Consider the following 144,179-nt stretch of genomic DNA (forward strand, 5'->3'; position numbering starts at 1 on the left):
GACGGGTAAAAAATCGCGACGACACCTAGTGGCCGGCGGGAGATTACAGCCTAAGATCCGACTGGTGTAAGTCACTTACACCAGTCGGATCCAAGGGAGATCTATGCGGAACTGATTCTTATGAATCAGTCGCATAGCTCCGACGGTGGGATCTCACAGATCCGACCGTCGGGTCTCACAGATACGACGGCGGATCAGGAGATCCGCCGTCGTATCTATTGATGAATCTGCCCCAGTGTTTTCTTTGATGGCCAAAAAGTTCAATTTTAGTCTCATCAGACCCCTTAGTTCTAGTGAAGGAACACCAAGACACTTTGGACAATTTTTTACTCACAGCTTTGTGGGAACAGTTTGGGGATGGTCCCTTAGTTCCAGTGAATAGAACTCTGAGGCCTCGTACACACGACTGAAAATGTCTGCTGAAACAGGTCCGCGGACCAGTTTCGGCGGACATGTCCGACCGTGTGCAGGGCCGACCGGACAGTTTTCCGGTCTGCGGACCGTTTTCATCGGATATGTCTGGTCGTGTGTACGAGGCCTTAAAGTGTCAGCATACCAAAACTTGTTGGACAGTTTCATGCTCCCAACTTTGTGGGAAAAGTTTGGGGACGGCCCCTTTCTGTTCCAACATGACTGCACACCAGTGCACAAAGCAAGGTCCATAAAGACATGGATGAGTGAGTTTGGGGTGGAGGAACTTGACTGGTCTGCACAGAGTCTTGACCTCAACCCGATAGAACATCTTTGGGATGAATTAGAGCGGAGACTGTGAGCCAGGCCTTCTCTTCCAATATCAGTGCCTGACCTCACAAATGCGCTTCTGGAAGAATGGTCAAACATTCCCATAGACACACTCCTAAACCTTGTGGACGGCCTTCCCAGAAGAGTTGAAGCTGTTATAGATGCAAAGGGGGGACCAACTCCATATTGAACCCTACAGACTAAGACTGGGATGCCATTAAAGATCGTGTGTGTGTAAAGGCAGGCGTCCCAATACTACTGATAATATAGTGCATATATGTATACTGTATTTATTATTATTATTATTATTATTATTATTATACAGGATTTACCGTATTTATTGCAGTATAGCGCGCTCCCGCGTATACCGCGCACCCCTAAAGTTGCCCCGAATCCTGTGGAAAAAAGTTTTTTTGTACTTACAGTTTTGGTGTCTTGCGCGGCGTCTATCGGTGGCCTCGTCGGGTCCGGCGTCCGTCTGCGGCTTCGGGTGTCCTCTTCGTCGGGTCCGGCGTCCTTCTGCGGCTTCGGGTGTCCTCTTCGTCGGGTTCGGCGTCCTTCTGCGGCGTCCTTGCGTCCTCCCCGCTCGTTTCCCGCGCCGAGTTTGAATACTGCGCACACTCGTGTATTGTCGGCATTGCTCGGCAACTCTCGCGCTGACGTCCTGTACGTCCAGGACGTGAGCGCGGAAGGAGCCGAGACTGCCCGACTATACCCGAGTGTACTGCGCTCGGTATATGTCGGCGCAGTATTCCAACTCGGCGCGGGAAAGCGGGTATCGGCGTATACCGCGCACCCACGATTTTGCCCTAATTTTCAGGGCAAAAAAGTGTGCGGTATACGCTGATAAATACGGTATATAGCGCCAACAGTTTGTGTGTGTATATATATATATATATATATAATGTAATGAGATAGATAGAATTTTCCATGTTATAGGAATGTTGTAGTTTTCGGGGGCGGTATCAAATCCTAAATTGCTCATTTGCATAACACCCCCTGACCCCTATGAGTCTAATAACACTGCTAGCACTAAGACCTGGCTCCCATCCTGCAGTAAACATAAATTAAAGCAGGCAGAGTCCCATATAAGGATATCAGGATATTTCCCTTAAAATGTCTTAGTTCCTGTTCAGTTTGCAAACTTTCCATTCACGGCTTCCCACTTCGGAACAGCAGCCACAGTGATGAGTGACTCCAAGAAACGTCAAAAATTATTCCATACCAAAGCAAGGGACCCGGCCAACTCCTACTTCAGATAAGGTAACAAGGCAAAGCTATTTCTTTCATGACATGCAGGGGGGGGGAAATATCTGAGCTTTAAATCTCATCGGGACTAAAACCTGCAGCTGGACTGTATGAAGTGATACATTGTCCAATCCTTGATCCTTCCCAGTAAGAATGTTGTGTTGGTTTGGATTGATCTGTCAGTGACATTGTTGCTGTTTTATGTGCAGTTGGTGCTGCTGTATATATTGTGGGGAAAGGCGTGTGGGAGAGTACATTACTACTGTAAATATTTGTGTTGTTCTGCTATGATCCGGGGAGATAATCCAAATTATTCTAGAATGCAAGAATTATCATATATATCATATAGAACTACAAATTCCAGCGTGTCTTCAAGTTCTTCCAAATGAAAGCCATGGATTTAGAGCTACTTAGCAATAATGGAATAAGACAGATAGATAGATAGATAGATAGATAGATAGATAGATAGATAGATAGATAGATAGATAGATAGATAGATAGATAGATAGATAGATAGATAGATAGATATGCTGTAGAACTATACATCACAGGAAGTCTTCCAATTCTTCCAAATGAAACCTATGGAACTGTTACTTAGTAATGATAGATAGAAAGATAGATAGATAGATAGATAGATAGATAGATAGATAGATAGATAGATAGATAGATAGATAATTGAGATAGAGAAGGAGAGGGATGGATAGGAAGATAGACCTATTTACTATTTAGATAAATTCTAGTATGTCTTCAAGATAGATAGATATGCTGTAGAACTATACATCACAGAAAGTCTTCCATGGAACTGTCACTTAGTAATGATAGATAGATAGATAGTTAGATAGATAGATAGATAGATAGATAGGTAGATAGATAGATAGATAGTGTACAGATGGACGGATGGTTGGAGAGAAGAGAAAGATGAGATAATTAAAGGAAAAAGGCAGACAGATCTACAGATATAGATAGGGAGGGAGAGAGATGAATGAATATATAGGTAGATATGTAGATAGATAGATAGATAGATAGATAGATAGATAGATAGATAGATAGATAGATAGATAGATAGATCGATAGATAGATAGATAGATAGACAGACATGCTGTAGAACTATACATCACAGGATGTCTTCCAAATAAACCTATGGAACTGTTACTTAGTAATGATAGATAGATAGATAGATAGATAGATAGATAGATAGATAGATAGATAGATAGATAGATAGATAGATAGATAGATAGATAGATAGATAGATAGATAGATAGATAGATAGATAGATAATTGAGATAGAGAAGGAGAGGGATGGATATGAAGTTATACCTATTTACTATTTAGATTCTAGTATGTCTTCAAGATAGATAGATAGATAGATATACATCACAGAAAGTCTTCCACGGAACTGTCACATAGTAATGATAGATAGATAGATAGATAGATAGATAGATAGATAGATAGATAGATAGATAGATAGATAGATAGATAGATAGATAGAGTACAGATGGATAGAGTACAGATGGATGGATGGTTGGAGAGTGGGAGAGAAGAGACAGATGAGATAATTAAAGAATAAAGGCAGACAGAGCTACAGATATAGATAAGGAGGGAGAGAGATGAATGAATATATAGATTAGATAGAAAGATAGATAGATAGATAGATAGATAGATAGATAGATAGATAGATAGATAGATAGATAGTGTACAGATGGATGGTTGGAGAGTGGGAGAGAAGAGAAAGATGAGATCATTAAAGGATAAAGGCAGACAGATCTACAGATATAGATAGATAGATAGATAGATAGATAGATAGACAGACAGACAGACAGACAGACAGACAGACAGATACTGTAGATATGAGGCAAAGCTTTAAATTCTAGTATGTTATCAAGTTCTTCCAAACAAAAGTCCAAACTAAAGTCATGGATGTATTCTCAGTCTTAATGGTGAAAGATAGATAGATAGATAGATAGATAGATAGATAGATAGATAGATAGGTAGATAGATAGATAGATAGATAGATAGATAGATAGATAGATAGATAGATAGATAGATAGATAGATAGATAGCATTTCTTGCCTATGAATAATATTGTGATCATTGCCAGAAAATAGAGAATTTTTAATTAAACTTAAAAAAAAATGTAATGTTATTTTTTTTCTAGCATTGGATAATTCATTGGCCATGTACAATACACATGTGGACATGCAAACCCCTTTGGATATCATCATCCATGGTCGTGTGCCTATTCTTCAAAAGTAGGAGAACTTGCCCACCAATTGGGAAAATACTGTCTCCTGTTTAACTTTTTTTGGACCCAAAATCTTCCCCACTATATCATGCTGGTGGTGGGTCCATCTTCCTTACTATATCATGCTGGTGGTGGGTCCATCTTCCCCACTATATCATGCTGGTGGTGGGTCCATCTTCCTTACTATATCATGCTGGTGGTGGGTCCATCTTCCCCACTATATCATGCTGGTGATGGGTCCATCTTCCTTACTATATCATGCTGGTGGTGGGTCCATCTTCCCCACTATATCATGCTGGTGATGGGTCCATCCTTCCCACTATGTAATGCTGGTAATGGATGCATCTCATCTTCCTCACTATATCATGCTGGTGGTGGGTCCATCTCAACCATTATATCATATTAATGATGGATCCATCTTCCCTCCCATATTACGTAGGTGATCGGTCCAGCTTGCTATAATATTATGCTGGCAATAAGTCCATCTTTCCACTATATCATGTTGGTGATGGTGATGGGTCCATCTTTCTACTATAACATGTCAGTGATGGGTCAATCCTCCTCACTATATCATTCTGGTGGTGGGTCCATCTTTCCCACTATATCATGCTGGAGATGGGTCCATCTTCCTTACTATATCATGCTGGTGGTGGGTCCATCTTCCCCACTATATCATGCTGGTGGTGGGTCCATCTTCCCCACTATATCATGCTGGAGATGGGTCCATCTTCCCCACTATATCATGTTGGTGGTGGGTCCATCTTCCCCACTATATCATGCTGGTGGTGGGTCCCCTTTGCAAAATGTACAAATGTAAAACGCTCCTTTCTACTGCCACGTGAGCTAAGCTGTTTTTTCAGCATGATACAGTGGAAAGGATTGACCTGTCACCAGTATATAATGGGAAAGATGGAACCACCACCAGCATGATATAGTAAGGAAGATGGACCCACCACCAGCATGATATAGTGAGGAGGATTGACCCATCACTGACATGTTATAGTAGAATGATGGACCCATCACAAACACCAATATGATATAGTAGGGAAGACGGATCAATCACCAGCTTGATATAGGAGGAGGATGGCCCCATCGCCAACATGATATTGTAGGGAAGATGAATCCATCAACAATATGATATAGTGAGGAAGATGGATCCATCACCAGCATGACATAGTGGGGAACAGTGGCGGCCGCTCCATTAGAGACGCTGCTCCCCTAATCCATGCACCCGACCCCTAATCTACATGCAGGGTGCCGGACGCATGGATTTCAATAGGTTTTTTATTTTAAAAGAAAATGATTAGAGCCTGAGGCTCTATTGTCTGCCTACTTCTTCTGCCGGCCATTCAGGAATCGGGTCTTAAGACCTGATTGGTCGCGAAGAGAAGCGACCATATTGGCAGGGAGCAATAGCAGGGGGGAAGGCGCCGAGGAGTAATTGCAGGGGGAAGCTGCTGAAGCTGCCCGCGACCTGGATGGGGTAAGTGCGGAGCTGGTGGGTGGACGGCCGAGCGCCATGGGGGTGGGGCCTGTTCACCGACCGACTGAACTGGGTAGGGGGGATGGTTGGTTTGTTTGCTGCCCCCCCGAAAAAAAAATGGAGCATCAGCCGCCACTGGTGGGGAAGATGAACCAATCACCAGCATGATATAGTAGGAAGATTGACTCATCGCTAGCATGATATAGTTAGAAAGATGGACCAATCACCAGCATGTTATAATTGGAAAGATGTATACATCACTAATCACTACCATGGCATAGTGTAGAAGATGGACCCATCAGGGGTTCTGGATGATGTTAGTTCTCTGCATTAACCTATTCACTCAAATGTGACACACACTTGGTACTCAGATTTAGAGACAGTCTCAACTTTTGACGCTATTTTGTGACCATTGTCATTTATACAGCGATCAGTGCTATAAAAATGCACTTATTACTGTGTAAATGACACTGGCGGGGAAGGGGTTAACCAGTAGGGGGCGGGGAAGGGGTTAAGTGTGTCCTAGGGAGTGATTCTAACTGTGTGGGGGCTGGGCTGGCTGTGACACAACACCGATCACTGCTCCAGATGAGAGGGAGCAGATGATCAGTGTCCTGTCACTAGGCAGAACAGAGAGAGGCCTTGTTTACACAGGCATCCCCTTGTTCTGCCGTTCCGTGACGCGTTCACGGGACACCGGCAGACTTCGACCGTGGCGGGCACGCGCGCGCCTTCTAGGCAGCAGATTCAAAGCAACGTACCTGTACATTGCTTTGCCTGCCCATGCCATTCTTCCGGCGTATATCTACGTTAGGCAGTTGGCAAGCGGTTTATTACTCCTTTTTGGTCTGTTAAATATACCATTGAAAGTGTTTTATTACAAATGTTTAATAAAGGGCAAGCATGATGTTCCTGATGTTTTTGGAAGCTTTTTGGTGCTCCACCAGCAATTAAGTTGACCGCATTTATCTCTGGGAATGGGTGGTTTGAAGGGCATGTAAACCCTAACAATGAACTTCTTTGATTTGCTCCCTTTTGATCTGTAAATATACCATTGAAAGCGTTTTGTTATTATTGTAGCGCTACCCCCGCAGCAACTGCTGTAGATGCACACAGGTCCTTGTAGTCAGTGCAGGACAGCCGTCATCCATTCATTGTGGCTCACTAAACAGACCATTGGTGTATTTTTTTTTGTGAATATATTGGCTGGTAAAACTTGGGAGATGCATCTGAGAGTGAAGCAGGTTACTCCGTCTATACTTATAGGCAGGTACAGTCTATTTTCTCCACTGCAGGTGGCGCTCCTCTGCAGGGGCAGTACAGGTCAAGAGGAACTTAGTTCCTCTATGATTTTCTCGGTCACAGAGAGGCAGCATCCCATTGGATGCTGGCACCCCAATGATCGTGTGTGGGCTTCAGAGCTTTTTTCACGATCTAAAAAATGGGCATTAAAAATTTCGAACATGCTCTATTTTTTCACTACGTTTTTAACGTTGTAGTTTTTAAGGTTGTAAAAAATGATTGTGTGTGGGCTTTAACGACGTGAAAAAAACGCGCATGCTCAGAAGCAAGTTATGAGACGGGAGCGCTCATTCTGGTAAAACTAGCGTTCGTAATGGAGTAAGCACATTCATCACGCTGTAACAGACAGAAAAGCGCAAATCGTCTTTTACTAACACGGAATCAGCTAAAGCAGCCCCAAGGGTGGCGCCATCCGAATGGAACTTCCCCTTTATAGTGCCGTCATACGTGTTGTACGTCACCGCGCTTTGCTAGAGCATTTTTTTTTTTCACGATCGTGTGTAGGCAAGGCCGTTTTAATGACCGGGTTGAAAAAAACTTAGGGCTAGATTCAGATAGCCCTGCGTAATGTTGTGCGGGTGTAACGTATCTCCGATACGTTACGCCACCGTAAATTAGGGCGCAAGTTCCGTATTCAGAAAGAACTTGCGCCCTAAGTTACGGCGGCGTAACGTATGTGCTCCGGCGTAAGCCCGCCTAATTCAAATTTGGATGATGTGGGCGTGTTTTATTCAAATTTAGTGTGACCCCCACATATTTGATGTTTTTTACGAACGGTGCATGCGCCGTTCGTAAAAGAATCCCAGTGCGCATGCTCGAAATTCCGCCGCAAATCGTCAATGCTTTAGACGTGAATGTAACTTACGTACAGCCCTATTCGCGAACGACTTACGACAACTACGTAAAAATTTCAAAATTCGGCGCGGGAGCGACGTCCATACTTAACATTGCGTACGCCTCATATAGCAGGAGCAACCTTACGCCGGAAAAAGCCTAACGTAAACGACGTAAAAAAATGCGCCGGGCGTACGTACGTTTGTGAATCGGCGTATCTACCTAATTAGCATATTCCTCGCGTAAATCGACGGAAGCGGCACCAATCGGCCAGCGTAAAATTGAAACTAAGATACGACGGCGTAAGAGACTTACGCCGGTCGGATCTTCGTCAAATCTATGCGTAACTGATTCTAAGAATCAGGCGCATAGATACGACGCCGCAACTCAAAGATACGACGGCGTATCTGGAGATACGCCGTCGTATCTCGTACCTGACTCTAGCCCTTAGTTTTTTTCTAGACCCTTAAAAACGTCATTTTTTTAGAACCTGAAAAACGGTTGTGTGTACGCGGCATTAGAAAGAGAACGTGTTTTCTTTTTTTCCGATGAAAAAAAATTCTATCGGAAATTCCTTTCGCCTGTATTGAACTCCGATGGAGAAAAAAACACACATGCTCAGAATCAAGTAGACGCATGCTCGGAAGCATTGAACTTTTTCTCGGCTCGTCGTAGTGTTGTACGTCACACCGCGTTTTGGACGGTCGGAATTCGGTGTGACCGTGTGTATGCAAGACAGCTTGAGTGGAATTCCGTCAGAAAAATCAGTCAGCGTTTATCCCAACGGAAATTCCGATCGTGTGTCCGGGGCATTAGAAGGGTTGTTGGAGATGCAGAGGAAATTCTGTTGGACATTGGCTCTTTCAGCTGAGATAACAATCACAGCAGACGGCTTCTGCAGGAAACGTTATCAGCCGTGTCGGTTGTAAAGTTTTCAGCAGATGACACAGATAGGGCACATTAGATAAGAGCGGCCTGGATATGAATGAGGCTCTGTGTCCTGCTAATCATGTCCTGTTATATTTCAGGCATGCTGCCTTCTGCACAATACAACGGATAATACGAAATCCGCATGGAAGCTTCCAACCAGCTCCTGACAGCCTGTGCTGGCCGTCATGTGAGAGGCGTCAGGATACGCTTCTTTAGAGAGAGCAGAATGGTCCTCATTCACAGAGGCAGCCAGCTTCCGATAAACAAAACGAGAAGCCGCTTTTCCTGGGTTCACAACTTTGCGCTGCAGGGACGCGCGATTTACCGCCACACACGTGGGTGTTGAACATTGTGGTGCTCTTCTTTCTTAATGGCACCCCATTACACCTTGCAAACATAAACACTATTAGCCAGATTCACAAAAGACTTACGACGGCGTATCAGTAGATACGCCGTCGTAAGTCCGAACCCGCGCCGTTGTATCTTTAAGTGTATGCTCAAACTGAGATACGCTTGTCTGTTGCTAAGATACGACCGGCGTAAGTCTCCTACGCCGTCGTATCTTAGCTGCATATTTACGCTGGCCGCTAGGGGCGCGTACGTCGATTTACGCTGAGAATATGTAAATGAGCAAGATACGCCTATTCACGAACGTACGTAGAAAGACGCTTTCCCCGACTTGTTCATTCCCCGATGTTTTCATTCCCTGACTTAGTTGGGGTAGGCGGTACACTTTGGTGGGGGTGGGTCAGCCACACCCTGTGACCCTTGACCTCTGGGAACCCGCCTTCTGACCTTTGACCTTTGGGGGAGGTCCCTGTTCCAATTCCTGAGTCCTAGCCATATTCTTCAATGGGAAACCCTAACTCTAACATCCCTAACCCCCTAACCCTAACCCCCTAACCCTAACTCCCTAACCCTAACTCCCTAACCCTAACCCCCTAAGGTACGTACGCCCGTCGCAGTAAGATACGCCGCAAGGCGTTTTTCAGGCGTAAAGATAAACCACCAAAAGATGGCGCAGCCAATGTTAAGTATGGACGTAGGGACAGCCGTCGAATTTCACGTCGTTTGCGTAAGCCGAATGGGGCTGGGCGTAGGTTACGTTCACGTCGAAAGCATTGACTATTTGCGACGTGATTTTGAGCATGCGCACTGGGATACGTCCACGGACGGCGCATGCGCTGTTCGTTAGGCGCGTCATTTACGTGGGGTCACGATTCATTACCATACAACTCGCCCACTACAGCCTACTTTGAATTACGCGCGCTTACGCCGGCCCATTTACACTACGCCGCCGTAACTTAGGACGCAAGTTCTTTGTGAATACTGTACTTGCCTCTCTAACTTACGGCGGCGTAGCGTATATGAGATACGTGACCTTCAGTCCGTTTTCATCAGTTTGGACTGATCATGTGTACAGGGCCTCACTCTCCGTGCCCTGGCTACTACTGGGTGGGGAGCGGAGGAAAATCACTCCGCCAGGGAAGGCAAGAAGAAAAGCAGGCAGGCGGCTGGCCGGGACTTGAGCCAAGGACATGCGAGTGGAGATAAATGGACATGCGCCCGAAACGTAAGACTTATTCCCTCCGCTCCAACCAGCACATGGTCATCAGAAAGGGGCACAGATAATGGAAAAAATAGCTAGTCGGAGCGGCGGAAAGGGGGTGTGTAATTCAGAATTTTTTTTTTTTAATTGTGCACCAACTGTCTAAAATTTCCCCAGCCCCTGTTCAATTCCAAACCGGGGACAAAACCGGGGACAGACTTGGTCCAGGAAAAAGTGTCCTTAATCCGGGGACTGTCCCCTGAAACCGGGAATGTCTGGTCACTCTACTCTAGCCGCCATTCTGCTATAGTGTGGTCGGCAAGTGGTTAAAGCCTAAAGCTGGCCGTACATTAGTAGATATTCAAACGAACATTCGTAGGAAAATTCTTCTCAGTAGATTTGATGACTTGACGAACGTTGTATTAAAGCGGGAGTTCACCCGAAAAACTATTTTTAACATTAGATTGATGCTCATTTTGTCAAGGGGAATCGGTTTTTAAATCGAAGCTTACCGGTTTAGAGAGCGATCTTCTCTGCCGCTTCCGGGTATGGTCTTCGGGACTGGGCGTTCCTATTTGATTGACAGTCTTCCGACAGGCTTCCGACGGTCGCACACATCGCGTCACGAGTAGCTGAAAGAAGCCGAACGTCGGTGCGGCTCTATACGGCGCCTGCGCACCGATGTTCGGCTACTTTCGGAAAATCGTGACACGATGTATGCGACCGTCGGAAGCCTGTCAATCAAATAGGAACGCCCAATCCCGCAGCCCATACCGTGAAGCGGCAGAGAAGATCGCTCTCTAAAACGGTAAGTACGGCTTCGATTTTAAAAAAACTACCCGATTCCCCTAGACAAAATGAGCATGAATCTAATGTTAAAAATTACAATTTTGGGTGAAACTCCACTTTAAAGTACTTTTTAAATTGAGTTGACTTTCCTGACCTAAAACCACATTCACTGCTAGAGGACTTTTCCATCCTCATTTTTCTTCAAAAAAAAATTGTCACTGCAGTCGAAAGTGAACATCAATTTGACTCCACTAACCATCGAAAAATGCAAGGAATGACTAGACAAGAATGTAGCTTTAGTGATCTGCCAGCCTCCATCTATACGGGCGGATCACCCCCAACAACATTTTTAATTTCCGTGTTAGTTGGATGCAGGAGAGTTAAAATACCCAACAATTTCCCTTAACCCATCGATGTAATCCCAGTGATGATGAAATGAAAATTCACTGCCTCTGTTGCAAACTTTAAAGATACATTTCTCCACAATGCCTATAGCTACAGAGGTCAGTGAGAGTTTGTTTTAATGTGCTTTTACTGAATGCTTTAACATGTTAACATCCGTAACCTGGTCACTGGTGCACTATAACCACAGCGGACATCCAAGACTTCCCTGTACCGTCTTTTAGGGGCGCTTAGATCACAAGACTGGCCAAACAGAATTAGCAATCTTTTAGTAAGTAGGACATTTTGCAGTTGCCTGGAGTTCAGATTTAAACATTGTGCATTTAATATCTGAGTCAGACAGTGTGATCCTTCTATGTGTGGCTGGCTTAGATAAAATACCGTGTCTGCAATGCCCACTGAAAGTATGATCAGCAGAGTGGTTGGGGAGTGTCCATGCCCCCCTCCCACACTATGAGATAATTATACATCTGTACATTTAATTCAAGGACAATAGCGGCATGATACCAGTGGCAGCTAGTGAAATGAAAGCAATTTTAGCGATACATGTCATGTGGAAATCACCAGAGTCATTAACGCTGATCATTGTCAGAATCGAAAGAACTACTGTGCATATTATACAAAGGAGATAAGGAAGAGGTGCTTAAAGGTGGGTGAGTGTGTACTTCTAGTAAGTAGTCTAAGCCATTATTGTAAAGTTTGCCAGATAATTATATATTGATAGGACTTTTTATTTAGTTTATGCACTGTGCCCTCTAGTGGCTATCTAAATTATAGACATTGCAATCAGCATCCTAATTACGTGACCGCGGTGAAAAAGGAATGTACTTTTGCGTGTATTATATATATATATATATATATATATATATATATATATATATATATATATATACACACAGTATATATATATATATATATATATATAAAATACATTTTAGGTACTCTTAAGTGCAGTCACTCAAAGCAACCAATGGGAATACACTTAGGTAGATTCAGAAAGAGTTAGGCCGGCTTATCAGTAGATAAGCCGACCTAACTCAGAATCTACGCCGACTTATGTTTAAGCGTATGCTCAAACAGAGATGCGCTTAAACATATCTAAGATACGACGGCTTGCGCCGTCCTATCTTAGGTTGCAATTTTGAGGCTGGCCGCTAGGTGGCGCTTCCATTGCGGTCGGCGTAGAATATGTAAATGAGTAGATACGCCGATTCACGAACGTACGCCCGGCCTATCTCTTACGTAAACGGCGTAAATGTACATTTACGCCGTTTACGTAAGAGATAGGCCACGTAAAGTTAGAGCTAGGCCCTAGTTGGCCTAGCCAATGTTAAGTATGGCCGCCGTTCCCACGTCGAAATTCGAAATTTTTACGTTGTTTGCGTAAGTCGTCCGTGAATAGGGATTTACGTCGTTTACATCCACGTCAAAATCAATAGGCCCGTGCGGCGTACTTAGCCGCAATGCACACTGGGAAATGTAGGCGCCCGGCGCATGCGCAGTTAGAAAAAAACGTCAAAAACGTAAGGTCAAGCCCTATTAACATAAAACACGCCCCCTTACACACATTTGAATTAGGCGCCCTTACGCCCGCCCACTTTAAGCTACGCCGCCGTAACTTAGCAGGCAAGTACTTTGAGAATCAAGTACTTGCCTAGCTACTTACGGCGGCGTAGCCTAAACACGCTAAGCTACGCCGCCGCAAGTTTAAACCAATCTATGTGAATCTACCTAATTGTGTACTGGTCCTACTTCAGCCAAGTGAATTGTGATTGAATGCTATGGGTTACTACAGAATTATTATGAGCACTTTACTGAATAAGACTGAAGTTTTCAAACTATTAACACAAAGGAAAATATGTTATATAGTTATATTGAAATCTTTGGACCGTCTTACTTTTTGCATATGGGACTTTATCATTTAAAGTGATATTATCATTATGCCTTCATTTTTAGGGCCTTTCAGCAGTTGATTTAAAGAGAATGGAAAACCAGTACTTCATATTCCTGATATGGTGCTTCCTTTGTGTAAAATGACTGGCGTTCCTGCCAGTCCCTCTGCTTTTCTAATTTAAAAAAAACTGACCACACTAAGCAGAAGAGCACACTGTGGTCAGTTCTCTAGCTGTGCTGGGAGCTCAGCCTGCTCTCCTCCAAACAAAAATCAGACTTGTACAGTCTTTCAGTGGAAAGATCAGTGTGCTGCCCCCCCCCTCCCCCTTTGTACACCAGGGACACAGTAATGCTGGAACAGAAAAGGACCTTCTGGTGGGAAAGAGATGATCTACATGATGGGGGCCCACTGACCACCATCTTGGCCTGTTCTTCATCTTCCCTCACCCACATCTTCGATTTCATCCAGTCAATCCTTAAACATCCTCTTATCTATATATATACGCAGCCACTGTGCCCATAATATGCTGCCATTGTGCAAAATGCTGCCAGGGTGCCCATTAAATGCTGCCAGGGTTCCCATTAAATGCTGCCAGTGTGCCCATCATATGCTGTAACTGTGCCAAATGCTGCCAGTGTGCCCATCATATGCTGCCACTGTGCCAAATGCTGCCAGTGTGCCCATCATATGCTGCCACTGCCAATGTGTCAAATGCTGCCAGTGTCCCCATCAAATGCTGCCAGTGTCCCCATCAGATGCTGCCGTCTGCCTGGCACTTGCCCTGTCTTGGTGGGGCAGCGGGTGATGGCGACGTGCAGGATCCTTCATGTCTCCTCATGTCCCATCAGGCTCCTTGTGTCCTGTTTAGGCGTCCAATAGCCGTGCCTGTTGTTTCAGCCAATCAGGTGACAAGGTAACCAAACCCGGTGCACCTGATTGGCCGAGAGGCGGGTAATCAGCGAACTCATAGCAGTGCGCCCGCTGTTTACCCTTTTGGAGGCCTATTAGAGCCCACAGGCTCTAATCAGGAAGCCTATTAGAGCCAATGGCTCGAATCAGGCGCTTCCAAAACACCCCCACCGTTGTAATTTATATACCCAGCGCCCGACAAGGGGCCATGCACATGAACAGGGGGCGGCAATGGCGACCATAGATAGATTGATGCAATGAATCTATCTATGTGAGAGAGAGAGTGACAGGAGTGGGGGGGCGGCGCTCCTGCGCCCTTTATGGGTGCATCGCCGCTGACTGACACTCTCCAAAATCTTTTGAAAAGCCTCCCTAGAAGAGTGAAGTCTGTTATAGCCACAAGGAAGGGCAACTCTATATTAATGCCATTGCCAATGGTTTTGGAAATGGGATGTTCAACAAGCTCATATAGGTGTGATGATCAGGTATCCACAAACCTTTAGCCATACAGTATATTCAGGTAAAATCATTTATCATATCCACTAATCCTGGGAAAAAATACAACTGCAATAAGATATTTTTTTGTTTTTTCTGCAGAGAACAGGCAGGGTTTATTACACTGAAATCTAAACGGCAGTAAAACTAGAGAAGGTGCTGATCTCAGCAATATGCAGGGATGAGGCACTGATAAACGCGATGGGTAAGGACAGGTACACACATACAGGTGTCCTCCTACTGAACCTGCAGAAACTTCCCCAGGGCATGCTAAACCATGAGAATAGAACACACAATAAGAAACGTTACCTTCCAAGACACTCATCTTATTGTTATCCTATTAATCATCATAAATCGTCCTCATTAAAACGAGCAAACAGACCCACGCAGCGATTTTTCACCTTCCCACTTCAGGAAAAACAAGTTTGACTAACAGTTGACACCTGTGTTATCAGCTGCTCATAAGCGGTATTGTACAGTATACTCTCTGTAATCATTATAATCCATCATGTCCAGTATCCGTATCAAGTCCAAGTCAGTCGAGTAACCTTTCATAACCTTTTTACCCTGAAGGAACCTTCAAAATAATGTTTAAGTCTTGGGGAACCCCTGTTAAAACCAATTCATCGGGGGTCAGTGGGAAAAATGCCCCTTACATTAGTGGGGAAAAATGCCACCCTTAGCCCAGGTTCACACTGGGTACGATTTGGTACGATTTGAGATGCGATTTCACATGTCAAATCGCATCTCAAATCGGCAGCATTTGCCGGCAATTGTCGGCAATGGCACTGTCCTAATCAGTGCAACGCCGCATCTGCGGCGCTGCACCGATTTCAAAAAGTAGTTCCTGTACTACTTTTTGCGATTTCGGGCTGCGATTTACATTGAACACTGCACAGATGTCTCTTAAATCGAGGTTGAAATCGCGGCAAAATCGCAGCCGCGAAATCGCGGTAAAATCTCGATTTTTACAGCGATTTTGAATTCGCAGAAGTGTGAGCCTAGCCTCACAGACATCCAAGATCGCTGGGTTCATACAGCTGGTGCTGTCAAGTGCCACTGACCCTGAAACTTTGGAGGCGCCATCCAATGAGAGGTCAATTAGCCATAGCTAAAGGAACCCCGAAAAACCTCTAGAGCAGGGGTGTCAAACTCAATTCCAGGGCCGGTTGTATCAATAAGATTAGATGTCCAGCGCATCCCCTCCCCTTTACATTAGATGTCAAGAGCCACCTCACCATCAGAAGTTGAGTCCCCCACTCTCCCTTACATCACAGTGCACCCCCTTTCCCTATGCTGCTGCTGGGAAGATGGATGCATTGCTTGAAAGCAGAAAGTACAGGGTCTGGAGGAAGACCAGAGGAGGGCTGGAGCTCTCCTACAGCTGCAGGAGAGGTGCGAGCAGGGCCGGATTCCAGACAAGGCCAACAAGGCCAGGCCTCGTGGCGGCAGTGGGTGCAGGGGCGGCACTGCGGCTGAGAGGAGAGGACACTTTCACTTTCATTTTCGTAGTTCCCCCCTGTCATGTCACGGATGGTTAGAGGAGAGAAAACAGAGGAAAGAGGAGGTGAGATGGCTCTCAATTTAATTTTTGACAGCAGCAACCCCCCCCCACCCCCGGTTCTCAATGTCATTTTGTCCGTTTTGGCGGTGGATAATGTCCCCCCTGTACTGCGCAGGTGTAGGCGGCATTGAAGGACCCGGCCTTGGGGTGGCAAAGGGAGTAAATCCGGGCCTGGGTGCGAGGGCCACATGAAATGGCCTGGAGGGCCAGATTCAGCCTGCTGGCCTTGTGTTTGACACCTGTGCTCTAGAGGAACTCTAGGGCTCCATGAAATCCTGGTCGAGAATGGCTGCATTAGAGAACAGAAATAGTCTGAAACTATCCAGTCCTTCCAATTTCTAAACTTTGTCAGAAAAATTACATCTGGAGCTTATAAGGATATCAGTTGTTTTTCTTTCTATCTATCTATCTATCTATCTATCTATCTATCTATCTATCTATCTATCTATCTAACTTTGCGTTTTTGGCTGCACACTTCTTGCGTCATGGTGGACATCTTCCCGCCCCTCCTTAAACCACCTATGCAATTCAAAATCACTTGATTTCACCATTGAATGTTCACCATAAGCCTGTTGTAACAAAGTTTCACTCGCACTTTTCACACAAAATTTAATGTTAATCCACTGCTTCAGATTCCTGTCACTGATTTTTCACCAACAGCGCAATGCTCGCACGTGTTATTTCTTCTACTACTCTGTAAAGCCTGAGTCAACTGGTCTGCGACCAATGGGAGTGCAAGTTAGAACATGTCAGAACACGCACGAGTGTGAATGGATGTGTTACTCACCACCATAGTGCTACACCGCGGACATTCCACAAATTAAATTGTCAAACCTTGTACATATAGCATAAGAAACAGAAGCAGCACTCCACATATACAAGTCCAGAATGGTGTTTTATTTAAAGAAGCTTCACTTCAATTTTTAATAATGTGTTCTAGTTCCCAGGGGACAGAGTACATGTAAGGCATTGTCTCATCTTCTTAGGTGTTATTTAAGGCTAGCTGTGAGGTAGGATAGGGCAACCCTCCTCCCACCATGGTCATCCAAGCTTTGGCTACTTGTTTTTGTTCTGGAATAGTTTTCTGATCGTGACAATGATGGACCATGTATGTTGGCATGAGTCTATCGGGGGCGCACGTGATAGGGTGACAACACAAGAATTGGACGATCACACGTTGTCTTCCCAAGATTGGAAGTCTCTGAATAAGGATCTTTATGGCACCATCACCAAGTAACAGCTTTTGAAATGCTATTCACATGTTAAGGCTTATATGAGATTTTAGTGATTAGGTTCGCATTTATGTTATCTTCTGTTGGTGAGCAGAAGCTCCCACATCATCATTCACTTTTAACAAGAACCCTCATATCTTCCCTTTAATGCGGAGCATGTTTCTGGGCTTGGAACCAAGCTGGAGAGATCAAATTGAGGCCGGTTGCCTCATGTGCAACTACTTGGCCATTTTTATTGCAACTTGCTATGATGAGCAGAGACCCTCCACTGGCCTACATCGGGGGGGTTCAGTGCTGGAGCTTCCTACTTTCCTGTTGAAAATGGAAAGCCTGTTTAGAGTAAACCCTTCCTTTTGAGAAATTTCATGACTGCTGAGAATCTTATGCCCTGTACACACAGTCGGGATTCCCGAAGGGTCAAGGTCCATCGGAAATCCAGACGGGAAAATCGAGAACCTGCTCTCCCGCACAAACAAGCAGGTTTTCTAACAGGAAAACACAGATGAGAGCTTTTGGCAGGGAATCCCGGCTGTGTGTATGCTCCATCTGAGTTTTTCCAACGGGAAAACTGCCAAAAACGGACGGTTTTCTCGTACACACGATCGGGTCTTCCGGGGGGAAAAAGACCTCCAGGAATCCCGGCGGGAAAAAAGAGAGCAGGTTCTCTTTTTTTTGTCCGGCGATTTTTGGGCAGTTTTCCCTTCGGAAAAACCGTGAGGAACATACACACGGCCGGGATTCCCGGCCAAAAGCTCTCCTCGCAGTTTTCCTGACGGGAAACCCGGTCTTGTATACGGGGCTTTAGGCTTGTCGTAACACCCACTTATTTAAACCACAACAAAACCTTGCCCCCAAGAAGACACATAGACCACTTTAAGTTGGAAGTAGGGCAAGGCCACAGCTTTTTTGAACATATTCGTATAATAACCTTCAAAATACCAATAACCATGCCGGTCACGGTTATAGATAGGCATTAAAATGACCCGTAATTAAACTTGAGGGCATAGCCCATAAAGTAATACCACTTGCTGGCAAGGTAAAACTGTAAGGAAGCTGTAACAAAAACACACAACGGGCAGGTGGGTGGTCAACTCGTGTGACGTCAAATTCTACTGAGAGTAGTGGGACATGCCTCTGCGTAGCCTTTTCTAGAGTTCCGGCTCCACCCAGTCACCTTGTGCCATTGTAGCCAATCCCAAATGAGCCACTCTGACTCAATGATTAGGTTGACGCCCCTCTTAGTTGCCAAGCATCCAGCTGTCAAGGCATCCCTTTCCTTAGAGCAGGGCGGGTCAAGGGGCCTTCATTCAGTGCTGATCTGCTTCTGAAAATGCTTATTGTCTGTTATGCCAACCTGCAACCCAAACCAACCAATCAGCATCCATATTCTACTATACCTTCTAGATTGTAAGCTTTAACGAGCAGGGCCCTCTGATCCCTCCTGTATTGATTTGTATTGTGACTGTACTCAGGGCCGTCTTAATGGCATCATGGGCCCCTGGGCAAAGTAATGCTCTGGGGCCCCTACAATGGAGACAGTGCAGGTAAACAGAAATCGAGTAGGTAGGGGGTAGGGGGTATCTAGGGTGTAGAGGGGTCAGAGTGCTGGGGAGATATCTGGGATGTAAAGGGGCAGCCCAGGCTCAAGGACCAGCTGCTTTGGGGAAAGGGCAGGGGCCCCCCATGCAGCTGAGGCACCTGGGCAGTCCCTGATGTAAAGCGCTGTTGGCGCTATATAAATCCTGTATAATAATAATAATAATAATAATACTATTCTACTCTACTATTCTTCTATTTTCGCTTTACTGACTGTATGAAGCTGAATGGTGATCGGATGCAGCACTTTGCACAACGCTTTGACCCCTTGCACTGCTTTACTGGATTAGTCTGAAAGTTTCCAGCATTTTCTCCTTATCAGTTTGTTGGAAAGAAGAGAGTCATTTGATACTTAAATGGCTTTTTTATCTCTCATAGTTATAAACTCCTGCTGGAAACCACCTGAAATGTTGGGGAAATTCACAATGAAACTGAATCCTGTGACACAGGTCTTTACCGCCACTGTGACAAAACCTTGAGAACAGGGACAGGGGACATTCCACAGAAGTAACGCAATATACTTATCATTTAATACTAGAAACTGGGAGCACTGCGGACGCTCGGGCAGGGCTCTCCTCCCGGGTTTTGGTTTTCTTCTTCTTTTGACTGGGATTTGTCGATTTCACCCCTTTATCATTTAACTTACAGCTCCGTAATGTGAGTGCTTTACATATAAAGGATAATAAAAAGGGGGAGGGCGGAAGGGGAAAGGGAGGGCGGGAGGCAGGAGGCCCACAACAACCACCCCTCAATGGAGCAGGCGCATCTCAATACAGTTCACATGGGATTAATCCAAGGGCCCCACACTCGCTCGTATTTCAACGGGCATCCCCTATTAATGTATGTCAGTTTGTATAAAGGTAAGGCAGCATTAATTAAGTCCATCCACGCTCCCACCGTGGGTGGCACCCTAGAATTCCATTTAAACAGAATCACCTTTTTAGCATAAAATAGCAACATTGATATCAGGGTCTTAGTATACCGAGGTCTTTGGTCATCATCCTGAATCCCCAATAGGCCCAGGGCAGGCGCAACCGGAACATCCAACTGCAGACGAACATTAATAAAGTCGAAGACGACGGACCAATAGTCTGAGAGCTTGGGGCAGGCCCAGAACATATGGACGTAGGTGGCTTCAGGAGAATGGCAAGGCGGGCAGTTAGGAGAACGTTGTGGATATATTCCATGCAGCTTCTGAGGCGTATAGTATACCCTATGGAGGAACTTTGCCTGTATTAATCTGTATCTGGACGATATCACTAATCTAAAGCTATCTTCAAAGCAATCTTCCCAGGATTCCCTATCCAGGGACAGGATATCCCCCTCCCACTTTCTCCATAACGACTCCATCTTCGGGGAATCCTTCAATCTTGTTTTAAATTTACCTAACCGATAGAAAAAAAAATGATCGTTTGTAGGCACGTCCATCGGTTAAAAATCCAGGCATGCTCAGAATCAAGTCGATGCATGCTTGGAAGCATTGAACTTCATTTTTTTCAGCACGTCGTTGTGTTTTACGTCACCCCGTTCTGACAGGATCGTTTTTTTAACCGATAGTGTGTAGGCACTACTGACCATCAGTCAGCTTCATCGGTTAACCGATGAAAACGGTCCATCAGACCGTTTTCGAACCAGCGACCCTTTTGCTGCTAGGTGAAAGTGCTATCCACCAAACCACTGTGCTGGTAGTTCCACCACTGGTGTCAGTAGTAATTTTTATTTTTTTTGGCTTTTTACCTTTTTTTTATTACAATAAAAAAAAAACTATTTAGGAGCCCCATTGGGGGGGCTTTGATGAAATATCAGGGGTGTAAACAGACCTCTGATGTCCCCGTTTGAGACAGAAAAAGGAGATTGAGCCCTCCAATATCCATCTCTGCAGCCTGAGCAGCACAGAATAAATGGGCAGGAATAGCTCTGTACAGAGCATCCCGTTCATTCACAAACTGAAGCATAGTATACACAGTTTACTTTGTTTTAGTTATGAACAGACAATACAGATCACCAACTCTCCATTCACAAGAGGAAGGGGCTGGGGGAACCTGGGGGGAGCAGGGGGTGGGGAAAAAAGCATAGGGGGGCTGGAGAGTACAATGGGGGGTGACAGAAAGAAGCTAAATAGGAGGAACGGCTGCATATAGAGGAACCGGTCTCTTCATTTTTCTCCTGCAACCGCTGAATGCACACTTCTCCTCCTCTCCCTCTTGCAGGCATTTAGCGGCTGCAGGAATAAAATGGAGAGATTGGTTCCACTATATTCCACTTCTCCTCCTATCCAGTCATACAGAGGGGGCCGCACAGGCCCCTGCATCATGGGGCTGGGTCGCAATTGCAACCCCTGCGACCCCTGTAGGTACGCCCTTGTTCACAGGCTCCCATATGCGTGTCACTACAGGGTGACCGTTCTTACCATCACCAGGCAGGCTGACCTTCCTCTACTGAGCCACCACCTATTTCCCCGACCAGAACTTGTCTAAAACAGTCTTTGCTCCCCAGGCATAGGCTTGCTCTCCCTTTCCATAAGAATAAGAAGAATCTCAGTCCAATTTCCAATTTCAACTTAAACTTTTTCTTTACCTAACAAAAAGGGCAGACACCATACCGTTTTAAAAATGAGCACTTCTTCCCCTTTTTACATCCACATTCACCCTACAACCAACAGGAAAGGCTACATTTGCCTACTAACAAGCTATACACATGGCTCACAGATGTGAATTAACTGCCCATCTATTTACTAATTTGGATTGACAGCTGGCTATTGTGTTTCTTAGCTTACCATAAGTTCAGTTTAGGAAAAAAAAGTTGGAAAACTACATGCCGTTCACCAAGCAGGCTCATCACATAGCCAGATAGGCAACAGCAATGGGCTAAAAGACATGTTCTGTTGGCAATTTTGGGCTAGATTCAGAGAGAATTTACGCCGGCGTATCTATTGATATGCCGCGTAAATTCAAATCTGCTCCGGCGTATCTTCTTTCTGTATTCAGAAAGCAAGATACGTCGAAATTTGCCTAAGATCCGACTGGCGTGAGTCTCTTACGCCGTCGTATCTTAGTTGCATATTTACGCTGGCCGCTTCCGTCGTTTTCAGCGTAGAATATGCAAATGTCCTAGATACGCCGATTCACAAACGTACATGCGCCTGGTGGAATTTTTTCGTCGTTTGCGTAAGGCTTTTTCCGGCGTAACGTTGCTCCTGCTTCTATGAGGCGTATGCAATGTTAAGTATGGACGTCGTTCCTCGGATTTTGAATGTTTTACGTCGTTTGCGTAAGTTGTTCGCGAATAGGGCTGGACGTAATTTACGTTCACGTCAAAAGCAATGACGATTTGCGGCGGAATTTCGAGCATGCGCACTGGGATTCTTTCACGAATGGCGCCCACATCATCCCCATTTTAATTAGGCGGGCTTACGCCGGCCCACATACGTTACGCCGCCGTAACTTAGGGCGCAAGTTCTTTATGAATACGGAACTTGCACCCTAATTTACAGCGGCGTAACGTATCGGAGATACGTTACGCCCGCACAAGATTACGCAGGGCTACCTGAATCTAGCCCTTTGTTCCTATCCATTTCACTGGGGCTGACAAACTAGGGGATCTGCACTATGGGATATGGCTTGTCCACACTAATTCTGAACTAACACTGAGCAGGCTGCTTTTCCATGATTTTGGCATAGCAGAAATCGAGGCCCCTGCCATGGTCAGGCTGGTCCCCTGATGAACAATAGGTAGATGCTATCTCTTTTTTTTTTCTATTTCCTTTTGCGGATTTTCCTCCTTAGCATACGAGGAATGAAAGCTATTTGAAAACAGGAAATATCATGGGTACGGCTGAAAAACAAAGAAAACATCTAAAGTTTCTTTTGTTGCAATGCTGGAGGAAATGGCCTTCCATTTGGCTTACTTGGTGTGAATGTCAGATAAACAGATTTTACTTAGAAAATATCTCACAGCGGGACTCCGAAGTATCTTCAGTTGGCGGACGCAACATAAAATAGCATCAGCAGAGGAGCTGCGAAAATATTTGAAAGCATTCAGTAGAATGAGAGAGGTTGTAGGTAAAGAACTGTGATACATAGAAACAAACATGGATTAAAAAATTGAAATATTAACAACATACAAAGCCATCCGCATCTCTATCCTCAGCTTTATCACCAACCTAATCTAAAAATACAGGCATCACCCAAACCTCCGTCCTTCCAAGACCTCATGTTCCACAGCTCCCTGGACACCTACTCCCATGATTACCTCCAGGCTTAGGTGTGCGCAGCCTTTGGCATTAGGGTGTGCACCCCAAAGCTCAACACACACTCTACCGATCACTCACGATCTTCATTCAGAAAGGGAAGGGGCCAGTAAATGGCATATTTACTGGCCCCTTCCCCCACTCATCCTATAGCATCCACAGCAACAACCAATGGGAGAGGAGGAAAGCCAGAAGTGCTGTGGGGGGAAAGAGGGGGAGCCTGATCAGTAGGGGGAATCTGTTCTGCACAGGGTGATTAGGGTGTGTCTGGGCACACCTGGCACACCCTGTGCGCACGCCTATGCCTCCAGGACTTCTCCAGACCCTCTCCCATTCTGTGGAACTCCCTGCCCCAATCTGTCTGACTCTTTCCTACTCTGCCCCATCTTTAAGAAATCTCTGAAAATCCATCTTTATAGGGAAGTCTATCCTAGGAACTCCCTGCCCCAATCTGTCTGGGCTCTTTCCTACTCTGCCCCATCTTTACGCATTTTCTGAAAATCCACCTTAAGTTTAGGAACTGCCTAAGGCCCCTTTCACACTGAGGAGTTTTTCAGGCGGTACAGCGCTAAAAATGGCGCCTAAATACCGCCTGAAAAACTCCTGCCCAGCCTTCTCAATGTGAAAGCCCGATGGCTTTCACATTGAGGCGATGCGCTGGCAGGAGAGAAAAAAATCTCCTGCAAGCAGCATCTTTGGAGCGGTGAGAGGAGCGGTATGTGTACCGCTCCTTCCCATTTAAAACAATGGGGAACCGCAGTAATACCGCCCCCAATGCGCCTCTGTATATATATATATTTTTTTTTAATTGTCGCTATTTTTTTGTTTATAGCGCAAAAAATAAACACTGCAGAGGTGATCAAATACCACCAAAATAAAGATCTATTTTTTAGGGAGAAAAAAGGACATAAATTTTGTTTGGGTACAACATTGCACGCCTGCGCAATTGTCAGCTAAAGCGACGCAGTGCCATATCGCAAAAAAATGGCCTGGTCATTAATGGCTAGTTTACACAACAAGGCTTCGAAAAGGCTTTGTTAAAGGGGTTGTAAAGGTAAAAAAAAAAATCCTAAATAGCTTCCTTTACCTTAGTGCAGTCCTCCTTCACTTACCTCATCCTTCCATTTTGATTTTTAAATGTCCTTATTTCTTCTGAGAATTCCTCACTTCCTGTTCTTCTGTCTGTAACTCCACACAGTAATGCAAGGCTTTCTCCCTGGCGTGGAGTGTCGTGCTCGCCCCCTCCCTTGGACTACAGGAGAGTCAGGACGCCCACTAACACACAGCTCCTTTATCTGCAACGTAGAGAGCGTCCTGACTCTCCTGTATTCCAAGGGAGGGGGCGAGCATGACACTCCACACCAGGGAGAAAGCCTCCCATTACTGTGTGTAGTGACAGACAGAAGAACAGGAAGTGAAGATATTTCAGAAGAAATAAGGACATTTAAAAACAAAATGGAAGGATGAGGTAAGTGAAGGAGGACTGCACTAAGGTAAAGGAAGCTATTTAGGAAAACATTTTTTTTTACCTTTACAACCCTTTAAAGCTCTCTGAACGCCAGTCAAAGCTCTTGTCACTAAATAAAATGGTTAGATTACAGTCCTGCTTACACCTTGCTTTTGCTTGGTGCTTCGATGAGGCTTTGATAAGGCTTTGGTGGGGTTTTGGTGGGGGCTTCAATGAGGCTTTGGTGGAGCCTCCATGGGGATCCGATGAGCCTTTGGTGGGGCTATGGTGGGGCTTTGGTGGGGCTTTGGTGGGGCTTCAATGAGGCTTTGTGGGGCTTTGGTGGGGCTTTGGTGGGGCTTCAAGCGAGCTTTGCCATAGACTTCTATGGAAGCTTTGAAGACGCTTCCAAGCACCACTGAAGCTACATGGGGTATAATTTTTGAAGTGTAAATGAGCCCTAAGGGGGTAAATCCTTCCAGTGGTTAAAAATGAATAGCATTTTCAGTTTGTGGTGCTCAGATAAAGCTTTGTCCAGTTTTAAAACAAGTGAAAAGAAAAAAGAAACTTTCCAAGTGGAAAATCAAACATTACTGAAACAAAAGCACTCCATAAAGGGAGTATGATAAACAAAGGAAAAAAATGATAAACATGACTTTCATTATGAATACAACATACTGTAATGAATAATGTCTCCCTTCTTATTTATCTCTTGGATCACATCCAGGTCAAAAAGCAAATAAACAAAATGAAAATAACTCACATTTTTTAGTTATGACTATTTACAACTAGCAAATATTGTGAGTTTTGTTTGTATTGTTTTTTATGACTTTTTCACATTCTATGCCCTACTCAAGAACCAAATAACCAAAGAAGCGCACAAGTGCAATGCCTGATGTAGAACTATAAAGTCTTGTACACACGACAGAGTTTCTCGGCAAAAACCAGCAAGAAACTTGCTGGGAGATATTTTTTTGCAGACGAAACCGGTCGTGTGTACATTTTCGTCGAGGAAACTGTCGAGAAACTCGACGAGCCAAAAAGAGAACAAGTTCTCTATTTCCTCGACGGGAATGGAGAAACTTGCCTTGTCGAGTTCCTCGACAGCCTAACAAGGAACTTGACGAGGAAAACGATGTGTTTCGCCCGTCGAGTTCCTCGGTCATGTGTACGAGGCTTAATAGTGTGATTGAGACCTAAGGGTGTCATTCTTAGCACTGTAAGAAGAGCATTTTCCTCCCGATTGCCAATGTAAGGAGCATTCTTCTCACTGATCACCAATGTAAGGGACATTCTTCTCACTGATCACCAATGTAAGGAACACTCTTCCCACTGATCACCAATGTAAGGAACATTCTTCCCACTGATCACCAATGTAAGGAGCATTCTTCCCACTGATCACCAATGTAAGGAGCATTCTTCCCACTGATCACTAGTGTTGAGCAGAATATGCCATATTCGATTTCGCGATATATCTCGAATATATATTCGAATATTCGAGATATATTCGCTAAATTCGAATATTCGTGATATTTTATCGAAATTAGTTGAATGCGATTTTTCGCTATTGCGAATGCGAAAATAATTGCGATTTTTTAATAACTGCGGTAGGAGCGCTCTGATTGGCTTAGAATATTCGTGATATTTTATCGAAATATCGCAACATGCGAATGCGATATTTATTGCGCAATTTCGAGATATGCTGGAGGAGCGCTCTGATTGGCTCAGAATATTCGTGATATTTTATCGAAATATCGCAACTTGCGAATGCGATATTTATTGCGCAATTTCGAGATATGCTGGAGGAGCGCTCTGATTGGCTCAGAATATTCGTGATATTTTATCGAAATATCGCAACATGCGAATGCGATATTTATTGCGCAATTTCGAGATATGCTGGAGGAGCGCTCTGATTGGCTCAGAATATTCCTGATATTTTATCGAAATATCGCAACATGCGAATGCGATATTTATTGCGCAATTTCGAGATATGCTGGAGGAGCGCTCTGATTGGCTCAGAATATTCCTGATATTTTATCGAAATATCGCAACATGCGAATGCGAAATTTATTGCAGATATTTCGAAAACTGCTGTAGCAGCACTCTGAAATCGAATATGTATGATATTTTAACCAAAATACATATTGCGATTGCGATTTTTCGATCGCGCATGCGCAATTGCGCGAACAACACGCGACCATTTCCTGGAGCCTTGCCAGTTTCCCAATATTACAGCAACATGGTGGGAAGCAATTTCTCAAAGTCTGAGGAAAAGTTGCTGATTTGTGTAAGTATTTTGACCACTGTTATTTCATCATCTTCAACTGCATTTAAGTCTAGTTTAAAAGTTAGTATATATGATCAGATATTAGTATTTAACCAAAAATGTGTCTCCTGCTTTTACAAAACTACAAGTCCCAGCATGCCTGGACAGCTGCAGACACCCTGGTTGGCAAATGTGTATTTAGGCACTTTTCCTTGTTATTTAGCATAATGAATTTAAAATTTTTTTGGACATAGGACGTATGCGAACGTCCTGACTTCAGTGTCCTCAAGGCCCAAGGACGTTCGAATACATATTGCCCTTTAGATGTTGCAGAACTACAACTTCCAGCATGCCTGGGAATGCTGGCACTTCTAGTATTGTAAGTTCTGCAGGCCCCCATTTTTCAGGCCTTTATGCACGGGTCTCTAAACTGTGGCACCCTAAATGCAGCAAAAGTAAAATTCTTAGCATGCACTGACAGACCGTGGCTGATGGGAGTAGTAGTTTTGCAACAGCTGGAGGTGGACTGGTCTTGAAACCCAGAGTTAAGTAACAAACACGTAGTGTTTTGCAACCATTCTGCCTCCAGCTGTTTTTTTCCTGTTGAAAAGCCTGTGGCGTGCAAAACACAACCCAAAAACTCCACCCGGATGCAGTGAAAAATGTGCACACACCTAAAGAGTGACATCACAAAAAACTGCGACTGGTACATACGTCAGTGGTCCTCCGAAAAAGGTCCCGTCTCTGACCCCCCGGGGCGTTAGGCTCCTGACAGGGAAAAGAGTTAGCAACGCATATCTCCCCTATACGTGTATCCTGTGTTGTTAATAATATATTCATAATTATGCAAATGATAATGGCTGCTATATTTATGCAAAAAAGGTGGCGACCGAAATGGCAGGATATAAAATCTTTCATGTTACCCCTGTCATTGATTAATAAGGCGAGAATGCTTCCAATTGTTGAATAGCATACATTTACGTCATATATCCATAAGGCTGTCAACAGAAGTATTACAATATACTTTGTTCTTCATCTTGCAGAAGTTCCTGGAAACAGGATATGATGACCTGCGGCGGCAGCCACAGAAAAGGGCTGTGGTCAGCGCCCTAATCGCTGACTTTGGCGGCCAACATGACCACAAGGCCATTGTTAAGAAGTGGTCTGACCTCAAGAGGCGCCAAATGGGTAATGTCAGACGTCTTCGGGCTAAATATCATCCAGGTAAGTTATTGTTGACAGTTATGTTTTTTTTTAAAAAAGTGTATTTTGTGCGTGAACTCGAAAGAGAGAGGAGCCGGCCTGCAGGAGTTGGGAGGCCTCCCCCAGAGGCAATCTGCCACCTTTCTCCATGCCCCGGTTGGCAATGGCGGGTGTGAGGGGGTCCTCCCAACCCAACCTCGCATAGCACACCCACCAGTGGCGGGGCTGAGACCACCAAACTCAATTCACAGGTAGCCGAGAGCGGGATCCGAACCCCTAGCTGCAGAGGTGAATCAGTTGTCAGTGCAGTGGCAATCGCGTGGAGCCACCGCAGCTCCTTTGGTGACAGTTATGTAAGGTCATATGTAATTCATGTAAGGTCAGATGTTGTTAACCAAGATGCCATGTTGTGCTAACATATATCACCACCGGCCAAGGTATTCATAGTACTGTTGAAAAAAGACATGGGGCAGCAGACAGGAACACAGAAGTTATGTGGGAACATAATTTTCCCATTGCTTTGCATGGGACTTTAAAGAAAAACCCCGACCATGGCAAGTGGGGGTGGGTAAGGTTTAAACCACCTATCCTATGTTTGTGGCTGACATATAAGTAACCTGTGTGCCAAGTTTCATATAAATATCTTTAGCCGTTTGTACGTGATGCTGGAACATACATACATACATACATACATACATACATTTATGCACACACACACGTTGAGTTTTATATATATAGATTACCACTAAATTCCTGTGTTAGGAGTGGGGTTGTTATAGTAATCCCGTGTGCTCCATCAGGCCCTTTTTTTAACATGAGATGGTCTGAACAAAACAAAGGAGACAAAAACAGCTCATTTTAACATGGTTGCATCCCAGCTCACGCTCAGTCCCCTGTAGTGCCCACAAGACCCTTTAATATAACATTGTCCCATTGGTTAACTGTCTATATAAATCAATTTGTATTCATATACAATACAGCACAGTACACAGAATTTGCATACGTCATTAGAAAACATTTTTATAATATATGAACATTGTGTTATTATAGGAGCTCCAATGCCAGTTGTCCGCGCCAAGCGCAGAAGGCGCCAGGCCGATGAGGAGGAGGAGGAGGATGCGGCAGAGGAGGATGCAGCAGAGGAGGACATGGATGAGGAGGAGCAGCCAGGGCCCTCCCACTCCCCAACCCCAGCTCCTGTTGAGGAGCAAGCTGAGGAGCTTCCCCCCCCCACCACCCCAACTTCTCAAGCAGAAGAGCAGGAGGAAGAGAGCGGTCCTGTGAGCCTCATTCAGGAAGGTAAATATGTGCACAATGATTAATAACATTTCAACAACAAAATGTAGATATAAAAATGGACAACATATAAAGCGCACCTGTCAGATTGTATAACCATAATATGGTATTGATGCTAGAAGTATACAGGTAGTGCATAATTATTAGGCAAGTTGTATTTTTTGAGGATTCATTTTATTATTGAACAACAACCATGTTCTCAATGAACCCCAAAAACTCATTAATATCAAAGCTGAATTTTTTTGGAAGTAGTTTTTAGTTTGTTTTTAGTGTTAGTTATTTTCGGGGGATATCTGTGTGTGCAGGTGACTACTATTACTGTGCAGAATTATTAGGCAACTTAACCAAAAAATAAATAGATAGCCATTTCAATGATTTATTTTTAACAGTGAAACCAATATAACATCTCAACATTCACAAATACACATTTCTGACATTTAAAAACAAAACAAAAACAAATCAGTGACCAATATAGCCACCTTTCTTTGCAAGGACACTCAAAAGCCTGACATCCATGGATTCTGTCAGTGTTTTGATCTGTTCACCATCAACATTGCGTGCAGCAGCAACCACAGCCTGCCAGACACTGTTCAGAGAGGTGTACTGTTTTCCCTCCTTGTAAATCCCACATTTGATGATGGACCACAGGTTCTCAATGGGGTTCAGATCAGGTGAACAAGGAGGCCATGTCATTACTTTTTTTTATTTAATACCCTTTCTTGCCAGCCACGCTGTGGAGTACTTTGACACGTGTGATGGAGCATTGTCCTGCATGAAAATCATGTTTTTCTTGAAGGATGGTGACTTTTTCCTGTACCACTGCTTGAAGAAGGTCTCTTCCATAATCTGGCAGTAGGACTGGGAGTTGAGCTTGACTCCATCCTCAATCCGAAAAGGCCCCACAAGCTCATCTTTGATGATACCAGCCCAAACCAGTACTCCACCACCACCTTGCTGGCGTCTGAGTCGGACTGGAGCTCCCTGCCCTTTACCAATCCAGCCACGGGCTCTTCCATCTGGCCCATCAAGACTCACTCTCATTTCAGCAGTCCATAAAACCTTAGAAAAATCTTTCTTGAGATATTTATTGGCACAGTCTTGACGTTGCAGCTTGTGTGTCTTGTTCAGTGGTCATCGTCTTTCAGCCTTTCTTACCTTGGCCATGTCTCTGGGTATTGCACACCTTGTGCTTTTGGGCACCCCAGTGATGTTGCAGCTCTGAAATATGGCCAATCTTGTGGCAAGTGGCATCTTGGCAGCTGCACGCTTAACTTTTCTCAGTTCATGGGCAGTTATTTTGCACCTTTGTTTTTCCACACGCTTCTTTTGTTTGATGATCACGCTTCAGAAGCTTTGCAACTTTAAGAGTGCTGCATCCCTCTGCTAGATATCTCTCTATTTTGGACTTTTCAGAGTCTGTCAAATCCTTCTTTTGGGCAATTTTGCCAAAGAAAAGGAAATTGACTAATAATTATGCACACCTGATATAGAGTGTTGATGTCATTAGACCACACACCTTCTCATTACAGAGATGTACATTACCTAATATGCCTAATCTGTAGTAGGCTTTCGAGCCTATACAGCTTGGAGTAAGACAACATGCATAAAGAGGATGATGTGGTCCAAATACTCATTTGCCTAATAATTCTGCACTCCCGGGATGTGTTAGACACATAACAAGTGTATACACATGATAATGATTGATTAATAAGCAAAAAAAAATATTTATTTATTTGGTAACGTTATTTGAAATCCAAATGTTTTTTTATTATATCCTAAAAGCATCAAGAGATCTGAAGAGGCAAAATATACTCATTGAAAAGACGCACCAGAAGATCCTTCAGAACCAGCGTAAGATGAGCTACCTCAACCAACAAAATGCTCTGCTAGAGCAGCAGCTATCGGGTCAGATTGCGGAAATGCACCGCATTCAAAAACGGATTGAGAGCTATATTTAAATTTATTTTTGTATTAAAAAAACTTATTTTTTGGAAATGTTTCATTTCTTTTTGAGATAGAGTTGTAGGTTTTTCAACACATCTAACTTCACATCAAACAAATCAACATCAACACATTTAACTTCATAATAAGCAAAAACATTTTATACTATTATTTTATTTAACATTAACCTAGGACAAACTAAAGCACACGACACAGACACGACGAACACAAAATAAACTGTTGAAAAATGAACATAACAAAAGCAACAATATATATATATATATATACAAAGAGAGAGAGAGGGAGAGCAAGAAAGAGAGAGAATGCAGATGAGCTCTTGCAGTCAGCCCAATGGTTGCAGTATAAATGCCGCAAAACAGGGTTTAACATAAGGTTCATTGTTATAGTTACACTTGCTGTTTAGATCCGGTCTGGTAGTCCGGTCTGGTAGCTTGTAGCGGAGGCTGTTGGTGGATCCGCTGTGCCAGAAAGCTCATGAAGCTTTACTCAGCATGGAGGCAGCAGCAGGAGTATTAAAATATAATATAACTAGACAATGCATTTCCTGAGGAAAATGCGAGTGGGAATGCTGAATAGCTTAATTGGTGAGCCCCTTGCCAAAGACATTCACCATAACCACTACACTATCTTTAGGACACACAGCTTCTTTCTCTATCTGCAAAGTATAGAGTATGCTGACTTCCTGGTCGCCCCTCCCCCCTCAATAGGTTTCCCCTCCCCCCCAGGTCAGTGAGGAGGAATATTGCACTGAGGTCAGGAAAGTTATTTATGGAAAGAAATAACATTACAAACGCTTTTAATTCACAGATCTAATACATGATTTAAGCCTCCAAACAAAGCTTAATAAATCCTCAAACGTACATGCAATTGATACAACGACTACACCGTTTGAAATACACGGCCCTTGTAAACGCATCGATATGAAATTTATGTAGATAAACTTAAAAATGTGGCCATTTCTGCGATTTAGAAAAGAGCGTCTTTGTGAGTTCTGCAGCAACATTTTTTAGATAATTTCACATGAGAGTCTATGAGACATAATTTCTGGCTGTTGCTCCAATAATTAAAACTAAAATACGTATCGCAGAATTGGTCACATTGCCATAAACCAGACAAGCATAGCTACGTTTTGATCTAAAAATTGTGTATGAAAAGTAGATCTTGTGGGCGTGAGACCAATTTGTTTCCCCTTTTTGTAAAGATATTTTTAATTACAAAGATCTCCAATGTTAAGGTCACCTGACAGACTCTAAATCCCCTCCATAGGATTACATTATAACCTATTGCATTTTTGTGAAAAATTCGCAAAACGTAAATTGCGTTTTCACCAAAAAATTGTAAACGATAACGATTTGAAAAGTCATAGCCGGATAGCTAAATATTTTGTGACCGCTTTAAAGTTTTTTCAGTGTCTGTAAGTGAAAGTATGAAGTAGCTGAAACTTTTGGCATGGCATGTGAATTCAAAGGGGAAAAGGATGTTGTCATTGACTTCAATGTTTAAAAAAAGGGTCTAAAAGCTTAAAATTTATAAAAGTGTAAAAAGTAGAAAAAAACGTGAAGAAGTCCCATCATTAGCTGAACGAGACGAACATTTTTACAGTTGAATGGTCTCAATAGTTGAAAGTATGCCGAAGTTACGCAGAACCAAAAAACTTAAGGAATAATAAGATTACTAAATTTACGGATATCAATACTGGAAATGTTTATTAAAGCATTCACACTAATTAAGATTAATACATTTACGGGTATCCATACTAGGAATGCTTATTAAAGCATTCCCACTAAGTATCACACAGGCATGATTTACAAGCAGTAGTGGTAATAGTAATACATAGCATAAAAACACTTGGGGAATACTTTACAGCATCAGTAGTGGTCATAGTAGTCAATAGTGTACCAAAAAATTGGGACACAGGTGTCTTGACTGAGCTGTAATAGTAGTAGTAGACATTGACAATACAGTGTCAAATCACTCGGGCAAGAGGTGCCATGATGAACAGCAGTCTTAATAAGAGTATATAGGGTGTGAAATAACTGCTGACATAGGTGTCTTGACTGGGCAGCAGAAGCAGCAGTAGTAGTATTAACAGTAGTAGTTGATACAGAGTCATATCACATGGGCAGGAGGTGCCATCATGAACAGCAGTAGGAATAGGAGTATATAGAGTGTCAAATAACTGCTGACATAGGTGTATTGACTGGGCAGCAGCAGCAGAAGCAGCAGTAGTATTAACAGTAGTAGTTGATACAGAGTCATATCACATGGGCAGGAGGTGCCATGATGAACAGCAGTAGGAATAGGAGTATATAGAGTGTCAAATAACTGCTGACATAGGTGTCTTGACTGGGCAGCAGCAGCAGAAGCAGCAGTAGTATTAACAGTAGTAGTTGATACAGAGTCATATCACATGGGCAGGAGGTGCCATCATGAACAGCAGTAGGAATAGGAGTATATAGAGTGTCAAATAACTGCTGACATAGGTGTATTGACTGGGCAGCAGCAGCAGAAGCAGCAGTAGTATTAACAGTAGTAGTTGATACAGAGTCATATCACATGGGCAGGAGGTGCCATGATGAACAGCAGTAGGAATAGGAGTATATAGAGTGTCAAATAACTGCTGACATAGGTGTCTTGACTGGGCAGCAGCAGCAGAAGCAGCAGTAGTATTAACAGTAGTAGTTGATACAGAGTCATATCACATGGGCAGGAGGTGCCATCATGAACAGCAGTAGGAATAGGAGTATATAGAGTGTCAAATAACTGCTGACATAGGTGTATTGACTGGGCAGCAGCAGCAGAAGCAGCAGTAGTATTAACAGTAGTAGTTGATACAGAGTCATATCACATGGGCAGGAGGTGCCATGATGAACAGCAGTAGGAATAGGAGTATATAGAGTGTCAAATAACTGCTGACATAGGTGTCTTGACTGGGCAGCAGCAGCAGAAGCAGCAGTAGTATTAACAGTAGTAGTTGATACAGAGTCATATCACATGGGCAGGAGGTGCCATCATGAACAGCAGTAGGAATAGGAGTATATAGAGTGTCAAATAACTGCTGACATAGGTGTATTGACTGGGCAGCAGCAGCAGAAGCAGCAGTAGTATTAACAGTAGTAGTTGATACAGAGTCATATCACATGGGCAGGAGGTGCCATGATGAACAGCAGTAGGAATAGGAGTATATAGAGTGTCAAATAACTGCTGACATAGGTGTCTTGACTGGGCAGCAGCAGCAGAAGCAGCAGTAGTATTAACAGTAGTAGTTGATACAGAGTCATATCACATGGGCAGGAGGTGCCATCATGAACAGCAGTAGGAATAGGAGTATATAGAGTGTCAAATAACTGCTGACATAGGTGTATTGACTGGGCAGCAGCAGCAGAAGCAGCAGTAGTATTAACAGTAGTAGTTGATACAGAGTCATATCACATGGGCAGGAGGTGCCATGATGAACAGCAGTAGGAATAGGAGTATATAGAGTGTCAAATAACTGCTGACATAGGTGTCTTGACTGGCCAGCAGCAGCAGCAGAAGCAGCAGCAGTAGTATTAACAGTAGTAGTTGATACAGAGTCATATCACATGGGCAGGAGGTGCCATGATGAACAGCAGTAGGAATAGGAGTATATAGAGTGTCAAATAACTGCTGACATAGGTGTCTTGACTGGGCAGCAGCAGCAGAAGCAGCAGTAGTATTAACAGTAGTAGTTGATACAGAGTCATATCACATGGGCAGGAGGTGCCATCATGAACAGCAGTAGGAATAGGAGTATATAGAGTGTCAAATAACTGCTGACATAGGTGTCTTGACTGGGCAGCAGCAGCAGCAGAAGCAGCAGCAGTAGTATTAACAGTAGTAGTTTATACAGAGTCATATCACATGGGCAGGAGGTGCCATGATGAACAGCAGTAGGAATAGGAGTATATAGAGTGTCAAATAACTGCTGACATAGGTGTCTTGACTGGGCAGCAGCAGCAGAAGCAGCAGTAGTATTAACAGTAGTAGTTGATACAGAGTCATATCACATGGGCAGGAGGTGCCATCATGAACAGCAGTAGGAATAGGAGTATATAGAGTGTCAAATAACTGCTGACATAGGTGTCTTGACTGGGCAGCAGCAGCAGAAGCAGCAGTAGTATTAACAGTAGTAGTTGATACAGAGTCATATCACATGGGCAGGAGGTGCCATCATGAACAGCAGTAGGAATAGGAGTATATAGAGTGTCAAATAACTGCTGACATAGGTGTATTGACTGGGCAGCAGCAGCAGAAGCAGCAGTAGTATTAACAGTAGTAGTTGATACAGAGTCATATCACATGGGCAGGAGGTGCCATGATGTACAGCAGTAGGAATAGGAGTATATAGAGTGTCAAATAACTGCTGACATAGGTGTCTTGACTGGGCAGCAGCAGCAGAAGCAGCAGTAGTATTAACAGTAGTAGTTGATACAGAGTCATATCACATGGGCAGGAGGTGCCATCATGAACAGCAGTAGGAATAGGAGTATATAGAGTGTCAAATAACTGCTGACATAGGTGTATTGACTGGGCAGCAGCAGCAGAAGCAGCAGTAGTATTAACAGTAGTAGTTGATACAGAGTCATATCACATGGGCAGGAGGTGCCATGATGAACAGCAGTAGGAATAGGAGTATATAGAGTGTCAAATAACTGCTGACATAGGTGTCTTGACTGGGCAGCAGCAGCAGAAGCAGCAGTAGTATTAACAGTAGTAGTTGATACAGAGTCATATCACATGGGCAGGAGGTGCCATCATGAACAGCAGTAGGAATAGGAGTATATAGAGTGTCAAATAACTGCTGACATAGGTGTATTGACTGGGCAGCAGCAGCAGAAGCAGCAGTAGTATTAACAGTAGTAGTTGATACAGAGTCATATCACATGGACAGGAGGTGCCATGATGAACAGCAGTAGGAATAGGAGTATATAGAGTGTCAAATAACTGCTGACATAGGTGTCTTGACTGGGCAGCAGCAGCAGCAGAAGCAGCAGTAGTAGTATTAACAGTAGTAGTTGATACAGAGTCATATCACATGGGCAGGAGTTGCCATGATGTACAGCAGTCTTAATAAGAGTATATAGGGTGTGAAATAACTGCTGACATAATTGTCTTGACTGATCCAAAGGAGTCATGGGAGAAAATCATGTGGTCAGATGAGACTATAATATAATTTTTTGATCATAATTTCACTAACCGTGTTCGGAGGAAGAATAATGATGAGTACCATGCCAAGAACGCCATCCCTAATGTGAAGCATGGGGGTGGTAGCATCATGCTTTGGTGGTGTTTTTCTGCACATGGGACAGGGTGACTGCACTGTATTAAGGAGAGGATGACCGGGGCCATGTATTGCAAGATTTTGGGCAACAACCTCCTTCCCTGAGTTAGAGCTTTGAAGATGGGTCGAGGCTGGGTCTTCCAACATGAGAATGACCCAAAGCACACAGCCAGGATAACCAAGGATTGGCTCTGTAAGGAGCATATCAAGGTTCTGGCGTGGCCTAGCCAGTCTCCAGACCTAAACCCAATAGAGAATCTTTGGAGGGAGCTCAAACTCCGTGTTTCTCAGCGATAGCCCAGAAACATGACTGATGTAGAGAAGATCTGTGTGGAGGAGTGGGCCAAAATCCCTCCTCCAGTGTGTGCAAAGCTGGTGTAAAACTACAAGAAATGTTTGACCGCTGTAATTGCAAAGAAAGCCTACTGTACCAAATATTAACATTGATTTTCTCTGATGTTGAAATAGTTATATTCAGCACTGTAAATACATCAGGTCCAGGGCTTCATCAGGGAATGCATGGCAAGGGACCCTTCAGCGCCCTGAACCGACGACGGGTGCCAGAAAGTCACCGCCGATCCAGGACTCATTCATCTTTATGAATGTGAGTCTGTCCACGGACTCTGTGGACAGACGGGTCCTCTTGTCCGTGACCACCCCACCTGCCGCGCTGAATGTCCGCTCAGATAGTACGCTGGAGGGGGGGCAAGACAATAACTCCAGCGCATACTGAGCGAGCTCGCGGCAGGTGTCCAATCTGGCAACCCAGTACTCCATGGGGTCGTCGGTGCTCATACTGTCAGAAGCACCGACGGACGCCATGTAGTCTGCCACCATGTGGGCCAGCCGCTGGTGGTGACTGCTGCTGCTGCTGCTGGTGGTGGTACTGGGTCGCTCGGTTTGGAAGAACATCCTCATCTCTTCCATTAGGTCCCCTGCTCGGCTGCAGCTGGGTGCAGCCACCTGCTGGGTGAGATGAGGGGGGACAACTGGAGGCCGGGGAGTTGCCTGCTCCAACCGTCTGACAATGGCTGCCTGCAGTTCCTCCATCCGGTGCTGCCTCCGGCTGGCTGGGATGAACTGCTCCAGTTTCCCCTTGCACCTGGGATCCAAAAGGGTGGCCATCCAGAAATCATCCCTCGTCTTGATGGTCTTAACCCGGGGGTCCCTCCTGAGGCATCTGAGCATGTGGGCAGCCATGGGGAAGAGCACAGCCCGCTGTGACTCCTCAATGCTGGCCAGGTGAATGAGGTGCGACTCTTCTTCCCTGAGGCGCTGCTGGTCAAACTCAGACATGCCCAACCCCCGGACTATCGGTGCCCCCAACACCGGCTCTCCCTCCTGACCAGGCCCTGACTCCGGGACGACACCAGCAACCACCTCCTCCTCCTCTTCATCATCATCCTCCTCCTCCTCCTCCTCCTCCTGGTCCTGGCCCTGGTCTCGGTGGAGCATTGCTGACTCCTCCTGCTCCACCAAGGCACTCTCCCCAGCCTCGAGCAGGCGATCTAGTGTCCTCTCCAGCATGAACAGTATTGGCAGCACGCTATTGAGGCCAATTTGCTCACTGCTGACCATCTTGGTCGCCTGCTCGAAGGAGGACAACACTTGGCAGACCTGGTTTATCTGCCCCCACTGCGCACAGGCGATGAAAGGGAGTTGTGGTGAAGCCCTCTGAGTGCCTAGTTCCATCAGGTACTCCCTCACCGCCCTTTGCTGCTCCCACAACCTCTTCAGCATGTGGAGGGTGGAGTTCCACCGCGTCACACTGTCCACAATCAGCCTGTGAAGGGGCAGATTGTACTTCCGCTGCAATTTGGACAGGGACGCGGTAGCGGTTGGGGAGCGCCTGAAGTGGCTGGCAATCCTACGCGCCTTTGCCACAATGTCACTCAACCCTGGATAAGTGCGCAGGAACTTCTGCACCACCAGGTTGAGGACATGTGCCAGACAGGGCACGTGCGTCAGACTGCCAGCATGGAGGGCGGCGAGTAGGTTGCTGCCGTTATCGCAGACAACCATACCTGGCTGGAGCCTTCGGGGTGTCAGCCACTTCTGGACCTGAGCTTGAAGTGCTTTCAGCACTTCTTCTGCAGTGTGTCTCCGGTCCCCTAAACTAACAAGCTGGAGCACGGCCTGACAGCGCACGTGCCCCACACTTGAGTAGCTACGGGGGCGCTTGCTGGGAGGCTCAGCAGCTGCGGAGACAGTGGCTTGAGGGAGACCAGCAGTTCTCCCCTGGACACCCCGGGGCGGCACCACAAGATCGGTTGCCGACGATCCCTCACCGACGCCTCGGAGGGAAACCCAATGGGCCGTGAAGCTGATGTAGCGTCCCTGCCCATGCCTGCTGGTCCAGCCATCCATTGTCAGATGAACCCTGTCGCTGACAGCGTGATCCAGCGACAGGGTTACATTCTGAACAATGTGCTGGTGTAGGGCAGGGACACCAGTCCTGGCAAAGAAATGGCGGCTGGGGACACGCCATTGGGGTTGGGCCTGCTCCAACATCTGCCTGAAGGGGTTGCTGTCAACTATGTTGAAGGGCAGCAGATGTTGGGCAATAACCCTTGCCAGGAGCCCATTGAGGGAACGCACACGTCGGTCTCCAGGGGGGAAGGGAGTGGTGCGGTCAAAGGCGTCTGAAATCGACGCCTGGCGCCGGACGGCAGTGCGGGACACAGACGTGGAGGGTGCTGTGGAAGTAGAGGTCTGGCTGCCGGTACCAGTACCTCTACTAGAGGGAGCGGGGGGGCATGACCTGCTGGAAACAGATGAAGATGTGGCAGGGGCTGCTGTACCCTGCTCACTTGTGGTGGTGGCGCTGCTACCACCACCACGCTTCATCTCCTCATACAACGCCCAGTGGTTTATCCTGAGGTGCTGGTTCAGGGCTGTGGTACCCACCCGAGCCAAACACTTCCCTCTCTTCACCCTCACTTTACAAATCCGGCAGATGGCCACGGTAGGGTTGTCTGCCACCAGGGTAAAGAAATTCCAGACAGGTGACTTCAGCACCGCCCTCCTGTCAGATGGGGTGACGCTTACTTGCACCTGCTGGGATTCGGTGCGCACAGGTGGAGCTGCCTGCTGCTGCTGCTGCTGCTGCTGCTCCTCCTCCTGACACCTCCTGCTGCCATCACCAGTGGAGACCCTGACGATGGTCTCCCTGGTGGTGACCTGGCGCACCGTTTCACCAGGGTGCCTACCTTCCCCGTCGTCACTGACGTAGTGAGCCGACGCGTCAGATGGCAACCATGATGGGTCACCCTCTTCGCCCCCAGAGATGTCAGACCAAGGGCTGAGATGTGTTGGTCTGAGGGAACCACGTGACATGGAGCCTCTAGCCTGGCTCCGCTGTCCCCTCACCCACGCCTGGGTCTGACTAGGTGCTGCTGTTTCCTGCACCAAAACAGCAGCACCAGTTTGAAGGGATGTCTCTGGGATACTGCCAGCAGGTATCCCATCCTCCTCATCCATCCCTTCAAAAAGGTCCTGACCATCAGGACAGAGCTGGAGGTCTGCCTGATGCATGGCCTCCCCCAAGAGATCCCTATCACTGTCGCTGTCGAACAGTAAGATGCTGGACTCTTGGGGGCTGGGGGGGGGTAGTACAGGCAACGGTGTAATGGTGGTACTACTGTGAGTCGGGACCGACGACTCAGTGGCACTGCTGTGCCCCATGTAGTCCACCACTACTTGAGCCTGAGATGGCAATATCGGGCGGCTGCCCGATGGGAAGAACTCCCGGATCAGGCGTACTCCCCTTGCACCCGATCCTCTACCACTAGTAGGGGCACGAGAGGTACCCCGTGCTGGCAGCGATCCAGCACTGGGAGTAACTCCCCTACCCCTACTGCCACGGCCACGGATGCCGCTCATAATTGCTGATATGTGTGTGGGGGGGTTAAACTTTATTGGGGGGGAAAATGTGAACAAAATGTGTTTTTGTGTTTTTTTTACAAGACAGGCACGCAGACAAAGACGTACACAGACAGCTACTAAACTATAAGAAAAGTAGTACACCAGACAAGGACTACAAAATTAAAGAAAAAAAAAAAAAGCACTAAACAAACACTAACTTTTTTTTTTTTTTTTTTTTTTAAACACAAAACACAGACACTAAACACACACTAAGCTAAGCTAGATGAAATAAATGTACACTAACAGTGTGTACACTTACTACACAAAATTTAACTAAACTGAACACAAAACTTAGCTTTTATAAAAGCTCTTTAGGGAAAACTAAACAAAATTTGAACTGAGATGCCTATCAAATATCACTGAACAGTGAACCTGCAAGATCTGACAGTAACACAAGATGAACAAAACTTAGCTTTTAGAAAAGCTCTTTTATAAAGCTCAGATCAATATGTGTTCTGAAATCTCTTGCAAATATAACTGAACAGGGAGGATTGCAGGATCAAACAGTAACACAAATGAAAAAAACAGCACAAAACAGCACAAAACGTAGCTTTGAAAAAAGCTCTTGGGTCTATTGCTTTGAAAAAAGCAGTTGATATACTGGAAAAGATCCACTGGAATCACTAAATAGCAATGCTGGTGATGATCTAAATCAATCAAGAACAAAGACACAGGAAACCAGGAAACCAGGAACACAGAAACAGCCTCCACACTCTATAGCAAGCTTCTGAATCTGCAATGAAATGGTGCTGGGAGTGAGCTTATATAATGTCCATGCAGGCAGGTTCCTATTGGTTGCTAACCTGTGACGAGTGTGGAAGGAGAACTCTGATTGGCTCTGATGCAAAAGGGCGGAGCAAATAATCGCGCAATATTCCTATTGCCGAATATTCGCATTGCGAATATTCGGCAATATAAAATGATCGCTTCAGCTACTCGGCCCAATGGCTCTAATCATACCAGCAATGCTTTCAGACGTCTATGGAGATCACTAGGATGTGATCTGTTTTAAAAATGAAACTGTAAAAATCGCTCTGATGCGGAAGATCGGGGCGAGGAAAATAATCGCGCGATATTGCGTTTGCCGAATAATCGCATTGCGATCTTTCTGGAAAATTCAATGAACGCTTCAGCTACTCGGCCCAGGGTCTCTAATGATACCAGCAATGCTTTTAGACGTCGATGGAGATATCTAGGATGTGATCTGATTCAAAAAAAAAATTGTAAAAAATCGAATATTCGGAATTGCGAATATTCACCGCGAATTTCGAAATATAGCGCGATTTCTCGAATATGCTATATTCGAGTCGAATATTCGCAATGCGAATATTCGTGAGCAACACTACTGATCACCAATGTAAGGAACATTCTTCCCACTGATCACCAATGTAAGGAGCATTCTTCCCACTGACCACCAATGTAAGGAGCATTCTTCCCACTGATCACCAATGTAAGGAGCATTCTTCCCACTGATCACCAATGTAAGGAACATTCTTCCCACTGATCACCAATGTAAGGGACATTCTTCCCACTGATCACCAATGTAAGGAGCATTCTTCCCACTGATCACCAATGTAAGGAACATTCTTCTCACTGATCACCAATGTAAGGAACATTCTTCCCACTGATCACCAATGTAAGGGACATTCTTCTCACTGATCACCAATGTAAGGAGCATTCTTCCCACTGATCACCAATGTAAGGGACATTATTCCCACTGATCACCAATGTAAGGAACATTCTTCCCACTGATCACCAATGTAAGCAGCATTCTTCCCACTGATCACCATTGTAAGGGGCATTCTTCTCACTGATCACCAATGTAAGGAACATTCTTCCCACTGATCACCAATGTAAGGAACATTCTTCCCACTGATCACCAATGTAAGGAACATTCTTCCCACTGATCATCAATGTAAGGGACATTCTTCCCACTGATCACCAATGTAAGGAACATTCTTCCCACTGATCACCAATGTAAGGAGCATTCTTCCCACTGATCACCAATGTAAGGAACATTCTTCCCACTGATCACCAATGTAAGGGACATTCTTCCCACTGATCACCAATGTAAGGAACATTGGGCCAAATTCTCAAAAAAGCTGCCTAACTTAACTTTCAGCAGTTAAGTTACACTGACTTAAAATCTCTACCTAAGGGCCATATTCTCAAACAAGTTACACCGGCGTATATGGAGATGCGCGGCGTAAGTGTAAAGATGCGCCGTCCTATCTATGCGCCGTAGTCACAGAATCAGATCCGCCAGAAATCAGGCTACTCCTGTCCGTCTTAACTAGTTTAAGTTTACGCAGCGTAGGCGTATATTTCAGCTGATGGCATCCTAGGCTGCCATAGAATTAGTATTCAAATATGCAAATGATGTAGATGCGCTGATTCCCGAACCTACGCGCTGTGCGCGTAAGACGATTGTCCGGCTGAAAGTTACCCCTTATAAAGCTCGGTTAACTTTGCTCCAGACCTGAGTAAGTTAGCTTGAAAAAAGCAAATACAGCAGCACCATCCCGGACGAGCTGAGCAACCAAATTATTCGGACAACACATTCGTATGCCAACATGCCAGGGGCAGGCGTGGTCTTAGCACTGCTAGTGTGTGAGGAGGAAGAGGCACTTAGAAGGAGGAGGGCACGGAGGAGGGCACGTGAGAGGATCTACCCACAGCGCATTAGCCTCTTTGGCATGGCTGATGTGGATGTGTATCACCGTTATAGATTCAGCCCTGATGCCATCCTTGAAATTACCAGAGCCCTGAAGAATGACATCAGCAGCCCAACACAACGATCCCATGCAGTGCAGCCACTGGTGAAGGTCCTGGCAACATTGCATTTTCTTGCCACAGGCTCTTTTCAAAGAACCAGTGGAGACGTGGTTGGGATATCCCAAACCAGCATGAGTAGATGCGTGCACCAAGTTGTCCCCGCAATACTCCGACGCATGTCGCACCACATAATCAGACCCACCCAGGAGGACATGCGGCTGAAGGCAATGACAGATTTCTGCCTAATTGATGGTTTCCCACGCACTGTGGGTGCAATTGATTGTACCCATGTGGCAATACAGCCCCCCCACGAGACCGAGCACATATACCGCAACAGAAAACATTGGCATTCCATCAATGTCCAAGTGATCGTGGATGCACATGGCCTCATATGGCACGTCCGTGCAAAACACCCCGGATCCAGCCATGACAGCTTTATATTCAGGCAAAGTGACATCCCAAGACAATTTGAGCAGAATGTGTATGGGGACAGTTGGCTGGTTGGTGAGTGACATGGGTGTCAGGTATGACTGTCCCCCCCCATGATGCAGACATCACGAGGGGCACATGCATTACTAACATCCTCCTGTCTTTTCCCTTCCAGGTGACTCTGCATATGCCCTGGGACCTCATCTCATGACTCCATTCCGCAATCCGCAAACACCAGGAGAGAGAAGATATAACGAAGCACACGCACGCACCCGTGCAGTGGTTGAGCGAACATTTGGCCTCCTTAAGTCACGCTTTCGATGCCTGGATAAGACTGGGGGTACCCTGCTGTATTCCCCCAACTTCGTGTGCCAAATCATCGCTGCATGTTGCGTGCTGCACAACTTCGCAGTGAGAAAGGGCCTGCAGATTGACCTACGTGATGACCTGACCCCCCAACCACCATGTCCCCCCCTAACCGAGGCTACCCCGTCTGCTGATGGTACAGCAGTCAGGAGATGTCTCGTGGAGCGAATCTTTGAACGTTAAACACAAACATTAAACATGGCACACAGAAAATGCACGCATGCACACCACTGTGGTCCCTAACACACACCCCACATGCACAGAACATTGGATTAGACCGAAGTACACCGCACGGTACTAAGGAGCAGCAACGCCGCGTCAAGGCCCCAATGATGTTGCTGTCCATTCATACGTCATTCATACGGACCTGGGGAGAACTTATCACCAGCGCCCGAGGGTGACACCCCTTACTGGCAGGAATGTCACCACCCCACATTCACACACCATTCACACTGTACTCTGCAACACTGCCTGTGTGCAGCACCCAAAATTAAAAAAAAAGCTCTTAACCAGAGCAAATAATAAAAAAAAGCTCATAACCAGAGCAAATAATAAAATAAGCTCTTAACCAGAGCAAATGAAGAATAAATAATCACTTGCCCCGGCGCGGGCTACGCCTGGTGCCCAGGTTCCTGGCCCTCACTTGCCTGGGGGGAGCTGGGGCATCAGGTGGAGGAACATCTCCAGGTGGAGGAACATTCCCAGGTGCCTCCCTGCCTGCCCTCCAATGCTAGTGCTATGCGGGTGAGCAATGACTCCTGGGTAGCTGTCTGGGCCTGAACAGCCCTTCGCAGGCACCTGACCTCCCCCACAAGTTCGGCAGTTGTAGTCTGCAGCTCACCCAGGCTGGTGATTGTGGCTGCGCAGTTTCCAGCCACATCTTGGAGAGCATCTGGTACTGCTCCCAAAGAGGCCAAGCTGTCGGACAGGCGCCTCAACTCCACCAAGATTTCCCCCATATGACGGGTTTGCTGGTCCTGCTGCCTGGCCAGATTCTCATGCAGCATTTCTGACGCACCCCTTGTCCTGTGGGTAGCCCTCCTGGGGACAGGAGTGGCTGGGCCCCTTGCATAGAGTGAGGACCTTGAGGGGCTGGAGATGAGGGGGATGGGACGGGAGGGACTGGAGAGGGTGTTGGAGGACCCTGAGGGGCTGGAGATGCGGGGGCTTTGTGATGGTCCTGCCACCACATGCGACTCCTCCAAAAAAAGGAAGACCTCCTGCTCGCTGTGGACCACCTCTTCCTGGACCACCTCTTCATGGACCACCTCTTCATGGACCTCCTCCTCAACAACCTCCTGTGCGGAGGACTGACCACTCCCCTCCACCAAGGCCTGTTGGCTTCCCAGGAGGTCAGTCACAGAAGCAGACTGCTCAGTGGATGATGGTCTGTGACGGCCATTGGCAGCATTGGATGGCGCCGCTTCATCCTGCTCACCTGTGGATGACACAAAACATTCACATGTTGGTGGACCCACACACTTGTCACATAACCCACCACCCCCACCACACATGCAACACACCAGAAGATAAAACACACTTACCTGTCCTCATGGGTGGCTCACTTGAGTCATGGCCCTCCAGGCCCTCCACCTGCTCCCTCCGAAGGCAGTGGGCAATCACTTCCTCCTCTTGAGTGAGCCGGGTAGAACAGGGTGGCCCCCCTCCTGTGCCCCTGGCATGCTTTGCAATGATGGCCATCTTGTTCCTGACCACACCACGCAGGTCATTCATTTTTTTCAGAATTTCCTGGGGGGTCCTTGCCTCATGGCCTAAGGCATTGACCTGGGCAGTCACTTTCCTAAGGATCTCCTCCTTTTTGGTTTTACTTGTGCTGCCACTGTCAGCACCATGGAGTCTTGAATCGTATCTCTCCATGGCAGAGACTACGATGGCCCTCTCATCTTGGCTGAAATTTTTTTTTCTCCTTTCCTTCCTGGGTCCAGGCATTGCAAAGCTAAAGAGCAAAATCTCACGGACACCACCAACAGAATAAATGGAGTCACTTTGCACTCGTTGGGCGCATGTGGTGACGCTTTTATGCACTGGGCCGGCCCAACTCAGCAGGGATTTACGACTACTGTTGTTTTGCGCATGCGCAGAGGGCGGGGCACGTCCGGCGCATGCTCCGTTCGGTCTGGACATCATTTGCATGGGGTCACGGTTCATTAGCATTCTTCACGCCCACATCCCTCCTACCGTCACTTGCGCCTACTTACGCCGACACATTTCAGCTCCGCGAGCGCAACGTAGGACGCATGTGGTACGGGAATATGGGAGAGCTCTCTCCAAGTTAAGCCGGCGTAGCGCAACTATGATGCGCTACACCTGAGTAAATATGCGCCGATCTACGAGAATATGGCCCTAAGTGCCCGATCTTCAAAGCACTTACCTAGAAATTTCAGGCCGTGTAACTTAAGTGCCGCCGTCGTAAGGCGGTCCTCCTCTCCTGGGGGCGTTTAAAATTTAAATGAGGCGCGCTCCCGCGCCGGCCGTACTGCACATGCGTGTGACGTCATTTTCCCGACGTGCAGCGCGCGAACGTAATTAACGCCGGGCGGCTTTGAGAATTTCGACGGGACACTAAAGTTGCGACGGGTGAAAAAAAAAAGACGCGCCGGGAAAACAAATAATTATAAAAAAAAATGACAGCGTCGCTCAGCATGCATTCCTGAGAGGGAGAACTCCATGCCAATTTTCAAAGAAAAAAACGGCATGGGTTCCCCCCCCAGGAGCATACCAGGCCCTTAGGTCTGGTATGGGTTGTAAGAAGACCCCCCCACGCCGAAAAATCAACGTAGGGGGTCCCCCTACAATCCATACCAGACCCGTATCCAAAGCACGCTACCCGGCCGGTCAGGAAGGGAGTGGGGACGAGCGAGCGCCCCCCCCTCCTGAGCCGTGCCAGGCCGCATGCCCTCAACATGGGGGGGTTGGGTGCTCTGGGGCAGGGGGGCGCACTGCGGGCCCCCCCACCCCAGAGCACCCTGTCCCCATGTTGATGAGGACAGGACCTCTTCCCGACAACCCTTGCCGTTGGTTGTCGGGGTCTGCGGGAGGGGGCTTATCGGAATCTGGGAGTCCCCTTTAATAAGGGGGCCCCCAGATACCGGCCCCCCACCCTAAGTGAATGGATATGGGGTACATCGTACCCCTATCCATTCACCTGGAGGCAAAAAGTAAAAGTTAGTAAACACACAACACAAGGGTTTTTAAAATAATTTATTATTCTGCTCCGGATGCCCCCCCTGTCTTCTTTATTAGCTCTATTACCAGGGGGGGCTTCTTCTTCCACTCTCCGGGGGTCTTCTTCCACTCTCCGGGGGGGGGTTTCTTCTTCCGCTCTCCGGGGGGGGCTTCTCCACTCTCCGGGGGTCTTCTTTCACTCTCCGGGGGGGGGTTTCTTCTTCCGCTCTCCGGGGGGGGGCTTCTCCGCTCTCCGGGGGTCTTCATCTCTCTTCGCCGCTCTCCGCTGTTGACTCGGCGAACCCCGGTTCTTCTGCAGCTCTCCGGTGCCTTCTTCTTCAGCGCTGGCTGCCTGCTATCTTTGTGTGTTAGCTCAATTAGTAACAGGCAGCCGGCGCGGTCTTCTGTGACGTCAGGGTCTTCTCTTCTGTTCTTCTCCCCTCTTCCGATGTTGCCTCGTCGCCTCTTGTCACTGTAATGATGGAAGCGCGCCTTGCATCCCATTTATATAGGCATCACCGTCCCATCATGCTCCGGCAGGTACCCACGTGGTGGGTGCCTACCCACATGCACCCACCACGTGGGTACCTACCGGAGCATGATGGGACGGTGATGCCTATATAAATGTGATGCAAGGCGCGCTTCCATCATTACAGCGACAACAGGCGACGAGTCAACATCGGAAGAACAGAAGAGGAGACCCTGACGTCACAGAAGACCGCGCCGGCTGCCTGTTTGAAATTGAGCTAACACACAAACATAGCAGGCAGCCAGCGCTGAAGAAGAAGGCACCGGAGAGCTGCAGAAGAACCGGGGTTCGCCGAGTCAACAGCGGAAGAGGGGAGAAGATGGAAGAAGCCCCCCGGAGTCCGGAGAAGCCCCCCCCGGAGAGCAGAAGAAGAAACCCCCCCCCCGGAGAGCGGAGAAGACCCCCGGAGAGTGGAAGAAGACCCCCGGAGAGTGGAAGAAGACCCCCGGAGAGTGGAAGAAGACGCCCCCCTGGTAATAGAGCTAATAAAGAAGACAAGGGGGGCCTCCGGAGCAGAATAATAAATTATTTTAAAAACCCTTGTGTTGTGTGTTTAATAACTTTTACTTTTTGCCTACAGGTGAATGGATAGGGGTACGATGTACCCCATATCCATTCACTTAGGGTGGGGGGCCGGTATCTGGGGGCCCCCTTATTAAAGGAGACTCCCAGATTCCGATAAGCCCCCGCCCGCAGACCCCGACAACCAATGGCAAGGGTTGTCGGGAAGAGGTCCTGTCCTCATCAACATGGGGACAGGGTGCTCTGGGGTGGGGGGGCCCGCAGTGCGCCCCCCTGCCCCAGAGCACCCAACCCCCCCATGTTGAGGGCATGCGGCCTGGCACGGCTCAGGAGGGGGGGGACGCTCGCTCGTCCCCACTCCCATTCCTGACCGGCCGGGTAACGTGCTTTGGATACGGGTCTGGTATGGATTGTAGGGGGACCCCCTACGTCAATTTTTCGGCGTGGGGGGGTCTCCTTACAACCCATACTAGACCTAAGGGCCTGGTATGCTCCTGGGGGGGAACCCATGGCGGTTTTGAATTTAAAAATTGCCGTGGAGTTCTCCCTCAGGAATGCATACCAAATGCCGTCGCTGGAATGGGCCTTTACAATGTGTGACTAACTTTCCACATTATAAAACCAGCCCTAGTTTTGCGCAGGCAAATTCGGAACTTACGCAGAAATCAAAGTGCTGAAATGCTTTGAAAATCTGCTTAAGTCCTCATTTGCATACGCAAAGCTGCATTTCAATGAGAAATGCCCCCAGTGGCGGATGCGGTACTGCATCCTAAAATCTGACCGTGTAAGTGTCTTACACATGTCAGATTTTCTGCCTAACTTTGGAAAAAGCCTTTTGAGAATCGTTTCCAAAGTTAGGCACAGGGATACGCAGGCTGAACAGCAGTTAAGTCTGCGTATCTCTTTTGAGAATCAGGCCCATTCTTTCCACTGATCACCAATGTAAGGAACATTCTTCCCACTGATCACCAATGTAAGGAGCATTCTTTCCACTGATCATCAATGTAAGTGACATTCTTCCCACTGATCACCAATGTAAGGAACATTCTTCCCACTGATCACCAATATAAGGAACATTTTTCCGATTGTCCACCAGTGTAAGAGACATTCTTCCCAATTTTGTTTATTAAAAGTCTTGCAAACAAAAAGCATAAAATCACTATAAGATATACATAAATATACACATATTTACATAAATGAAAATAAATATACCAAATCTGCTCTCAAACAAAAGACTTTAGGCTGCATTCACACCTAAGCGACAGCCGCGTACGCGTGTAGCGGCAGATTTGCCGCGATTACAAATGTTTCTTTTTTTTTTTTTTTTTTTCTAAAGTATTCCCATTGCTGTCTATGGGAAAACGCGCCTGTCGCGTGAAAAAAAGGGTCCGGGACTTTTTTTCAGGCGACAGGCGTTGCGCGTCTATGAGATGTGAACCATCTCCATAGACGGCAATGGGAATTCTCCCCTCAAGCGACAGAAGCGTCCCGCGTCGGGCGTTTTGTCGCTTAGGTGTGAATGGGGCCTTACAGCAAAGCAAAAATCATGTAATCACCAGGAAAGTAAATCTTAATACAAACTCACACCACTACACCAGACAAACCTGCAAGGTCAAGAAACAAACCCGCACCCATTATGCATGCAGCCCTTCTAAGAAACGTCCAACACCATACATCTACCTATTTCTACCTCAATTACCCGCCGGCGCGTTACCATATCGGTTTCAAAAAGTACAGCAACTCCGCTGCAGGGCTCAGCCGCAAGAGACCAAAAGGAGGGACGGCATCTCCACTCCCTTTTTGCCAGGTGGACATCGGCCAAAGTATGGAGCCAGGTCTCTTGCAAAAATAAAATCTCGGCATCAAACTCGCTGAGCAAAAATAAGGCCATATCACAAGCTCTTGCAGATTTAATGCTGGCGACATTAATGGTCGCCACCTTTATCGGAGGGGGAACTGCCATCAGGATGATTGGGGTAGTCGTTTCTTGACCTTCACCACACTCTCATCACCAGAAACCGCTCTCTTCAAACAACGTGACTCATCCATAGATGAAAAAGAAGAAGACAAAGACATCTTTTCACCTGACAACACATTAAAGGTGTTACCAAGGGGAACCCCTCCTGGATCCGACTCTGAGGAAGAGACGACCGGTTTTCTTGTCTTTCTCTTCATTTTTTTCCTCCTCCTAATCTTCTCCCACCCCTCCTCATCCGAATCCCCATCAATGGAATGTGAAACATGGGGTACGGACACCCTTCCATCAGCCCCACCCCCATCCAGCACCCCCACATTCCCCTGACCACGCTTGCGGTGCCGAGGGGCAGGGACTGGAGGCTGAGTGGGAAGATCCGCTAAACCTGCCCCCCCAGCAGCCTCCGCCAGTCTGGAGGATCTACGAATAGATGGATTAGGGACAGGAGGGACAGATTTAGGGACCACATCTCTAGGGGGAACAGAAACAGATGTCACAGACACAGAAGGGACAGACTCAGGGACCACATCACTAAGGGGAACAGAAACAGATGTCACAGACACAGGAGGGACAGACTCAGGGACCACATCACTAGGGGGAACAGAAACAGATGTCACAGACACAGGAGGGACAACAAGAGTTTCAGTGGCCTCATCCTCCTTATCCAGCCTCTGCAGCTCAGCCTCCAACCCTGGCAGGTTATGTAATGCCTCCGGGCATTGACTGTACGGGTGACCAAGTTTTTGGCACAAATTGCACCGAATGTCAGTACAGTCTTTAGCCAAATGGCCAAGCTCCTGGCACAAAGAACATTTCTTGCGGGTGCAGGTGGAGGCAAAATGGCCCTTGTCACCACATTTATTGCACACCTTAGGCTGACCCTGGTAAAAAATGGTCAGCCTGTCCCTCCCCAGAAAGGCTGAACAAGGCAGATGTTGAACAACATTTCCCTGCACCCCCAATTTTAGTGACACTGTCCAGGCCCCTGTCCATATCCCATGCTGATCAAGGACCTTCCGCAGTGGAGCGAGGACTTCACCATAGCGGCGTAACCATACTACCAAATCAGCCTCTGGGATGGATTCGTTACGCACAAGGATCGTCACTGATTTTATTAGAGGCTGCCTGGAAACCACCTTTGGCATCCAACCATTCCACTGCGGAAGGTCCCTGCGCCCCCTAAAACGTTCCCAAAATAAATCCAGACCCTCAGGTTTTACAAAGGATAAATCAAATTCCCAACTCCCAACGGGACAAATCAAAGCAAAAATGTCTGCGACTTTGAACCCCATTTCCAGGATCAACTCGGCCACCCTCCCCCTTACTGGTGGGGTCCCCTCCCCTTCCCACTTCAGCTGGACCACATTTCTCCGCTTATACCCACCAACCATCCCCCCACTAAACCCCCCCAAATTGTGACCACCAACATTTGCACAATTCCCCCCACCCTCCTTGGTGCGATTCCCCAAAACCGACGCGTAACTCCCAGCAGATAAAACATTTGTTTGTTTTGAACCATCTGACACATTTGCAGCAGATATCGATTGCACAGATTTGGTCTGAACAATCGGCGAGTCTTTCCTCTGCTGAGCAGGGGGAGGAATGTCATTTTTATTTTTCCCAGCAGTATTAACCCCTTCACCACCCACCACATCCATTGTTTTATCATTACTGTCATTTTTAGAACTTGCTGGAATATTCACAGTTCCTGCAGTCTTCCCAGCAGTGTCAGTTCCCTCTGCTGTGCTTGTAGAAGCTTCAGCTGGTCGGTTCTCTTCTGTCAGGACAGGGTTGTCATCAGGGGATAGTGCAGGCTGGTCTGATACTGCAGCAGGTGAAACCTCCATTGCTTCTTCCACTGCACATGGTGCAATATGCTGATCCCCTCCCCCACCACAGGGAGGCTCAGGTGAGGCAATCTCATTGCTGGTAACAGGCATACCTTGTACAGAGGAACTACAGGTCCCAGCAGAAACTCCAGGCAGCGCTTTGCACAAGGCCTTCCCTTTCTGCTCCTTAGTCAGGACACCGTCCACCACAGCAGGTTGGGCAGACATGTTGGAAGGCAGTGAGGTGTGCTGAGATTTCTCCACCTGTACTGGCTTGGCTTCAGGGACTTCTGTAAAAGCAAGCTTGTTTGCTCTCAGGGGTGACTCCATCTCCTGGATACATTTCAGGGTGCCATGCTCACTCTCAAAACCCTGGCTGGTTGCCGTCGGCGATTCCAAGCCCTGACATGGAGGGAGAGGTGCAGAAGCAGATGGACCCGCGTCATCCATTATCTGAGGCTGTTGCTGGTCCCTGGAACTTGCTGTCTGGCTGGCAAATCTCCTCTCATTAGCAAACTTTTCTCCACTTTTATCTTTCAGCTTTTCCAATAATAAAGATTGTTCCTTTACCTTTTCCTCCAATTCCTGCAACTCAGGCTTCATGGCCAAACGATTTTTACTCCAGGCCTGGAAATACTTGATTTTGAAGGATTTGTGTTCAGCCTTCAAAATTTTAAGTTTTTCTTCAGCTCTTCCAATCGCCCTAAAACGATCAATGCTCTTCTGACTGAAGACATTCGCATCCACAGCAGGGCCTGGACCTACAGACAGATCCTCCACCTCCTCCTCACTAGGCCCCGTATCATCAGGGGGATCCGTCCCGGGGCCTCCCCCAGGATCAGGCATTATTCCTGGGCCAAGCTAGCAGGCAAGGCCCAGGCTTGAAAAAGGTTGGATCTCTCAGAGAGCTCCTTGGGTGTGTCCTCCTCCTTCTTCCCACTGATCACCAATGTAAGGAACATTCTTCCCACTGATCACCAATGTAAGGAGCATTCTTCTCACTGATCACCAATGTAAGGAGCATTCTTCTCACTGATCACCAATAGGAGGACCATTCTTCCCACTGATCACCAATGTAAGGAACATTCTTCCCACTGATAACCAATGTAAGGAACATTCTTCCCACTGATCACCAATGTAAGGAGCATTCTTCTCACTGATCACCAATGTAAGGAACATTCTTCCCACTGATCACCAATGTAAGGAACATTCTTCCCACTGATCACCAATGTAAGGAGCATTCTTCCCACTGATCACCAATGTAAGGAACATTCTTCCCACTGATCACCAATGTAAGGAGCATTCTTCTCACTGATCACCAATGTAAGGAACATTCTTCCCACTGATCACCAATGTAAGGAACATTCTTCCCACTGATCACCAATGTAAGGAACATTCTTCCCACTGATCACCAATGTAAGGAGCATTCTTCCCACTGATCACCAATGTAAGGAGCATTCTTCTCACTGATCACCAATGTAAGGGACATTCTTCCCACTGATCACCAATGTAAGGAACATTCTTCCCACTGATCACCAATGTAAGGAACATTCTTCCCACTGATCACCAATGTAAGGAGCATTCTTCTCACTGATCACCAATGTAAGGAGCATTCTTCCCACTGATCACCAATGTAAGGAACATTCTTCCGATTGTCCACCAGTGTAAGGGACATTTTTTCTACTGACCACCAATGTAAGGAACATTCTTCCCACTGATCACCAATGTAAGGAACATTCTTCCCACTGACCACCAATGTAAGGGACATTCTTCCCACTAACCTATAATGTAAGGAGTGTTCTTTCTGCTGATTACTTATTAAAGCAGCCTATTGAAATGAATGTGATGCCAATGCACCCCAAAATGCCCAAAAATTGGACATTACCTTTTGTTTTGTAATGCAACGCACTACCATGTGATGGAATGCTCTACAACAAAGATGCGTTTCCTTATACACTTGCACTGGGGAAGAATCAGTAAAGCACAGCACTGCTATGTCTATGTATGTAATAGAAAAATCATTTATATTTCATTGCAAACTAAACATATAAACATAATAATAGGTTTATCTTTATCAATTATCTCTTTGACGTTGATTAAAAAAAAAAAAAAGAAAAAAAAACACACACTGCAGATTTCCCCCGGGACACGATGGATCAGGTGATGTGTCAGGTTGGCAACTGAATGAAGTGACTCACCCCAGCTAATTATTTAGGAAATAAAACCCTCCATTCATATACGCTTTAACATGTTAATGTTGTTTTAAAAGCTGTTTTAATTTTTTTTTTAAAGCTGCCATTTAATCAGCTTTTAAATGTGTTTATGTTTCGTATATTTTGTCTTCTCTGGTTCCTCCTTTCCCTTTTCATCAACAAGCTAAAAAAATAAAAACATTTTACCGTATTTTTCAGGCCATTTTATTAAAATGCTTATAAAACACAGCGCAGTCTTACACACGTGCCTCGATGCGCTGGCGGGATAAAAACAGAACAGAAAAGGGGCAAAAACAACATCGACCAAACAAGTGACAATAAAACAATAACAATCAGCGAACAAGAAAATATAAAACATACAAAGTTAAATATATAACATTTAGAGCTATTAGAATACTTGGGGGCAGATCCACAAAAGGATTACGCCGGCGTATCTATTGATACGCCGGCGTAATTTTAAATTTCCTGCGTCGTATCTTTGTTTTGTATCCACAAAACAAGATACGACGGCATCTGGGATCGATCCGACAGGCGTACGTCTTAGTACGCCGTCGGATCTTAGGCCTCGTACACAGGGACGGACTGTACGCTGAAAAAGGTCCGCCGGACCGTTTTCAGCGGACATGTCCGCCCGGAGTTTTCTGTCTGATGGTTGTACACACCATCAGACAGAAATCCGCACGTACGCGATACGCGGTGATGTGGCCGCGCCATCGCCGCGACGATTATGCGGCGACGTGCACGGCCCTGGAAGGTCAATGCTTCCACGCATGCGTCGAATCACTTCGACGCATGCGAGGGATGGCGGCCGCAAATTATCAAATTAGTATGCAAATTAGCTATTTACGGCGATCCACGAACGTACGTCCGGCCAGCGCATTTTTTTACGTCGTTTTCGTTCGGCTTTTTCCGGCGTATAGTTAAAGGTGCTATATGGTGGCGTACTCAATGTTAAGTATGGCCATCGTTCCCGAGTAAAATTTTTAATTTTTTACATCATTTGCGTAAGTCGTTCGCGAATAGGAATTTGCGTAGAATGACGTCACCGTCGTAAGCATTGGCTTCTTCCGGTCAAATTTCGAGCATGCGCACTGGGATACCCCCAGGGACGGCGCTTGCGCAGTTAAAAATAAACGTTGTTTACGTCGGGTCACAATGTATTTACATAAAACACGCCCCCATTACATCCATTTGAATTCCGCGCCCTGACGCCGCGAGAGATACACTACGCCACCGTAACTTATGGCGCGGATTCGTTGTGGATTCAATTTAAAAAAGATAAGTTACGGCGGTGCAGCGTATCTTAGATACGCTGCGCCCGGCGCAGATGTATGTGGATCTGCCCCTAGGTCTAATTCAGGTACTTACACTGCTTGTAAGGTAAAAATATGTTCAATGATGGATTAATGATTACAGAGCTGCAATAATGCGTTTACAGTTCAGGATAGATTTTCAAATAATAAAACGGTCGGTGTATACTTCTTTTGTTGGCTTGTATTGAAATAACAAACTTTGCTCACTGTCATGTTTGTTTTTCCCAAAACAGAGCCATGCTCCATTATCTCATCGTGTTACTGGCAGTGGTGAAGCAAGGCACCCCAAGCTACCGCCCCCTAGAGGAATCTCCTTGTGCAACGGTATGAAGTAAATGACTATAGGCAAGCATTCTGCACATATGCAACATATGCACCAGCATCTGCAAGTACGCCAGGGAAGGATTGTTCACACTGGAAACACATTTTCAACGTTGAAGAACGTTGCAATGGGTACTCTATTTAAAATGAATGAGCTGTCTATGCATACAAAATTGCTCCTGCACCACTATTGTCAGAGCATATGGGTCTATGCATTGCACATTAACACAAGTGCATTGCAGTGCCCTGTAGATTTTTATCCCTCAATCTTTTCCCCATAGAATGTTAAAATTCCCCAATTATCTCAAAATTAAATATAAAAATGTCCCAATCATCAACTTTAGAATATAAAAATGCCTCATTCATCTTCCCATAGAATAAAAATCCCCAAATCATCTCCCTATTGAATATAAAAATGCCCCAATCATCTCCCCATAGAATAAAAAATCCACAATCATCTCCTCATAGAATATAAAATTACCCCAATAATTTCCTCATAGAATATAAAACTTCCCCAATCATCTCCTCATAGAATATACAATTACCCCAATCATCTACTCATAGAATATAAAAATTCCCTCAATCATCTCCCCATAAAATATAAAATTACCCCAATAATTTCCTCATAGAATATAAAACTTCCCCAATCATCTTCCCATAGAATATAAAAATTCCCCAATCATCTTCCCATAGAATATAACAATTCCCAAATCATCTCCCCATAGAATATAAAATTACCCCAATCATCTCCCCGTATAATATTAAATTCCCCAATCATCTCCTCATAGCATATAAACTTACCCCAATCATCTCCCCATAGAATATAAACATTCCCCAATCATCTGCCCATAGAATCTACAAATTCCCCAATCATCTCCCCATAGAGTAAAAATTCCCCAATCATCTCCTCATAGAATATAAAATGACCCCAATCATCTCCCCATAGAATATAAACATTCCCCAATCATCTGCCCATAGAATCTACAAATTCCCCAATCATCTCCTCATAGAATCTACAAATTCCCCAATCATCTCCTCATAGAAAAAAAATTCCCCAATCATCTCCTCATAGAAAAAAAATTCCCCAATCATCTCCTCATAGAATATAACATTCCCCAATCATCTCCTCATAGAATATAAAAATTCTCCAATCATCTCCTCATAGAATATACAATTCCCCAATCATCTCCTCATAGAATACAAAAATTCCCCAATCATCTCCTCATAGAATATAAAAATTCCCCAATCATCTCCTCTTAGAATCTACAAATTCCCCAATCATCTCCTCATAGAACAAAAATTCCCCAATCATCTCCTCATAGAATATAAAATTACCCCAATCATCTCCCCATAGAATATAAAATTCCCCAATCATCACCTCATAGAATATAAAATTCCCCCAATCATCTCCCCATAGAATATACAATTCCCCAATCATCTCCACATAGAATATAAAAATCCTCCAATCATCTCCCCATAGAATATGAAATTCCCCCAATCATCTCCTCCATAGAATATAAAATTCCCCAATCATCTCCTCATAGAATATAAAATTCCCCAATCATCTTCCTCATAGAATATAAAATTCCCCAATCATCTTCCCATAGAATATAAAATTCCCCAATCATCTCCTCATAGAATATAACAATTCCCCAATCATCTCCTCATAGAATATAAAATTCCCAGATCATCTCCCCATAGAATATAAAAATTCCCCAATCATCTCCTCATAGAATATAACAATTCCCCAATCATCTCCTCATAGAATATAAAATTCCCAGATCATCTCCCCATAGAATATAAAAATTCCCCAATCATCTCATCATAGAAAATAAAATTCCCCAATCATCTCCTCATAGAATATAAAATTCCCCAATCATCTCCTCATAGAATATAAAATTCCCCAATCATCTCCTCATAGAATATAAAAAGTCCCCAATCATCTCCTCATAGAATATAAAACGTCCCCAATCATCTCCTCATAGAATATAAAAAGTCCCCAATCATCTCCTCATAGAATATAAAAAGTCCCCAATCATCTCCCCATAGAATATAAAAAGCCCCCAATCATCTCCTCATAGAATATAAAAAGTCCCCAATCATCTCCTCATAGAATATAAAAAGTCCCCAATCATCTCCTCATAGAATATAAAAAGTCCCCAATCATCTCCTCATAGAATATAAAAATTCCCCAATCACCTACTCGTAGGCCTCGTACACACGACTGAGTTTCTCAGCAAAAAAACAGCAAGAAACTTGCTGGGATTTTTTTTTTTTGCCGAGGAAACCGGTCGTGTGTACATTTTTTGACGAGGAAACTGTCGAGGATCCCATCGAGCCAAAAAGAGAGCATGTCTTGTTTTTCCTCAACGGGAATGGAGAAACTTGTCTTGTCGAGTTCCTCGATAGCCTAACAAGGAATTTGACGAGGAAAACGATGTGTTTCGCCCATCGAGTTCCTCTGTCGTGTGTACGAGGCTTCAGAATCTACAAATTCCCCAATTTGTAGATTCTATGGGGAGATGATTGGGGAATTTTATATTCTATGTGGAGATGATTGGGGAATTGTATATTCTATGGGGAGATAGAATATAAAATTCCCCAATCATCTCCTCATAGAATCTACAAATTCTCCAATCATCTCCTCATAGAATCTAAAAATTCCCCAATCATCTCCTCGCATTTTCTAACGTCGTCTGTAGTCGGCTTTTTCCGGCGTGGAGTTAAAGCTGGTATTTTGCAGCGTATAGATAGACTTGCCATGTTAAGTATGGCCGTCGTTCCCGTGTCGAAATTAGAATTTTTTTTTGCGTAAGTCGTCTGTCCTAGCGACGTCATTTAGTGCAGTGCACGGCGGGAAATTTCGCGACGACGCATGCGCAGTTCATTCGGCGCGGGGACGCGCTTCATTTAAATGAAACCCGCCCCCAACCCGCCCAATTTGAAATCCGCCGCCAGAAATACACTACGCCACCGTAACTTACGGCGCAAACTCGCTGAGGATTCGAATATACGCCAGGTAAGGTACGGCGGCGTAGTGTATCTCTGATACGCTGCGCCGATCTAAATGTATGTGAATCTGGCCCATAGAATCTAAAAATGTCCCAATAATTTCCCCATAGAATATAAAAATGCCACAATAATCAACGTCCCCATTGAATGTAAAAACTCTCAATCTTCTCCCCATAGAATGTAAAAAAAGCCCCAATCAAAATCCTATAGCATGTAAAAATCCCCCTACCATCTCCCCATAAAACAAAAAAACTTGTATTAATTCCCACATCATCGGAAGATTACTACTGTGGGGTATTTGGGGAAAGGGGGAGGACAGAAGACTTCAATAAAGACAGAAGCCATTAACATCAAGGGACAAGTATTGTCCCTTGTGCTGATATCGGAAAAAAAACATTAACCAAACATAGGCTTTAAACTACAGTAGTACCCTGCATTACGAGCATAATCCATTCCAGAAGAATGCTTGTAATCCAAAGCACTTATATATATATATCAAAAACGAGTTTCCCCATAGGAATCCATGGAAACTCTGATAATTTGTTACACAGCCACTGCTTGTCTATGCATTACCGCAGGTGGGAGGCGCCGGAGACACTGGGAAACACTTTGTGCGGGCGTAACGTATCCTATTTACGTTACGCCTCAGCAACTTTTACAGGCAAGTGCTGTATTCTAAAACGAAAGTTGCGGCGGCGTATCGTAAATAGGCCGGCGTAAGCCCGCCTAATTCAAATTTGGTAGATGTGGGCGTGTGTTATGTAAATTTTATGTGACCCACGTAAATGACGCTTTTTACGAACGGCGCATGCGCTGTCCGTGAAAGTATCCCAGTGCGCATGCTCCAAATTAACCCGCAAGAAGGAAATGCTTTCGACGTGAACGTAAATGACGCCCAGCCCTATTCGCGAACGACTTACGCAAACAACGTAAAATGTTCAAAATTTTACGCGGGAACGACGTCCATACTTAACATTGGTACGCCGCATTTACGCCCCATATAGCAGGGGTAACTTTACGCCGGGAAAGGCCTAACGTAAACAGCGTATCTGTACTGCGTCGGCCGGGCGTACGTTCGTGAATTTGCGTATCTAGCTGATTTACATATTTCTAGGCGTAAATCAGCATACACGCCCCTAACGGCCAGCGTAAATATGCAGTTAAGATACGACGGCGTAAGAGACTTACGCCGGTCGGATCTAATACAAATCCATGCGTAACTGATTCTAAGAATCAGGCGTATACATACGACGGCTCACACTCAGAGTTACGACGGCGTATCTGGAGATACGCCGGCGTAACTCGTATGTGAATCCGGGCCTCAGAGTTTTTCCAAGCGTCACTGGCGCCCCCGCACCTCTGGCCAAATACGGTACTGCACACCCCTGAGGCTTGAATGCCGTATTGCGAAACGCTCGTAAACTGCGTTACTTGCAATCCAAGGTTTTAGTCCATAATTTTGCTGAATTTGAAACTTGATTCAACCCCTACACACCACCTGAAATATTAACGTTCATAAATGAGAGTCTGACAAAGTGAAGCAAGGGGGATGCAAAGTTGAGAAGCCATTTCTGAGAAAATTTTAACATTTAATACAATATTTTAATATTTTTCTTTTTTATTTGAAGAATATATTATTATTATTAAAATTAGTAGTAGTATTATATATCATTATAATCATGATAATTATAATAATAATAATAATAATAATAATAATAATAATAATAATAATAATAATTATTATTATTATTATTATTATGGTTATTATTTTAATTAATAATTATAAATTGATTAATGTAAGGGGGTCTTACAGTTTAGAGTGAATTATGCATGCTCTACAGGACCTAAATCTGTCTGTTCCTGAAAAAAATAGATTTTGCACTTTGATATACATTTTGTTTTAATCTTTTTTATTGACTAGAGTGTCTGTTTAGGACACAGTGATGAGATTGATAATATAAACCATGCTTCAGTCAGTTCATTGTCAGCGCAGTGGGAAATTCGTTGCACATACTGTCTATTTGTGTGATTTATTCCAAGGCACACTATTATTTATAGGGGTTTCCCTCAGGGGGACAGTTATATAGCATAGAAACTGACTGGTTACTGATCTATGGCAACTGAATTATGAATAGAATATAAATGTGCTATTGTAACAAGGACTTGGGATCTGATTCTGAAACCTGTTCACTATTAAAATACTATTCCACATAAGTTATTTAAAAAAAAGTTCCCAGGTAGGATTAATAAATTAACGAGGGCCTCCAGTCTAAAGTAAAAAAAAAAAAATGTTTCTATAGTTTCTATAGGCAGCACTACCTAGAACTTAAAGCGGAGGTCCACGCAAAAAGTGAACCTCTGCTTTTCGGAACCCTCCCCCCCTCCGGTGTCACATTTGGCACCTTTCAGGGGGGAGGGGGGTACAGATACTTGTGTAATACAGGTATTTGCACCCACTTCAGCAAATAGATTCCCACGGGAGTCACGCCCCTTCCCGTGACTCACGTGGAGAATGGAAGGCCACCAAGCAGGGGAAGCCGCCGGTAATGTAGAGCAGGAGAATGGGAGGCCGGCGAGCAGGGGAATCCGCCGGTGATGAAGAGCAGGAGAATGGGAGACCGTCGAGCAGGGGAAGCTGCCGGTGATGGAGAGCAGGAGAATGGGAGGCCGCCGAGCAGGGGAAGCCGCCTGTGATGGAGAGCAGGAGAACGGGGAAAGCCACAGAGCAGGGAAAGCCGCCTGTGATGGAGAGCAGGAGAATGGGAGGTCGCTGAGCAGGGGAATCCGCCAGTGATGGAGAGCAGGAGAACGGGAGGCCGTCTGTGATAGAGAGCAGGAGAATGGGAGGCCGCCGAGCAGGGGAAGCTGCCGGTGATTGAGAGCAAGAGAATGGGAGGCAGCCGAGCAGGGGAAGCCGCCAGTGATGGAGAGCAGAAGAACAGGAGGCCGCCGGTGATGGAGAGCAGGAGAATGGGAGGCCGCCGAGCAGGGGAAGCTGCCGGTGATGCAGAGCAGGAGAATGGGAGGCCGGCGAGCAGGGGAAGCCGCCAGTGATGGAGAGCAGGAGAACAGGAGGCCGCCGGTGATGGAGAGCAGGAGAATGGGAGGCTGCCGAGCAGGGGAAGCCGCCTGTGATGGAGAGCAGGAGAATGGGAGGCCGCCGAGCAGGGGAATCCGCCAGTGATGGAGAGCAGGAGAACGGGAGGCCGCCGGTGATAGAGAGCAGGAGAATGGGAGGCCGCCGAGCAGGGGAAGCTGCCGGTGATGGAGAGCAAGAGAATGGGAGGCCGGTGAGCAGGGGAATCCGCCAGTGATTGAGAGCAGGAGAACAGGAGGCCACCGGTGATGGAGAGCAGGAGAATGGGAGGCCGCCGAGCAGGGGAAGCTGCCGGTGATGCAGAACAGGAGAATGGGAGGCCGGCGAGCAGGGGAAGCTGCCAGAGATGGAGAGCAGGAGAACGGGAGGCCGTCGGTGATGGAGAGCAGGAGAATGGGAGGCCGTCGGTGATGGAGAGCAGGAGAATGGGAGGCCGGTGAGCAGGGGAATCCGCCAGTGATGGAGAGCAGGAGAACGGTAGGCCGTCGGTGATGGAGAGCAGGAGAATGGGAGGCCGTCGGTGATGGAGAGCAGGAGAATGGAAGGCCGGTGAGTAGGGGAAGCCGCCAGTGATGGAGAGCAGGAGAACGGTAGGCCGTCGGTGATGGAGAGCAGGAGAATGGGAGGCCGCCAACGAGCAGAGGAAAGCAGTCATTGATGGGGTAAGTGCTAATGACCGATCGAGGGGGGGCATACTGTTTGTCACCCCCCCAAAAAAAAATTCCACCAGCCGCCACTGACCAGGGTGATGCCTCAGGCATCATCCCGATACAAACACTTGAAGTCCAGCCATGTACGAGTTCATCGCTGGTTGGCAAGTGAAAATAAATAAGAGAATCAAAATTGCAATGAACGTCTTGCAGCTTTTGCGATTGAGACTTGGCTCCATTCCACAGAAGAACATCTTGGAAAAAGCTAAATATCATTTTTTTCCTTTTTCCCTAGCATGTACGCAGTTGTCCTGGCAAGCCTTTATTTTAATAGTATTATTTTAATGACAGAAGTCGTCCCAACCCTCATCTTGCAGTAAGTTTGACGTGAGCAGGGGAGAAGCTGGGCAGAACATATCCATTCATATGTGCGGCGACCTCTCAATGAGAATCTCTGAGCGGAGAAAGTCGGGCAGATAACAATACGCTTGACCGGTGCCAAGTTCCTGCAAGAATCTGGAAGAGAGGGGAGTTTTTCCTCTGGGAAGTTCGGCTCCACAGCATGATGCAGCTTTTTATAGAGCAGAACAATTCAGCCATCCACCAGGACCTGAGAAATTATGAAATGCGTTTTTCGTGGAAGAGATATTTACTTGGACATGGAAATGCCAAAAAGCCGTCACGCCTGATTAACTTTGAGAACCTCGAAAAAAAACAATGTCGTGACTTCTGGGAAAAAGATCTGATTAAACACGCTGAAAGGTTGTCAGAACGCACCGGAAAGGCCTTAAAGTGCACCTGTCACTTTGGTTGGCCATAGATGAGGCCTTGGGGTTGATTTACTAAACAAACAAAGGGCAGTTGCACTCTGCACATGCAGTTGCTCCAGAGCTTAGTAAATGAGATAAAATTTCAGTACCCAATCAAAGAGTACCCACCCAGGACTACCCATGTGGAGCAACTGCTCCTGCAGAGTGCAAGTGCACTTTGCAAAGTGCACAGTGGATTTGCCTTTAGTAAATCAACCCCATTGGACCATGCTTCATAGGGGTTTTTAGGCTTGCTCTGCATTAAATGTGGGTCTAGAGTTGTATGAAAGGAGGTTTGTAATTTTTCAACCTGATTAACTCTAATGAGCAGGGCCCTCTGATTCTTTCTGTATTGAATTGTATTGTAACTCTTCTGTTTGCCCTCATGTTGTAAAGAGCTGCTAGGCATGTGCAAAAGGGAAAAATTTGTTTAGTTTCGTTTCATTTTAATTCGTTATTTAATTAATTTCGTTAAGTTAGATTCGTTAATTTAACATGTGTTAAATTCGTTTTCGGAATTCGTTCTTTTTCGACCGAATTTCGAAAGATCCGGTCGGATTATAATAAATATTTCGACCGGATTCGATAATATTTCAATCGGATTCGAAAACAAATTCTATTCGAATCTAATTCAAAAACAATTCGATTCGAAAACCAATTCAAATGAAAATTGAAAGCAAATTTGAATCAAAATCTAAAAAATATAAATCGATTTCTAAAAAAGAATCCAGTAAAATAGAATATAAAATAATAAAACAATAGAATGAAAATCAAAGAATAGTAAAGAACAGAATGGAATTTAATAGAATGTAAACAAATACAATAGAATATGACCTGGCTTCTTCTATCTATCTTCTATCTATCTTCCATTTTCTGAAATTCGAAATTCATATAGAATGAACTCAAATCCGAATAGAAAAATATTAGAACAGTAGAATAATAAATATATATATATATATATATATATATATATATATATATATATATATATATATATATATATATATATATATAAAATTACATTTATATATATAACCATCTTCTGAAATTCGAAATTCATATAGAATGAACTCAAATTCGAATAGAAAAATATTAGAATAGAGCAGAAAAAAATATATTTATATATATATGTGTTGAGTTATTTTGAGGGGACAGCAAATTTACACTGTTATACAAGCTGTACACTCACTACTTTACATTGTAGCAAACTGTAATTTCTTTAGTGTTGTCACATGAAAAGATAGAATAAAATATTTACAAAAATGTGAGGGGTGTACTCACTTTTGTGAGATACTGTATGTGACCCAATCATACAGTATATTTGATAAATAGATACTTCCTTTATTGAAATTTGGAAAACACTTGTACAAACATATATGGCTCTAATCAATCCTGATGTACTAATTTCAATTCTTGAGGCGCAAAAAAATGCCAGGACAGTACAAATATCCCCAAATGACCCCTTTTTGGAAAGTAAGACGGGACAAAGTATTAAGTAAGAGACATGGTGATTTTTTAAAGTTGTAATTTTTTCGTCAGAATTTTTTTTTAAAAAGAAGAAATTTTAAAAATGTATTTTTTATTCTTACAATTTAGTTAAAGTGATTGTAAAGTCTTTTTTTTTATATAAACATAATAAACATGTTATACTTACCTGCTCTGTGGAGTGGATTTGCACAGAGCAGCCCTGATCCTCCTCTTCTCAGGTGCTTCTTCGGTGCTTCTGGCCACTGGCAGCTTGCTACGGGGGCACCCAAGCCAAGCTGCAGCTTTGTGTGTCCATTCAGACATGGAGCTGCGGTTCAACCCTACCTCTCGTTCTCCTGATTGGCTAACTGACTTTGATTGAATGAATGAAAAACTTGTATAGCGCTACACATGCGAACTGAATCGCCTCAAGGCGCTTGGTATACATTTCCTTCTAATTTGGCCTTCAGAATAGGTGGGTCTTGAGTTTTTTCCTGAAGGCCTAGTGATTCATTTCTGTTCGGATATTGGTTGGTAATGCGTTCCACAGTCGGGGTCCTTGGACTGCAAATCTTCGTTCTCCTTTTGTCTTGTAACGGGCCTTGGGGATTTGAAGTAGATTTTGGTTAGTTGACCTGAGAACGCGATTGACAGCAGCAGGAGGCAATGGCACATCTGCTGTGTCTCAGACAACCAGGAGGGAGAGTCCTGACTGGCTAAGACCATCATGAACATAGCTGGATAGAGATGGGGCTCAGGTAAGTATTAGGGGGGCTGCTGAACACAGCCAGCTTTTTATCTTAATGCATGCATAGAATGCATTAAGATAAAAAACCTTCTTACTTTATAACTCCTTTAACAAGCTGTCACCAGTGTAACATTCACACTTTGGGGGTTATTTATGAAAGGCAAATACACTTTGCACTACAAGTGCACTGCAAGTGCACTTGGAAGTGCACTTGAAAAAGCAGTCGCTGTAAATATGAGGGGTAGATCTGAAATTAGGGGAATCTCTGCTGATTTTACCATCTAGTCATATGCAAGCTAAATTGCTGTTTTTTATTTTCCTTGCATGTCCCCCTCTGATCTAAATTGACTGCACTTCCAAGTGCACTTTTAGTGCACTTTCAAGTGCACTTGCAGTGCAAAGTGGATTTGCCTTTCGTAAATAACTCCCTGTGTGTGCTATTGTGAAGCTGTGATTGGCCACAGCTAACACATGGTACAGATGCACTGTGATTGTCCCTGTCTGTACCACATGATCGTTGTGACCAATCACAGAGATCAGCACAATGAATGGTATGAATGGAAGCCATTCATTGTGTACAATTGCCATGTGATCTGCTGTGATTGGTCACAGCAATCACATGGCACCAGCAGCAGCCCCATACACTGATTTATCATCTGCTGTATCTTGTGGACACAGCCAGTGACAGACCGTGCCAGAGAGCAGCCCGCAGGATAAGCATGTGGCTCAATCCTGAGAGAACCATATATGAGGTCCACGCAGGATGGCAACGTTAATGCTTGGTCGTCATTCTATTATAGGCTGGGCAGGAAGCAGTTAAAGAAAATTTTGCACACATTATGCTTTATTCCACCGTATTTGTATTTAGCTAACTTAAACTGAGAGTTCAATTGGGCTTTAAAGTGAACCCGTTGATTTGCTCTCATGAGCAACTTTGTATGTATCAAAATAATGTAATAATAATTCTGCCAGTCACCACCATTCATAATCTCCACCTTAACAGCTTCTTCTAGCAATTCTAATTCCCTGTGAAAGTGCACAATCATTTCTCTGGAGAGTAGATTAGGAAGTGTTGCTGTTGGAATTTGAAGTTCTAATGGAAATGTTTACCATTCCTCAGCCACTGCTGCTTCTCTCCCAGCATCTGATCCCATGGGGCCAACTCCATCGAAGAACTTCAAAGACCCAAGGAAGACACTGACCGGGAGAATGTGTTTTATGTGCTGTAATCTCAGCCAACCCATATTCCCCCCACAACATAAAGTACAGCAATTAATATTTTAGCTTGGAACACAAAGTAACACTTAAATCCATCACAGGATTCCAAGCCAACTGGGAGAAATTCCTAGTGGAAAGGGGCATACCTCCAGCACTGAGCTGGGAAAATAGGACTTGTAGGAAAGGACTTTGTGCGCTTCGCGTCACATGGTTTAAGGGTATGAGGTGTTGGTTTATTAACACTACTCATTTAGTAAATAAGCTTTAATCAATCTAGTGTGCTAGCCATATTCCTGCTGTTTTAACTTCCTCCTGCGTCATTGGGTATTGAGAGTGAGCGCAGGTTTACTTTTTTTTTTTTACAAACATTCACTTTGCAAAGTGACGACCTTGTATACTTTTAGCCAGATTCAGAGAGGTTTACGCCGGCGTATCAGTAGATACGCCGTCGTAACTCTGAATATGCGCCGTCGTACATTTAAGTGTATTCTCAAATTGAGATACACTTAAATGTAGCTAAGATACGACTGCCTGCACTGTCATATCTTAGCTGTCTAGTTCCGCCGGCGCTAGGGGCGTGAACGCTGATTTACGCCTAGAATGCGTAAATCAACGAGATACGCCTATTCACGAACGTACGCTTGCCCGTCGCAGTAAAGATACGCCGTTAACGTAAGGCGTTTTCAGGCGTAAAGTTAGTCCAACAAAAAGCTGGCCTAGCCAATGTTAACTATGGACGTCGTTCCCGCGTGAAAATTTTACGTCGTTTGCGTAAGTCGTCCGTGAATGGGGCTGGACGTAATTTACGTTCACGTCGAAACCAATAAGTCCTTGCGGCGTACTTTGGAGCAATGCACACTGGGATATGTCCAAGGACGGCGCATGCGCCGTTCGTTAAAAACGTCAATCACGTCGGGTCACGATTCATTAACATAAAACACGCCCCCCTGTTCCTCATTTGAATTAGGCGCGCTTACGCCAACCCATTTATGCTACGCCGCCGTAACTTAGGAGGCAAGTGCTTTGTAAATACAGCACTTGCCTCTCTGACTTACAGCAGCGTAGCGTATATGCGATACGCTACGCCTGCACAAAGTTAAGCCAGTCTTTCTGAATCTGGCTATTTAACTCTACTGAGTGTATTTATGGCAGAGTCATTATAGTAAGTAAAGTATAAGTATTGGGACTCCTGTCTTTACACGCACATAAACTTTAATAGCATCCCAGTCTTAGTCCGCAGGGTTCAATATTGAGTTGCCCACCCTTTGCAGCTATAACAGAACACCTGTTTTAGTAGGGTGGATTTGTTAGAAAGGGGGGTTTTACGGCATTTGTGCTTGAATGGGAAATATGGGGGGGGAGAACTAGTGTTAGGAGAGGGGATTTGGGGATGATTTGGGTCAGAGGGATTTGGAGGGGGATGGAGGATTTATGCTTAGAGGGGAATTCGAGGGGTAGATGATTTGTGCCAGGAGGGATGATTTTGGGAGGAAAATTATTTGAGCTAGGAGGGGGATTTTTACTGGAAGAGGGAGAATTTTTACTTGGGGAGAATTTTGGCTTGCAAAGAGAAGTGTATAGATTAGAGCTTGAACTTCGCCCTGGGCATTAGGTGACCTTGTCCCTGCACTGCCTCTGCAATATATATGATTCATACACTTGTCCCCTGTAATATGTACATTACAGACACACATAACCCCTGTGCTCTGTGCATTACCAACTTCAGTCTCTGATCATTACATACTTCTGACCCCTGCACTCTGTATGTAGTCACAAGTTTTTGTTTTGAGTAGCAGTCCAGGGCGAGAATAGACAAGGTCAGGCAGACCTGAATCCAGGACATAGGTGAACAGACTAATACAGGCCATAATTGGGTAAAATTTCAAACTCATTTTCTTTTAAAAATCATAAATTCGGTGCATTTGGGATTCCGATGGTGCCACCATTGATTTTGAACTTCAACCAACCAAGCCTTCAATGATGGAACTTTTACAGGGCATTGAGGTTGATGGTGAGTGCATCTTGGGCAGTATTAATGTCAATTCTTTATATACCAATATCTAATAGCAACATGCAATAGTAGCAGTTGAATGGGCCTTGAACAGTACCAACAACGAAAGGAAGCAACACGATTTTTTGATTCAGTCTATAGATCTGGCCATGAGCTACAATTTTCATCTGGCATGAGAAGAATTTTTTCAGACAGAAGAAAGGTGTGGCCATGGGGGTTAAATATGCCCCCTCCGTGGCCAATCTGTTCACAAGCCAGTGGGAGAAGGAATCCATTTTTGATAATGACATACCCCAACTGAAATTTTATAAGAGATATATAGATGATATCATTATCATCTGGGCAGGATCACAGGATTCATTTTCACAATTCCTTGGGGAGATTGGGAACAACTAGTATGGCATTTCTTTCTCAGCAACATTTGATCAGCAATGTATACATTTTTGGGATCTTGTAGTTTTTAAGGATAACCACCGGTTACTCACTAAAACTTCAAGGAAGTTGACAGGAATGGATATATCCCACTGGGAAGTTGCCATCATCCCAGATGGTTGGGATCCTACATCCACTACGTCTTTCTCATTTGACTTTCCTTTCAACTCCATGAAGTCTAATTATACCCCCACACACATCAGCCAATTTTAGCGCTGGTGAAATTGCTGTTTTTGTTGCCAGATGGGTGGGTGCTATCCCTAAATATCAACTGATGAGAGTAAGATGCAATTGTGATAGGAAAGATTGTTATGATGTACAGGTTGACATTTTAGTAGTCAGGTTTATTGAAAAAGGATATAATTCTAAAGTTCTAGAGAAAACTAAGAAAATGGTTGGAGATATGAGTACAAAGGATCTACTTAAAGAGAAGGAGACTAGTAGAAAGGATTTTGGAGTTGCCTTCATGACAGGGTTCACTCGCCAGAATAAACAGATGGAGAAAATCATTATAAAGCATTGGCCCGTATTATTAAAAGATGTCGAATTAAGAAAATATGATCTGATAGGCGGCAGTTAATTTATACCAAGCCTCCCACAGTACGCTTAAAACTAGCCCCAAATGTAGTGGATCCGCCCCAAAAAAGTTTACACTTTTTTTGGATCAAGTGGGATTTTTCAGTTGTGGTAGGTGTGTGATTTGTAGGACTTCCAAATCTAGGATAAGGAAGACTACACATTTCACATATTACTCACGGGGGGAGTCATAGAAGATAAAAAAGTTCATCACTTGACCACGCATGTCACTTACCTTTTAGCTTGTCCTTGTGGGCTCCAATATGTGGGCAGAACTTCTAGAAAGTTGGGGGTTAGACTCCAAGAACATGTGAATAATATAGAAAAAAAAGGTTATAGACACCACAGTTTGTCCAACCACTTTAGGTGGGTGCAGAGGAGACAGAGGACAACATAAGCCCCATAGTTACTCTATGGGTGACGTCAAGTCCCATTCATTTCAAAGCTGTTGTCCTCCATATCCTCTGCAGAGCTTCCAGCGCTGGAGATCGGGTTGGCATGGGTCAGATTGGCTTTCAAAAAGGTATGTACACTCATCTTTTCTTTAGAGGGATAGAGAGGTTAGTGTTAGATCCCTAGTGTCTATAGATGCAGGGATTTTAGATTTTGCAAGGACTTCCACTTTAAGGGGTTTCCAACCAAATAAAAAAATGACCAATAAAAAAATCGTATTGGATAAACACGAGGAAGGAGACTACCCTTGTGTTTAAAAACTCTGTCTGATTACCTGGAAATTAGGTCCTTGATGACGCCTTGTGGGAGGGCGAAATGCGTTGACGTAATTTTTGGTGCAAAGTCCAAACGATGTAACTTTCCGATTTTACATAGTTAGTTAGTCAGGTTGAAAAAAGACACAAGTCCATCCAGTTCAACCACAAAAAACAAAATAAAAAAACACAGTAAAATCCTATACACCCAACTCCATACCCACAGTTGATCCAGAGGAAGGCAAAAAACCCCAGCGGAGCATGATCCAATTTGCTACAGCAGGGGAAAAAATTCCTTCCTGATCCCCCGAGAGGCAATCGGATTTACCCTGGATCAACTATACCTACAAATCTTAGTACTCAGTTATATTCTGTACATTTAGGAAAGAATCCAGACCTTTCTTAAAGCAATCTACTGAGCTGGCCAGAACCACCTCTGGAGGGAGTCTGTTCCACATTTTCACAGCTCTTACTGTGAAAAAACCTTTCCGTACTTGGAGGTGAAATCTCTTTTCCTCTAGACGTAAAGAGTGCCCCCTTGTCCTCAGTGATGACCGTAAAGTGAATAACTCAACACCAAGTTCACTGTATGGACCTCTTATATATTTGTACATGTTGATCATATCCCCCCTTATTCTCCTCTTCTCAAGAGTGAATAAATTTAGTTCCTCTAATCTTTCCTCATAGCTGAGCTCCTCCATGCCTCTTATCAGTTTGGTTGCTCTTCTCTGCACTTTCTCCAGTTCTCCTATATCCTTTTTGAGAACGGGTGCCCAAAACTGAACTGCATATTCCAGATGAGGTCTTACTAATGATTTGTACAGGGGCAAAATTATATCTCTGTCTCTGGAGTCCATACCTCTCTTAATACAAGAAAGGACTTTGCTCGCTTTGGAAACCGCAGCTTGGCATTGCATGCCATTATTGAGCTTATGATCAACTAAAACCCCCAGATCCTTCTCCACTACAGACCCCCCAGTTGTACTCCCCCTAGTATGTATGATGCATGCATATTCTTAGCCCCCAAGTGCATAACTTTACATTTATCTACATTAAACCTCATCTGCCACTTAGTCGCCCAATCAGACAGAGCATTGAGGTCGGCTTGTAAATTGGAGACATCCTGTAAGGACATTATTCCACTGCATAGCTTGGTGTCATCTGCAAAGACAGAAATTTTACTTTTGATCTCAGACCCAATATCATTTATAAATATATTGAAAAGTAAGGGTCCCAGCACTGAACCTTGGGGTACACCACTCATAACATTGGACCATTCAGAGTAAGAATCATTAACCACGACTCTCTGAATTCTGTCTTTCAGCCAGTTTTCTATCCATTTACAAACTGATATATCCAATCCTGTAGACCTTACCTTACACATGAGCCGTGTGTGCGGAACTGTATCGAAGGCTTTTGCAAAATCCAAATATATCACGTCCACAGCCACGCCTCTGTCCAGGGTTTTACTTACCTCTTCATAAAAGGAAATCAGGTTTGTCTGACAACTTCTGTCTTTCATGAATCCATGTTGTCTGCTGCTTAAATAGTTTTTTTCCAGCAAGAACTCATCCATGTGGTCTTTTATTAAACGTTCCAGTATCTTCCCAACTATAGAAGTTAAACTAACAGGTCTATAGTTACTTGGTAAAGACTTTGTTCCCTTTTTAAATATGGGCACCACATTGGCCCTGCGCCAATCCAGTGGTACTATTCCTGTCTTTAATGAGTCCCTAAATATTAGATACAGTGGCTTTGAAATGACAGAGCTCAACTCACCTAGGATCCGTGGATGGATGCCATCAGGTCCAGGTGCTTTATCCACCTTTATTCTGTCTAAATATTTCTGGACCATATCACTTTTGAGCCATTGTGGATTTGGGGCTGTGTCACTCCCACCCCCATTTTGGACATGAGCTCCCCCATGCTCCATTGTATACACAGAGCTGAAGAAAACATTTAGTAAATTTGCCTTCTCTTTGTCCCCAGTCACCCACTCTAGATTATTTTGTAAGGGGCCTACATGCTCAGACTTCACCTTTTTACTATTAATATATTTAAAGAATTTTTTGGGGTTTGTCCTACTATCTTTTGCAATCTGTCGTTCGTTTTGAATTTTTGCATCCTTGATTTCCTTTTTGCATATCCTGTTATATTCTTTGTAACATTTAAACAACACTAGTGTTCCTTCATTTTTATATTTTTTAAAAGCTACTTTCTTATTGTTTATAGCTTTTTTAACTTTGACCGTGAGCCACATAGGTTTTATTTTTAGCCTTTTAAACTTATTGCCCATGGGAACATACTTTGCAGTGAGGTTCCACACAGTCTTTTTGAAGAATTCCCATTTCTGTTCTGTGTTCATCTGTGCCAATAGTCCCTCCCAGTCCAAGTCCTGGAGAGCAGCCCTCATCCTTGGAAAATTTGCTCTCTTAAAATTTAGTGTTTTAATATTTCCTGTATGTATTTCTTGCTTATAGTTAACATTAAATGAAATCATGTTATGATCACTGCTACCCAGGTGTTCCTTTATCTGAACATTAGTAATAAGCTCTGCATGGTTTGAAATTATCAGGTCCAACAGGGCATCATTCCTAGTTGGGGCCTCAATAAACTGCACCATAAAATTGTCCTGCAATAGGTTTTTAAATTTTTGTCCTTTAACTGTCCCAGAAGTGCCATTAATCCAGTCAATTTCTGGGTAGTTAAAATCCCCCATTATTATCACCGTCCCAGACCTTGCAGCCCTTTCCATCTGTGCACGGAGCTGAGTCTCCACCTCCTCATTAACATTGGGTGGTTTATAACAAACTCCAATGATTAATTTTGAACTACGCACATCTGTATGCAGTTCCACCCATAATTTTGGTGGAAGACATGCTGGATGCGGCGTTTCCTGGATTGAATTCCTGCACTGCATACATGCTTATTTTACATCGGTGTCTTGTAAGTGCAAAACGTGTTTGCGCAATAAACAGCAGCTTTACAGAACTTCACTATCAGTTATTTTTTTCATTTTGGCGAATATCTCAACCTTTGACAACCACGCTAGGGGAGATCTTCATTGGACCGCTTTGAGTCCTCATTTCCTGCCAGATTTCAGCTTTTATGACCCTTAGACTGAAAAGCTAGGGGTCCATTATATCTGGTGAGTGGGGACACAGGTGGGGTGTGTGTCACACCACAGAGTGAAATTTTGGAGCACTATAGCACTTTTCAGAGGATCGGAGCACAAGTGCACTTTTATTGGGATGTTTTGCAATATTCAGTAATATGGTTTTCACTATTGCGAGCACTGTTTTTATTTTATTGTATGATTTCAAGTGAAGAGCACTTTGTGTACAGCAGCTGTAATTTTCATTATATATATATTTTTTCAAGTTTCTACTTTCAGCGCAAGTATTTATAATTGTTCACAAGCCTTCAATTTCACCTCATGTTGCTACAGAAAAGAAATTTCATGGCCTTTTTCGATTATATTTATCACACAATTCTCCCATCATAAATTAGAAATTAGTTTGTTTTTCACAAAATTTCCAACATGCCTGATCACTTAAATTCAAGGGCCATACAAAAAAGCGACTGTTGCTGCAGCCCACTAATGGTGCAAAATTCTGATGAAAATTCATAGTTACAATTTTCAAAAGAAAATTCCTTTGGAATTCGACCCATGAATGGCCGGCTTAACCTTTTGATTAGTTACAGGTTGAGTGTCCAGCAGTCTAATTAGGCTTGAATGATTAGGGAAGGTGTGCAGTGCTAAGTAATGACCAGCAGATGGAGGAGGCCTGGGACACAATTATTATTTGTTACATGTATGTATGATAGCAGTAGGAGAAAACTGATTAGCCCTCTTGCAGGATTAAGCCCTTCGCACCGACCGTACTCAAATATGCGTTCATGGCTTGAAGGGGCTCTACTGGGGTGATGCCTGCAGCTTCAGGCATCACCCCAGTACCGTTTTTAGAGCCAGCGGTTGGCTCTAAAAAGCCGCTCAGATGTTATCCTAAAAGAGCTGGGAAGGGATATGCCCCCCACCGCCTTTCACTGCCTTCTGCTGCCTTCCACCACTCTTCGGGCCTTCCGTCCCACCGGGAGACCCAAGCCACCAGCTAGCACATCCGTTGCCTAGGCTGAGACCCGAACTAAGCCGTATTTGATCGAGTCTCCGATATAAAATCCCGGAAGCAACGTCACACCCAGTTTACTCGGCTGCCAATGGCGCAGATTTAACAAAAAAAAATTGTAGTATTCAGAATCACCGATTTTGGCAATCTGAATACTTTTAAGTGCAAATTAGTGATTTGGGGTCTTTTAGACTCCCGACTCCTCCATAAAGAGTACCCCTCATCACCTATTACTTTCATAAGGGATGTTTACATTCCTTGTGACAGCAATAAAAGTTATCATATTTTTTTTAAGGGACCATGTAAAAAAAAAAAAAAAATTAAAGCTCCCCATCCCTGCGTGCTTTCGCAGCAAAAAAACGCATAAGTAAATCACGCCCGCAAATGTAAACAGTGTTCAAATCACACATGTGAGGTATCGTCAGAGTAAAAGCAAAGATTGTAGCAAAAGACCTCCTCTGTAACTCTAAAAAGGTAACCGTTATGCCGCGTACACACGACCGATTTTCGGGATGTAAAAAATGTCATTCAAAACGATCGTGTGTGAGCTCGTCAAAAATGGGCATTAAAAATTTCGAACATGCTCTAAATTTTCACGTCGTTTTTAACGTTGAAGTTTTTAACGTCGTAAAAAATGGTCGTGTGTGGGCTTTAACAATGTGAAAAAAACGTGCATGCTCAGAAGCAAGTTATGAGACGGGAGCGCTCATTCTGGTAAAACTAGCGTTCGAAATGGAGATAGCACATTCATCACGCTGTAACAGACAGAAAAGCACAAATCGTCTTTTACTAACATGAAATCAGCAAAAGCAGCCCCAAGAGTGGCGTCACCTGCATGGAACTTCCCCTTTATAGTGCCTTTGTACGTGTTGTACGTTACCGCGCTTTGCTAGAGCATTTTTTTTCATGATTGTGTGTAGGCAAGGCCGGTTTAACAATACAGTAATTGGGTTGAAAAAAACGTTGTTTTTTTCTAGACCATTAAAAATGGTCGTGTGTACGCGGCATTCCTTTTTTTTAAAGCGTCGCTTATGGAGATTTTTAGGTACCGTTGTTTGTCGCCACTCCACGAGTGTGCGCAATTTCAAAGCATGACATGTTAGGTATCTATTTACTCGACTTAACATCAACTTTCACATTTCGCACAATAATTGGGCTAGCTTTACTGTTTATTTTATTTATTTTTTCCTGAAAGTGTCTTTTCTCCCAAAAAATTGCGTTTGAAAGACCGCTGCGCAAATACCGTGTGACATAAAATATTTCAACAATCGCCATTCTCTAGGGTCTCTGCTAAATATATATATATATATATATATATATATATATATATATATAATGTTTGGGGGATCTAAGTAATTTTCTAGCAAAAAATACGGATTTTAACTTGTAAGCAACAAATGTCAGAAATAGGATTAGGCATGAAAGGGTTAAAAAAAACTGCTCTTAACCCTTATTATTCCCTCTCTCCTCTGCATAAGGGTATGCTTATCCCTTTTCTGGTCAACTAATCAGGTACACTCAGGCAACCAAGAATAGGTAGTTTGATCGTGGTAGCTTCAACGAGCCCCATACCGGTCCGTGGCCACCTTGGGGCCAGCCTCAGTCTAAAATGGATTCCTATTTTCTTTCTACGCATGCATTCAATAAGCCTTTGTTTGCTTTTTTACACTGTACAAGCAAAAAAATGGTATACATGTCGTTTTTCTTGTTACATTTTGCAGCAAAATGTCAAATCCCCTGTAAGACATGCGATTGCATTACGCAAGAACATCTGTTCTTCTTCCATGTGCTGAGCATTCATGTGAAACAGATGTTCGCAGAATGCTACAACAATTAGCACAAGCTCCCCCAGCTTTAGTCACAGGGATTTCACCCGTCCTTTTGTGCCACTTCCAGATGTACGACGCATTGATGATCAGCCTGTCATAGATTAACGCAACATTTAAAAAGAGTGTTTGGAAGGAGAACTGCCCTGGTTTGAATTTAATAAGTTAAACACAAAGAACTAGCATACAACATGGTAAATATTAAGCAAAACCTCTGTAGGGAGCGCAATGTTATTTCAAATGTTTTCAAAAATAAATAAACTAAACATGGGGCAGCTTCACAACGCATGGCTTTTGTGTATATAAGCTGCGCTATCACATAGACTTCAACTATGTCCCGCGGTCCATTTTCAGAAAGCGGACATAATATAAGCTAATGGGAAAGCGCAACTAACCCGCATAAACTTTGGTTAGCTGTGCTTTGTCCAAAGCATGGTGGGGCAGTGTGAAGACGCCCTTACTGGATGTAAAAGGGAATAATCCTTTGTATTTTTTTATATAACACCACAGAATCAGCGAAAAGACGTTTAGAGGATGCAACTGTTAAAGAACTAGTTATCGTATAAGCCGAGTTTTTCAGCACATTTTTTGTGCTGAAAAAGCCCCCCTCGGCTCATACTGGAGTCTCACGGGGCTAGATTCAGAGAGGAGATACGCCGGCGTATCTCCAGATACGCTGTTGTATCTCTGAGTCCGGCCGGTCGTATCTATGCGCCTGATTCATAGAATCAGTTACGCATAGATTTCCCTAAGATACGACCGGCGTAAGTGTTTTACACCGTCGTATCTTAGGCTGCATATTTACGCTGGCCGCTAGGTGGCGCTTCTGTATAGTTAAGCGAGGAATATGCAAATGAGCTAGATACACCGATTCAGAAACGTACGTCTGCCCGGCGCATTGTTTTACGTTGTTTACGTTAGGCTTTTTTCGGCGTATAGTTACCCCTGCTATATGAGGCGTATCCTATGTGAACCTCCCTGGCGGTATGATTCTGTCTGGAATTACGTACCAAAAGCGGTACAATTATTTGCAAGGAAATTTGGCGTTTTATACTGTAGGTCTGTAATTTTTAGGAATAACTCACTTAAATCTGTCCAAACAAGAGTCTTGTAGGCATCCCGGGTATGATTTTTTTAAAAAACAAAATTATAAATTATAATATAATAAATAATTATAAATAATTATAACAAATAATAATATAATTATAATAAAAATTATTCAATAATGTAATCAACTCAAAATCACTGAAATTTGCTCAGTTGCAGAATTGTCGCTGTCATTACTTTTATTTTTTTATGACGAATTTCCCCACAAATCGCTATTGCACAATTCTGCAAGTGATTATAATTTATTATCGGTGTTTTCTAGCTGCTCTAAAACCATTTTTGACATAAAGGGACACTTTTGGACAATCTACAGTTTTCAGGCAGAAAGAACAGTTTTTATTATATAAAAGTACATGTAGGACACTGGGCAGACCACTAGGGACAAGGGGGGTGTGTATTTTTTACATACAGTACTGTAATCTATAAGATTACAGTATACTGTATGTAATGTGTTTGTTTACCTTTTTGAATTTGGCGTCGTTCTCCGCCCCCGTGCGTCGTAACGTCGCAGGGAACGGAGATCGGCGGCACACGGGGACACTGTGAATCAAGCGAGGAGGACACAGCTCGCTCACACAGCGGTGATGCATCACAGGATCCAGGGACAAGGTGAGTAACTTGTCTGTGGATGCTGCGAAGGTAAGCCGCGCCGCTGCACACTCTGCACATCTACCCCGAGCGTGACTCGGGGATACCGATCCCAGCATGAAAAAAAAACACCCGAGTCACGCTCGGGGATACAGCCAGGCAGGTTAAGTATGGCCGTCGTTCCCGCGTTGAGTTTTGAAAATGTTACGTTGTTTGCGTAAGTCGTTCGCGAATAGGGATGTACGTAATTTACGTTCACGTCGAAAGCAATGACGTTTTGCGGCGGATTTTCGAGCATGCGCACGGGGATGCCGTTCGTAAAATAACGTCAAATACGCGGGGTCACAGTTAATATACATAAAACACGCCCACATCATTCACATTTGAATTAAGCGGGCTTACAGTACACCAACACAGATACGTTACGCCACCGTAACTAGGGGTGCAAGTTCTTGCTGAATACAGAACTTGCGCCCTAAATTACGGCGGCGTAACGTATCTGAGATACGTTACGCCGGGCATAAAGATAGACGAGTCTATCTGAATCTAGCCCACTGTGTCCATCTGCACCCTTATGCGCCTGATCTCCTGGCACTGTGACGTGCAGTCTAGTCGGCGGCTGTCCAGTGTAACAAAGCCCGGTCTCCTCCTCATCCGTGATAGGCGGAACACTGACTCACTGCTGGGAAACTGAATCAGTGTTCCGTCACAGACGAGGACGCAGCGGAGACGGGGCTTTGTTACACTGGACGGCCGCCGACTAGACTGGCTGCATGTCACAGCGCCGGTGTTCTGGAGATCAAGGTACATGAGGCTGCAGATGGACACAGTGAGGCAGGGAAATGGACACAGTGAGGCAGGGATATGGGCACAGTGAGGCTGCAGATGGACACAGTGAGGCAGGGAGATGGACACAGTGAGGCTGCAGATGGACACAGTGAGGCATGCAGATGGGCACATTGAGGCATGCAGATAAGCACAGTGAGACATGCAGATGGGCACAGTGAGGCTGCAAATGGGCACAGTAAGGCTGCAGATGGGCATTGTTCCACTTACAGTAGCTGCTACATTTCTCACCCTAGGCTTATACTCGAGTCAATACGTTTTCCCATTTTTTTGTGGTAAAATTAGGTGCCTCGGCTTATATTCGGGTCGGCTTATAATCGAGTATATACGGTAATATATTTCAAGCTTTATGTCTTAGTATCAAGTAATGTGGTTGATTTACTAAAGACAAATAAGCTGTTCACTTTGCAAAGGCATTTTTCCATGAGCGTAGTGAATGAGGTGAAATTGCACTTTGCAAATGTAGAGGCCTCCCGTACTTCTAGAGGCCTGATGGTGACCTCCAGGGTCAGAGAGAGATGACATTCATCTTCATAGAATGGGTTACCAGGCACGGTGGGTGTAATGCAAGATGTAATGATGGATGCCAGTCACTTTTTGAATGCTAATAAAGAGATTTATTGTCTCTTAACAAGAACTGTGGGAGAGGGGGTTAGGGCCAGGTAAACCTTAGGTAGATGCAATGACAATTAGCAGACTATGAGACATAATAGGCAGACAGCTATATAGTTCAAAGCCTCCAGCCGGATGCAACTTTCTGTATTGGCCTTAAACTAAGCTTTTAACAGTTTCCAAGGATCTTCACACATAGCACTTAGCAATACAGTACGGTTCTTCTCTTATCTCACAGTTTCGCACTGTAGGACCTCACTCACTTAGCTCTCAGTCTCTCACTTGACTTCCAAATCCCAGCCGCCCACTGGATCCCTTTGAGCTCTTCCACAGCTAACCCGCTGCACACTTCCCAAGCATCACCCCCACTAACCTGCTGGGTCCCTGGCTTGGCACTTACTGAAGCTTTCCCACTTCTTCTCTGTCCCCGGCTGGTGAGAAGACTGCTCTGGTACTTCTTCAGGCTTACTCACAGTAGTCTCTGGTAATAAGGTAGATGGTCCCTTAGTGACGACTGCTTCCCCTTTACCTCTGACCATGACTGGTTCCCTGTCCGCCTGAACCTCTGTAACTCGGTTGGACTCCAATCCTGCAGTCCCAACCCTACGCTGCTTCTCCTACACCTGTGTAGGCCTCGGGCAGCCTAGCAGCCAGGTGTCCCTGGCAAACTTCTGGCCTAGCAACCTGGCTAGCGGTCCAGGTGGCACAGAAAACCGATCACCTGACTACATCCAAATAAATAGTCTCTCCCAGCAGGCCAAGGGTCTAAAGAAACCCCTGCCAATTGGCTGAGACATCCCATCCATTCATAATCTGACCTTGCTATGCCCTTGTCGATCTAATGTCACCAGCAACAGTGCCACCCAGTGACAGGAGAGAAAAGATGCAGCAACTCCAGAATTAGAGAGGAAATCTCTATAGAAAGTAGTAATATCTGATAGAAAGATAGATTTGCCCTTTATTTGGATGAATATGTGACGTGTTGGTTCTTTATTTGGATGAATTTGTGATGTGTTGGTTCTTTATTTGGGTGACTATGTGATGTGTCTTGTCACAGGAGAATTGTGCCATTTCAGCATCTAGACAATGAAGAATTTTGAGTTTTGGGGTTATGCAGATTGTCCAGCTTATTGGTATTTGTGCATTAAAATGTTTTTGTCATACTCAGTCTGTCATTATTATGTTGCTTTAACTGTTCCATATTTCTGTTTTCAACCAGACAAAGATGGTAGCATCATGCCAGAACAGGTCCCTGTCTCAGGTCCCAGTGGAGCTTCAACTAGGCATTCGGTCTCTCAACCTTTCAAGGAACAACTTGAAGAACATCACTAAAAACCCATTGTCCTTTTATTCCTTTCTGGAGATCCTGGACCTTAGCAGCAACAAAATAAGTTTTATTGAACCTCACACATTCACAAACATGATCCACCTGAAGGAAATCAATCTTTCTGACAACAACTTGGACAAGATTGACTACTCCAAGTCACCAGGAATAGGATTTTTACCAAACGTGCAAAAGTTGGACCTGTCAGGAAATAGCTTGTACACAGACATGACTTGGTATTTTTTACAAAATGCCCCTCACCTTCACTACCTTTCTTTAGTAGGTAACAGCATCATAATGATTAACCCAGAAACCTTTCCAGGAACCCCTCTTTTGTCAGAAGTAGACCTTCGCAACAATATTATTATGGACATCGAGGAGGGCTCTTTTGACCACCTTGTGCATCTCAGGAGAATTCATCTGGCCATGAATTCCATCACTTGCATATCCAGATTTAACCTTCGCCAGCTTGAAAGCCTCAACCTCAGTAAAAATAGTATTCAGACATTCCACACATCGGATTCAGAAGAAGAATACCATCTCAAACATGTTGACCTAAGTGACAACAAACTTGTACATTTTCCTATTTTGCCAACTGTTAACAATCTCATTACGTTAAATTTATCGATGAATCTTATAAGTTTTGATGAAAACACATCTCATGTTGAACTTGCTTGGTTGGAAGAAGAAGAAGGATCAAGGAACACTACTATGGTTAATCTGCTCACACTTACCCATTTAGACTTGAGTTACAATAATATAAAATCCATACCAGAAGATTTCTTTAGCAGTATGCCAATGCTTAAATTCTTAAACCTGTCCCAGAACTGCATGGAATATTTTACATTTGGACACACAGTTACATTGAACTTTTTGGAAGAACTTGACTTAAGTGGCAACTCCTTACAGAATATGTCACTCGCTGCACTCTCTCTACCTAATTTAAAAATACTTTATCTACAAAATAACAAACTGCACTTCACTGAATCTAGAACCTTCCAGGGACTGCCCAACATTGCCTTTATTAATCTTCAAAACAACAACGTTGAGTTGTGTGGTCTCACCATGGAAATGCCCACACAAAATATGGAGAAAGGGCAGTGCATATCATTTTTCAACATATCATCTCTGCAACACTTAAACCTCAGAGAGAACATGTTACAAGTCATACCGGAACGTGCATTTTATGGCACGTCATTGACTTTCCTAGATGTCTCCAGAAACCTTGGCCTTTTCATAGCGAAAGATGCTTTGAAGGGGTTAGAAAATTCTCTAGAAGTTCTACACTTAGAAGACAATGCTATTTTTAATTTGAACATTGACCTTCCTCTTCTAGTCCAATTAAGATATTTGAACTTGTCAGGAAACCATTTAACATGGTTGCCTACGTGGAAGAGAAATTGTCAATTAGAAACACTTGATCTGAGCAACAACAGCTTCAGCAATCTAAAAGACAGCAATATTCCTGTGTTGGAGAACACATTACGGATTCTTTCTTTGACTGGCAATCCGTTAGGTTGCTGTGAAAATGGTTGGATCATCCACATGGTCCGAAAAAACACAGTAACTATCACGGCTCTTGATGCCACAACGTGCCATAACTCTAATGGCCAGAAGGAGGAGATAAAGCTGGAGCAGAAAAGTTTGGAAAACTGTGATAAAGAAGATGTAAAAAATACAAATACAGTAATAATTTTAACAGTGGTGTTGGTTTCATTGGTGACTGTAGTCGGCATCGGATCTTTGGCTTGTTACTGTAGGCAAAAACTTAAACAGCAATTTAAGGCTTAGCATGAAGGATTTTTTATCTGTTTTAGTTTTTCTCACTCTGTTGGACTTACAACATGCATAAGAAAATGAACCAACAGGACTTAAATGAACCAACCGTTTTAAAATCAACAGTTTACTCTTTATTTTTCATTTATACACACTTATAAAAGAAATCTATTTCAAATCTAATTTTCATCAATGTTGGTGAGACTAATCATGATGAGGCAAAAAGGGTATTCTTGGACGCCTTTTACTTTATTTTGTACTTCCTATGGCAGGTAACAATATAAAGGAAACATTTTTTGAAGAAAAACATTTTTAAAATGTTCTTTTAAATTCCTAAAATTTTGGACCAAGGGCTAATCTTTATGTGTGTTAAAGCTATACAAAACAATGAACCTGGCTCGTAAGCCAATTGTAAGCCAATCTAGAACTTTTTAAGATCTATTAAAAAAAAAATCCAGTTTCTGCATAAAGGACCTAAATGGAATTTCACATATCTAATGTTTTTATTTTTTTATTTTAAATAGTAGAAAAAAAGATTATTCTCTTTTAAAGCAAATCTTCCATGCCAAAACAAAAGGTCCCTTTTCGCGACCCAAAATAAACGGCTATAAAATGTCATCTGTAAACAAATCGGTCACCCTGAAAAAACAGATTACTTAGGCCCCTTCCACATAGTGCCTCAGTCTTGCGGATTCCGCTTGCTCAGTTGGGGATTGCTCCGATGATCCCCACCAAGCAGGCAGATAACAGGTCCATGTCCGCTCACTGTGCAGGGTGGACACAGCCCCGCAATGGGTAAATCGGGTAGAAACGGACCACCTGTCTGTTTTCATCTGATCCGCCAGACAGATGGAAAATAGGACGACCATCCATCTGGATTTAGCAGGCAGGATCGGATCCAATGGCGGCGGGTGTCAGCGGACATGTGTCCGCTGACATCCTCCACTCCATAGAGGAGACTGTAAGGTCCGATCAGGCAGACCTGATTGGGAAGCCTGTGGTAAAGGACCCTTACTGTACCTCAGCCCTGGCATTTGATACTTCTAGGAGACACAAATGATGTCACTGTAGGGTTGTTTTTCTAAAACTGGAGAGTGCAAAATGTGGTGCGGCTCTGCATAGAAACCAATCAGCTTCCAGGTTTTTTTTTTCTCAAAGCTTAACTGAACAAGTTGAAGTTGGAAGCTGATTTGTTTCTATGCACAGCTGCTCCAGATTTTGCGCTCTCCAGTTTTAGGAAGCCAACCCATGTGCCTCAATGCAGACCTTTGAGCTTGAAATCCTCCAAGAATGCACTCCAGCCAATTGCAATTCTCATAGGATTTCTAGCACTCAGCTATCCCAGAAGGCAGCTGTGAGGCATGGAGACCTTACCACCCTTAGCTCCTGGAAGCATCCGAGGACAGGGCTGATGTAAGTAATATTTGTCCCCAAATGATCAATTTGTTTACAGCTGGCTTTTTGTGTTGGGGGGGGGGGTGCAGGGAAACCAGGTCTATCTTTTGACATGGAATGTTCTTTTTAAAGTGTTACTAAACCCACAACAGTAAAATCAGTCTGTTTATGCAGTAAGGCATGCTTGTCCATATTCTGTGTTGGTGGGAGACCAGATATAGTGAATGTAGGGTCCTGGGTTTAGTAACATTTTAATTTCTTCAGCATGCAGAACCCTATTAATGCTGTCTTACACGCAAGCAACATAGTTAAACCAAACACAACTAAACCTTACCTGTGCCTATTATAATGCAATTCTTTGACATTTACCATAAAGGGCCAACTGTAACCAAAAAGTTGGCTGGGCAGTGGTGTGTTGCTATGCTGATTTATCACATCTCTCATAGACTAAACTTGCACAAACTGTCCATAAAAGCTTGTGTTTCCAACCCCCCACAATTTGTTCTGGAATATTCAATCCAGAACGAAGCTCCTCCTGCCACTGTTTCCCTGTAAACAGGCTGGGAGAGAGCTGGGTCACGTGAGAGCTGTAAAATGATTTGGAAAATAGGTACTGATTTTTTTTTTTTAATAAAGTAATTTCAGTGCCATCATCCACAGACAAAAAGAGAAGAGATGATGTAAATTAAACAGTGTGGCCCAGATTCTTGTACAATGGGCGTATCTCTGCGGCGGCGTATCCGATTTACGTTACGCCGCCGCAACTTACACGGGCAAGTGCTGTATTCTCAAAGCACTTGCTCCGAAAGTTGCGGCGGCGTAGCGTAAATCGGCCGGCGTAAGCCCGCCTAATTCAAATGTGGAAGGGGGGGCGTGTTTTATGTTAAACTACTGTGACCCAACGTGATTGACGTTTTTGCGGAACGGCGCATGCGCCGTCCGTGGAATTTCCCAGTGTGCATTGCTCCAAAGTACGCCGCAAGGACGTCATTGGTTTCGACGTGAACGTAAATGACGTCCAGCCCCATTCACGGACGACTTACGCAAACAACGTAACTTTTTCAAATTTTGACGCGGGAACGACGGCCATACTTAACATTGGCTGCGCCTCATATAGCAGGGGCAACTATACGCCGGGAAAAGCCTAACGTAAACGTCGTAACTTTACTGCATCGACCGCGCGTACGTTCGGGAATTCGCGTATCAAGCTAATTTGCATACTCGATGTGGAATTCGACGGAAGCGCCACCTAGCGGTAAAAAAAAAATGCAGTTAAGATCCGACGGCGTAAGAGACTTACGCCTGTCGAATCTAATGGATATCTATGCGTAACTGATTCTAAGAATCAGACGCATAGATACGACGGGTCGGATTAGGACTTACGATGGTGTACATGGCGCTGCGCCGTCGTAAGTCCTTTAAGAATCTGGGCCTGTGTGTTTAGTATCACTTTAAGTATTAAACCTTATTCCTCAAACCCTAGACTTAGCAATCATTTAACGTTTGCTTTGCAAGGGGGTCTCACTGCAAGGAATTTATTTTTGAATTCTCAGTAATCAGCAAAACTCATTTTCTTAGCTGTCTTGGAAAACTGGACATTGGCTTTAAATTGGAGCGTGTGCCCCAGTCATGGCGCAATGTGGTTAGGTGTCCAAGCAGAGATATTGGACAGTAAGAATGTATGGGGGTGTAGCAGAGTTAAAGGCCATTCCAAGCCATACCTGCTTTGGAGCGCATGTCCCTGCCATGCTTCAATGGGCTGAGCACCTGAGCAAAAACATTGGACAATAAGAATGTACAGGGGGGAGGGGGGTGTAACAGAGTTAACGACAATTTTAAGCTAATTTTAATTTGGAGGCAAATCTACCAGTGTGTGCCCCCGCCATGCTGCACTGTGTTTGGGTGACTGAGCAGGGGGCATTGGACAATGAGAATGTATGGGGACATAGCAGCGTTGGAGGCCACGCCAAGCCCTACCCACTGACCACAGTTGGATTAGGAGATATCGCAAACCCTACAAATTATCATTTATGAAGGCAACATGCATTCTCACTGTGGTACATTTAAGAAAACATTGCTATAGGAGAAGCATGTGAAATAGTTTTGATGGGTTTGTTTTATAAGGCCAACAAATCTGATATTTCAGTTTTTGGAAGATGCTGAAAAGACTATTCTTCTACCTGTGATGAGTTCCTGGGTCTGCACGCCTTCTGTATCTGTTATAATTAATTGAATTGTTTTATATTATGGAGAATGTGAAAGGAGGAACACACAAAGATGACCAGAAACACCAAAAACTCCCAGAACTGAGCCAGGAATTACGGCATGAAAGTATTACTGCTGGAGTGTCCCAAAGAAGAAAGGGGCCAACTCAGCCCACCAGGCTCCACCTATAATATTTTTGGTTGGACTGACCCATTAAAGACTCCCCTTTAGCTGAATGTATATGTCTGTAGTATAAATTGTCACAAATGTCTTAATAGTCTCCTCCTGACATGGAAGAAACAATGTGCAATTATTGAAAATGTGATCATTTTAAGATATTTATTTTTTAAATTGAATAAAAATCAGCATTATTTTATGCAATAAAAACACTAATGATTCAGGTATTGGGGTGAAAAATTTCGGAGTTTTATTTAATAATTTGCAGGTAAAGGCAAGATTAAAGGGGTTGTAAAGGTTTGTTTTTTATTTTCTAAATAGGTTCCTTTAAGCTAATGCATTGTGGGTTCACTTACCTTTTCCTTCGATTGCCCTTCTAAATGTTTTTTTTTCTTTGTCTGGATTTCTCACTTCCTGTTCCTCCTCAGTAAGCAGGAATGTAGTCCCAAGAGAGGGGGTGAGCAGGCTGACTAACCCCCAGCCAGAACAGCTAGGATGATGGGGGCAACCTTACAGGAAGTGAGAAATTCTGACAAAGACCCTGAAACTGAGCTGCAGCACGGTGGCCAAGACCATACAACGGTTTAACAGGGCAGGTTCCACTCAGAACACGTCTCGCCATGGTTGACCAAAGGAGTTGAGTGCACGTGCTCAGCGTCATATCCAGAGGTTGTCTTTGGGAAATAGAAGTATGAGTGCTACTTGCATTACTGCTGAGGTTGAAGGGGTGGGGGGTCAGCCTGTCAGTGCTCAGACCATACGCCGCATACTGCATCAAATTGGTCTGCATGGCTGTCATCCAAGAAGGAAGCCTCTTCTAAAGATGATGCACAAGAAAGCCTACACACAGTTTGCTGAAGAAAAGCAGACTGAGGACAAGGATTACTGGAACCATGTCCTGTGGTCTGATGAGACCGATAAACTTATTTGGCTCAGATGGTGTCAAGTGTGGCGGCAACCAGGTGAGGAGTACAAAGACAAGTGCGTCTTGCCTACAGTCAAGCATGGTGGTGGGAGTGTCATGTCATGGCCCAAAATATTGACACTTTGTGCCCATTTTGGACATTTTTACTTAGGGGTGTACTCAATTTTGTTGCCAGCGGTTTAGACATTAATGGCTGTGTGTTGAGTTATTTTGAGGGAACAGCAAATTTACATTATTATACAAGCTGTACATTGTAGCAAAGTGCCATTTCTTCAGTGTTGTCAAAAAAATAAGGGACCATCCTCTTTATTACCAGGGATCACAGTGAGTAGCGGAAGCAAGTATTCTCACCAACAGGGGACGTTGAAGAATTGGGAGGCTTCAGAAGGTGTCAAGCCAGGGACCCAGCCAGCAGAGGTGACGCTTGCAGAGCAGCCTTGTGTGCCAAGTCAGGGATTGAGCAGGCCTGTGGTGTGAAGCTTGAGGAAGATACTGTACTCAGTGAGAAGGTTGGAAGAACTCAGGAGATCCAGTGGCAGTGGATCAGAAAGTCTAGTGAGTTTTTTCTCGATCTCAGCAATCTCAGGTTTTCCTGGTAGTAGAAGAGCTGGTCGGAAAACGTGTGAAAAGTTAGTACCTACTGCTCACTTAACCTTTTACATTGCATAGTAAGGTGAAATTAGAGGTTTACTTTAAACCCTGAACTTTTGATTTCCTAGAAAGAGCAGCCAACATTGTCAAGCTAGTGAAAGGAAACCAGCCACATGTATTTACTGTAAGAGAAATATCCCTTTCAAAACGATTCAGTGATCCAGCCTCCTTCCACCAGACCATCACAAACCTTTGCAGTTATGTACACAGTTTAATCCCTCTGATCCCTAACTAACCAGAAGTGTAAGAGAAACACAAACAAACCGTAAGACAGCTTGATGGGTTTCAGAGTTTTCCAGGGCACTGGCGGGCCTATGTGCTGCAATCCAGGGGGCTGACTTTATTTTTGTATATACATATCTGACATGAAATGTGGAGAGAATTGACTGGAGAAATGCCAGCTTAGCATATTTCAGAAAATGTAAATACAGTCCAGCTTTTAGTTTACAAAGCTTTGCATTGCATAGGTTGCATATTTTTCAGCTTTTGGACTCACTTAGTTGCCCAAGGAGTAGAGATGTATGAGCCCTTGAGCCATAGTGACAGGGTCTCTTGACTGCTGGGTACATGGTAGAATCCTTCAACATATTTCTCGAATTATCTGTAGCACTACCCCCGTAGGAGCTGCTGGTTTAAATTTGGGCCTTGCTCGTTACCTCGCTCTTCGTTGTCTAAGGCGGCGTACACATGGTCGAACATGTCCGCTGAAACTGGTCTGCGGACAAGTTTCCGCGGACATGTCCGACCATGTGTACGGCCTAGCGGACAGGTTTCCTGGCCTAGCGGACCGTTTTCCAGCGGACACAAGTTTCTTAGCATGCTTAGAAACTTGTCCGCTGGAAACCTGTCCATCGGACATGTCCGCTGGTTAGTACATCTAACCAGCGGACCAAAATCAAATTGATTCGACGCATGCGTGAAAGCATTGAACTTCCTGGTTTGCGCACGTCGCCGTGTCTCCGTCACCGCCACGTCACCGCGTTCTCTGTCCGCGGGGATTTTGGTCTGATGGTGTGTACACACATCAGACCAAAACATCCCAGGAGACATGTCCGATGAAAACAGTCCGCGGACCGATTTCATCGGACATGTCTCCTCGTGTGTACAGGGCCTAAGGGATGAGATGAGAGACTAAGAAACTTCAATTTCCACACAAGTAAATCCCTTTTTTTCTGACAGGCTTTATTTCACACAAACTTGTATAGGTAGAGGGATAGAGGGTCAGGGGAAGGTTCAGGCACACAATGCAGATGACTGGGGAACTTCTAAGTTTCAAAAGTCACACTCACCACTTTCCTCAGAGTGGGTATTGCTCACCAGGATAGGCCCCTCTCACTGGCCTAGCAGCCGGGATGATAGACGGACAAAAAAATACAGTCTCTGCCACAGACCTTTCTTTGATGGTAGACATAAACTGTTCCAGAATCCTCTGCCACAGGATTTAGTACCCGGATTACCAGCCGTACAGTTTAGAGCCTTTAAGCCGACCCGGATAACCCTGTAAGGCATCATAGAATACGGTGCATCCTCCAATAAAGTTACCAGGCCTCTCCGGAGAAACCAGCCTTCCGCTTGGTCCTCCCCAGGACAGGTCCTCCCCTGGTTTCCTCCATTGAGTGGCTTCCTCCCGCAGGAAAAACAGCACAGGATCACCTTTAGAGTGCAGGCCCCAGTCAAGACAACTGGGCCTACCTGGCGGAAATGCAGCCTCAGGCCAATGTGGCCCTGGGGCTGAAAATGGATTATCACCGACCTCGAGCCAGGAGGGCCACGAGGCAAAGACCCCCGAGAAAATGGCGTCTGCCCCTTAAGTATCCTTCCCCACCATGCCCAGCGGGGAGACCACTCCCACTGGGCTGTTCCCAGGGAAAAACACCCAATACACTCTGGCCTGCCTGTGTTCCAACATTGGCCAGTGGTGGTAACGTCACCTACAGTTGTATTCAAAATTATTCAACCCCCACTGAAATTGATTGTTTTGCCAAGTTTGACATTGATTTTGATCATCCTGTCATCCTGCTTACAATTAAATCAAAGAGGCACGTGTAGGTCAGACAAATATAACATAACATTTATAATGAAATAACCACAAATGTCTTTTCTGTGCTCACATCATTATCAGTTTTATTCAACCCCCAATTGACATTCAATCTTAGTACTTAGTACAACATCCTTTTACAGTTATAACAGCTTTTAAACTTGAAGCATAGCTTGACACAAGTGTCTTGCAGCGATCTACGGGTAACTTCGCCCATTCGTCATGGGCAAAAGCCTCCAGTTCAGTCACATTCTTAGGCTTGCGCACTGCAACTGCTTTCTTTAAGTCCCACCAGAGGTTCTCAATCGGATTTAAGTCTGGTGACTGCGATGGCCACTCCAAAATGTTCCAGACTTTAATCTGCAACCATGCTCTAGTGGAGTTGGAGGTATGCTTGGGATCATTGTCCTGTTGAAAGGTCCAACGTCTCCCAAGCCTCAGGTTTGTGACGGACTGCATCACATTGTTATCCACTATCTCCTGGTACTGAAGAGAATTCATGGTACCTTGCACACGCTGAAGCTTCCCTGTACCTGCAGAAGCAAAACAGCCCCAAAGCATGATTGACCCCCCGCCATGCTTCACAGTAGGCAAGGTGTTCTTTTCATCATAGGCCTTGTTCTTCCTCCTTCAAATAATAGCGTTGATCCATGGGCCCAAACACTTCTAATTTTGTTTCATCAGTCCACAGAACACAATCCCAAAACTTCTGTGGTTTGTCCACATGATTTTTGCATACTGCAGTCGACTCTTCTTATTCTTTGGAGACAGCAAGGGGGTGCGCCTGGGAGTTCTGGCATGGAGGCCTTCATTACGCAGTGTGCGCCATATTGTCTGAGCAGAAACTTCAGTACCCACATCTGACAAATCTTTTGTCAGTTCCTCAGCAGTCACAAGGGGACTTTTCTCCACTCTACGCTTCAGGTAGCGCTCAGCAGTCGAAGTCAGCATCTTCTTTCTGCCACAACCAGGTAGCGTTTCAACAGTGCCCTTTGGCTTGAATTTGCGAATGATGCTTCCTATGGTGTCTCTTGGTATGTTTAACATCTTTGCAATCTTCTTATAGCCATTGCCCTTCCTGTGAAGAGTAATCACCTCTTCTCTTGTCTTCCCGGACCATTCTCTTGACTTCACCATGTTTGTAACCACACCAGTAAATGTCTAGAAGGAGCTGAGTATCACAGTCATTTTAAAGCTGCCTGATTGGTGCTTATTAGGCTTTATTGCTGCTCCCTGACATCCACAGGTGTTTTCAATACCTGATTGAAAACACTTCAATGAACCTCTGTTCTTCAGAGTGGTAGTCTTTCAGGGGTTGAATAATTGTGTAAATGAAGAATTCACAAAATAAACATTTACTACTGTATTACAAAACCAATTGATGTCATTTTAGTTGCATATGGTTCTTTAAGAAGTCCTTGTAGGATTTCATTCTGAATACAATTACAAATGTACACTAAATTCCCTAAAACCCTTTACAGCATTGGGGGGGTTGAATAATTTTGAATACAACTGTACAGGCAAACAATGGGAAAACCCTCCATGCACAGCCATAGCCGGAACAGAGACCGTTTTTATTTTTTTCTTTCATACCGTCTACATTTTCATCAATCAATGATATCATGTTTCGTCATTAAATCTTTTTCCATTTCGTAAATATAGCCACACAACAAAAGAAGAAAAAAATCATTATACATTACATTCCACCTTGAAAAAGAAAAGACAATAGAAAGCAAGAAAAAAACAAAAGAGAATAAAGACACAATTTTAGCGGGAGAGTGGGGGAGGATATATAAAAGACATGTCCTTCCCTACCCTTCTCCCCATCTCTCCCCAATTCAAAATACAACTACCCCATTACCCTGGTTGCAGCCCCCAACTTTAAAGTTGGAGTCCAACTTTAAACAGTATTTCCTAAATACTAATATATTTTGGGTCACACACACACCAATTACCCATAACATAAAAGTGAATAACATTGATTATCTCATGACAATGGCATCTGAAATTGGGTGAGATATATTATACAGCAAGTGAATATGTTGTCCCTAAAGTTGATGTGCTGAAAAGTGGGCCTAGCCCTAACTCTAGTGATTTGAGCAACTTTGACAAGAGCCAAATTGTAATGGCTAGACGACTGAATCTCCACAACTACCACTCTTGTGGGATGTTCCAGATCTGCAGTGGTCAGAATCTACCAAAAGTGGTCCAAGGAAGGAAAACCAGCAAGGTAACATGGGTGGCCATGTGAAACTCAAAGGCTGGCCCATGTAATCTGACCCAATAGGAGAGCTACTGTAGGTCAAATTGCTATAAAAGTTAATGTACAGCACACAGAGCATCGCAGTTCATTGCATATGTGGCTGTGTAGCCACGGACTGTTCAGAATGCCCATGCTGACCCATGTCCACAGCCAAAAACACTTACATTGGATACGTGAGCATCAGAACTGGACCATGATGGAGCAATAGAAGAAGGTAACCTGGTCTGATCAATTCAACAATGGTTTTAGGAACACTACAATGAAATTGAAGCATTGGCCTGGCCTCCATAATTCTCCAGATCTCAATCCAATGAAGCATCTGTGGGATGTGCTGGAAAAAAAAAGTCCGATCCATGGAGGCCACACCTAGCAACTTACAGGACTTAAAGGATTTGCTACTGATGGCTTGGTGCCAAAAACCACAGCATACTTCCAGAGGTGAAGTGGAGTCCATGGAGTCCATGGCCATGCCTCGATGGGTCACAGTGAGTGGTCATACTTTTATGACTGATTAGTATATATATATATATATATATATATATATATATATATATATATTCACATATATATATTGTCACGGTATCGGTATGATATCCCCGTCAAAGATTCCCTTCTTCCATAAGAACGTCACCCAATATTCCACTAGGAGGAATATTCCTGAGATCGCCCATTAAGCCACACATTAGTCCAGGCTTACTGCTAGAACAAGACAGACTTTAATGTTATAACACACAGCTTATATGTCATTTCCAAAACTGTTACAATGACAAATATCCGCCCCCCTCACACTGGGGCTTCCATACAGATGATTAGGCAGACACGACGGAGCCGAGTCTGAAAACACATTTCCTTTAGACAATGACATCAGTGACGCTGAGTACTAGTTGTACTGAATACATTAACTAGACGGCTCGACCCCGCATATAGAGAGATAATTACCACAATGAAGCAATCATAATAATTAACACAAGCCACTTAAACACAGATCTCCTTCACACAACACAATAGACCAATTAACCTTTAGAAATAGTGAGGGGACATTAGCACGTCAATAACCTGTTAGCCAGGACTGAATCACACAGGGCAAGCAGGGAGAATTAAACTGAGACATATAGGCAAATGCATCACATATATGTAGCGCCCCCTTACTTTCAGTATGGGCACTACGCTAAAGTTAGTGGGGAATGGGAGAGTTATTTTGCTCCCATTCATAATTTGTTAAATTTGGGCTGCTGTCATTCCTAAACTGTCCTGTAGGTCAGTCTGCGCTCCAGGGGTGCCGATCCCACCCCTGGGCGACAGTTGGCACTAGTGGGGTTCTGGCAGAGCCACTTTTGCCCAGCAGCCAATTAGAGGAGTTTTCCCTCGCGGGGCATGCTGGGGGAGAGTATATATGTGGCAGACGCCATTTTTGTTGGTTCTTCGCGGGTTCCAGGTTCCAGGTGCGGAACCCACCTTTAGGGTGTGCGCATCCAACGGACCCGATACCAGGCCGGGGTTGCATGCTACGCAGAGCTCCTTGTTGCTGAAAGGGGCCCCAGTGACTTGCTGGGTCCCCGGCTATATTGAAGAGATCCCAAGCTATGTGCGATGCGGTGGGGGATCGGCTCAAGGAAAACCCAGAGGCAGGTTATCTGAGGGGCTTGGACGAACCATCGGGGATCTGGTGACCGGGACATTGACATGTACACTTCAACTGTCACCCGGTGACTCTAACCTAATCTACTGGGAGGATTCGCTCAATCTATTTAGCTCATTCAAGTACTAGGCCTGTGGCAGAGGTCCCTAGAGCCAGGTCTGTGGCAGAGACCTGTTCCTCCTAGCAACCTTAAAGTGGCGCTTCAGCTGCCAGGCTCGTGGCAGGAGTCTGTCCGGAGGCACTTCACCCATTGTGGCTAGAGTGGCGACGAACCGTATCTACTACTACTGAGAGCAGGATTGCTCTTTCTCATATCCAGGCCTGATACTGCAGAATTCTTTATTGCTTCATCAACCTTTTCTCTCTACCTCATGTTGATGTTGGTCATGTTGGGCCGAAAAAAAAACATTCAGAAAACCCTCATTTATTGTCTGGACATTCGCTCACTACTCTACTCATTAACTTCACCCCTAGACAACAGTAAGAGGTAACTTAATATGCCGATCCCAACAACAATCAGCGGCTCCTGAGGGGGTAGCGCTATATATATATATATATATATATATATATATATATATATATATTATATCTACTAGGATTCTAGATTTAAGATTTACGATTCTAGGATTTTTTTAAATAAATAACATAAGCAACATGGTAACAGACACTACACAAAAAAAACGACTTAAAGGTACATAAGAAAATCGGTCATCTTCCCACTAGCTTGACATCGAACACTTAAGTGTAAACTTTGCAAATATCTCTTTGGCCTTTGATTATAAAATGCGGACATGTTTATTTTGGTTGGATGCCCCAGACAAACATGAGCCATATTGCGAATTCAAAATTTTCTCTGACATCAAAAATGGATGTAAAGAAGACAATACAGACTGTGTGATTCATGGGAAAGTTTTCCTGCTAAATATAGTCCAGCAGAAAATAAAAATGAAGATAATTGCTCAGACTGCTTGTTTAAGTCATTACACTACAGATGTCCTACATCATTGGCATGTAGCGTCGGAGTCTAGGGATTGTGGATCATAATTTCGCAAGAGCAGATTTTCAAGTTGTGTTGTCAGTCAACTTATACTTACTTAACAATTCTGAAATGTATCTCTGTTATGGATCAGGCCCCCGAAAATCTATTAGGCAATATACATGCGAATATGTGAGTCCACCAATCCGAGCGCATTCACAGACACGCATGCTTAGCACAAGACTAACGATGCACCACAATCTGCCATAGTTCACTGTCTTGGATGCCACCACTAACACCAACTCTCATGGTTCCTTCAGATCTTTGCAAGTTCATTTTGGTCCATTACCACATGCATGTTAAGATGCGGTATTTGTAAATTAATGTGAGTTGCTTTAAGGTGGGCGGTGGCCCATTCAATCTGAATGGGCTTCCAACCTAGAACAACGGCTTAAAAAATTTACATGACCTTTTTTATTTTATACAAGCTTTGCAATGTGCTGCCGCATGGGTGCATTGTCCTCTGCTGAAGTTTTCATTGAGCCACCATTCTAAATAAGTGGCACCAGTGTGCACAAGCTGCCATTCCCATAGACACACTCCTAAAACTTGTGGACAGCCTTCCCAGAATATTTGAAGCTGTTATAGCTGCAAAGGGTGGGCCAACTCAATATTAGACCCTACTCTAAGACTGGGATGCCATTAAAGGATCAGTTGACCTTTCATAACACGTTTCCCTAACTCATATTCATACATACTAGGGCCAATTTAGACAGGATCCAATTAACCTTCCAGCATGTCTTTGGTGTGTGGGAGGAAACCCACACAGGTATAGGGAGAACATGCAAAGTCCAGGCAGGTAGTGTGGTGGTTGGGCGTTTAACCAGCAACCCTTGTGCTGCTAGGTGAATGTGCTAACCACTACACCACTGTGATGCAGGGTATAACATGTTATGAATGCACCGTCACCTGCACCTCCCACTCCCCCGCTCCCCCACTTTGCCAGCTAGAGGGGAATCTTCTCCACCGACTAGCTGTCAAGAAAAAACTATTTTTTTTTCAACCCGATCATTAAAACGGTCTTGTCTACACACGATCGTGAAGAAAAAAATGCTTTAGCAAAGCGCGTGACGTACAACACGTACGACGGTACTATAAAGGGAAAGTTCCATGTGGATGGCACCACCCTTTGGGCTGCTTTTGCTGATTCCGTGTTAGTAAAAGACGATTCGCGCTTTTCTGTCTGTTACAGCGTGATGAATGTGCTTACTCCATTACGAACGCTAGTTTTACCAGAACGAGCGCTCCCGTCTCATAACTTGCTTCTGAGCATGCTCTTTTTTTTCACGTCGTTAAAGCCCACATACGACCATTTTTTACAACCTTAAAACGTTGTGAAAAAATAGAGTAGGTTCAACATTTTTAATGCCCATTTTTTAGATCGTGAAAAATGCTCTGGAGCCCACACACGATCGTTTTTAATGACATAAAAAAAAACTGAATTTTTTAAAACCCGAAAAACGGTCGTGTGTACGCGGCATTAGTCTTAGGACTAAAATGGCATTTTAGTTTTAGTCCCATTTTAGTCTCCTGCAATTGTTTTTAGTTTTAGTTTTATTTAGTCGACTAAATCTCCAAGACATTTTAGTCGACTAAAACAAATTTTATGGAAAATTGGGAAAGAAACTGCGCTAAAAAAAATTGTGTTTAAAAAATCCCAAAGTGAATGGTGAAAAAAGTGATAAGAAAGCTGCAAACCTGCTGAAAAACAAAACAGTGAACAACTATGGAAAAATTATGGAAAAAATATAGGTAGCACAACCTATATTTTTTCCATAAAACAAATTTTTGTCTTCTAAAATCGAATAGATGTAGCATTTCTACAATTTGCAAATTATATATATATATATATGATTGGAAATCTTATAATATAATTGTATAATATACAGTCCTGATCAAAAGTTTAATACCACTTAAAAAATGGCAAACAATCATATATTTTACATTGTTGCAGTGGCGGCCCGTCCATAGGGGGCGCTCGGGCGCCGCCCCCCCCCCCCCCTCCCCCAGTCAGTAAAAAAAAAAAAAAGATAAAAAAAAAAATATCTAAAAAAAAAAAAAAATTATTTAAACATGTCCCTTTAAGAAAAAAAAAATCCAAAAAAGGTCCTTATGTGCACTGTCAGGGCGCCGGGCGCAGTGCCATATGGGTAGCGCCACGTCTGTGCAATCACGAGATTGCAGACGAGGCGCTACATTGGCAGCCAAAAAATGCCTTTGTGGCGTTCTCCATCGCGCCACAACTTCCGGCGCGATGGACTGTGTTATTATGGACGGGCGGGTGTCACACTATTGTGTTCCGACATAGTACAGGAAGTGACGTCGGCAGTGTACTCTGCAACAGAGCTTTTTTTCTCAGGAAATAGGTGCAGGAACTCAACCACAACCCCGTTCAGATTTCACAAACAGTAGAAGGGTCTTAAACGGGCATTAAATACCAGAATTGCATTACATACAGAGTGCAGAGTTTAGGGGGTTACACACAGAGTGCAGAGCTGTCACTTGTAAACACAGAAACCAGACTTCTGTGTTTACAAGTGATTGTGGTGAGCGGGCACCAAAGGGTCTGAGCCAAAGGTGGTGGAACTGAGTTCCCCCAAGTTCCCCCTGAAAAAAAGCCCTGCTCTGCAGCTCAGTGGAACGCAGCGCCTGTGTGGATCTGGAACAGGTAAGCTATGCCTTCCATGCTTTCCCCTCTGCTGATCATCTACTGTATGCTGTGGCAGCAGCGTCCATCCAACCTCTCCTCTCTGTGAAATTAGCGTCCGGCACCCACATGCTTTCCCCTCTGCTGATCATCTACTGTATGCTGTGGCAGCAGCGTCCATCCACTCTCTCCCCTCGGTGAAATTAGCGGCCGGCACCCACATGCATTGCCCTCTCTTCCCCTCTGCTGATCATCTACTGCTGTGGCCGAAGCAGCAGCGTCCATCCACTCTCTCCCCTCTGTGAAATTAGCATTGCGGCTGGCACCCCCATGCATTCCCCTCTTCCCTGCTAATCATCTACTGTTTGCTGGCAGCAGCAGAGTCCATCCCCTGCTGCCGTCAATGCCCCCCCCCCGCTTATTAAAATGTTTTATTTTACATGCAAATTACAGCAAAAATAGTGTCTGTTACATTCCCCCCCACTTATTAACATTTTTTTATATTTAAATTACAGCAAAAATAGCCCTCACATTCAAATCCCCACCCATCTAACCAAGAAACCCCCCTCAACCCCCCCCCCCCCCACCTTTACTAAAAGTTTTTTAAATGAAAAGTCTGGTGGCAACAGCCATACCTATCAAACTCCCCCTACATTAAGATTGGCCACAGAAAGTTTTTACATTAAGATTTTTGCTGCAACAGCTTATTCAGCAGCTTGTTTGGCGACAACATTTTTTGTACATTGACAGTGCAGCCACAATAGCGCCACAACCCCCCCTTTTTCCTGCTTATTAACTTTTAATCCAATTCATTCAGCGACAATAATGGAACCCCCCACCAGTTTATAAATTATTTAAACATTCGGTGTCCCCCCCCCCGCTTATTATTTATTTTTTAACATTAGGAGCGGCACAATCACCAACCCCCACCCCCCCTGAACCGGCCCTGAGCCTAGGTTTCCACAAATCTGATGGCTAGCAATGTTAACTGTGCAGTTGGCCCATCAGAATGCAGTTCACATGCACCAAAACCCGCTTTTCATTTGGGCTCCGTTTCCACTTGTGCAAATTGTCTTGCGACTTGGGATTGGAAAGTTGCATGACAAGTCGTACCCAATGATTTCCAATGAGAACCGTTCATATCTGTGCAATGTCAAGTCACAGCGACTTCAAAGTATTCCCTGCACTACTTTTGTCCCACTTTGATGTGACTTGAGGTCCATAGACCTCCAGAATACACAGGCATTGCGTCAAGTCGCTGCAAAATCACGGCAACATTTTTTGACAGAATCTTTCGACTTTCAGGCTTTTCAGGCTAACGCAGCCTGAAAGTAGCACGATTCTGCCGCAATTATGATGCGACTTAAAGCAATGCCTGTGTATTCTGGAGGTCTATGGACCTCAAGTTGCATCAAAGTGGGACCAAAGTAGTGCAGGGACTACTTTGAAATCACTGTGACTTGAAGTCGCACAAATATTTGCACCGCAAATCACATGCCCGGTAATCTAAAGCAGTATGTCCGCAGTATCTGGAAATTTAGTGCAGTATGTCCGCAGTATCTGGTAATCTAGTGCAGTATGTCCGCAGTATCTTGTAATCTAGTGCAGTATGTCCGCAGTATCTGGTAATCTTGTGCAGTATGTCTGTAGTCTCTGGTAATCTAATGCAGTATGTGCGCAGTCTCTGGTAATCTTGTGCAGTATGTGCGCAGTCTCTGGTAATCTTGTGCAGTATGTCTGTAGTCTCTGGTAATCTAATGCAGTATGTCCGCAGTATCTGGTAATCTTGTGCAGTATGTCCGCAGTCTCTGGTAATCTCGTGCCCATTTAGAGTCCTTCATTACTAACAGTGTAATTTTTTAGTTTGTTTGCGCCGATCTGTAAGGCTGAGCTATATACCATGATTTGTGATGCTGGGGCTATATACTCTGTCCTGTGATGCTGAGCTGTATACTCCTGACACTATGAGTGGAAGCAAGTGGAATACAAAGGACGGAGTGGGTGGATTATATAAGGGGTGTGGCTTATGAGAAGTGGGAGGGACCAACCATGGAGAGGCGGGGTCTTGCGCCCCCCATTCTAAAACTTCACCAGCCGCCACTGCATTGTTGGATCTTAACAAGGTTCCAAGTAGAGCTTCAACATGCAACAAGAAGAAATGAGAGTGAGACAAAACATTTTTTGAGCATTCAATTAATTGAAAATAACGATTAAACTGAAACAGGCTGTTTTTCAGCTGATCAAAAGTTTAGGACCACACCTCCAAAAAAAGTAAACCCCCCCAAAATAGAAATCCAACTTCCAAACATGAACTCAGTAATGAGTAGCTCCACCGTTATTGTTGATCACTTCAAAAATTAGTTTCGGCATGCTTGATGCAAGCGTTTCCATGGGGTGAGTGGGAACATTTCTCCAAGTGGTGAAGACAGCCGCACGAAGGCCATCTACTGTCTGGAACTGTTGTCCATTTTTGTAAACTTCCCTTGCCATCCATCCCCAAAGGTTCTCAATTGGATTTACATCAGGGGAACACGCAGGACGGGCCAAAAGAGTGATGTTATTCTCCTGGAAGAAGTCCCTTGTCCTGCGGGCATTGTGTACTGTAGCGTTGTCCTGTTGAAAAACCCAGTCGTTACCACACAGATTTGACACTCCTGCTCGCCCCCTCCTCCCCCCTCAAGAGGCTTTCTCCACACCAGGGAGAAAGCCTCCCATTACTGTGTGGAGTTACAGACAGAAGAACAGGAAGTGAGGATTTCTCAGAAGAAATAAGGACATTTAAAAGCAAAATCGAAGAATGAGGTAAGTGAAGGAGGACTGCACTAAGGTAAAGGAAGCTATTTAGGGGGAAAAAAATTACCTTTAAGATGTATCTGCTACCAAAAACACAAGTAAAGTTTTTTCTGCAAAGGACATCTATGCGGCTATCTCCTGCTTGGCCACATCTAAGGCCCCAGGATCAGATGGCCTGCCACTTGAATTTTATGCCACTTACTCCGAAATTCTAACCCCTAAACTCTATGACTTGTACAAATCTATATTTGACTCAGGAATCCTGCCCCCATCTATGAGAGAAGCCCAATTTGTAGTAAATCCTATGCCAGGTAAAGACCCTAGATACCCGGAATCATATCGACCAATTTCATTCTAGCCACCCGCCTTAAAGGAGTTCTCTGACCTAAAACTTTTAACCCCCGCTGTGCCCGGGCTGTAAAAATATACAAAATAAACTGTCACTTACCTGCCTACGATCCCCCGTTGTTCCGATATCGCCGTCCCGTTCTCCGGTCCCGGGCCCCTTCCGCTTCCTGGGGGTCGGTGACTCATAGTGCGCTCAGCCTATCAGCGGCCGCAGCAATGTCCCGTCGCGGCCGCTGATAGGCTGAGCGCACTATGAGTCACCGACACACAGGAAGCGGAAGAGACCGGGACCGGAGAACGGGACGGCGATATCGGAACAACGGGGGATCGTAGGCAGGTAAGTGACAGTTTATTTTGTATATTTTTACAGCCCGGGCACAGCGGGGGTTAAAAGTTTTAGGTCAGAGAACTCCTTTAACCAGGTCATTCTATCACTGATCCACCCTGACCTGACAGGCTTCATGTTGGGGAAAAACACTGCTATGAATATTCGCCGCCTATTCATGAACATACAGGGGTCCCATGATGAAATTGGCTTGAGGGTCGTGGTGGCCTTGGACGCCGCCAAGGCCTTCGATTTCATGGAGTGAAATTACCTGTGAATGCCTGGATTTGGCCCCAACTTGTCTCCAAGGGCCAAGGTGTTCGTGAACGGTTGGCTTTCTGATCAATTCCCACTAGAGAGGGGGGACCCGACAAGGTTGCCCCCTTTCCCACCTGCTGTACGCGCTGGCTGTCAGTTCATAATTCATGCAGACACTAACATCCGAGGCCTAAAGATAGGCAACTTAGAAGAACAGATAGGGATGTATGCCGATGACACGATCCTATACCTGGCTGACTCAGGTCCCTCTCTTGTCAAAGCTCTCCCCTCCATAGAACGTATTGGCAGCCACTCAGGTCTGAGAATTATGCCACGTACACACGGCCGTTTTTCGGGTTGTAAAAAATTACATTTTTAATGGTCTAAAGAAAAACAACGTTTTTTTAAACCCGATTTGTTAAAACGGCCTTGCCTACACACGATCATGAAAAAAAAAATACTCTAGCAAATCACGGCGACGTACAACGGCACTATAAAGGGGAAGTTCCATTCGGATGGCGCCACCCTTGGGGCTGCTTTTGCTGATTTTGTGTTAGTAAAAGACGATTTGCGCTTTTCAGTCTGTTACAGCGTGATGAATGTGCTATCTCCATTACGAACGGTAGTTTTACCAGAACGAGCGCTCCCATCTCATAACTTTCTTCTGAGCATGCGCGTTTTTTTCACGTTGTTAAAGCCCACACACGACCATTTTTTACGACGTTAAAAACGACAACGTTAAAAACTTCGTGAAAAATTTGAGCATGTTGAAACTTTTTAAAGGCCATTTTTTACATCGTGAAAAATGCTCTGGAGCCCACACACGATTGTTTTTAATGACATTTTTAAAAAAAACAGCATTTTTTACAACCCGAAAAACGGTCGTGTGTACGCGGCATTAAACTTTCTTCTGCAAATATGCTGTATTGGTTTCTTGTTTTTTTTCTAACAGAATATCTCTGCGGGGAAGGGGTAGCAGGACTGTGCAAAGTAAAACATTGTAATAAGACAAGTGCTGAGTCTCCTATTATCTTAAGCAGGAATATCTCTATTGACCACTAGAGCTACCCTGAATAGAGAGATCTGTCAAGATAAGGCGTTCCTCTGACAGTATATTACTGTAGAAAGTGAGCTATTGAACAAGGGTTCTAGGTCTCTGACCCCTACCCCCTTATGCAGGGCTTTTTTTCAGGGGGAACTTGGGGGAACTCAGTTCCACCACCTCTGGCTCAGACCCTTTGGTGCCTGCTCACCACAATCACCGGTTTCTGTGTTTACAAGTGACAGCTCTGCACTCTGTGTGTAACCCCCTAAACTCTGCTCTCTGTATGTAATGCAATCCTGGTATTTAATGTCCCTTTAAGACCCTTCTACTGTTTGTGAAATCTGAACGGGGTCGTGGTTGAGTTCCAGCACCTATTTTCTGAGAAAAAAAGCTCTGCCCTTATGTCTTCTAAAGCAGTGGGTCTCAACCTTATTCAGACCAGGGCCTGGTAAATACTTCCAAAATCTTCCATGCCACGACAGAAAAAAAGTTTATACACACACAATAAAAGTAGGGGAATACAGCATATCTGTTGACATTCTGGAAGGCTCTGGATGGGGCTGGATGGTGAGTGGATGAAAGTTCTGGATTGGGTTAGGTGATTCTGCCACAGGCCCTGTAGGGGATGAGGTTTCTGGAGGAATCTGGGGGTAACTGTGGGGGATGTGATCTTTTGAGGGGGGCTGGGGTCTCTCCTGGAGGATGGGGGTTTTGCAGGGGAATGTACTAGACTGGAGGGCACTGCAGGGGCTGGGGGGGGAACTGTGGGAAACTGTTGAGGGCAATGGCAACTTGGGGGTATTGTCACTGTGGGGCACTATGGATGGTTGGGTGGCACTATGAGAGTTGGGAGGCATTGTGAGAGGTTGGGTGATCTGCAGCAAGCTGAAGGCCCAGGAGTAGGCAGGCTACAGCCGAGCAGTGGGCCAAGGCCTGGTGGTGGAGAGCCTCTGTTCTGAGACATACAATGTTTACAACATACAACATGTTTAACCGCTTAAGGACCGCTGCAAAAAATTATACGTCGAAAGAATGGCGCGGCTGGACAAATGGGCGTATATATACGTCCCTTTTAATTTGCCGCCGTGTGGTTGCACTCGCGACCCTGGAGCGAGCTCCGTGACCGTGCCCGCAGGACCCGGGGACTCGATGACCGCCAGTATCCCACGATCGGGTCACAGAGCTGAACAACAGGGGAATGTCAGTGTAAACACAACGGCCGGATTCACATACATTGGCGCATATTTATGCCAGCGTAGCGTATCTATTTTAGGCTACGCCGGCGTAGCGCAGAGCGCCAAGCACAGTATTCACAAAGTACTCACCCCTAAATCTACACTGGGTTTCCTTGGCGTAAGCCAGCATAGGTGGAAGTGGGAGTGAGCCATGCTAATGAGGCGTGACCCCATGTAAATGATGTACTGAGCGTCATAAAGATACGAATAACGTACGGCGCATGCGCCGTCCCGTGGACGCAACCCAGTGTGCATGCGCAGAATCACGTCGTATCTCCCTCATTTGCATATTTGCGATGAGGCGGCCAGCGTAAATATGCGCCTACGATACGCCGACGTAGGAAAGTTACGTCGGTCGAAAGAAGCCTATTTTCAGGCGTATCTAGTTCTGTGGGCACAGCGCACAGATACGACGGCGTACTTACGCGGCGTATCTCGAGATACGTCGGCGTAAGTGCTTTGTGAATCCGGGCCAACATCTTCCCGTTCTTCCTAGTGACATGTCACTGATCGAATACTCCCTCACATCGGAAGCAGCAATCAGTAACGTGTCACTCGTAGTCACTCCCCCTAACAGCTAGAATCACGCCCTAGGACACACTTAACCCCTTCAGCGCCCCCTACAGATAAACCCCTTCACTGTCAGTGTAATTTTTACAGTAAACAGTGCATTTGTATAGCACTGATCGCTGTAAAAATGACAATGGTCCCAAAAATGTGTCAAAAGTGTCTGATCAGTCCGCCATAATGTCGTAGTCACGATAAAAAATCCCTGATTTGCCGCCATTACTAGTAAAAAAATAAATAATAATAAAACTATCCCCTATTTTGTAGACGCTATAACTTTTGCGCAAACCAATCAATAAACGTTTTTTTTTTACCCAAAAATATGTAGAAGAATATGTATCAGCCTAAACCAGGGGTCTCCAAACTTTTCCAACAAAAGGGCCAGTTCATTGTCCTTTAGGACTTTAGGAGGGCGAAGTGTGGCCAGCAGAGGCAGAAAATGTCACAGGCCCAGCATCAGTGAAGATAAATATGGCCTCAGGGTTGGTGGTCAATAAGAGGAGGAGGAGTAGCGCCCCTATTAGTAGGATGAATGGTATCGCATCATTGGTATTGGCGGAAGATATAGTGCCCCATTGATGGTGTCAGTGGAAGGAATAGTGCCCCAAGGGCCAGATAAAGGCTGGCAAAGTGCCACATCTGGCCCTCGGGCCGCAGTTTCGAGACCCCTGGCCTAAACTAAGGAAAAATATATATATATATATATTTTTTGTGGATATTTATTATACCAAAAAATAAAAAATATAGAATTTTTTTCAAAATTGTCGCTATATTTTTGTTTATAGCAAAAAAAATAAAAACCGCAGAGGTGATCAAATACCACCAAAAGAAAGCTCTATTTGTGGGAAAAAAAGGACGTCTATTTTGTTTGGGAGCCACGTCGCACGACCGCGCAATTGTCAGTTAAAGCGACGCAGTGCCGAATAGCAAAGTGGCCTGGTCTTTGACCAGTCAAATGGTTCAGGGCTTAAGTGGTTAAGTGGGGGACTAGAGGTGTGTTATATACCTTGTTTTCTAATTCCTTAAAGTGAGACACAGATAGTTATAAAAGTGCATTTTTTAATGTATTACAGGGATGTACTGCATATGTATATTTTGCCCTGACATAACCCTTCTAAATACTTTCCAATAGCATTGGTTTTGAAACTCGGCAATAGACCACCAATGGCCGGGAATGGCTTACATATATTGTTCTGGGATACGTTGTCATAACATCAAATGGTAAACACGGAAAAAAGAATCTTGGGAACACAGAAGAAGCTATTTTCCTGAACAGAACATTCATTAGCGAGGACTGGCGCCCTAAGTTCTGTGCCCATGAAAACAATAATAAGGAATATCCCAGCTAGTCAGAGAATAACAGGATAAGCAAAGAGGAAAGTCTTCAATGCCGTCTCTTCGGATAAAGCTGACCCATGGATGAACTGTTGACTTAAAAGCTCAATCAGAAGTGAAGTACTGGAAGTATTAGGAAGTAACACACATGTGATGAGGCAGATGTCTCTTCTCAACAATGACCATCCATGATGACCATAATAGGGACAGCTCGGATCAGACAGCGATCACAACAGCATTTATAACCTTGCTTTTCTAAGCACCTATGAACTGAGCCACCTCATTATAAGGCCTCAAATCATTGGCCCAGATTCACGTAGCACTTACGCCGACGTATCTCGAGATACGCCGCGTAAGTGTAACAATGTGCCGTGCCCACAGAACTAGATACGCCTGAAAATAGGCTTCTTCCGACCGACGTAACTTTCCTACGTCATCGTGGGCGCATATTTACGCTGGCCGCCTCATTGCACATATGCAAATGAGGGAGATACGCCGATTCACAAACGTAGTTGCGCCCGGCGCATTATATACGTGGTTTGCGTAAGTCGTACGTCCGGCGTAAAGTTATTCTCCATATATAGGAGGCGCAACTCATGCAAAGGTATGGACGAGGGAACAGCCATTGTATTTTACGTCGTTTACGTAGTAGTACGTGAATAGGGCTGGGCGTAGGTTACGTTCACGTCGTAGGCAGTGATTCGACGTATCTAAGGCATGCGCACTGGGTTGCCTCCACAGGACGGCGCATGCGCCGTACATTATTCGCATCTTTATGACGCTCAGTACATCATTTACATGGGGTCACGCCTCATTAGCATGGCTCACGCCCACTGCCACTTACGACGAGTTACGCCGAGGGAACCCAGCGTAGATTAGGGAGCAAGTGCTTTGGGAATACTGTGCTCACCGCTCTGCGCTACGTCGGCGTAGCGTATATTCGATACACTACGCCGGCATAACTATGCGCCAATGTATGTGAATCCGGGCCATTGTCTTTAAATTAGGTCTGTGGAAATTAACTATTAATTCCTCGATTAATCTTTAATTTTTTTGATCGTTCAAAATGTTTTTGTTCGATCAAAATTCTTTTGATTGGTACTCACCTCTCCGCCGGCTTCTGGGCCTTCAGGGAGTTCTGTCGGAGATCCAGTAACGTCACGGACACCGGCGGGGCTTGCTGTGTCCATCTGAAGGGCTCCTTTGCTGTGCCTTCATATCTGCATGCCGGCGGGACCTTACTATCTGCCACACGCAAGGGCTGTTACACTTCCCTCTATCACTTCCCTCTTTCAACCTGGGATTCTACAACCATCCACTGGGAGTTGTGATAGTTCCCTTCATGGGACATCTACATGCCGACGGACTGATGTTATCCCCTCCTCATCTGGATTCAGCAGTGGCATCATTGTACACATTTTTATACCAGTATCATACTTAGCTACATGTTTTTATGACTGCTTTTGCTACCGTTTGGTATTACTCGCACCATTTTTACAGTTTATGTAGCTACGTCGATTTTATCTCCAGTGCAATATTTATTTTGTTACCTACTTGAAGACTATAAAAATGTTAATGCTATTCCCATCGAGCGCTGCCTTTGTGTGTTTTTTGTATCCTGCTATCCATTTTCCCAGTGGTTGGTAGCTGCACTGGGAATCAGCCTGCAAGGAGATCAACTAAAAGTAGTTGGATCTGTATGTGCGTTATAATTAATCGAAATTAGTCGATTAATCGATAAAAAAATAATAATAATTAATTGAACACAAAAATTTTAATCAGTAACAGCCCTACTTTAAATATGAACAATTTTACAATGAAAAAAGGTAATTTTTAAACAAAATAGTTAAAATAAAATGTATTTCCTGGGCACAGCATTGCTGAAATGTCTTTCATTGTAGGTAAGAGACAAATATAAAGAAACTCTCAATATTTCAAAAGCATGAAACATAGGGGTTGAGTTGCTAAAGGCAGTTGCTCCAAAGCTTAGTAATTTAGCGGAAGCTCTGTTGACCAAAATCCAATCATGCGCATGCAAAAATTTAGTTTATTTTAAAAAAAATTGCATGTGTTTGGGTATTTATTGTAAAAGTGAAGCTCTGCCTCATTTATTAAAGCGGAGGTCCACCCTAAAAAAAAAAAAATAGGCAGAAAGGCTACAAATTTTTTTGAAAGAAATAATATATATTTTTTTTACACTTACCAGAAATGGCTGTTACTAGGCAGATCATCCTAATCTGCCACTTTCTCGTCCATGGTGGTCTTCTTTCTTCTTCTTCTCACACTCCCTCCTTGGAAATAGGGAGCGGTGTCTACTGAGACCCTGTGTGTGTCCCAGGAGAAATCTGCCCATTCACATAGCGGCGCATGACTCGTGCATGCGCAGTAGGGAACCGGGAAGTGAAGCCGCAACGCTTCACTTCCTGATTCCCTCACGAGGATGGCAGCGGGGCCGACGAGACCCGAGCGATTGCTCGGCTTCGGCTGCCGATATCGTGGGCATCCTGGACAGGTAAATGTCCTTATTAAAAGTCAGCAGTGTTTGTAGCTGCTGACTTTTAATTTTTTTTTTTTTTTTTAACGCCGGACCTTGCTTTGGAGCAACCGCACTTTGAAGAATGCAATTGCACTTAGAAAGTGTACAGTCTATTTGCCTTTAGTAAATCAAAGACCCCCCCAGTTACATGCATTTACAACACCCCTTCCAACCTTTTGAGAAGGAAAAAACTCTGGGAATTAGACAAAATCCACCCTTGCAGTGCCCCCTTGCAAAAGTTAATTTAATCTAAGGGTGCAGAGGTAGGGTGACCACATTTTTAAACTACCATTCAGGGACACCCCCTTCCCAAAAATCAGCTTGTGCTGTAACGAATCACAGCACAGTGATTGGACACAAGAGGTGGGATTTACGATTTCTCCAATCACAAGCAGCGGGCAGAGATTGTGCTCCTCCAGGCATTCCCGGCCAGGACAAGTACTGTCGGTGAGTAAAGCGGTGATGTGGTGCCCTTTTTTGGGGGTATCAGATTGGCCCGAGGGGGTGGCTGTGTCAGTTTCATTCGGGACATTGTATTGTCCTGGAATGAAGGGGCCTGGGACAGACCTGCAAAATGCGGGACTGTCCCAGGCAATCCGGGACACGCTGTCCCCCTATGCAGATGTAAAGTGTATTAATAACCCTATCCCTAGCCCGGCATGCTTTAGTGTCTATCTCTTCTATCTCAAGCTCCGGTCTGTGGGTGGACCCCTGATGCCATCACAGACAGTGCAGGGCTATTAGCCTTTCATGGTATGTGGAGGAGCAAACATTTGACCTGGGTCAGTAGCACCTTAGATAGCCAGCGTCGCTGGACTGGTGTCATAGATGAAGGAAGCCTGATGAAGCCAGGAATAAGGTATGTATTACACTTTATCCCTGAACCCCCAGACTAAACATGCTTTTAACCCTTGCGATACAGGATAGAGGGGAGGAGGGGGGCCTCTGCAAGTGTATATTTGGTCTAATTGCCAGAGTTCAACTTTAAAGGGGCATATTTATTATTTTAACATGAGGCATTCCAGCACTGCTCTGGCACAGATTAATACATGACCTCTGTCTGTAGTATAAGAAATGACACTTCCTGTGAAGAAACTATATATCCCACAATCCTTGGGGCTCTCATCCTAGCACTAGTGCAGGTGAGAGCTGAACAGTAATTAGATCTGACACAAACACAAACAAGCAGAGCAATAAACAGAAAAATCACCAAGCAGTGTTTAATCACATTTCCCACACTTGTGATGCAACATAGAGGAAGTGGGGAAGAGTAGATTGGACATTTTTAAACGTTTTTATAGTCTTTGCAATAAAGTTTGAAAAAAAAAAAAAATCTTTTAGAAAAATTTTTCTTGTATCCTTCTTGGGTGCCCAAAAGGTCCTCTGCATTTATTCCCCCCCCCCAAAAAAAAAGTTTATATGATAGGATGTAGCATATTCTGTTTCATAGTGTACTGGGGCCCTTCTTCCACTTTCCCACTAAAAACTACTGTAATGGGGCCATTCTTTCACTGACTGCTAATGTAAGGAGTATTTTCCCATTAAACACTAGTGTAATGGGGCCCTTCTTCCACTGATCACCAATATAAGGAGTATTTTTCCCATTAAACATATTCATAGGCAGTTACAGCAAACACTTATTTTCCTTTTGAGAATAGGTATATACATCAATAAATTAAACTGATCATTGTAAGCACCCCTGCCACTGTTGGTTTGTCTCACCCCTGTAACTAAAACATCTGCAGGAGAGCTTGTTCTTTTGAAAAACAACAGACTTACTGGCTGGATTACTAGGTGAAAATAAAGGAGAAAAGGCAAAACAAATGCAGCCATCACATCTAAGAATTGGTAAGCTTCATAGAGGGCGCAGGAGCGCCGCCCCCTCTCTCTCTCCTGCACCGCCACTGATCAACACTACATAGATTCATGCATTGCATGAATCCATGTATTGTTGCTGCTGCCCACTATTCAGATGGCCAGCGGCTCTGATAGGCTTTCTGATTGCAGCCTGAGGGCTGTAATCGGCTTCCAAATAGTTAATGCACGGGTGGTGCGTTCCCTGGGTAGCACTGACAGGCGTCTCACCGGTTCTGGTTACCGATAACCTGATTGGCTGAAGCGTCATCGAGGGCAGGAGAAGACATCGAGGGACCGTGGAAGGAGGGTGGCTGACCCCAGAAAGGAAAGTGCCGGGCGGGGGGGGGGGGGGCAATCTGGCAGCATTTTACAGGGCACAGTGGAGACAATTGATGGGCACAGTGGTGACAATTGATGGGCATAGTGGTGACAATTAATGGGCACAGTAGTGACAATTGATGGCACAGTGGCTGCGTTTGATGGCGTTTGATGGCATGACACAGTGGTGACAATTGATGGGCACAGTGGCGATAAATGAAGGCACAGTGGCTGCGTTTGATGACATGGCACAGTGGCTGCATTTGGTGGCATGGCACAGTGGCGACAATTGATGGGCACAGTGGTGACAATTGATGGGCATAGTGGTGACAATTAATGGGCACAGTAGTGACAATTGATGGCACAGTGGCTGCGTTTGATGGCGTTTGATGGCATGACACAGTGGTGACAATTGATGGGCACAGTGGCGATAAATGAAGGCACAGTGGCTGCGTTTGATGACATGGCACAGTGGCTGCATTTGGTGGCATGGCACAGTGGCGACAATTGATGGCACAGTGGCGACAATTGATGGCATGGCACAGTGGCGACAATTGATGGCATAGTGGTAACAATTGATGGCGCAGTGTCTGCATTTGATGTCATGCCACAGTGGTGACAATTAATGGGCACAGTGGCGACAATTGATGGCACAGTGGCTGCATTTGATGGCATGGCACAGTGGAGACAATTGATGGGCACAGTGGCGATAAATGATGGCACAGTGGTTGCGTTTGATGGCATGGCACAGTGGCTGCATTTGGTGGCATGGCACAGTGGCGACAATTGATGGCACAGTGGCGACAATTGATGGCATGGCACAGTGGCGACAATTGATGGCACAGTGATAACAATTGGTGGCACAATGGCTGCATTTGATGGCATGGCACAGTGGTGACAATTAATGGGCACAGTGGCGACAATTGATGGCACAGTGGCTGCGTTTGATGGCATGGCACAGTGGTGACAATTGATGGGCACAGTGGCGATAAATGATGGCACAGTGGCTGCGTTTGATGGCATGGCACAGTGGCTGCATTTGGTGGCATGGCACAGTGGCGACAATTGATGGCACAGTGGCGACAATTGATGGCATGACACAGTGGGGACAATTGATGGCACAGTGGGGACAATTGATGGCACAGTGGCTGCATTTTATGGCACAGTGGCTGCCTTTGATGGGCACAGTGGCTGCCTTTGATGGGCACAGTGGCTGCGTTTGATGGGCACAGTAGCTGCGTTTGATGAGCACCAGCCGCCACTGGGTAAGCTGCAATATAATAATTGTTTGCTTTCGGGTTTAATTCCGCTTTAAGACGTGCCTTGCTATTCTTTTTGATGAGCAGCTCAGTACATAAAATACAGGGGTCTGGAAAATGATATCTTCCCGTTTTATGACTTTTTCCTGGAAGAAGACACAGTTTATAGTGGTATGTGATCTGCCTTTGAATGGGGTCAGTGGTCTTTATAGCTGATCATGGACTGTATAAACAAGTTATAAATCTTGTGTGTTTTATGGACAGCTCCAGCTCTGCTTGTTGGGGGCTGTGACGGAGCTCGCAGAGCGGCGCAGGGACAGGAGGAGCAGGGGGATCCACTGATCTACAGACACAGGCCACAGGGAATACAAGCCAGCTGACAGCTGTTGTAAGACTGAATTGTCCGAGCCAAACTCTTGGCTGAGCCAGGGGTGTGCATGGGAACTCTTCATCTGGGCGTCTGTCAAGGATGATGACAGTCTGAGTGCACTACACTTAAAGGGGAATACTATGGCCCCGGATTCACAAAGCACTTACGCCGACGTATCTCGAGATACGCCACGTAAGTGTAAATATGCGCCGTCGTATCTATGCGCCAGACTCTGAAACCAAGATACGCCTGAAAATAGGCTTCATCCGACCGACGTAACTTTCCTACGCCGGCGTATCGTGGGCGCATATTTACTCTGGACGTATTTGGCTCACCCGTTGATTTTCTATTCACATATGCAAATGAGGGAGATATGCCGATTCACGAACGTACGTCTGTCCGACGCAGTGCGTGTAAAGTCCTACGTCCGGCGTAAAGTTATGCCCCATAAAGCAGGTGTAAGTCAGCAGCATCCATGCAAATGGCTGCACCAGGGAACACAAGCCGGCGTATTTTACGTAGGACGTGAATATGACGAGGCGTAGGTTACTTTCAATATAAATTTATAAATATTTTTTATAAAAATGCCATAAAAATACCCCTATTTTGTATTTTATAACTTTTGAGCAAACCAATCAATAAACGCTTATTGCGATTTTTTTTTTTTTCGAAAAATATGTAGAAGAATACGTATCGGCCTAAACTGAGGAAATTTTTTTTTATATTTTTGGGGGATATTTATTATAGCAAAAAGTAAAAAATATTGATTTTTTTCCAAAATTGTCACTCTATTTTTGTTTATAGCGCAAAAACTAAAAACCGCAGACGTGATCAAATACCACCAAAATAAAGCTCTATTTGTGGGGAAAAAAGGACGCCAATTTTGTTTTGGAGCCACGTCACACGACCGCGCAATTGTCAGTTAAAGCGACGCAGTGCCAAATCGCAAAAAGTGCTCTGGTCTTTGACCAGCAATATGGTCCGGGGGTTAAGTGGTTAATGTGCTTATTTTTGAGCCACTCCTTTGCCGTGTGTTTTGGGTCATTGTCATGTTGGAATACCCACCCATGACCCATTTTTAATGCCCTGGCTAAAGGTTCTCACCCAAGATTTGAGGGTACATGGCCCCGTCCATCATTCCTTTGATGCAGTGAAGTTATCCTGTCCCCTTAGCAGAAAACACCCCCAAAGCATAATATTTCCATCTCCATGTATGATAGTGGGGGTGGTGTTCTTGGGGTCATAGGCAGCATTTCTCCTCCTCCAAAAATGGCGAGATGAGCTGATGCCAAAGAGTTACATTTTGGTTTCATTTGACCACAACACTCTCACCCAGTTCTCCTCTGAATCATTCAGATGTTCATTAGCGGACAGGCCTGTACATGTGCTTTCTTGAGCAGGGGGACCTTGCGGGTGCTGCAGGATTTCATCCTTCACAACTTAGTGTTACCAATTGTTTTCTTGGTGACTATGGTCCCAGCTGTCTTGAGATCATTGACAAGATTCTCCTGTGTAGTTCTGGGCTGATTCCTCACCGTTCTCATGATCAGTGAAACTGTTCTTTTAAAAAAAAAATTGTGTCACTTTTATTCCTATTACAAGTACTGTAAACATCCCTTGTAATAGAAAAAAAGCATTACAGGACCTCTTAAATATGAGATCTGAGGTCAAAAAGACTTCAGATCTCATATTTACACAAAAATGCAATAAAAAAAAACTTTAACAGCTTCCGCCCTGCAATCGTATGGAGACGGGTGGGGACCATCTTCCCCTCACTCGTCTCCATACCTAACAGCAGAGAGGACCAGATCGCCTCCACCACTGCCGACGGCTCTGGTAAGCGGCGGAGGGCACCGGAGAGCAGCGGGATGGGGGCCCTCTCCTGCCGCCGATAAAAGTGATCTCATGGTGAATCCGCCGCAGAGACCACTATTATCGGAAACTGAACAGCCCGCTGAAGAAGAGGATACCGGGGATATGGCAGCTAGCTGTTGCGATAACAAAGATATCCCTCTTCAAACAGACAATGTATTTCTGCATGAAGTGGTTAAAACTATAAAGGATGAGATGAGAACCAATGACTCCCTATTTCAATTTGAGGCCATGAGTCTGGATAAAGAGGACTCAACCCACTTACTCTCTAAACTATATAAACTCCTACTTGAGATATTTACCACTACAGTCCCCTATTACTATAGAGCAGCGGTTCTCAACCTTTTAGTGCCGTGACCCCTTGATACAATTTCCCAATTTGTGGGGACCCCTAACAGTAAAATTTTCGGAGCGTGGGTTGTCAGCACCCAAGGCAAGAAAAGTAATTTGCGCCCCTAACCCATGGAAATTTAGCACTCCCAGAGTCCCCTCCACTTGTACAGTATTAAAACCTCACATGGTACATTTTAGGATGTACCACTCTTTCTTTTTGTTCTCCTTTCTTTCTCTTTTATCTCTCTCTATCACAATTTCTTGTTTTTCCCCCATCACTCTCTCTAGCCGTCTTTCTTGTTTTTTCTCTTATTCTTTCTCTCCCTTTTTTCTTTCTCCCTCCCCTTCTTTTCCTCTCCCTTCCCTGTATTCTCTATTTTTATTCCTTCTCTTACTCCTTGGTGGGGGGACATTGGGATGAGTGGCAATGCTGGGGGGAGTTCTGATCAGCCAACTTAGGTGCCCTTGATTAAGGTCATCTTCTGATCTGAGAACTGTAGTTAAGACTTTTAACTATATTAAAAGGTAGTGTTACACAGTGTGTCTCCAACTTTGTGGTGTCTCGTAGCAGTGACACCTATGCTGAAATCAGGATAGGGTCTCCTCCAGCCCCTCCCTCCTCACAATTCTCACCAGTCAGCGGATCTCTAGTCTCTGCCCCCCAGCCATGCCGTGAACTGAATGGGCGGCTGTGAAGAGGCTGAGTGGGCGGCCATGGGCTTCAGGAACAGCCCAGCTGGGTGGCCACAGAATCCAGAGACAGCCCTGCTGGGCAGCTGCAGAAAGGCTGGGAGAGCGGTGCGAGCTTCAGGAACAGCCCAGGATTTGGTGACCCCTGGCAAATCATCATTTGACCCCCGTGGGGGTCCCGACCCCCAGGTTGAGAACCACTGCTATAGAGAATGGGAGAAGGAATTGGGTATTGAACTCTCGGATAGCAGCATTGACAAAATTACATTGCTAGCACACACTTCTTCCATGAATTCTAAAACCCAGGAGTGTTGTTTAAAATTTTTGTCTAGGTGGTATAGGGTCCCTGCCAAATCGTCCTGCATATTTAGAGGAAAAGAGATTTCACCTCCAAATACGGAAAGGTTTCTTCACAGTAAGAGCTGTGAAAATGTGGAATAGACTCCCTCCAGAGGTGGTTCTGGCCAGCTCAGTAGATTGCTTTAAGAAAGGCCTGGATACTTTCCTAATGTACATAATATAACTGAGTACTAAGATTTATAGGTAAAGTTGATCCGGGGAATGTCCGATTGCCTCTCGGGGGATCAGGAAGGATTTTTTTCCCCATCTGTAGAAAATTGGATCATGCTTTGCTGGGGTTGTTTGCCTTCCTCTGGATCAACTGTGGGTATATAATTGGGTATATGGGATTGTATGACTTTATTATAATTAAAACATTTTATGGTTGAACTGGATGGACTTTTGTCTTTTTTTAACCTGTCTAACTATGTATAACTATGTAACTACAGTACAGACCAAAAGTTTGGACACACCTTCTCATTCAAAGATTTTTCTTTATTTTCATGACCATGAAAATTGTAGATTCACACTGAAGGCATCAAAGCTATGAATGAACACATGTGGAATTATACATAACAAAAAAGTGTGAAACAACTGAAAATATATTTCATATTCTAGGTTCTTCAAAGTAGCCACCTTTTGCAGCACACACATCTCTAGAACTGGTAAGAGGAGACTGTGTGAATCCGGCCTTCATGGTAGAATATCTGCTAGGAAACCACTGCTAAAGAAAGGCAACAAGCAGAAGAGACTTGTTTGGGCTAAAGAACACAAGGAATGGACATTAGACCAGTGGAAATTTGTGCTTTGGTCTGATGAGTCCAAACTTGAGATCTTTGGTTCCAACCCCCGTGTCTTTGTGCGACGCAGAAAAGGTGAACGGATGGACTCTACATGCCTGGTTCCCACCGTGAAGCATGGAGGAGGAGGTGTGATGGTGTGGGGGTGCTTTGCTGGTGACACTGTTGGGGATTTAATCAAAATTGAAGGCATACTGAACCAGCATGGCTACCACAGCATCTTGCAGCGGCATGCTAGTCCATCCGGTTTGCGCTTAGTTGGACCATCATTTATTTTTCAACAGGACAATGACCCCAAACACACCTCCAGGCTGTGTAAGGGCTATTTGACCAAGAAGGAGAGTGATGGGGTGCTGCGCCAGGTGACTACCTCTTGAAGCTCATCAAGAGAATGCCAAGAGTGTGCCAAGCAGTAATCAAAGCAAAAGGTGACTACTTTGAAGAACCTAGAATATGAAATATATTTTATTTATTTTTATATTTCGTTTTGATGCCTTCAGTGTGAATCTACAATTTTCATAGTCATAAAAATAAAGAAAACTCTTTAAATGAGAAGGTGTGTCCAAACTTTTGGTCTGTACTGTATATTTCCGACAATATCGGATCAATACTGGATGGGCTGTGGACAGAGAGGCTCCTTTTTACATTTATGGCTGGAGTGTCCTGTCATCAGACCTTTTTGGATTGATGTCCGTAATGTGAATAATAAGGTAACACAATGCCAGATAACAGATGATCCTCTGCCTATGTTATTTCGTATTTCATGATACCTCTAAATCGGTGGGGTCCTATAAATGCTCCTTGATTCCTCACCTCCTCAATGCTGTTAAGAGCCTTATTCCACTTCATTGGAAGTCCCCGGGGGCACCTACTGTTAAGGATTGGCTGATGAAGGTACATGATATTATGGAGGCGGAGGAGTAGAGGCATCAATGTGCAAACCCGGAATACCTGGAATTCTATAAATTTTGGGCACTATGGATAGAATTTTGTTCCTCTGACTGGTATAAACAATTCACGCTTAGGGTTGAGCGAAACCCGAACTGTAAAGTTCGGGTTCGGTACGGACTTTGGTTTTTTTTTGTACCCAGACCCAGACATTTTGCTAAAAGTTCGGGTTCGGGTCCGGTGTTCGGCAATGTAATTGTGCGCTGCAGGGCAGCCAATCACCATTTGTTTTACTTGTTTTACCTAGAAGCCATCACAGCCATGCCTACTATTGGCATGGCTGTGATTGGCCAGTGCAACATGTGACCCAGCATGTGACCCAGCCTCTATAAGCTAGAGGCACATAGCACAGCTCGTCACTCTGCTTTAGCTAGGGTAGGGAAAGGCTGCTGCTGATCTGAGGGAGAGGTTTAGATAGGACTATCCTGCTTCAGAAATCTACACCAGCACTGTTTCTTTCTGTGAGATACTCTGCATTAGACAGTTTAGGGCAAGGTTCCTGCTGATCTGAGGGAGAGATTTAGATAGGACTATCCTGCTTCAGAAATCTACACCAGCTCTTCATTTCTTTCTGTAAAATACTCTGCATTAGATAGTTTAGGGCAAGGTTCCTGCTGATCTGAGGGAGAGATTTAGATAGGACTATCCTGCTTCAGAAATCTACACCAGCAGTGCATTTCTTTTTGTGAGATACTCTGCATTAGATAGTTTAGGGCAAGGTTCCTGCTTGTTCTTATAGGGAGAGAATTATATAGGAGTCAGTCCTGGTTCACAAATTAAATTGCAGCAGCACTGCATTTCTTTCTGTGAGATACTCTGCATTAGATAGTTTAGGGCAAGGTTCCTGCTTGTTCTTATAGGGAGAGAATTATATAGGAGTCAGTCCTGGTTCACAAATCAAATTGTAGCTGCACTGCATCTGTTCCTGTGAGATACTCTGCATATTGCAGCAGCACTGCATTTCTTTCAGTGAGATACTCTGCATTAGATAGTTTAGGGCAAGGTTCCTGCTTGTTTTTATAGGGAGAGAATTATATTGCCATGCTCTTCCCGACATTTTGCTGCCATTTGCAGCCCTCTAGCCAAACCTAACCTTAACCCTAACCCCCTAACCCTAACCCTAACCCCCTAACCCTAACCCTCAACCTCCTACTCCATATGGACCTCGTCCTCCTAGGTCAAGATTATTATTATTATTTTTTTATGTTATTTTAAGTTATTTCCCGATCCACATTTATTTGCAGTACTTGTCATGCTCTTACCGACAATTTGCTGCCATTTGCAGCCCTCTAGCCCTTTCCATTAGTTTTTTAGAGACATTTTAGTAGTCAAAAGTCTGGGTCCCCATTGACTTCAATGGGGTTCGGGGTCAAGTTCGGGTCCCGAACCCAGACTTTTTTCCGAAGTTCAGCCGAACCCGTCGAACCCGAACATCCAGGTGTCCCCTCAACTCCACTCACGCTATAAATATGGAGTTATGTTCTGATGTTTACGTTTTTAACTTAGGCTTTCTGACCAGGAAATTTCTGTTATACACTATTAGTTATTTTTGTTCTCTTTATTATCTACTTTAACCACTAGAGTACCGGGCCATCGTCAAATGACGGCTCCACGGTGACTCTGAATATTCAACAGGACGTCATTTGACATCCTGTATTCTTGCGGCCACTGGGGGGCGCGCGAGCGCGCCGACGGCGGCGCGCGCGCCCGGTGCGTCCCCGAGATGCCGATGCGCGTGCCTGGCGGTCGCGATGTCCGCCAGGCACTCGGAATCGGCGGCTACAGGGACAAGACGTGGAGCTCTGTGTGTAAACACAGAGCTCCACGTCCTGTCAGGGGAGAGAGGAGACCGATCTGTGTCCCTTGTACATAGGGACATAGATCGGTCACCTCCCCCAGTCACCCCCCTTCCCCCACAGTTAGAACACAATTCAGGTATACATATTAACCCCTCCCTCACCCCCTAGTGTTAACCCCTTGAATGCCAGTCACATTTATACAGTAATTAGTGCATATTTATCGCATTAATCGCTGTATAAATGTGAATGGCGCCAAAAACGTGTCAAAAGTGTTCGATGTGTTCGCCGCAATGTCACGGTGACAGTAAAAAAATCGCAAATCGCCGCCAATACTAGTAAAAAAATTAATAAAATAAAAATGCCATAAATCTATCAGCTATTTTGTAAACGCTATAACTTTTGCGCAAACCAATCAATATATGATCATTGCGATTTTTTTTACCAAAAATATGTAGAAGAATACATATCGGCCTAAACTGAGGAAAAAAAACGTTTTTTTTAAAAAAAATTGTGATATTTATTAAATAAAAAAGTAAAAAATAGTGTTTTTTTTTTAAATTGTCACTCTTCTTTTGTTTATAGCGCAAAAAATAAAAACCGCAGAGGTGATCAAATACCACCAAAAGAAAGCTCTATTTGTGGGAACAAAATGATAAAAAAATTGTTTGGGTACAGTGTAGCACGACCGCGCAATTGTCATTCAAAGTGCGACAGTGCTGAAAGCTGAAAATTGGCTTGGGCAGGAAGGGGCGTAAGTGCCCGGTATGGAAGTGGTTAATTATCTGGGAGTTGGAGGGGTTGTTTCCCCCACCTGTCCAACATGTCACCACATTTTTGATGACCACACATTATGCCTATTTTAAATGTTTTGTGTTTCCCTCCTTTCCTCCCCTCTACCCATTTTTAACGTTCCCCATGTCATCCTAACCATATAATATAATTGCATTCCGCTATAGATTTGATGGTTATATTCACATATTTGCAAAACCCTATTGAAATCCTATAGTGAACAGTTTGTTTTCTTGGGAATGTGTGTCTTCATTGTTATTCCTGTTTTTCTTGTATATTGAAAAATAAAAATAAAAGATTAAAAAAAAAAAAATTGCTGTTTATAAATGCTCTCCATCCAATTTGACAGATCTTGAGTTTTTTTGCAAAGAAGAATGGGCAAAAACATAATTTTCTAGATGTGCAAAGCTGGTAGAGACATCCCCAAAAAGACTTGCAGCTGTATTTTCAGCGAAGGGTGGTTCTACAATCTGGGGGGGGGGGGGGGAATTCCCTACTGACCACCAATGCAAGGAGCATTCTTCCCACTGATCACCAATCAAGGAGCATTCTTCCCACTGATCACCAATGTAAGGAGCATTCTTCCCACTGATCACCAATGTAAGGAACATTCTTCTCACTGATCACCAATGTAAGGAGCATTCTTCCCACTGATCACCGATGTAAGGAGCATTCTTCCCACTGATCACCAATGTAAGGGACATTCTTCCCACTGATCACCAATGTAAGGGACATTCTTCCCACTGATCATCAATGTAAGGGGCATTCTTCCCACTGATCACCAATCAAGGAGCATTCTTCCCACTGATCACCAATGTAAGGAGCATTCTTCCCACTGATCACCAATGTAAGGAACATTCTTCTCACTGATCACCAATGTAAGGAACATTCTTCCCACTGATCACCAATGTAAGGAACATTCTTCTCACTGATCACCAATGTAAGGGACATTCTTCCCACTGATCACCAATGTAAGGGACATTCTTCCCACTGATCATCAATGTAAGGGGCATTCTTCCCACTGATCACCAATGTAAGGAACATTCTTCCCACTGATCACCAATGCAAGGAGCATTCTTCCCACTTATCACCAATGTAAGGGGCATTCTTCCCACTGATCACCAATGTAAGGGGCATTCTTCCCACTGATCACCAATGTAAGGAGCATTCTTGCCACTGATCACCAATGCAAGGAGCATTCTTCCCACTTATCACCAATGTAAGGGGCATTCTTCCCACTGATCACCAATGTAAGGGGCATTCTTCCCACTGATCACCAATGTAAGGGGCATTCTTCCCACTGATCACCAATGTAAGGGGCATTCTTCCCACTGATCACCAATGTAAGGAGTATTCTTCCCACTGATCACCAATGTAAGGAACATTCTTCCCACTGACCACCAATGTAAGGAGCATTCTTCCCACTTATCACCAATGTAAGGAACATTCTTCCCACTGATCACCAATGTAAGAGACATTCTTCCCACTGATCACCAATGTAAGGGACATTCTTCCCACTGACCACCAATGCAAGGAGCATTCTTCCCACTGATCACCAATGTAAGGAGCATTCTTCTCACTGATCACCAATGTAAGGAACATTCTTCCCACTGATCACCAATGTAAGGAGCATTCTTCCCACTGACCACCAAAGTAAGGAGGAAATTTTCCCTACTGAATACCAATGTTAGGGGCATTTTTTCCACTAACCTAAAGATTATTTCAAGAGTACAAAAAAATTGGAAAAAAGCTGCTATATCTCATCTCAGAATGTTATGAGGGTATGTTTGTGTCTTTTACTCAACAGGTATGAAAACACATGGGTTGATTTACTAAAGGCAAATATACTGTGTGCTTTGCAAAGTACAGTTGCACTCTGCAAGTACAGTTCCTCCAGAGCTTAGTAAATGAGGTAAGGCTTCACTTTGCAAAGAATACCCAATCACGTGAAAGGAAAAAAAAAACAGCATTTGTGCTTGCCCATGACTGGATGATGAAAGTCAGCAGAGGTTCTGCTCATTTGCTAAGCTTCGGAGCAACTACACTTGCAGAGGGCAACCTTTTTGCCTTTAGTAAATCAACCCCAATGAGTCTCTTGTTTAAAAACATTGTCACAGAAGAGCGCCTCAGAAGGCTGGGAGGTATGTTTATCTCCAGGATTACGAAACCTTGTAGACAGTAAGATGGGGCTGTTTCATGTAATCAGCATGCTAACATTTGCTGGCACGTCTTGAAACACATGAAACTCTTCTTGGGATCCTCTCACTGGGTCCTGTGAGTCACAGACGTCATAGGCACACGTGTTACAAATCACATCTGTAATTAAATGAAAGTCTTGAGACCTCTACAGACTCTCAAGGAAATGCCAAACAGTCTATGTCAGAAACAGGCTTAAGAGATTACTGAGCAGTAACAAGGAGCTCTAAGCTTCTGTTCCACTGTGTAACTTTCCCTGTCGGTGGGACACACTCATAAGTGCACTGCTTGACAACTTGGATCACATGCCGGTTATGCCAAAACGTTACCAAAATGTAACAAGGGTCTTTAAAGTGGAACTTCAAGGCATATGTGTGGCGCGTGGGCTTTAAATACAACCCCTTTGCCAATGCACATATATGTTGGGTGGTCATTAAGGGGTTAAAGCATATTTTGTGTGTAAAAAGGACTAAGTATAGGGCGGTAGGCTTAGATGTTGTTTAACTATGCCCAAATAGTCGATCTTAAAATATGTACTCCAAAACTTCACACCACAGTGACTTCACAGATGTTCCACACTTTAAGTGAAGACCCACCACCGAGTATCAAAGCCGCTTACCAAAGGGCAAGCTCGATTCAGCAATCGGCTATAGCCCAGCCACGGCCTTTGAAAGCTGAAGTAGACTCACAGGGTAGAAGTTCCCGGAAATGGCTTCCTCCGTATTCATAAACTCCACCAAATGGACATATGCGGAAAGAAGGTGCACCATAGCATAATTCAGTATAACTTGTTTATTTAAAAAAGTAAGTGGTACTTACAAGAAGCAGATGAAATCGTACATGAAAAACAGATGCCGGCCGGCAACAAATGGAGCCCTTCCTCCTCACATCGGCGTGGTGACGTCACTGCGCGTCCACCCAAATGCATTTCGTCATCAAACAGACATTCTCAATGGGATAGGGCACAGCAGTGACTCACCATATAGATATACCCAGACCTCGTTGTGAGATGAAAATCAGTGGCAACGCAGACTCCATTTTAACTATGTTCAAAAATGACCAAACTTCCTTCACGTGAACCCAAGTGTAGAAAAAGCGATTGATACCAGTCAATCTGCTAAAAATAGAGTTACATTTAAATATTTAATAGAGAGACATAATATGTTATAAAGTGTCCCAAATTTTTTTTATTTTGTGTTAATATAATAACATATACGGCTAGGATCACGTACGGCGGCGTATCTTTCTGCCGGCGTAGCGCATCCCATTTGCACTACGCCGACGTAAGATAGTGAGGCAAGTACTGTATTCACAAAGCACTTGCCTCCTAAGTTACGTCGGCGTAGCGCAAATGGCCTGGCGTAACCCCGCCTAATTCAAAATAGGCAGGTAGGGGGCGTGTTGTATGGTAATGAATTCACGATTTATTACCATACATGTAAATGAAGCACCGATCGTACGGCGCATGCGCGTGCATGCTCAGTATCACGTCGCAAATACTTCTTGCTTTCGACGGGCCCCATTCTGAATCGGCTTACGCAAACAAAGTAAACGATGTGAAATTCGCCGGCTGTCCGACGTCCATACTTAACATTGGCTGCGTCATCTTTTTGGTGGTTTATCTTTACGCCTGAAAACGCCTTACGTAAACGGCGTATCTTACATGCGACGGGTGAGCGTACGTTCGTGAATAGGCGTATCTACGTAATTTACATATTCTCGGCGTAAATCGACGTACACACCCCTAGCGGCCAGCGTAAATATGCAACTAAGATACGACGGCGTAAGAGACTTACGCCGGTCGTATCTTAGCAACATTTAAGCGTATCTCAATTTGAGCATACCGCTTAAAGATACGACGGCGCGGATTCGGACTTACGACGGCGTATCTACTGATACACCGTCGTAAGTCTTTATGAATCTAGCCCATATTATTAAGGGAGAAGTATTATTACTTCCCGTGATTTATAAATAAGTGTACCAAAAATCTATAACCCATTTAAAGGGCTGACAAAAAATTGTGCAGTGTATACATATATATGTATATAGAAACATACATATGGAAATTAATTAGCTTAAAAAAAAAAAGATATAGAGAAATGTATATATTAAATTGGTATTAACAAAACCAACTTCACATATATTATACAGATTAATGAATTGGTCATATTAAATAAACCATGCCTAATTACTCCATAGGCCGTGTACGTGCCTTTTGATACATATCACAACGGGTTAACATATTCAAGCATTGTTTATAAACACATTGACATCCGTTTCTATGTTTAACCCGTAGGGGGCATAAGTCTTTAGTCAATATATCCAGGTCATTTCCATCCTAGAGATTTCCCTTACCAAAAAACTCCCCCTCCAATTGGGTTTGAATTTATCAATCCCCAAAAAGTGGGTTTTGGACGGATCTCTATTATGTTTCAAAATATAGTGTTTAGAAACAGAATGATTTTTAAAAACCCACAAAAATATTGGTAATGTGTTCAATGACGCGGACCTGCAATGGTCGTTTAGTCCGTCCCACATACTGCAGGCCACAAGGGCACTGCAGTAAGTACACAACTCCAGTGGTGGCACAGGTAATACAAGGTTTTATAGTGTACTCCCGCCCTGTAGCAGTAGAGGTAAAGGTAGTAATATGTCTCTGGGGGCAAGAATTCAAAGAGCAAACTCTACACCGTCTACATTTATTATAACCTGTTAACCAGTTCCCGACCCCCGCATGTACATATACGTCCACAATATGGCACGTACAGGCACATGGGCGTACACGTACGTCCTCGCCTATTAGCGGGTGGGGGGTCCGATCGGGACCCCCCCCCGCTACATGCGGAGGTCGGGTCCGCTCGGGGAGCGATCCGGGACCACGGCGCGGCTATTTGTTTATAGCCGCTCCGTCGCGATCGCTCCCCGGAGCTGAAGAACGGGGAGAGCCGTGTGTAAACACGGCTTCCCCGTCCTTCACTATGGCGGCGCATCGATCGCGTCATTCCCTTTATAGGGAAGACACGATCGATGACGTCATTCCTACAGCCACACCCCCAAACAGTTGTAAACACATACTAGGTGCACCCTAACTCCTACAGCGCCACCTGTGGTTAACTCCCAAACTGCAACTGTCATTTTCACAATAAAGAATGCAATTTAAATGCATTTTTTGCTGTGAAAATGACAATGGTCCCAAAAATGTGTCAAAATTGTCCAAAGTGTCCGCCATAATGTTGCAGTCACGAAAAAAATTGCTGATCGCCGCCATTAGTAGTAAAAAAAAAAAAAATAATAAAAATGCAATAAAACTATCCCCTATTTTGTAAACACTATAAATTTTGCGCAAACCAATCGATAAACGCTTATTGCGATTTTTTTTACTAAAAATAGGTAGAAGAATACGTATCGGCCTAAACTGGGAAAAAAAATGTTTTTATATATGTTTTTGGGGGATATTTATTACAGCAAAAAGTAAAAAATATTGCTTTTTTTTCAAAATTGTCGCTCTATTTTTGTTTATAGCGCAAAAACTAAAAACCGCAGATGTGATCAAATACCACCAAAAGAAAGCTCTATTTGTGGGGAAAAAAGGACGCCAATTTTGTTTGGGAGCCACGTCGCACGACCGCGCAATTGTCTGTTAAAGCGACGCAGTCCCGAACTGTAAAAACACCTTGGGCCTGATTTACTATGCTCTGTGCGCTGCGCTGGTTCATGCCTTAATTAGTACTCCGGGTGGAGGCTTAATTGGGCGCATGAACCAGCGTAGCAGCCGGCGCATTGAAACTAATATGTAAAGCCGCGCCGAACTCCCTATAGAAGTCTATGGGAGAAATCAAAAGTGTTCATTTTAAAGGCTAATCTGCAAGTTTTGTCCTAAAAAGTGTTTGGGGACCTCAGTCCTGCCCCAGGGAACATGTATCAATGCTTTTTTTATTTTTTAAAACGGCCGTTTTTTCGGGAGCAGTGAAATTAATAATTCTTAAAGTGAAACAATAAAAGTGAAATATTCCTTTAAATTTCGTACCTAGGGGGGGTGTAATGTCAGCATGTGAAATAGCGCATTTTTCCCGCACTTAGAACTCCCCCTGCACAAAGTGACATTCAGAAGGAAAAAAGTCATTTAAAAATTCACACGAGGCTATAATGAATTGTCGGCTCTGACAATTCTAAAGGGATTCATTCATAAAACAAACAAGAAAATGTGTAGGGGTTCCCCCAAATTAAATTACCAGGCCCTTCAGGTCTGGAATGGATATTAAGGGGAACCCCGCCGTAAAAACCAAAAAAAAAAAAGACGTGCGGTTCCCGGCAAATATCCATTCCAGGCCCTTCAGGTCTGGTGTGGATTTTAAGGGGAACTCCACCCCAAATTGAAAAAAAAAATGGCGTGGAGTCCCCCTAAAAATCCACACCAGACCCTTATCCGAGCACGTTGACCTGGCCGGCCGCAGAAAAGAGGGGGGGACAGAGTGCGGCCCCCCCTCTCTCCTGAACCGCACCAGGCCACATGCCCTCAACATGGGGAGGATGTCCCCATGTTGATGGGGACAAGGGTCTCATCCCCACAACCCTTGCCCGGTGGTTGTGGGGGTATGCGGGCGGGAGGTTTATCAGAATCTGGAAGACCCCTTTAACAAAGGGGACCCCCAGATCCTGACCCCCCCCTGTGTGAAATGGTAATGGGGTACATTGTACCTCTACCATTTCACCCCAAAAAAAATGTCAAAGTGTTAAAAATGACAGTAGCCGGTTTTTGACAAATCTTTTAATAAAATCTTCTTTTCTTCTTTCCTTCGGGTTTCTTCCGCTGCTTCTTTCTTCTCGTCCACATCTTGCCCGACGTGTTCTTCTATCTTCTCCGTCCGTCCTTCAGCCTTCTGGTCCCGCATCTTGCCCGTTGTCTTGTCCTGTCTTCTTCTCCGTCCGCCTCCTCGTCCGCATCTTGGGTCTTCTGCGGTGTTCTTCTCGTCCCGGACCCAGCGTTTGAATTTGATTTGGCCGCCGTTTTCCCGCTCCTGGGACCCGCCCCCCTCTGACGCCACAAGTAAACTCCTTAGAAGGTCATGTGCGTCAGAGGGGGGCGGGGTCGCAGAGCGTCACACAGCGGGGGAATTCAATTTCAATCGCGCCGCCCGGAGAAGAAGTTCCCGCCGTGTCACACTCATGTGACCCCGCCCCCCTCTGACGCCACAAGTAAACTCCTTAGAAGGTCATGTGCGTCAGAGGGGGGCGGGGTCGCAGAGCGTCACACAGCAGGGGAATTCAATTTCAATCGCGCCGCCCGGAGAAGAAGTTCCCGCCGTGTCACACTCATGTGACCCCGCCCCCCTCTGACGCACATGACCTTCTAAGGAGTTTACTTGTGGCGTCAGAGGGGGGCGGGTCCCAGGAGCGGGAAAACGGCGGCCAAATCAAATTCAAACGCTGGGTCCGGGTACGAGAAGAACACCGCAGAAGACCCAAGATGCGGACGAGGAGGCGGACGGAGAAGAAGACAGGACAAGACAACGGGCAAGATGCGGGACCAGAAGGCTGAAGGACGGACGGAGAAGATAGAAGAACACGTCGGGCAAGATGTGGACGAGAAGAAAGAAGCAGCGGAAGAAACCCGAAGGAAAGAAGAAAAGAAGATTTTATTAAAAGATTTGTCAAAAACCGGCTACTGTCATTTTTAACACTTTGACATTTTTTTTGGGGTGAAATGGTAGAGGTACAATGTACCCCATTACCATTTCACATAGGGGGGGGGCCAGGATCTGGGGGTCCCCTTTGTTAAAGGGGTCTTCCAGATTCTGATAAGCCCCCCGCCCGCATACCCCCACAACCACCGGGCAAGGGTTGTGGGGATGAGACCCTTGTCCCCATCAACATGGGGACATCCTCCCCATGTTGAGGGCATGTGGCCTGGTGCGGTTCAGGAGAGGGGGGGGGCGCACTCTGTCCCCCCCTCTTTTCTGCGGCCGGCCAGGTCAACGTGCTCGGATAAGGGTCTGGTGTGGATTTTTAGGGGGACTCCACGCCATTTTTTTTCAATTTGGGGTGGAGTTCCCCTTAAAATCCACACCAGACCTGAAGGGTCTGGTATGGATATTTGGGGGGACCCCACGCCATTTTTTGGGGGGGTTTTTACGGCGGGGTTCCCCTTAATATTCATTCCAGACCTGAAGGGCCTGGTAATTTAATTTGGAGGGACCCCCTTTTTTTTTTTTTTTTTTTAATGAGCAATGACTCTATTCTTTATAGCCATGAGTACTTTAACCACTTGCCCACCGGGTTAATTCTGGCACTTCTCTCCTTCATGTGAAAATCACAATTTTTTGGCTAGAAAATTAATCAGAACCCCCAAACATTATATATTTTTTTTTAGCAGACATCCTAGGGAATAAAATGGCAGTCATTGCAATACTTTTTGTCACACCGTATTTGCGCAGCGGTCTTACAAGCGCACTTTTTTTGGATAAAAATCACTTTTTTGAATTAAAAAATAAGACAACAATACATTTTGCCCAATTTTTTTATATATTGTGAAAGATAATGTTACGCCGAGTAAAATGATACCCAACATGTCACGCTTAAAAATTGCGCCCGCTCGTGGCATGGCATCAAACTTTTACCCTTTAAAAATCTCGATAGGCGACGTTTAAAAAATTCTACAGGTTGCATTTTTTGAGTTGCAGAGTAGGTCTAGGGCTAGAATTATTGCTCTCACTCTAACGATCGCGGCGATACCTCACTTGTGTGGTTTGAATACCGTTTTCATATGCGGGCGCTACTCGCGTATGCGTTTGCTTCTGTGCGCGAGCTCGTCGGGACGGGGCGCTTTAAAAATTTTTTTTGGGGTTTTCTTATTTATTTTTATTTAGTTTTATAATGTTTTACACTGAAATAAAAAAATAAAGAAAAAATGATCAGTTTTCTTCCTATTACAAGGAATGTAAACATCCCTTGTAATAGGACTAGTGTGTGACAGGTCCTCTTTATGGAGAGAGGCGGGGTCAATAAGGCTGGAAAGCATGGTATTGAAAAAAAAAAAAAAAGTTCTCATGCTTTCAGCTGCAATCATGTTCGTTCACCACAGTGGTGTAGTGTATAGCACTTTGACCTAGCAGCAAAAGAGTCGTTGGTTCGAATCCTGCCCGTGACAGCATCTGCATGGAGTTTGCATGTTCTCCCTGTGCCTGCGTGGGTTTCCTCCCACAATATAAAAACACGCTGTAAATCGGTTCCGGTCTAAATAAGCCCTAATATGCAGTAGTATATTTAGGTTTGGTTCTGCCCTAGGCCTGACTACATATCTGCACCTCCTAATAGAAAAATGACCCACCCCTTCCTGTCAAGGTCACACCCTGTTTTTGTATAACCCCGCCCAGTAATTTTCAGGGGACCCACACACTAGTTCTGGGGGGGCACTGGATTCCCTTAACCACTTCCATACCAGGCACTTACGCACCTTCCCGCCAAGCCAATTTTCAGCTTTCAACACTGTCGCACTTTGAATGGCAATTGCGCGGTCATACAACACTGTACCCAAACAAAATTGGCGTCCTTTTTTCCCCACAAATAGAGCTTTCTTTTGTTGTTATTTGATCACCTCTGCGTTTTTTTTTTTGCGCAACAACTAAAAAAAGACTGCAAATTTTGAAACAAAAAAAAGTTTTTATTTTTTTAGGTTAATTTTTTTGTAAATAAGTTTTTCTCTTTCAATTACGGGCACTGATATGGCGGCACTGATGGGCACCGATGAGATGGCACTGATGGACATCGATGAGGTAGTACTGACGGCACAGATGAGGTGGCATTGATTGGCGGCGCTGCTATGCGGCACTGATGGGCACTCATAGGCGGCACTGATGGGCACTCATGGGCGGCACAGATGGGCGGCACTTATGGGTGGCACTGATGGATACTTATGGGTGGCACAGGTGGGCACTGATAGGTGGGCACTGTGCATGGATGGGCACTGTGGGGTGGCACTGATGGACACTGTGGGGTGGCACTGATTTTCCCAGTCAGTGCCCATTTGTGGGCACTGATTGGCATCTTTTTTCTTTTTTTTTATTGCTTTTTGTTTTTTTGTTCTATATTTTTTTTGTTTTTGCACACCCTGGTGGTCCAGGGTGGGCATCCCTGGTGGTCCAGTGTGGTGATCCGAGGGGGGGCTGCGCTGATAAACAATCAGCGCGAACGCCCCCTGTCAGGAGAGCCGCCGATCGGCTCTCCTATACTCGCGTCTGTCAGACGCGAGTGAGGAAGAGCCATCGATGGCTCTTCCTGTTTACATCGTGATCAGCCGTGATTGGACACGGCTGATCACGTGGTAAAGAGTCTCCGTCTCCGTGAGAGACTCTTTACTGAGATCAGACTGACACCCCGCATCACCGATCGCCGCACTGCGTGCCCCCACAGGCGCGTGCGGCATGAAATCCTGCAGGACGTCCTGTCAGGATTGTGTAACCACTTCCCGGACGTAAATCGGCCATAGGCTGGGCGGGAAGTGGTTAATTTGCATAGTTTTTCTCTCACTTCCTGTTTGGCTATGGGGCAGGAAGTGAAGGCAAATCTCCCCAATTGGACACAGATAATACAAAATAAACTGACAGGGCCTATAACACTCCCTCACTCTATCCAAAATTAAAGAAAATAAAACTTGTTGATTATAGTTCTTGTCAGGGGCGGACTGACCATTGAGTCACTCGGGCACTGCCCAAGGGCCCCATGCCACTAGGGGGCCCCATCCGGGTTGCCAGGCTCAGTAAAACCAGGGACAGTATGTAAAAATCTGTGTTTTTTTTAGATCTGTCCCTGATATGTCCGAAAATGACATGCTTTTAATGTGAATATCCCAAGATTTTAGCTGCCCGCCTCTGCACTACCTCCTGGCGTGGTGGTCATCTGTAAGCCAGAGGGGCCCCATAATCTTCTATTGCCCAGGGGCCACATGAGTTGTCAGTCCGCCCCTGGTTCTAGTTTAAGCACAAATTTCATAGAGTTTTATTGAGAGCCCCAAAAAATATAACCATGCCAATAGGCCAGGATAGAGCGTTGCTAATATGTAGGAATGTGTGCGTTAGAGCACCCCACCCAATGTTAACTAAAAAATTATTAATTTGCAAATAAGTATTATCTGCTCATTTTTTGGGGATGTCTGCACCCCTGATAGTGACAACATTTGTGAGGTGTCTTCACCCTTTCTAATTCATTCACTTCCTGTCACATAGCCAAACAGGAAGTGAGGGTAAAACCTTACTAATATCTTTTCTTGGGGACACAGAGATCAAGCTAAATAGTTTCCCATTATGTAAATTGCACTCTAGCATTTTGCTGTGTACACCCCAAATTATTAGGGATCTTGGACTTTGGGGTCCATTTACTAAAGGCAAATCCACTCCTACAAGTGCAAAGCAAGGAAGAAAACAAAACAACTTTGCTTCTACAGGATTGGATGTTAAAACCATCAGTGCTTCCTCTCTGATTTTCAGCAACTATGCTTGTACTGCAGAGTGGCTTTGCCTTTACTAAACCCCAAACTAAATAATCATTTGGGGCAGGGATCCTCAAACTACGGCCCTCCAGCTGTTGTAGAACTACACATCCCATGAGGCCTTGTAATGCACTGACATTCACAGACATGACTAGGCATGATGGGAATTGTAGTTCCTGAACAACTGGAGGGCCGTAGTTTGAAGACCCATGATTTGGGGTGTACACAGCAGTGCTGGAGTGCAATTTGCTTAATGGGGACACTAGTTAGATTGACCTGTGTCCCCAAGAAAAGACACTGGTAGGGTTTTAACCTCACTTCCTGTTCAGCTGTGTGACAGGAAGTGAAGCCAATTTTAAGAAAAGGGACACAAAGCTCATCACAAAAATAAAAAAACACAAAGCAGGGGTTCTAACACTCACTTGGCTTCCCTCAAACACCCACAATTTGAATAGGATTGCCTTGCGCTAGATTTAAGCACAGTGCTGTAAATCAGCACGTCAAGCCTGTCCACCAATAGCAAACCCCCCCCCACAGGCCATGTTTGCAGGTTTTCCTTCATCTTGCACATGTGCTTTAAAATACAGTCTGGACAGCAATTCTTGATAAGAGAAATCCCCAAAACATGTCCTGTCGGGGGTACTTGAGGGCTGAGGACCACTGCAGAATAAATAAAATACTTACCAGTTTTTGTCTTTAAAGTCATGGAGAATAAACATGGCAAACATTTCATGATTACACACCAGGAAAGAAGCTTAGACAAAAATCACACATAATTTGTTAGGCCCAAACCTAGTTCAGCTGCAGCTGTCAACATATGTAGCATGAAAAAGTAACAAAAGACAAACTTAACAATTTTAAAGTAATTTTTATTGGTCAACAAAACAAGGAAAGCAAAAAAAGACAAACAAACAAAAATACATTTCAAAATTCTAAATAACCATAGCTTTACACATTTTTCATAAAATAAGGCCACATAGACAAATACATCAAAGTGATCATCATTTAAAAATAAACCAAAACCATTGGCAAAAAGCAACAAACCACATTTGTGTTTCGCAACAGCATTTCTGCCTGCCAGCCTGCCCCTTCTGAGGGCAGCTGAGGACTGATCGATCCAAGCTTTTTATAACAGTGCTAGTAATGAAGCAATTGAAATCACATGACCAAATTGCAGTCTCTAGTTTGGGTGAGCTTGTAATTGGGCACACCTGCAATTAATCCAAACCACGCTCTATGAGCATCCAAGGAGTGTTTTTCACCTTTTAAAAAGAAAGGATATTTTTTTTCTAAGTGTTTGAGCATGCTCAGTTCATCACACATGTAGGAACCAAGCTGCAATGGAATGAGAGCTTTTTTTTTTTTGTTTCCCCTGATCTGATGCTTTCCAGCCTGAAGGGGAGGTGTTAAAGACAGAAGTAAACACGCACATTTAATAATCTATTTGTGGGAAAAAAAAGGTTGCCAATTTTGTTTGGGAGCCACGTCGCACGACTGCGCAATTGTCAGTTAAAGCGACGCCGTGCCGAATCACAAAAACTTGCCCGGTCATTGACCAGAAATATGGTCCGGGCTCAAGTGGTTAAAAATTAACAAAACACAAAAGTGAGCCCAATTTTTGGGGATAATGTGAAAGATGATGTTACACTGAGTAAATAGATACCTTACATGTCACGCTTTACTATTGGAAACACTCCTGCAATGGGGCCAAAATGAATTCCGTGAATATCCCCATAGGCAACCTTTTTCTTTTTTTTCCAGGTTACCAGTTTATAGTTACAAAGAAGGTCTAGTGGTAAAAGTATTGCTCTCGCTCTAACGCACGCGTCAATACCTCACATGTGTGGTTTGAACGATGTTTATATATGTGGGCGGGACTTGCGTAAGTCCCGCCCACATATGTAAAAATTTGTTTTACTTTTTGCTATAATAAATATCCCCAAAAATATATATTGAAAAAACTAAAAAACCCCTCAGTTTAGGCCGATACGTATTCTACATCTTTTTGGTTCCAAAAAATCGCAAATAGCGTTTAGTGTTTGGTTTTTGCAAAAGTTATAGCGTCTACAAATTTTTTTTTTTTGTTGTTTTAACTAGTTATTGGGGCGATCAGCGATTTTTATCGGTACTGCGACATTATGGCGGACACATCGAACACTTTTTTGGAACCATTGGCATTTTTCTAGCGATCAGTGCTGTAAAAAATGCATTGCTTACTCAAAAAATGCCACTGGCAGGGAAGGGGTTAACACTAGGTGCGAGGGAGGGGTTAAATATGTTCCCTGGGTGTGTTCTAACTGTAGGGGGGGGGGACTGACATGTGTAAATGACAGATCGCTGTTCATGAAGGGGAACTCCAGACCCCCGGAAAAAAAATAAGGTGGGTTCCCTCCAGGTGCATACCAGGCTCTTAGGCTTGGTCTGGAACATAAGGGGTTAAACCCGCGCAAAAAAAAATAGCGTGGGGGTCACCCCCAAGATCCAAACCAAGCACTTATCCCAGGCACGCAGTCTGGTCAGACAGGAATGGGGGTGGGGACGAGCGAGCGCCCCCCTCCCTCCTGAGACATACCAGACCACATGCCCTCAACATGGGGGAGTGTGTGCTGTGGGGGAGGGGGGCACTGCCCCCCCACCCCAAAGCACTCTTGCCCCCATGTCGATAGGGACAAGAGCCTCTTCCCGACAACCCTGGCCGTTGGTTGTCGGGGTATGCGGGCGGAGAGCTTATCAGAATCTGAGAGACCCCTTTAATAAAGGGGTCCCCAGATTCCGGCCCCCCACCCTATGTGAATGAGTATGGGGTACATCGTACCTCTACCCATTCACATGGGGGAAATGTAAAGTAAAAAAAACACCACACAGAATAAAATATTTTATTAATCTGCTCCGGAGCCCCCCCTTTCTTCTTTAGCTCTCTTAGAAGGGGGGGTTTCTTCTCTCCCGATCTTCCGCCGGGACCCTGGGCTTCGGTGATTTCTGCCGGGGGAGGGCGCCATCCCTCGGTCCTCTCCGGAGCCTTCCGCCGGATGCCCCCACCCCATTTAAGCTCTTTTTCATTAGGGAGGGGCATCCGGACTTCGGGGTCTTCTGCCGGGGGATGGCGCCTATCCCCCGGTCTTTCCGGTGCCTTCCGCCAGGGTTCCGGTCTTCCTGGTCTTCTGCCGGGGGTGCGCCAACTCCCCGGTCTTTTCTCTTCTGTCTTCTCTGCTCCCTCTTCTGCCTGGCTCCCCCGCGGAGCCAGGGCTTTCTTCCGTCTTCTTTTTTCTCTCTTCCTTCTTCTGCCTGTCTCCTCCGGGAGCCCAGGGCTTGTCTCCGCTGTCTTCTTCCTTCTCTTCCATTCGATGTTGACACGACGAGGTTCCGCGCTGACATGCCGTGTCAGCGGCGGGCATGGACTTATATAGGGTAATGCCACCATGTGACCTCAACCCATGTGACATCACATTCCCTGGGCATGATGGGAATGTGATGTCACATGGGTTGAGGTCACATGGTGGCATTGCCCTATATAAGTCCATGCCCACTGCTCAGACGGCATTCCAGCGCCGGACCTCGTCGTGTCAACATCCAATGGAAGAGAAGCAAGAAGACAGCGGAGACAAGCCCTGTGCTCCGCGGAGGAGACAGGCAGAAGAAGGAAGAGAGAAGAGAGAAGAAAGAAGACGGAAGAAAGCCCTGGCTCCGCGGGGGAGCCAGGCAGAAGAGGGAGCAGAGAAGACAGAAGAGAAAAGACCTGGGAGTTGGCGCACCCCCGGCAGAAGACCAGGAAGAACCCTGGCGGAAGGCACCGGAAAGACCGGGGGATAGGCGCCATCCCCCGGCAGAAGACCCCGAAGTCCGGATGCCCCTCCCTAATGAAAAAGAGCTTAAATGGGGTGGGGGCATCCGGCGGAAGGCTCCGGAGAGGACCGAGGGATGGCGCCCTCCCCCGGCAGAAATCACCGAAGCCCAGGGTCCCGGCGGAAGATCGGGAGAGAAGAAACCCCCCCTTCTAAGAGAGCTAAAGAAGAAAGGGGGGGCTCCGGAGCAGATTAATAAAATATTTTATTCTGTGTGGTGTTTTATTTTACTTTACATTTCCCCCATGTGAATGGGTAGAGGTACGATGTACCCCATACTCATTCACATAGGGTGGGGGGCCGGCATCTGGGGGCCCCCTTATTAAAGGGAGCTCGCAGATTCCGATTAGCCCCGCCCGCATACCCCGACAACCAATGGCAAGGGTTGTCGGGAAGAGGCTCTTGTCCCTATCGACATGGGGGCAAGAGTGCTGTGGGGTGGGGGGTCAGTGCCCCCCTCCCCCACAGCACACACTCCCCCATGTTGAGGGCATGCGGTCTGGTACGGCTCAGGAGGGGGGGGGGGGCGCTCGCTCGTCCCCTCCCCCATTCCTGTCCGGGCCAGACTGCATGCTTGGGATGAGGGCTTGGTTTGGATCTGGGGGGGACCCCCGCGCCGAATCGGCGCGGGTTTAACCCCTCACGTTCCGGACCAAGCCTAAGAGCCTAATGTAGCCCTGAAGGGGGACCCGCGCCGATTTCAAGTTTGAAATTTGGCGCCGAGTTCCCCTTCAGGGCTGAAAACAGCTCGGAGATTCCCGTGCGCCGCGTCACGCAGCGCAATCACGGGTACGCCGCTTGGTATTTACCAAGATTTTCACGGCGTACTGACAAGGCGCACGGGAATCCCTGACTTTTCTCTCTGCGCATGCCCAGTATGCAAATGAACCTCCCGGGGTTCAGGCGCACTGTGCAAGCGTATGGGGATCTGTTTTCAAAAAACACTTTCCCTTTCAATTCGGCCCGCCAAACACTTTAAAACACATGTCACTTCACTTCCCCTGCATCCCCCCACCTCCCCCCCTAATAAACTCCCGCCCGAACCCCCGCAATTTACAGTTTAATGTGCCGTGCGCCAGGTCTGTACTGGTGCACAATGCACCCTCTCCTGGGCGCACGGAGCACATTAGTAACTAGGGAAATACACTGCACTAGCAGCGTATTTCTTTAGTAAATGGCCAAACGGCTGCTACTCCTGCTTTTACTCCATGAGTCATGGAGTAAAGGCTTGGTAAATCAGGCCCCTTGGGTCTTTAGGCTGCATATTGGTCCGGGGCTTAAGTGGTTAATTGATCAAAGAACTACTACTGACTGGAGGATTCAAAACATTACCTGCTACCTGGTTCCTCAAAGATTGTACACCCCTAAAGATAACCCTCGCGTTTCCTGGTAAGATGTCCTTCAAAACATTGTCATTCATGGCTATATGCCAATGCTTGTTAATGAGCTGTGTAATACTTTTATGTTGTACTGAATATGACGATATGAATGGTACCCCGACTGGGAACTGGCTCCCTTCATGGGGAACTTTCTCTACCAAAAGGTCATCCCTATTGGTGGCCAGAACCCCATTCAAGTACATTTGGAAACAGAAAAGGTTTTTCACAAACATTCTTGGACAATCGGTGTCAGCCATGAGACATTTAGTGTTAATTTCATAGACAAAAACATTTTCGTCATAATTTTCGTCAGCAGTATATTTCCAGTGATGAAGACTAAATTAAAATTGCCTCATATTTTCGTCAATTGATCAAAAGTATGATAAAAAATCAATTCTATTTTTGTCAATCAACAAACTTTTTTATGAATATGTTAGGGAGGGATGTTTGCCTATGTGAACTTCCAGTTTTCTTCGAGCTCCACCTGTAAAGCCAGCGAATGTTTCCCCTCCCAACAAACAAGGTAGTGACTGTAGCATGCTTTGTGGTGTGGTGTGGAGTGCTTAGCACTGTGCAGCAATACAGGCCTCCTCAGACCACTGTCCACAGCACTGTGCATTACAGGTCTCTTTGAGACCGTCCAGAGCACTGTGCAGCATTACAAGCCTCCTCAGATCACTCAGCCAGCACAGGTGTAGGGGGCCGGATCCCAACAGGACCGCAGGAGGCCCCATGTAACTCTCACGGTCCTCCTCCCTGCCTGGACCCTGTGCCCTCCACCCCCCACAGTGTCCCTCCTGTACCTGATATGCTCTACTGTGTGCCCCTTGCCCTGTGGTGTGTCCTTTGCCCTGTGATGTGCCTTGCTGTGTACCGCCTGATGTGCTCTGTGTGCCCTGGGATGTGCTCTACTGTGTACCCTGTGATGTGATCTACTGTGTACCCTGTGATGTGCTCTATTGTGTGCCCCATGCCCTGTGATGTGCTGTGTACTCCCTGATGTGCCCTACTGTGTGCCCCATGCCCTGTGATGTGTGCCTCATGCCTTGTGATGTGCCCTGCTGTGTACCTCCTTATGTGTCCCGCTGTGTACCCCATAATGTGCCTACTGTGTGCCCCATGCCCTGCTGTGTACCCACTGATGTGCCCTGTACCCCCTGTGATGCACCATGCTGTGCTCAATAATGTGCCCTGCTGTGTACAGCATATTAAATCCTACTGTGTGCCCCATGCCCTACTGTGTGCCCTCTGATGTGCCCTGTGATGTGCTCAGTGCCCTGCTGTGTGCCCCATGATGCGCCCTCCTGTGTGCCCTGTGATGTGATGTGCCCCGTGCCTTACTGTGTGCCCCATGATTTATGTAGGTGGGTATTGCGTGTGGGCGGGGACACAGGGGGCCCATGATTTTCTATTGCCCGGGGGCCCCATGAGTTGTCAGTCCACCCCTGCAACCATTGTTTTACACATAAAACCAACACACTGAGGCCCCGTACACACGACAGAGGAACTCGACGTGCTTGGCACGTCGAGTTCCTCGTCGAGTTTTGGGATGAAGCCGCCGAGGAGCTCGGCGGGCCGGCTTCTCCCATAGAAGAGCGAGGACAACGAGAAAATAGAGAACATGTTCTCTATTTTCTCGTCGAGTTCCTCGGCGGCTCCATCGAGCCAAAAGTGTACACACGACAGAGATTCTCGGCAGAATCCGGGTTTTGACCGAGTTTCTCGGCGAATTCTGCCGAGAAACTCTGTCGTGTGTACAAGGCCTCAGATCTGAACCTGAAAAACAGACCACGTAGAGCGAAACCTCCCAGTCAGTCATCAGTACTCTGATCTTCCTCTAATGATCACATCATGCGTTAGTGAGTTACTATGATGCCTCTAATTGAAAGCATTCCCCTCACATTATAGAGCATATTTTAATTAAACCAGTGCTCTGTTCTCGAGGATTGCACAACAGATTCTCCTCCCATGTAAGTGAACCAAATGTTTCATGTTTTCCAGTCATGCAACCAATTACTCCACAAGCCAGTGGAGAGAACATTTATGATTGCAGAATCTAAATCTAGACTGGGAAGCAAAAGGAGAAAGTTACTAATTGTTAAAGGTCAGATTAAATCGGAATGTACTTACAGTAAGTGTTTTGCTAATGAACAAGATGTGTATTTTGGTAACTGGATGTGGTTAATACTTATATGGATAATATTTTGTAAAATGTTTTTTCACAGGCCTTTATTTACATTTTCATGCAGGCCAAGTTATACAGCTGAAGTGGCAGTTATGGTGTAAGGACTAACCACATAACATTGCCAGGGGTGCTTACAACACTCAACATTTATGCAATTGGGTTAAAAAGAAATGAACTTACATAATAGAAAATTCCACTTTAAAAAAATAACATATACAATTGCTACAAAATTGATTTTGTAATTTATTGTTATTAAAAATTGCATTTCCATTTCTATCTGAAGTCACTGGGGCAGATCCACGAACGAATTACGCCAGCGTATCTCTTAATACGCCGCGTCATTTTAAAGTTCCCGCGTCGTATCTTTGTTTTGTATCCACAAAACAAGATACGACGGCATCTGTGATCGATCCGACAGGCGTACGTCTTAGTACGTCGGATCTTAGCTGCATTTTTTCGGCGGCCGCTAGGTGTCGTTTCCGTCGATTTCCGCGTCGAGTATGCAAATTAGCTAGATTACGGCGATCCACAAACGTACGTCCGGCCGGCGCAATTTTTTTTTACGTCGTTTGCGTTCGGCTTTTTACGGCGTATAGTTACCCCTGCTATATGGTGGCGTACTCAATGTTAAGTATGGCCGTCGTTCCCGCCTCGCATTTTGAATTTTTTACGTTGTTTGCGTAAGTCGTTTGCGAATAGGGATTTGCGTAGAATGACGTCACCGTCGTAAGCATTGGCTTGTTCCGGTTTAATTTCGAGCATGCGCACTAGGACACCCCCACAGACGGCGCATGCGCCATTAAAAAAAACGTTGTTTACGTCGGGTCATGACGTATTTACATGAAACACGCCCCATCACATCGAATTGAATTGCGCACCCTTACGCCGCCAAAGATACACTACGCCGCCGTAACTTACGGCGCGAATTCTTTGAGGATTCGGAAAAAAAAACATAAGTTACGTTAGTGTATCTTAGATACGCTACGCCCGACGCAAATATGCGCCGAGGTACGTGAATCTGCCCCACTGTATTTATTTTATTTTAAAAAGTTAAATGTAATATGGCAACCAGGAGGCATTCTGTATAATGTTGGTGAATAGAGAGCCCCCAAAAAGTAATTTCCTGTAACGATGAAGTCGCGCTGTGCGGCACGGCGTCAAAGTTGCGCGACTTTGAAGCCACTCCAGTGAACCGGCCCTAAAGGTTAACTACTGTTTTGTTTTTTATTAATTGCATTTTTATTTATAGAAAAAAATGCTTTCCATATAAAAAAAAATTAAAGAGCACACCCAACTTCTAAAAGGATGCAGATGCAGTTTTCCTTAGTAGAACACTGAGATTTGCTCTGGTAGTTATAACTAATTCAGACCCTCCTATTTAGGGATCAAGTCTTGCAAGGACATAACAGAACAATTATTTAACTTTTTTGCAATGTACCGTATTTATCGCGGTATAACGCGCTCCCGCGTATACCGCGCACCCCTAAAGTGCCCCCGAAATTCCTGTAAAAAAAAATGTTATATGATTGCATTACTTACAGTTTTGGTGTCTTCCCAGCGTCCATCGTCCGGTCCGGCGTCCGTCTGTGGCCTCGATGGTGTCCTCCCTGCTTCTCCAGCACGCACCTCACGTCGAGTCCCCGCTTCCCGCGCTCAGTTCGAACGCCTCCGCCGAGTACACTCGGGTACATTCGGCAAGGCTCGGCGTCGCTCGCGCTCACGCTCTGTGACGTTTATGCGTGAGCACGAGCGAAGCCGAGCCTGGCCGAATGTACACGAGTGTACTGCACTCGGTATATGTCGGCGCAAGTTTTCAAACTGAGCGCGGGAAGCGGCTATCGGCGTATATCGCGCACCCACGATTGTCCCCTTATTTTAAGGGGAAAATAGTGCGCGATATACGCCGATAAATACGGTATATAAAGTACATCTGGAAAGTATTCACAGCGTTTCACTTTTTCCACATTTTGTTATGTTACAGTCTTAATTCAAAATGGATTCAATTCATTATTTTCCTCAAAATTCTACAAACAATACCCCATAATGAAAACAGGAAAAAAAGTTTTTTGAAATATTTGCAAATTTATTAAAAATAAAAACCCAAAAAATCACAGTCAAAATTGAGCTCAGGAGCCTCCTGTTTCCACAGATCATCCTTGAGATGTTTCTACAGCTTGATTGGAGTCCACCTGTGGTAAAATCAGTTGATTGGACATGATTTTGAAAGGCACGCACCTGTCTATATAAGGTCCCACAGTTAACAGTGCATGTCAGAGCACAAACCAAGCCATGAAGTCCAAGGAATTGTCTGGAGATGGCCGAGATTGGATCGTATCGAGGCACAGATCTGGGGAAGGGTACAGAAACATTTCTGCAGCATTGAAGGTCCCAATGAGCACAGTGGCCTCCATCATCCATAAATGGAAGAAGTTTGGAACCACCAGGATTCTTCCTAGAGCGGGCCGTCTAGCCAAACTGAGCGATCGGGGGAGAAGGGACTTAGGGAGGTGACCAAGTAACCCAATGGTTACTCTGACAGAGCTCCAGAGTTTCTCTGTGGAGAGAGAAGAACCTTCCAGAACAACAACCATCTCTGAAGCACTCCACCAATCAGGCCTGTCTGGTAGAGTACCCAGACGGAAGCCACTCCTCAGTAAAAGGCACATGCCACCTGAAGGACTCTCAGACCATGAGAAACAAAATTCTCTGGTCTGATGAAACAAAAATGTAACTCTTTGGCCTGAATGGCAAGCGTGTCGTGTCTGGAGGAAACCAGGCACTGCTCATCACCTGGCCAATACCATCCCTTCAGTGAAGCATGGTGGTGGACAGGACCGGCGCTAGGCATAGGCAAGTCAGGTGGCTGCCTAGGGCGCCAGGGTAGGGGGGGGGGGGGCGGCAAAATCCGGATCCCCAGCCACTCGCTGGGGATTCGGATCATCAAAATACCTCCTGGACCTGCATTTTTAAAAACCATGCCTTATTGCTCCAGCCGCCAGACTAGGGGGCAGTTGCGCCTGTGGAGACATCGCCTTCACCACGCTATTCCCAGCCTGCAGTGCCATAGCAGCGGGGGGAGAGCCAGGACAACAGCTGGCCGGAAGTGCTGCATTATGATTGATGGTGGAAGTTGAAACGGCCAGGGCGGGTGAGATGGTGACTGAAGCCCTGCATGCAAGTCCGGGCTTGCCGCGATGTCCGACCCCCCCCCCCCTCCTCCTGGTCGCTTGGGAATCTGTTGTGAGAAGAGGAGACAGACGATCAGCAGTGCTGTTCTCCTTCAGAAAAGCCTTCACCGCCGCTGGCTCAGGTACATAGTGGAAGCACAGGCAGGACGCTCACAAGAAATAAAAAAATTGACTCTGCTTTTAAGTTTACAGTGCATTGCACTGTGTACGGAGGGGGAACTGGTTTGTGTGTGTGTGTGGGGGTGCAGATATATGTGTGTGGGGGGGGGTACAGAGTGGGAACTGGGGGGGCAGAGTGGGAACTGGTGGGGGGGGGCAGAGATGTGCAGGTGGGTACAGTGGGAACTGGTGTGTGGGGGGGGGGGGACAGATGTGTGTGTGGGAGGGTATAGAGTGGAAACTGGTGTGGGGAGGGAGACAGGTGTGTGTGTGGGGTGGGGGGGACAGGTGTGTGTGTGGGGGGGTACAGAGTGGGAACTGGTGTGTGTGGGGGGGGACAGATGTGTGTGGGGGGGTACAAAGTGGGAACTGGGGGGGACAGAGTGGAAACTGGTGTGGGGGGGCAGATGTGCAGGGGGGTACAGAGTGGGAACTGGTGTGGGGGGGGCAGATGTGTGGGGGAAACATATGTGCAGGGAGGTACAGAGTGGGAACTGGTGTGTATGGGGGGGGGGACAGATGTACAGGGGGGTACAGAGTGGGAACTGGTGTGTATGGGGGGGGGACAGATGTGCAGGGGGGTACAGAGTGGGAACTGGTGTGGGGAGGGGGCAGATGTGTGGGGGGAAACATATGTGCAGGGAGGTACAGAGTGGGAACTGGTGTGTATGTGGGGGGGGGGGGGCATATGTGCAGGGGGGTACGGAGGGGGAGCGAATGGCACGCGCGCGGGGGGGGCGTCAAAATGAGGCTTCGCCTAGGGTGTCAAAAATCCTTGCACCAGCCCTGGTGGTGGACTAGTCAGGATTAAAGTAATACTAAAGGCTCGTGTTTTTTTTTTTAAATAACAAACATGTCATGCTTACCTCCACTGTGCAGTTCGTTTTGCACAGAGTGGCCCCGATTGTCCTCTTCTGGGGTCCCTCTGCAGCTCTCGTGGCTCCTCCCTGCATTAGATAACCCCCTCTGGGAATCTCTCTCCCGAGGGGGTTACCTTGCGAGCGCTCTCCTGAGTCATACACTCGGTGTCCACACTCGGACCAGAGTTTTTAAACTTTTTTTTTTAAAAGCCTTCATTAAAAATGTTGAATAAATGTGTAATGCTTTGTGCTTGAATCGCAATTTGTGTGTGATTATAAGGGTGAGACATTGTTACACTAATGCAGGAAGCAAACAAATAACAGATCTACTGCCCATAGTTACATTTTTAAGTGGTAGTAAACCGCACCAATTTTTTTTTATTTTTTTTTAAACCCTGCAAAGTAAAGGCATAATGTGCTAGTTTGCATCGCATACTAGCACATTATGAAATACTTACTTTAAAACGAAGCCCCGCAGTGCTGCGCTATCACCTCTGACAGATGCTTCCATCTTCATCCGGTCCTCTTTCTGGGTTCCTATCCCCTGGCCACCTGATTGGCCGTGCCGCAATGACATCACCGTGCCACGGAGCTCTAAAGGGAAGGCCCAGGTATACCGTCCCTTCAGGCATGGGCCAGTGACATCACCAGCTGCATTTAGTGTCAATATCGCCTAAACCAGGGGTCTCCAAACTGCGGCCCGAGGGCCAGATGTGGCCCTTTGCTAGCCATTATCCGGCCCTTGGGGCACAATTCCTCCCACTGACACCAACAAGGGGGCACTATTTCTTCTACTGATAACAATGATGGGATATGATTTCTTCTACTGATATGGGCACTACTC

General features: G+C 45.0%; 1 protein-coding gene across 1 annotated transcript; it reads left to right on the forward strand.

Moving 5' to 3' along the window:
* The first annotated feature begins 1,841 nt into the window (after nt 1-1,841).
* Nucleotides 1,842-83,743, forward strand: LRRC32 (leucine rich repeat containing 32). Its single transcript, XM_040340000.1, has 3 exons — nt 1,842-2,004; nt 56,230-56,320; nt 81,370-83,743. Exons 2-3 carry the CDS (start codon nt 56,234-56,236, stop codon nt 83,263-83,265), a joined length of 1,983 nt encoding a protein of 660 aa, XP_040195934.1. The 5' UTR covers nt 1,842-2,004; nt 56,230-56,233; the 3' UTR covers nt 83,266-83,743.
* The last annotated feature ends 60,436 nt before the right edge of the window (nt 83,744-144,179 follow it).

Source organism: Rana temporaria, chromosome 2, assembly GCF_905171775.1.
Source record: "Rana temporaria chromosome 2, aRanTem1.1, whole genome shotgun sequence".
In the NCBI taxonomy this organism is placed as follows: Eukaryota; Metazoa; Chordata; class Amphibia; order Anura; family Ranidae; genus Rana; species Rana temporaria.

Coding starts and splice junctions, on each gene's coding strand:
- LRRC32 (XM_040340000.1), top strand. CDS start 56,234: ATGCTCCATTATCTCATCGTGTTACTGGCAGTGGTGAAGCAAGGCACC. Junction 56,321..81,369: donor AGGAATCTCCTTGTGCAACG/GTATGAAGTAAA, acceptor GTTTTCAACCAG/ACAAAGATGGTAGCATCATG.